Below are 136,226 nucleotides of genomic sequence, written 5' to 3'. Positions count from 1 at the left end.
TCGGTTGGGAAAACTGAGGCCCACGCAGATGTGGCAACTAACCGGGACACAGTTCAGAGCAGGTCGGCGCTTATGTGGGCGTTTTTGCACGCTGGAAAACAAGACAAAACAAAAACAAAAATCAAAAAAATAGTTGGTCCCAGCCGGGCGACCCCGGAGACCGTCTCAGCGCGAGCACAGGTTAGTGGTAGGGGCGCCGGTGGGAAACGTGAGAGTTGGGGCCCAACAGCCGGGGTTCAGCCCCAGCTAGACCACACACCCTTTCCCATGCCTCAGTTTCCTGCTCAGTAGGCGTAGCGTCTGGAAAACTGCAGGGTAGACCCTCCCCAACACACCCACGGCCTCCTGCGTGGCCCGAGCGCCCGTGTCTACGCGGCCCTGCCTCGCCCTGACGTCCGCGCTGACGCCACCCGCCCCCCTCCACCACTCTGTCCCGCCGCCGAGCGCGGTTAACTCTTCCGCTGCCGCACGCGGCTCTGAGACCCCTGAGATTCTTTCTCTCTCCCACCCCAAGTCAGATGAGGGCCAGGTTAGAGGGACCGACGGGGGAGTCGTGGGCGGGGCCAGCCGCCAGGCCAGGTGGGAGGTCCCGTCCTGCCTTCAGGCCTTTGCCTGCTCCCTTCCCTCCGACTGGAATGCGTTTCCCGCCCCATCCAAGACCTGTTTACAGCGACATCCGTCCCTTAGCCCGGCCCAGACCACTCCAGGGCTGGGCGTGTCCGTGTCCTAGACCGGCTGGGTCTCCCCGCCCCGGGGAAGCTACTTGGGCCTGGGGCGGGGTCCTCTTACCAAGCAATTTCCTATTTCAAGCTCGAGTTTCTTTCCCCCATTTTCCAGATGAGAAACAGCAAAGCCCTGAGACCTTAGGGCTCCCCAGCCCGTACCCCTGGGGGCCCCCCATTCTCGTGGCTGGGGAGAGGATCCTCAGGCCCCGCCCGTCCCTGGGGGAAGTGAGAATGGGGGGCCCTCCCCCGCATCCTCACCACTTCCTCCCCGGAGAGGCGGTGGCGGGGGCAGGGGGGAAGTGGGGGAGACATGGGGAGCGCGAGGTAGTTCAAGGAAGCGGCCTCAGGTTCGGAGGGGGTTCTCCCCGCCCCCACGCCCGAGAGGGACCGGGCTGACGTTTAAATGGCCCACGTCCGGGAGTGAGGGGGAGAGAACTCTTCTAACTTGGGGCCCCTTCCTGATCGAATGGGACTCTGCCTGCCCCTCCCCATTCCACTTCGCCGCCTCCCTGCTCCCTCCGCTGCCTGTCACTCCCCCATTCAATCTGTTCCCTCACTGGGTCCTGGGGCCTTTCCATGAGGCCCCGGTGGTCCGGAGTCCTGTTCCAGCGCTCCTCTGCACCGGCCAGGCACTGGGAGCCCGGTCCTCCTGCACAGATCCACCTGGATTCCAGTCTGTCCTCCTGAGATTGGAGCCAAGCTTTGCTCAGAGCCTCGTGTATGCATCTGAAAAATGGGGACAGGTGTCCCTTTTGGGGGACAGCTGTGGGATATTAAAGAAAAATGACAAGAGTGGGCTTCCAATCTTGACGGCATGGATGCAGCCCCTCATTTATTCTCACTCGTCCATCACTTCACTAACTTCCATTACTCATCCATTACTGCATCTGCTGAATTATTTATTCACGTATTCATTGATTCACACAACCTTCTCCCCAATCCCAAGGCAGCCAAGGAACGATATCAGGGGACCACAGCTATTTGGAGGACATCAGGCAGGGGCCCACAGGACCGCGGGTGGGGACAACCCCAAGGTTTTGAGGTGGAAGTAGCAGCCTCCACTTAACCAGCCTGAAGCCTCCTCATAGAGGCCCTGTGTGGTCCCACCTCCAAGAGGCCACTGACTACCACCACTACCTCCATCTGTTCCCCAAAATGGGTCTGTACCCCCACAGGGCCCTGGGAGAGTGCCTTAATGATGCAGGCAAACCCCAAACATAGGTGCTCATCACCGAGGCTGGACACACTGATTGAGCACCAACTGTGTGCTTGGGCCCTCAGGAACAGTAGCACTGAGTGGGTCCCTCTGGCAGCGTTCTTTGGTTTGGTTTTGGGCTTACCTGCCTTTACTGCTGTATAGACATTTGGACATTCCTGATCCAGGCCTGGCCCAGAGTGTCCTTGAGGGGGGGGGGTTGCCTGCATTTTGCTCTCATTTCATCGTTTTTTGGTTTCCTTCTATTTATGGCAAGAGAAACTGGTTTTCCATTCTTGGTGGTGACATGAAGTTTCCCTTTTGAAATAGATTTACTGAAGTAAAAACAGAAAAAGGGGGTCGAACTAAAGGGAAAATAATGACAGTACTTCTTTATGAAGGTGGTTGTTTCCTGTCTCCCATGATTCTCAGGAGCTGATGGTGATGTGTGTGTGTGTGTGTGTGTGTGAAAACCTTCAACCAGCATAGAGCTGGGAACACAGTAGGTGTTCAACAGAGGGTGGTGGAATGGATAAATGGTTATGCTGAGGCTGGCCCAAAGAAAAAAACATATCAACTTCTGAAGTTGGTCTACTACAATCTAATTCACAACCCTCTGGCCCTCAAATCCTCTGGCTCCTCAAAATCTATCTGTGAAAGGGCCCTGGGTATGCAGCAAATACACATTAAATGTACACTGGGTGAGTACAGGGGTCCTGTTTGTTCTGGGGTTGGGGGAGGCTGGTATGAGGTGTTTTCGCCTTGTGGGAACCCTTCCTGGCTTACTTACCCTGCATCGTTGGTCAGTCAGCAAACACTGTACTGAGCGGCTCTCCCCCTGCCTGTGGGAAGCTGGGAACACATCACAGCCTCGGATAGCGGTCAGCAGGGACGTGGTCATAAAGCCGGCTCTGCCAGGTGTCAATATGGTTCCATCAGTGCTGAAGGGGGCTGAAGGCGCCTGAATTGCAAAATGGTCCCGTGAGACTGGAAAGAGCCGGTGCCAGCCCAGAAGGCAGGGCTTGGGTCCCCTCCCGGTGGTTGGAGAAACACCTGCGCTGGACAGAGGAGTTGACTGCCCATCTTGCAACAGCCGAGGGCGGAAGCAGGGCCCGAGGGGAGGGAGGGGCAGCAGTTTTCGCCTTATCCTCAGGAATGCGCCGCGCCCCTCGCCCGTGGCTCGGGCCTCTTCCTCGGACGCCCCGCGGGGTCCTGGCACCTGGATCCTCGTCAGCCCCGCCCTCTCCAGTTCCTGGGGACCGTCCCTCAATCCGCACCCAGCCTCGTGGGGTCCCGATCGCAGAGGATTATCCCCGCTAGCCTCACTCCTGGGAGGTCTCTCAGCTTCACCCCTTTCTGTTTCTTGCTGAACTATTTTTTTCTCTTTCTTTGGGGGCTTTCCGTTTTATCCAGTAGATTTTAGGTCTCTGGGTCTTCAAATAAGGACTAACATTAAACCGAATTGCAAGTTGCTTTAAACAAGAAAGCAGATCTCTTTGCGCAGTGGCGCTGTGGAGAGGCCAGAGCAGCAGGGATTCGAACCTCGTTGGGAGATGAGGGTGGGATGGGGTGGGCGTCAGGTTCAGCCTCTGTTGGGAAAGCGGGGGCGGGACTGGGCCCAGTTATAGTCAGGCCTAGGCTGTGTGACCCTGGGCAGGTCGCGCGCCCCCTCTGGACTTGTAGCTAGCTGGGAGAATAAAGGTGAAAATGCAGTCCTAGGCGACCCCTATCACCTACTCCTCCCTCAATTGCACTGCCCTTGGAACAAGTACCACCCACTGGGGTTTGAGTGGAGGCCCTGCCACCCTGCCTTTCCTTTTACTGTCTTTCCTTGGCTCTCCCGATCCAGCCTCATCTGTCTCTTCCCTCCATCAATGTGGCCAGCTGACCTCTGCCCCAGAGCCTTTGCATTTGCTGTTCCCACTGTACCAGACACTTTTCCCTCAAATTGTCTCCTGGTTTGCTCCAGCTCCTCCTTCATTCAGCATCACCTTCTGGGGTGCCCCTCCCATATTACTCAACTCTAAAACACCCCCTTTCACCCTCCATGGAAAAGGCACCATTTATTCTCCTCCAAGCTGTTTGTCACCTTTCTTCTTCAGACTGTGTGCTGGGAGGGTGAGGGTGTTTGTGTCATTCAAGAGTGTCCCCATCACTCTGCTCATAGTAGGTACTCAATCATTTGTGGAATAAATGAATGTATGGGAATTTTTTCTAGTTCATTGCATGGGTCTGTTTGATGGATTTAGGGCCCCCTTGATCTGCTGGAGAAGTCCCCACGGACAGATCTGGACATAGTCCCTGACCTCCCAGCTCTGTGAGGTCAGAGCTGGTCCAAATGGAGGGGCAGGACTAGTGTTCCAGAGGGCTTCCTGGCTGGGAGGAAAGAGAGGGTAGGGAAGGGCAATGGGTCAGAGGGACTAATAAGTGCAAGCAGAGGAGCCCGAAGGGGTCAAGCCTTGGAGGAGAGTCTACCAAAGGCAGTGTCCCACAGAGGGCAAGAGAAGTCCTCCATACCCAGACCCAAGGACCCTCCCCCCTTCCCTGTCTGGGGTAAATAGAGCCAGATACAAATGGTGAACAGGGCTCAACCATATGAAAGGAATCTAGAGAAATCCTCATGGGCATCGTTAAGGAAGGCTTCTTGGAGGAGGAAACATTGGAAGTCGGTTTTGAAGGATGAGTAGGAATTTGCTTGGAGGCTAAGGAAGGGCACTCCAGGCTAAGGGAACTCCAGACCAAAGAACTACAGTTAAGTTTAGCCAAATAATAAAGTATAAGAATAAAGAACATATAATGAGCCCATATTATTTTTGCAAATCCAGTCAAAATTACAATACTCCATGAGGTAGGTAGGATTATTTGCTCTGTTTTCATGAAGAAGAAACCAAGACTCAAGAGAGGTAACCTGCTTTGGCCTCCCTATACCTCTATTTCCTATTGACCGGCTGGTCAATCCTTCAGCTCAGGCTGGCTCTGCCCACAGTTCACCATTCACCCACCTAACAAGGTCAAGGCCCAAAGTCAGGGTGGAGTCTCCCTAAGCTGCTCACTCTCCTGCCTTGGGGAGAAGTATGGCTTCTTTTCCTCCACTGTTACCCCAGGGAGGGATCCCAGGGCAGGGCTGAGGCTGTACTCCCTCCCACCAGGGGTCCCTTTGCCTAGACTGGGACCCAAGAGGACAGCTGTGGAGGGCACAGGGACCTACACGCCTGGAATCAAATAGACGCATACACACATGCTCCATACATGAATACACAGACCCTCACCCATACACCCAGCCTTCTGCCTTCCAGGCCAGGCCAGGACTCTTGCTCATGGTCACAGCATCCCTCATCACCTTCTTGCTCTGCAGCCCAGTAAGGGGCAGGGCCAGGTGAGGAAGGGACCTTGGTAGGTGGTGTTGGGGTGGCGCCAAGAGTTACTTGTGCTCACAGGCCAGTCACACAAAGCCAGAAACTGCCACAGGAAACCTGGCCAGGCAGTGTTCTTCTTTAATGCGCTGTGTCCACTGTATGCTAGGCTCTGTGCAGAGAGCTAGGGACCCACCAAACCCAAGATTGACAAGGTCTTTGCCTTCTCCAGACCTATGATCTATTGATCATTCTGGATGGTTTCAAGGATATAATTGGAACAAGGTGAGTGTGAGGAGCCTCTCTGAGGACACATGTTTGCACTGGGCCAAGAGATCACCAGGCAGACGGCATAGCACATGCAAAGGGCCTGAAGCAGTAACAGCCGGTAAGCCAAGGCTGAGGGTGAAAGGTTAGAGGGTGTCAGGGAAGGAGGGTGTGGAGCCTCCACCACTTGGCTGAGGAGTGGGCTCCATGTGGAGTTCAGTGAAAGCCATGGAAGGGTTGTGTGCACGGATTGTTGGTCAGATCCAGATGTCCCAAAGATGCCTTGAGTGTTGGGAAGGTGGCCCCTCACTCCTCCCTCATATCCCATCCTTAGCCAGCCTTTATGGTGGCCAACTAAGCCCTGACAGTCATGATAATGGTAACAAGCAGGTAAGCAGTTGGGATTCCTACCTTAACAGCCCAGCTCAGAGGTTAAGGGAGAAACTGTGTGTGTGTGTGTGTGTGTGTGTGTGTGCGCGCGCGCGCGCGCTAAGAATGAAAGTGTAGGAGCCTGGAGTTGAGCACCTCCACGGCGGCGTGGTGGGTGGGGAGGATCCATAACAGGTCCTGGCGGAGGTAAAACCGTAGGCGTCTGTTCTGAGGCATAGACTCCGGTTCTACTGAATGGATGAGCTCAGGCTTGGTCACAGACCTGCCCCGCGGGCAGGTCACTATCTGCTCCTCAGTTTCATGTATGTAAAGTCAGGAATTCGGACCCCGCACTTTAGGTCGCACCTAGTGAAAAGTATTAGGATCAAAACACTTCTATCCAGAAATTTCTAGCAGCCCTCCTTTTCCCTCCCCCTATCCTTCTGGGGCAAACACCACCAGACATTGGGGTGGGGGTGGGGGTGGGTGAAGACAGATCTGGCCTACACCCCCGCTAAGCCACCGGACACCACTCCCCTAGGCTTTCAGCCCCCAGCGTATACAAAACCTGGCCTAGGCATGCTAAGGGTGCACAGTCGGCGCAATCGAGCGCGAGGAATAGGGAGTTATTTACCCATCCCGATCCCTATCCACCCACTCCCGTCCCCGGGGGCCGGCACAGCCCCCGCCCCTGCCGGCTGGGCCCCACGCGCGGACGCGGGGCGGAGCCTCATGGCGGCGAGCGCCTGGTGGCCGGGCCCATCACGCCACCCGGGACGCGCCTTGGCGGGAGGCGGCGCTGGGAGCCTTGGTCATGCAGAGCTCCCGGGGCGGGATGACCCGGCCCTAGCGCGCGATCCGCCCCCATGACGTCAACCCACAAGGCAGCGCGCTGTTGTGCCGTTTACCGCGCGTCTCTGGGGCAACAGCAGCTAAGGGGGCGTCAGTGGCTAGGCCCCGCCCCATCATGTAAATGAGCAACGTCACCCGCGTCCAATGGCGAGCGGGGGCAGTGAGCTCATCGCGTCGGGCCGAGGCTATAAGAGGGCGTGCGCGTTACGCGGCGCAAGAGCCGCCGCCAGCGGAGGGCCGGGCGCAGCGGCCGCGGCCAGGGCGGGCGCAGGGCCGAGCGGACGGGGGGGCACGGGCCCCTCGGGAGGCCGCGGCCACTCCCCTCCCCCCCGGGGCCGGCGCGGCGGGGGAGGCGGAGGATGGAAACACCCTTCTACGGCGATGAGGCGCTAAGCGGCCTGGGCGGCGGCGTCAGTGGCAGTGGCGGTGGTGGCAGCTTCGCGTCCCCGGGTCGTCTGTTTCCCGGGGCGCCCCCGACGGCAGTGGCCAGCAGCATGATGAAGAAGGACGCGCTGACGCTGAGCCTGAGCGAGCAGGTGGCGGCGGCGCTCAAGCCTGCGGCCGCGCCGCCCCCTGCCCCCCTGCGCACCGACGGCGCCCCGGGGGCGGCACCCCCCGACGGCCTGCTCTCGTCGCCTGACCTGGGGCTGCTTAAGCTCGCCTCGCCCGAACTCGAGCGTCTCATCATCCAGTCCAACGGGCTGGTCACCACTACGCCGACGAGCACGCAGTTCCTCTACCCCAAGGTGGCGGCCAGCGAGGAGCAGGAGTTCGCTGAGGGCTTTGTCAAGGCGCTGGAGGACTTGCACAAGCAGAACCAGTTGGGTGCGGGCGCAGCCTCCGCTGCGGCCTCGGCCGGGGGACCCTCGGGCACGGCCGCGGGCGCCGCACCTCCGGGTGAGCTGGCCCCGGCGGCGGCCACGCCCGAGGCGCCCGTCTACGCGAACCTAAGCAGCTACGCGGGCAGCACCGGGAGCGCGGGGGGCGCTGCGACGGTTGCCTTCGCTGCCGAGCCTGTGCCCTACCCGCCGCCGCCCCCGGGCACGCTGGGGCCACCACGCCTGGCCGCGCTTAAGGATGAGCCGCAGACGGTGCCCGACGTGCCGAGCTTCGGCGAGAGCCCGCCGCTGTCGCCCATCGACATGGACACACAAGAGCGTATCAAGGCGGAGCGCAAGCGGCTGCGCAACCGCATCGCTGCCTCCAAGTGCCGCAAACGCAAGCTGGAGCGCATCTCGCGCCTCGAGGAGAAAGTGAAGACGCTTAAAAGCCAGAACACGGAGCTGGCGTCCACAGCAAGCCTGCTGCGCGAGCAGGTGGCGCAGCTCAAGCAAAAGGTCCTCAGCCACGTCAACAGCGGCTGCCAGCTGCTGCCCCAGCACCAGGTGCCCGCGTACTGAGCCCTCGCGCGGGGCGCATGCGCGGCCCCCCTCCCCGAAAGGCGGGCTTGCGTACTAGGGGGGGGGTCGTGGGTGCCTCGGACTTGGAGAGGGCGCGGCCCGGTAGAGGGACCCCCCCCCCCGGATGGTGCCAGGACTCGGAGAGGGCACCTCAGACTCGACAAGCTGGACCCCCTGCTACTGGGGGGGCAAGCGCATGACCCCCTCGCCCTCGCGCTGTCTCTGTCCTCTGCGCGCAGCCACCCTGTGTTGCACAAATCCGCGCGCCCGGCCGCTCCTTTGTACGTACCGCCGCCGAAGGGGGCTCCGAGGGGGCGCGGCCTCAAGCCTTGCGTTGCCTTTTACTTTTTTTTTTTTGCATTTGGAAGAGAGAACAGTGTTCGATTCTGCCCTATTTATGTTTCTACTCGGGAACAAACGTTGGTTGTGTGCGTGTGTGTTTTCTTGTGTTGGTTTTTTTAAAGAAATGGGAAGAAGAAAAAAACTCCCCTTTCCTTGCTCTCTTCCCCCTCCCTTTTGTCCTTCCGACACCCCTACTCCCGCCCCTTTTTTTTTCTGTTTTGTTTTGCTACGAGTCCACATTCCTGTTTGTAATCCTTGGTTCGCCCGGTTTTCTGTTTTCAGTAAAGTCTCCTTATGCCAGCTCTGCTCTCCGCCTCCTCTTTCCCCAGTCGGGGCCTTATGGGCTGGGCGGGGCCTGGCCCGCTCCCCTCCTCTCTCGCCTATTCCCTCCTTCCTACGCCCCTCCGCAGAGGAGGGGGAGCGGGAGCGGGCGTTGGGTACGCTCCGCTCCTCCGACGAGCGGCGAGCGCCATCTAGGCGCTCCTGGGCGCTGGGCCTGCTGATGTCCCGGCTGGGTGGGGGCCGCTGGAGACTCCAACCAGCGTTTGGAATTAGCGAGCCTCGGGTGTCCCCTTTGGGGAGGAGTGACTGCAGAATGGAAAGTAGACAGCCCCAGCCGGAGGCAGGAAAGAAAAGAGAAAATTTTAACTTCCTGGGCCTCTGCTTCACTGTGAAATAGAACAATCAAACCTATTCACAAAGTTGTGAGGATTAAGACTTTACAGAGCAGAGCTTGGTTTACTTTCGGTACTCAATGTTTTTATTATCGGTTAATAGATAGGGAAACTGAGTCTTAGGACCAGAAAGAAGGCGGCCCAAGTGGAATCTGACCCAGGTAGTCTGTCTCTGGCACTGGAGATGGGGTACTTTCTGTGGGATCTCCCATTTAAGGAACTGACTGGGAATCCAGAATTTTCCAAGTACTCCCTGAAAGCTCCCTTTCCACAACATTCTATTCTGTCATTTTGAGGAAACTAAGTTGCAGAGAGATTGACTGGCTCGAGGTCATACAGCATTTTAAGGAACCTGTACAGGGACATTTGGACCTTGAGTTTCTCACTTCCAGATTCTTGACTGCCAGGCTGGCTGCTCTCTTCCACAGCCTCATCTGGGGTTTGCTATTATGTGGGCCAAAGACTGAGTCCCAACTTGGGTGCTAATTTGCCACCTTATGACCTCAGCCAAGTCTTGTCCCCACTCTGGCCTCTACTCTGGTACTCTGTGTGAGCTGGGTTTGTGCGCATCCAGGTAACATCTCCCAGGCAGAAGTTGGAAGTGCTTGGGGCATAAACAGCAAGGAGATAATACTCAAGCACACCTTGCGCAGCCCCCAATCTATAGAGAAGGGGGAGGTCCAGGGAGGTTGCTAGATCTGCCCAAACTTTTTGTTCACAGCACTTCCAATGCCGAATATGTGGGGCTTTTTACCTATACCAATTCACTCTTAACGAGTTGGCACAGACCCCACAGGTGAATGGCTCAGTCCTGTAAGACTGCCCCCAGTACAGATACCAATATTTAAGTCCCAGATTGCCACCTGTACTTCTGACCAACTATCTACAAATTAGGGATTTCCATGACTCCCTTGTCAGTTTTGATAAATTTTCTAGGACAGCTCGTAGGGCCCAGGAAAGCATTTTACTTAACTAGATCACCAGTTTCTTATAAAGGATATACTTCAGGAACAGCCAGTTGGAAGAAATGAACAAGGGCAAGGTACAAGGCATGGAGCTTCCAGGCCACATCTGGGCTGCCACCCTCCCAACACCTCAATGTGTTCATCAACCAGGAAGCTCTCTTGGATGCTAGAGGTCCCATTGTATAAGCACAATTGATTAAATCATTAACCTTTGGTAATAACTTGAGTCTTCAGCCCCTCTCCTCTCCCAGGAGGTTTGGGAGGTGGGGCTGAAAGTTCCAACACACTAATCAAGCCTAGATCTTTCTGGAGACCAACGCATAGCTGGCCTCTTGCTCTGGCGCCCCCAGTGGCTCCCCAGGGAAGCCAGACTATGTGGCTTTGGCAGGACCTTGCTGAGCTGAGGCCAAGGTGTGTGTCAGCTCCAGGCTTGCCAGCAGTGATTCACACCAGGCCTAGGCCCAACTCCAGGAGGTGACTGGGGATGGTGTCCTCCCTTTCCTCTCCAGGACTATGGCTTAGAGTCAATGCCCATATTTGCCAGACCATGTGTGGGCCCCAAGGAGCCCTGAGCCCAGTCTCACCCAAAGAAGGCCCCACCTTCAGAGCCGGAGAGATACTGGCTGGCCTTTTAAGAAGTTAAGTCAGAGCCTCCTTTGTTCTAAATCTTCTCATGGCTCTGGGGCACTCACTTCTCAATAAAACCCAAACCCCCCTACTCTTCTTCAAGGCCCCACCTGTGACTCCTTCCTATCCTCTTCTCTTTCCCCTCCAGCCATAATAGTTTCCTCTGTGTTCTCTCATGTCCAGCTTGTTCCTACCCCAAGGCCTTTGCCTATACTGTGCCCGCCACCTGAGATTCTCTTCCTCCAGTTCTCCTGTGGCAAACTCCTTTCCCTGCAGGGCTCAGCCCATCCCATCTTCTCTTTGGTCTGTTCCTAGTAGTTTCACACCCCAAAATTATTTGAGTGAGTCTCCAGGCCCAGATCAGGTCCCAGCCCAAAGTAAGAGCTCTGCAAATGCCCGAGAGATGAGAGACTAAGGCTTCCTCCAGACACATGGAGGTGGAGATTTTGGACTCCCTCTCTTTGCTCAGAGCTCTAACTTTCTGCTCAGGATGGGCAGGCAATACATAGCAACCACCATGACCCTTAGCCCTGACCTGGGTTCTTCCCCACCCCACCCCTGAGTGTGCCTTCTAGAACCCCTCCCAGGAGTTGGTGGCGATTGGCCAGAGCTTGGCTGTGAGTCACAAAGCCACCATAGCACCAGGGCCCCAAGGCTAGCCATTTGGGCTGGTGGGTTCAGCTTCAGGGGCAGGTAAGTGGAGCTAATAGAGGATTTGGTGTGGGTTAATTGGGGATCTGGTCATTCTTCTCTGAGCCCCACTGTCCTCAGAGTCCCTCTGGGTTTTCTAGACCACTCTGAGAGGGAGATTAGCTCCTCGGCCCATTAGAGCAGGGACGCTTGTGTCCCCCAAAGGCCTGATTGTGGGTTTGTCTGTTTGGGGGCTCAGCCTTGTGAGTCTATCATATATCCTTGGGAGCCTGGAGAAGTGGTCTTAGCTCATGTGACATATAAGGAAACTGAGGCTCAGAGGGGTTTACTCAAAATTGCCAAGCCAGCCACTTGACTTATGTATCTGGTGACCCCTATTTCTCCTTCACACTCCCTGTAATCTCATTTCTCTTACTTTGTCATCTCTTTGTTAATTCTGGTTGAATTCATCAAAAGGACTGAACCATGTGGTCGATGAAATCCCAGACCCTAGGATGGAGCAGCTCAGACTTGAAGCTGCCATCTCCAAGTTCTAAAGCTTGAATCCATCCATCCATCCATCCATCCATCCATCCATCCATCCATCCATCTGTGCATGCATGCATCCATCTATCCACAAACATCTATTGAGCACCTACTATGTGGACTGTTCTGGGCACTAGGGATTTAAGAGTAAAGAAAAGAAACAGACATCTCCACCTATGAAAAGCTCATAGTCTAATGGGGGAGGCAAATCAGAACTAAGACATACGGTTTGTTGGATTCTCCAGGCCTCAGTTTCCTCCACTGTGAAATGGGGCAATGACTGTGCCCACCTCCAGGGGAGCTAGCCTCGGCCCTTTCTCTGTATGACTCAGTTCACATCGACACCCATTCTGAATGGGCTGGTCTGTCTTGGGGCTGAGGTGAAGACTGGGCAAGAAGCTGGACACTTGGGCCATTGAATAGGTGAAGCCAGAATGTTCATTGTGAAAGAAGAGGGTGCATGGTCTTTGAATTGATTCTGAAATTGATTTGAAATTGATTCTGGTCGTCTCTATTTTGAAGTGTTCAGTCCATTGTCATCTCGATGACATGGCTGAATTTAAGTCTACCATTTTACTATTTTTATTTCTGTTATCTCCGAGTTTTAGTCTTCTATTTCCCCTCTTCTGCCTTCTTTTGGATTATTTGAATGTTTCAAGGCTATAAATGTACCTCTCAATATGTACTCTGTGACAAAGGAGTTTCTGTAATTGTCTCATTCCAATAAGTGTGATGTTAACCTTTTTCAGTAGAGGGCACTGGTGAGAGACTGCAGGATTTGTATGCAGCCATATGCTTTAGGAAAGATGGGAGATAAAAATATATAGGTTTATATAAATATATTAAATTTTTAAATTAGAATATTAATAAAATAATATATTTATACCTATATAAAGATATATACATATATATATCTTTGTATGTATATATATGTATTTTCTTTTAAGATAGACTCTCTTGGGTCTTCTAGGTAGAAACCAGCTAGCTCTACTTTTAAAATATTTTCATCAATTATTCGAATCCTTGTCATCTTCCTTTGCTATGACCACCCAGAGCAGTGACCTACTGTGCATCTTGTTTCTTCCTTTAATGAAAATGACTTTAAGATTTTACCATTTAAAATGACATTTGCTCGAAGAGGAATACTTCCCAACTCATTTTATGAGGCCAGTATTACTCAGATACCAAAATTTGGTAAGGATAACACAAAAGAAGAAAACTACATACCAATATCGCTCATGAAGACAGATGCAAAAATCCTAAATAAGATACTGTGAACCGAATACAGCAACATATTAAAAAGATTATACACTATGATCAAGGGCTTCATCCCAGGGGCACAGGGATGGTTCAACATATGCAAATCGATTAATGTGATACACCATATAAAAAAATTAAAAAATAAGAATCACATAGTCATATCAATAGATGCAGAAAAAGCCTTCGACAAGATACAGCATCCATTTATGATTGAAACACTTAACAAAAATCGGTATAGAAGGAAAATACCTTAGCATAGTAATGGCCATATATGACAAACCCTCAGCCAACATTATACTTAATGGTGAAAAACTAAAAACCTCTCTAAGATCAGGAACAAGGTAAGGCTGTCTGCTGTCACCACTGTTAATCAATATAACATTGGAGGTCCTAGTGAGTGCAATCAGGCAAGAGAAAGATATAAAAGGCATCCAAATGCAAAATGAAGAAGTCAAACTGTCACTGTTTGCAGATGACATAATTCTCTCTATATATAGAAAACCCTAAAGGCTCCACAAGAACACAACTAGAAACAATAAGCAAATACGGTAAAGTTTCCTATACTCTAATAATGAAGTGTCTGAAAAAGAAGCAGAAAAAAAGAAATTGAAGAAGATACAAAGAAATAGAAAAATATTTCCTGTTCTTGGATTGGAAGAATCAACATAGTTAAAATGACCATATTATCTACAGCATTATACAGATTTAATGCAATCCCCATCAAAATCCCATTGGCTCTTTTTTTTCTTAAGAAATAGAACAAAGATTTGTATGAAAGCACAAAAGACCCCGAATTGCCAAAGCCATCCTAAGAAAAAAGAACGAGGCTGGAGACCTCACTCTGCCTGACTTCAAATTATACTACAAAGCGACAGTAATCAAAACGGCATGGTATTGGCAGAAAAACAGACACACAGACCAGTTGAACAGAATCGAGAGTCCAGAAGTAAACCCATATTTATATGGGCAAATAATTTTTGACAAAAAAGCCAAAAGCATACAGTAGAGGAAGGAAAGCCTTTTCAATAAGTGGTGCTGGGAAAACTGGAAAGCCACCTGCAAAAGAATGAAACTAGACTGTTTCTATCACTACACACCAAAATTAACTCAAAATGGATTAAGGACTTGAATATAAGACCTGAAAGAATAAAATGTATAGAAGAAAACATAGGAACTAAACTCAAGGACCTTGGACTTAAAGAGGATTTTATGAATTTGACCTCAAAAGTAAGAGAAGTAAAAGCTAAAATAAATGAATGGGAGTACATCAAACTAAAAAGCTTCTGCTCAGCAAAAGAAATTATCAACAAGGTAAAGAGACAACCATCCAAATGGGAAAATATTTTTGCAAGCAATGCCTCTGATAAGGGCCTAATAGCCAAAACATATAAAGAACTCATACTACCTCAGTAACAATTAAAAAGCAAATGATCCTAGCAAAAAATGTGCAGAGGACCTGAACAGACACTTTTCCCTAGGGGACATACAAATAGCCAACAAATATATGAAAAGATGCTCAACATCGCTAGCTATTAGGGAAATGCAAATCAAAATCACAGTGAGATACCATCTCACACCTGTTAGATAGCTATAATCAACAGGACAAGTAATAACAAATGCTGGAGAGGATGCAGAGGAAAAAACCCTCATACACTGCTGGTGAGACTGCAAATTTGTACAACCACTATGGAAAACAGTATGGAGGTTCCTTAAAAAGCTAAGAATTGATCTACTGTATGATCCAGAAATTCCTCTACTGGGTATTTACCCCAAAGACTTGAAAACCCATATCCGAAAATATATTTTCACACTGATGTTCATAGCAGAATTATTCACAGTGGCCAGGACATGGAAGCAACCAAGGTGTCCTATGATAGATGATTGGCTAAAGAAGCTGTGGTACATATATATATATATACAATGAAATATTGCTTAGCCATAAGAAGAAATGAAATACTGCCATTTGCGACAACATGGATGGACCTTGAGATAACCATGCTAAGTGAAATAAGACAGACAGAAAAAGGTGAAAATCACATGATATCACCTATATGTGGGATATAAACCTAAAAACAACAAATGAAAGGGACAAACAAACAGTCTCATGGACATGGACTATAGACTAGTGGTTACCAGTAGGTAGAGGGTGGGGGCAGAGGGGAAAAGTAGACAGGGTAAAAGGGGGTGAAATATAGGGGAGTAGGGGTAGGGCGAAGTGGGTAAATGGGATCAAATATATGGTAGCTAAAGGAAACTGGACTTTGGGTGGTAAACACACAATACAATATACAGATGTCAAATTATAATGTACACTTGAAAATTATATAATTGTATTAATTAATGTGACTCCAATAAACAATTTAAAAAAATAAAGTGACATTTGCTGTGGTTTTGTGGTTAGCCTTACTGTCTTTAGATACTACCCTATCTATTTTTATAAGTTTTTATTAGAAATCACTACTGGATTTGATAAAACACATTTTGGGCGCATCTTGAAAAATCATATGGCTGCCTTTTCAATTTCTAGATGTGATGGTTTACCTTAGGGATTTATAGATATTAAACTATTCTTACATCCTTGCAATAAGTCCTCCTTGGCTATAGTATTATTCTTTTGATAACTAGCCATGTTTATGTAGAATATATGCATTTTATCCATGAGCCAGTGCTTGATTATTGTAACATTGTTGTAACATTGTTTTAAATATGTTATTATTTCTATGTTTGAGTAAAGGAATTCAGGTTCCCACATCATATCATTCTGCTGCCTTGATTCAAAAGCTATACTTCTTAATTTTCTAATTGAACTATTTTTTATTAGAGTCCCCCATAAGCTCCCCCAATACACACACGATTATTCGTCGGTTTGATGTTTATGCTTCTAGATTTTTATATGAATATTCCAATTTGTGTGCGTTTGTACAGAATAATTTTTAAAAATCAAGTCATATGGTCCCCTGTGGGTTTGCATCTTGCATTTTTCATTGAAGATTATGCTGTGATTATTTGCTCACATCATTACATATTCCTCAGTATCACCTAAAAGTATTTTGGCCTTGTTATGAAGATCGTGCATAGAGAAAGACATCCAGTTTAGATTTTTACAATCTAAACAAACCTACCTGACTGTCCCCAAAACCCCCTCATACCTCTTCCCAGCCACACATGTCCTGAATTCTAATAGCAGAGCTTAACTTCCCTTGTTCTCTTTTTAATTTCCTATAATTAGAATAACCAATTTGTTCTCTATTTTGCGTTTTACTCAAAATAATGTGTGTGAAATTCATACATATCACTGAGCTCATTCTCTTTGCTGTGTTGAACGGGATTCATTGATTTATAAATAAGTCAATATTTTGATTGATATTTCTATTGCTATACTGATTAGCATACAGTTGTTTTATCCATTTTTCTGTTGATGGACATTTGGATGGTTTCTGGTTTGGGATGAGTATAAACACTTAGACCTCGAGTATATTCATCAGTGAGGATTGAGTTGCCTTCAAGATATTGATAGTTTCCCCAAGTGGTGCATATTTTTAATTTTTGTCATTCTCGTGGATCTGCATACCATTTCTGATAGCTGAATAGCACACCATTGTACAAGTGTTTTGTTGATGAATGTAAGCAACCTCCTATTACTAAGCATATGCTTTGTTTTCAGTTTTCTCTTCTAAACAATACAGTGATGAACATCCTTAAACATCCTTCTTTATACACTTGTAATTGACTCCCTCGCAATCACCTTATTGGTTATTTCCAGTTGTTTTGTTTTTACATACAAAACAACACTGGGATAAGTTTTTTTTGTATATTCATCTTTATGGACATAAAATTTTTTTGTTTTTTGTTTTTTTGAGATTTTAGGGTTTTTTTTTTTTTTTTTTTTGCTTTTAACATCTCTTCTCATGTAGATCTTGAGGACAGAGCCAGCCCAAGGCAGTGTTGCTGCATGTTGCATGGGATAAAGGACTGAAGGCTGCTTACTCTTGCAAGCTGGATTCTGAGATTGCACCTTCTCTTTCTACTACTCCTCCAACTCTATGACCCTCCAAGGTATGAAGATGGCTGGGCAAGGGCTCTGGCTGGTCCAGTTGGAATAGGGGACTTCTGTCAAATAGGCTCCAGGTTATGCATCATGATTGCTTTACAGTGTCCCAACTCTCTGGTACTTCTGAAAATTTAATCATCCTGTCATTCTTCCTTTACCCATCCTTCCCTCTGTCATTGATCTATCCATCATCTACCTGTCATCCACCTTCCATTCACTGATCCATCCATCTATTCATCAGTCCACCAATGGTCTATTCACCAATTTCATCAGTTCTCTTTATTCACACACCCATTCTTCTAGTCAGATTTCACCTATCCATCCACCCTTTCACCTACCCATCCATCGATCCATCCATCGATCCATCGATCCATCCATCCATCCATCCATCCATCCATGCATCCATCCGTCCATGCATCCATCCGTCCATGCATCCATCCGTCCATGCATCCATTCATATATACATTCATCCATATAGCCATCCATGTGTCCATTTCTTTATTTATTGATTTGTTTATAAATTCAACCTTTACTCATCCATTTACTCATCCATTCTTCTACTCAACCCTTCTTCAATCCCTCCAACCAATCTGTCATTCATTCATCCACTGATTTATTCATTCAGAACCTAGTCACACATTTATCTGTTCATCCAATTTCCAATCTACTTATCCACTAATTTATTAGTCAAGTTAGCCACTCACCCAACACCCAACCATTTACAGCCTGGAGCCAGGCCCTATGACTGGGCATAGAAATGACTCAGACTTAGTTTTTGCCCTCTAGGAATTTATAATTAATGAAGAGAGGCAAATAACAATAACACACCCACACCCACACATAGGACATTCCAAAAACAGTGTGATCAGTGTTGTAAGTACAGAGGAAGTTTGTAAAGCAGGTAGGTGTTGGGCATTGAGTAGGTGAGAATGTATGCTATGTGCCAGAGTTGATGTGGCCACAGGATGATGAAAAAGACATAGGTACCACAAGCCACCTGGGCAGGTGGCCAGGAGGCCAGGATAGAGAGGGCCTGCAAAGGAGAAGAGGAAGATTCTAAGGTTCCAGGAACAAGAAGATCTAGGTCCCAGGGTGAATGCTTGCTCCAGCTAGAGTCCCCTCTTGTTTGCATGACTCTGCTCCCTGACCACCTCCCTGCCACCCCCCACAGGCAGAGTTGATCCTCCTAGGAACCAAGACAATGCAGCAAGCAACACACTTCCAGTTGTCACCCAGTAGGCAGAGCTCATGTCAGCCTCAGCTCATCCCCAATCTCCAAGACAAAGTGGGGACACTATGTTCACAGCTCCAGTGTCAGCCACCTGCATCCAGAGAGGCCCTCCTGCAACAACTGGACAAGGACAAGATGATGCCTTCCTATGTCCCACGCCTCCGGGCTGTGGTCGAGAGCCAGACCTTCAAGAATATCCTGGTGGATGAGATGGACATGATGCTGTCTCGTGCAGCCACTCTCATCCAAGCCAACTGGAGGGGCTACCGGCTCCGGCAGAAACTGACCTCCCAGATGTTGGCGGCTAAGGCCATCCAGGAGGCCTGGCGACGCTTTAGCACCAGGCGCATCCTCCGGTCTGTCAAGGCAGTAGAAAAAAAAGTGAGCATAGATGAAAGGAACATCCCTTACCACCACCCCCAGCAGGTGCGGTTTCAGCATTTGGAAGAGGGCAGGTGCCTTCCGGCCCCACCCATCATGGTGAGTAAGGAGACCCAGTTCCCTTCTGCCGACCACCTAGCTGTCTGCGCCCATGAGCTGGACTTGCTGCAGCCCCCAGGTGCTCCACAGACTGGCATGCAGGCCCCTAGTGCCTTTGAAGCCTCTAGCATCATTTTCCTGCCACACCAGAATGCCTCCATGAGACTCCCATGTCCAGTGAGTCTAAATGCAAAGTACCACCCATGCCTGATGACAAGAACAGTTAGAAGTCCCAGCCTTGTCCACATAGATGGGGACATGATGAAGACCAAGCAAGTGACTGCCAGAACCAACAAGGCAGGACCCCCAGGACCACCACCATCTAGAAGTTATGCCCAGACACTTTATGGACCCCTTAAGACTCAGACTCAGGCCCCTGTGGAAGCAGAGGTCCTCAAAGGCCCACCCCAGGCAGGCCCAGCACCTGTGATGACCAAGACCCCAGTAACCACCATAACAATGACCAAGACCCCACCCCAGGTGTACCCAGCAGCTGCAGTAACGAAGACCCCACTCCACTCATGCCTGGCGTCCATGATGAACAAAGGCTCACCCCAGCCATGCCCAGTGCCCACAGTAACAATAGCCAAGACCCCACCCCAGGTGTACCCAGCAGCTCCAGTGGCCAAGACCCCACTCCAGTCATGCCTGGCGGCCATCTTGAACAAGATCCCAACCCAGCCGTGCCCAGTACCCACAATAATGATGACAAAAACCCAACCCCAACCATACCCAGCAGCCCCAATGACCAAGATCCCAGTTCAGATGCAAGCAACAGCCTCAATGACCAACACTGCGTCCCAGACACGACCGACTGCTGTGGTGGCCAAAATCCCACCCCAGATATGCCTGTTGACCTCGATTATCAAGCCCCCAACCCAGACGTGCCCAGTACCAGCGATGGCCAAGACCCCACCCCAGACATGCCCAGTACCCACCATGGCCAAGACCTCGCCACAGACATACCCAGTATCCACTATGGCCAAGACCTCGCCAAAGACGTGCCCAGTACCCACTGTGGCTAAGACTCTGCCACAGACGTGTCCAGTACCTACGATGGCCAAGACCCCGTTTCAGACATGCCAAGTGCCTGTGATGGCCAAGATCCCCCCACAAATGTGCCCAGTGTCTATGATGGCCAAGGTCCCGCCTCAGACGCCCCCGATGTCCATGATGGCCAAGACCCCACCCCAGACGCGCCCAGTGGCCACAATGGCCAAGACCCCACTACAGACATGTCCAACGGCCACGTTAGCCAAGACCCCATCTCAGACACTTCCAGGGTCCTCAGTGACCAAAGCCCCTCCCCAGACACGTCTGGCGGCCATGATCACCAAGACCCCAGCCCAGTTACGCTCGGTGGCCGCCATCCTCAAGACCCTGTGCCTGTCCCCACCCGCAGCTGGAAATCTGAAGGCTTCACCTCCAGCAGCCATGGCAGCTGGGATTCCCAGCACCTTGTCCCACATATGTCTGAACAAACCAAAGACCAAGGCTGGGGTAACTGCAAAGCAAACGGCAGGTATGGTCAAAGTCTCATCCCATTCACACTTGACTGAAGGAAAGGTGAAATACTGCTCCCCACGACATCTGGGGGCTGGGGCTCCCAAGGCTTCAGCCAGGCCTCTTTTGGAAGCTGAGAAAGTCAAGGGCTTCTCCCAGAAACAGGTGAAAACAGAAACTGTGTCTAATACCAGTGTGGCCATGGAAGTTTCCAGGGCACAGCCCTGGGCCAAAGTGGCTGAAGATAAGAGCAAGGGCTCATCGCAGGCACACCCGAGGATGGGCGTCACGAAGGTCCAGCCCCAGGGATACGTGCCTGTAGAAGCAGCAGCTGTGGTCCTGCCACACGCACAGGTAGCCACATATCCGGCCAAGACCCTGCCCCAGGCACAAATGACCACCTGTTCAACCACAACCTCGCCCAAGGGACATCTGCTCACCGAGCTGACCACGGCCTTGCCCCAGGCACATCTGAGTACATGTCTGTCCAAAGCTTCATCCCAGATGCATCCACCTGCCAAGCTGACCAAGGCCCCGTCCCTGGCCCATCTGGGCACATGTCTGACCAAGACGCAGTCCCAGGCACATCTGGCCACAGGAGCGATAAAGGTCCAGTCTCAATCATATCTGCCTACTGGGCTGACCAAGGCACAGTCCCAAGCCCACCTGGTCACAGAAACAGCCAAGTGCCTCTACGCCGCCCACCAGGCTGCTGAGCTCAGCAGCAAGACCCAGTCCCAGCCACTCCTGGCTGGGTACAAACCCTCTACACAGCCCTGCCAGCATATCAGCTCCCTTGGCACTTTTTCCAGAGCCAAGCCAGAGGACAGACTGACCCAACTTCCAGCTACCAGCTATGTGCAGGTCAGAGCCACGCAGGGGCCACGCCAGGGGGCTTCCGAGCCCCAGAGCATGCTAGTGCCTTTGCTAGCATCTACTGGACACCCCACATGCAATGTTGAATCCTGGGGTGACAGTGGGGCCACCCGGACGCAGCCATCGACGACCAGCCCAGCTGCACCCTGCCAGGAAGAGCTAGCGGCCTCCCAGCTCACCTCCCTGTGTGCTGAGCTGGCTGCTGTGCTGGGCTCTCAGGAGGACCTCCGCACCCAGCTGGCAAAAGCCCTCTCCCAGGGGGAAGTGAAGGCAGCACTGAACCAGGCCCTGTCCAAGGAGGTCCTAGGGGCTACGATGGCCAAAGCCCGGCCCCAGGGCATGCTGGGCACAGCGCTGGTGAAGGCGCTGTCTTGGGGCGAGCTCGGTGCTGCCCTGTCTCGAGTTCTTTCCCGGGGCGAACTGCGGGCAGAACTCACTAAGGCCATGCAGGGCAAACTGGTGGACATCCTCAGCAAAGCCCTGACAGAGGAGGAGCGGGCCGCCCTGAGCCAGACCCTGTGTCAGGGTGAGCTGGGTGCTGTCCTGAGCCAGTCCTTGTCTCAGGCCGCCCTCAGGACCGGACTTGTCCTCCCCAAGGTTGCTGCCGCGAAAACAGCGGGAAGCGGGGTGATGAGGACGCCGGCCCCAGTGGAGGTGGACTGCCGGGGGAGCCCGTCAGCTGCATGGCAGCCCACTGTGGGCCCTGTGAGACCACAGCCCAGCAAGGTCAGGGTTCCCCGGGACGGGGCCTGGGAGGGCTTCATCACAGATTGGCCTACTGGGCTCTTGGAGGAGATGGGGGATGGGGCCATGGTCAGGGGGTCGCCCTGCTTGTCCATTGTCCCTGTGGGTGCCTCCTTGACTGGTAGGGTGATCACCACCATTCTTCAGTATCCTCTGATCACTGCCCTGGACCCTAATTTGTCATGGGAGATAGGGCCCCTCAGGGACTCCTCCTTAAACCTATTTCTGAGCCCCAAGGGCAGTGAGGAAAATGTATATCTGCACCCAAGGGCCAACAAATTGGCATCAAATCTCAGTCCTGTGGCAGGGAATGAAGGCCCTGATTTGCCTGAGCCACACCCCCTACAGCTACCCGACCATCTGTGGCAGCCACTCGTTGCCAATGGTGTGGCTCCAAGTACCATCCGGCCATCGGTGGCCAGTGGCACAGCCCCAAGCTCCCACAAGCCACATGTGACCAGCAGGGTGGCCCCACGTCTGTCAGTGTCGTCAGGGGAGGGCAGGGTAGCCCCAGGTAAGCTTTCTGGCACTGCAGGTGGTGGGAGGGCCACCCATTCCCACCATTGTGTCACTACCTTCAGGGGGTCTACTTGTTGGTGTCAGCCGTCTGAGGTCAGCAAGGGGCCCCCTGGGGTGTATCGGCCATCAGCAGCCAAAGGTCTGCAACAGCCATCCATGGGCCCTGAGAAGACCATGCAGAAGGCTCAGTCCCCAAATCATAAACAGGCCTCCATGGGCACTAGTGGGATGATCAACAAGGAGACCTCATGCCTACCGTGGCCCACTACAGTGAGCAAAGTATCCCTAACCCAACCACAGACCCCCAAGGCCTGTGAAAGAACCCCAGGCCTCCTACCTGCCTCCATGGCTCCTGGTCATCACTGGGCACTTAAGAGTCAGGGAGACCCTAGTTTGTGGGAAGCCTCCCCTGTCAGTCAGTTAACACTCACCCATCCCCATAGAGCCATCTCTAGGCAGGAGAAGAATCAAACACAGGGTACCATTTCTGGTGCGAGCTACCCACAGGAGCTGATGACTGGCCATATACTTAGTGAACTGGTGACCCGTTTGCCACAGAATTCAGACAATGACCCGGCCAAAAGCTTCTCACAGGGCTCCACAGACTATGGCCTAAATGCGAGCAATTCCCAGAGCTCGTCATGCAGCTGCAGCTCACTCAGCCTTTCCTCCACATCTGTGGCAAGCCTGACCACTGCCGACCTGGTGGAGAAAGAGTCCGGGGAGGCCAGCATGGGTGGGGACCTTCTCTCTGGGGAGACCACAAGGAGGTCTCAGAGGCCTGGGGACCCGGAAGAGACAGAGAGAGTGGGTCATGGACACATGACCCCAAACCCCTGCCACCCGCCTTCCTCAGCCTCAGAGCAGACCCCCCCCATTCTGCACCACAATGCATTGTCCAGTCATGTGACCTTGAGTGTCCACTGGAGCTCAAATGGTCAGGATGAGAGGGATATATCCTTAAACCAAAGCTCCATGGGTAGCTTGCGCCAGAAACCCTACAGGACAAGACTGAAGAGAAGTCTGTCTTTGGGTAGTAGGGTCCCTCCCTTATATCAGCAGCCATCTGTGACCAGTAGGTTGACCCCAAGCCCATCCCAGACATCAGTAGCCTATAAGGTAACCCTCAGCCTGGGCCAACCATCTAAGGCCTCTGGGATGGCCCCCAGCCTAGCTCCGTCATCTATGACCTGTAGGGTGGCTCCCAGCCTAGCTCAACCATCTATGACCAGTGGGGTGACCCCTAGCCTAGCCCATTCGACTATGGGTAATAGTGTGGCCCCCAGCCTGGGCCAGCCATCTGTGATGAGTGGTACAGGTTGTGCACTTAGTCAGCCAGTTTGGGCCCCTGGGGAGGGTCCAGATCTATCATCATCAAGGGTGAATGCAGTGGCCCCTTGTCTGCATCATCCATCCTTTCTGACTGAAGCCACGTTGAATACCCTACATCCATCTGGGGCTAGCAGCATAGGCCTGGAGCTGAGTCAGCCATCTGTAACCACTGGGGTGGATCCATGTCAAGATCCTCTGATGGGTCATGGGGTGGCCTCAGACCTCCAGGCCCCTGAGCTCAGTAAGGTGTCCTCTGGATTTAGTCAGCCACTTGGTGTTGGTGGGAGGTGCCCAAGAACAACAGAACATTCTGCTGTCACTGTTTTGGCCCCAGAACTCGACCAGGCATCTATGACCAGTGGAGAGGCATCTTGTCTAGGCCAAGGAACCAGGATATCTCAGGGCATTCTTTTTAGAGGCATGGCTACAAGCACGTCTCAGGGCACTGTGGCTGCTGGCATACTCCCAAATATGTCTTGGAGGACCCTAGCTGCTGGCAAGTTCCTAAGTATTTCTCAAGGACCTATGTCTCCTGGAGTGACAAGGAGTATGTGCCAGAGAAGTGTAGCAACTGCTGTGGGCCCAAGGCAATCTCAGGTGGGCAGTGGCATGGCTCCCATGGCATCCCAGGACTCTGTGACAGGTGCCCCTTTGGTTCATGAACGAGCCTCAGGGCTGGGCCCTGGCTTCTCTCCAGCTTTAGTGGCCAACAGACTGGGTCTGAGTCCATCCAAGTTTCCCCTGGACAATGTGGGCCTTGACATATCTCAGGTAAATGCTGATCTCCCAGTACCTATGGACAGCCAGTGTTCTCCTGTGTCCACAGTTGTTACCACATCCAGTTACCACCAATCAAATTCTTTTAGCCAGGAGCCTGTGATGGGCACGGCAAGTCTTCCGGGACCAAGTTCTGTGGCCAGTAGGATGACCACAGCCACGGCCCCAGGTACTGTGGCCAGTGGCATGGCCCCTAGCTTTTCCCAAGAGTCTGTGATCAAAAGTGTGGGCCAGAGCCTTCCTCCAGAGTCTGTGATCAGTGGTGTGGCCCCCAGACTTGCACTAGGTTATATGGTCAATTGTGTGGCTCAGACCCTTCCCCCAGGGTCTATGATCGGTGGCATGGGCCAGAGCCTCCCCCCAGGGTCTGTGATCGGTGGCATGGGCCAGAGCTTCCCCCCAGGGTCTGTGATCGGTGGCGTGGACCAGAGCCTTCCCCCAGGGTCTGTGATTGGTGGCGTGGGCCAGGGCCTTCCTACAGGGTCTGTGATCGGTGGCATGGGCCAGAGCCTCCCCCCAGGGTCTGTGATTGGTGGTATGGGCCAGAGCTTCCCCCCAGGGTCTGTGATCGGTGGTATGGGCCAGAGCTTCCCCCCAGGGTCTGTGATCGGTGGTATGGGCCAGAGCCTTCCCCCAGGGTCTGTGATCAGTGGCATGGGCCAGAGCCTTCCCCCAGGGTCTGTGATCGGTGGCATAGGCCAGAGCCTCCCCCCAGGGTCTGTGGTTGGTGGCATGGGCCAGGGCCTTCCCCCAGGGTCTGTGATTAGTGCCATGGTCCAATGTCTTCACCCAGGGTCTGTGATCAGTGGCGTGGGCCAGGTCCTTCTTCCAGATCCCGTGGCTTGTGTGGTGGCCCACAGCCTCCCTCCAGGTTTTGTGGTCAGTGGTGTGGCTCAGAGCTTTACTCCAGGTTTTATGTCCAATGGCATAGCCAGAACCCTGCCTCCAGGTTCTGTGGTGAGTGGAGTGGGCCCAAGTGTCTCTTCTGTGGCCTCTACGGTGGTCCCAGCATTTATGGATACAGAACTGAATCAGGGTCTTGTTCTGGGGTCCACAGCTAGTGCAGCTGGTCCACCCTCCACAGTTGGAAGTGTGGCCCACAGCCTTCCCCAGGGGTCCATGCTCGTTGGACTCACCCCTCGACCTTACCATGGAGCTCTGTCTGGGGAGGGGTCTATATCCCCCTTCCAAGCATCCCATGCCACTGGCATGGCTCAAGTTCACTCCAACGCCTTAGAAGCTAATGGCAGAGCGAGAGGAGTTAACCAAGTGCCCACAGTTCTGCAAAGAGCCTCACAGTTGAGTCACACTCTTGGTACAATGGCGTTTGAGACGAGAGATGGCCAAGCTGTGATAAAACCAGAGAGCTTAGACGAGGCTCTGTCTCAGGGGTCCAAATCCAGTAAAGAGTCCATGGTCCTGGAGGCAACCCCATGGATGTCCGAGAATCCCCTCCCATCTGACATTGACTTTGGCCACAAAGTCCTGGCAGAGGACAGGACTGTTGCCAAAGGACAAAGGCCACCATTGGAGAGGGTGGCTCCCAGCCAAGCCAAGTCTATGATTAGTAGCATGGCCCCTGTCCCCCCAAGTGTTACCAAGTATACCAAGGCCAGCAATGTCACCCTAACTCTGCAGCAGAGGTCAACCACCAGTAGGGTGACCCCTAGTTCCCATTTTGTGGCTGCTCGTGAGATCCCCAGTGTGCAAATGGGGTCTGTCAAGGGCACAGGGGCCCCCTTGGCTAATCAGGTGTCAATGGCTCACATTGTGCCCCAGAGCTCCTTGGACACTCACATCCTCCAGAGTCCCTTGGCTACTCACATGCCCCAGAGTCATTCCCATGAGACGGTGGCTTCTACTGTAATTTCAGGGTCACCATGGCTGGCCCATGGCAGTTCTGTGTCTGGGATGGGGACCACAAACACTTCTCAGAGGTCAGGGGCTACCCGTGTGGCCTCACATGTGCTGCCGTATCCATCTAAGATCACCAAGGCGGCATCTAGTAGGCTCCAGGTGGCAGCTGTTCCCAGCACACTGCAGAAGCCAGTGTCTAGGAACCTGGCTCAGAGCAGCCACCACCAGCCCCCTGGCCCTAGAAAGTCCTACACATCCATGCATGGTAGCTTTGTTGCCAGAACACTAGATGGTTCTGTGGCCAAGACTGAGCCCTCCCAGAAGGTGGGGGAGCATGCCTCCAGGTCCGCACAGGAAGGTCCCAAAGGTTCTGTGGATGCACTCCCGGCCATAACACCAATTATCCATACTGGTGATCCTGGGCATGACATGGCCATCCCTAGGCTGCACCATAGAGTTCGTAGGGTGTCTCTGGGCTACGAATCTTCACCAAATGGTTCCCGGCGGTCCCTTATAAACTGGAAGTCACTGCAGGGACCTCAGGATTTCCATAGCGCCGTCACTCCTGTGGACAGTCACAGGGTACCCCTGACTCCCACTATACTCCAGGGCCCAGTGGATGCCGGCGTGGCTGGTGGCAAAGCATGGAACTCTGCAGTCCCCAGTGTCGCAGTTGGCCCCGTGAACAGCGCCGTGGCCCCTGGCAGTGCATGGGAACCACCCACATGCGCTGTGCCGTGGGATGCCGTGGGCAGCAAAGCGGCGGTGGATCCCAGACAGTCGGGGAAGCTGGTGGCGTCGATGCAGGTTGTGGAGAAGATAATAGTGCAAGCCGTAGTTACTATCCAGGCATGCGCACGTGGCTACCTGGTGCGCCGTACCATCAAGGTATGGCACCAGTGGGCCATCATTATCCAGGCTGCCTGGCGTGGCCATTGCGTGCGACGGGACCTGGCCCAGCTCTGCAGAGCTTCCACCGTCATCCAGGCCGTGTGGCGAGGCTACCGTGTCCGACGGAGCCGCACCCAGAAAATGCCCCCAGCCACGAGGCCCAAGGTGGGTGGTAGGGCCAGGTCAACCTCTGACCACCGCTGCTTCCAGTCCTGCCAGCCTCACGTCTGTACCCTCTGCCGGTCGCTGAGTGCCGGCGTTGGGAGCCCGCCCAGCGTGGTGATGCTTGTGGGTTCCAGCCCCCGCACGTGCCACATGTGTGGCCACACCCTGCCTACACGGGTGGTGCAGGGCCTGGGCCGGGGCACCATGGGCCAGGCAGCCGTTCCATGGGGCCATGACAACCAGCCGACCCACCAGAGCCCCCAGCAGCTCCATGGCCTGAACAAGGCAGCCACAGTCATCCAGGCTTCCTGGAGGGGCTTTGTTGTACGTCGCCGGCTGAGGCAGCAGCGGTTAGCAGCCAAGATGCTTCAAACCAACTGGCGTGGCCGCTATACCCGGAACACTCTCACCACAGATACGCTCTTGGGGTCAGCTGAGTGGGACAACCCACAGAACATGCAGTGGCCAGGAGTCTAGGACCTTGGCTGCCCAGTGCGGGGACACCAAGGGAGGTGCCATGTGGCTCTCTGGGTCTAATAAATAAAGCCCTCCAAAGCCTGGGTCTTGGTCTACCTGTGCTCATGGGGGCAACTCGGGCATGGTTCGGGGAAAATGGGGGGTCTGGAACTTCCATCCACACCATTGGTACCTGTGGCCTGTGTCTGGGATAGGGACTCAAGCCCTTCCTAGAGGTCAGGGGCCTCCAGGGTGGCCTCACATGTGCTGCCGTGTCTGTCCATGACTAGTGGGGTGGCATCCAGTTCGTTCCGGATGGAAGGCATCCCTAGCGCACTCCAGAAGCCAGTGTCTGGGGACCTGGCCTAGAATGGTCATCATAAGTCCTTTGGCCCTAGAAAACCCAATGGGTGCATGCGCGGCCTTGTTCAGGAAATGCTAGAGGGTCTTAGCCACATACTAATTTGGGGGGATGGTGGGCCCACCCCAAGGGGCTCTAGTCTGAGTAAAGAGAGCCAGACACAGATGTCCCTAGCCCCCAGGGTCAAGGGACAGGGCAGGGAATGGGAGAGGCAGCTGAAGGCATCGAGAGGGGGCAGCCTGGCTGGAGGAGGGGCAAAGGGGGTAAGGGCATGGGTTTGAGGCAGCTGTGGAGGGGACCACGGAGTGGTGGAGGACGGGAACTAGAAGGGGCAGTGGTGTCCTGAAGGGACGGGCAGAATTCGAGGACTTCAGGGTCTAGCCAAGGCAAGATATTTAGGCAAGGCAGGGGTCAAGGTGGAGAGAGGGAAAAGAATGACACCCTTGGGAATGGTAGCGTCTCCCAGGGGCTCCATGTCTTGAAGGCCCACCTCAGCCTCTCCCCTAGGCAGCCTGCACACGGCCAGCAGGGACATGGGCAGGTTTAAAGAACAGGCACCTGGCCACACACATAGCCACACACCTGTGCAGAGCTCTCCCTTTGCCCTCCCCGCATAGGAATGGCGGGCTCCCAGCTGCTGCCGCCACTTCTACTGCTGGCTCTGGTGCTGCTGCTGAAATGTGACAGGGCTTTCTCTGCTTCCTCTGACAACCCTACAGGTAAGAACAGGTAAGGAGGAGGACAGACTTCTCAAAAGCTGGAGTGGGGCATACCGCCCAGCCATGCCACTGGCATCTGGACCCCTCCCTCAGACCATGCTGGTCTGCAAGCCACCTTCTTCCCAAGAGCAATTCCTTCTCCCAGAAGCAAGGCGGGTGGTCATGAGAACCGGTGGAACTCACACATCCGCTCCCCCCACCCCAGCCCTGAGGCTTCCACTTCTGCGACCCCAGCAGGAGCTGAGCCAGAGAGAGGCTGTATAACTAACTGCCTCATACCCAGTTTGAGGTTGCCAGCTCCCAAGGGGAGGAGGACCCCAGGATCATGGGACGGGGAACGAGAGCTCACTAAATGTCTGTGGCCCCCAGAAGTTCTTGCATGACTAATTCTCTTTTGCTGCTCTGTAGGATGGTTCTCAGGGTGAGGGTTTGAACTTATTTTTTTTTCTAAAATTTATTTTAAATTATAGTTGACATACGATATTAGTTTCAAGTGTGCAATATTCAACAAGAGATGAACTCTTCCATCACCTCCCTGCCCACCAAAGTGTCACTCTCTCTGACCTGTGTCCCAGCCCCAAACCTGTAAAATCAGAGTGGAGGCCACTATTTGTGGGACATTTATTGCAGGCAAGGGCTTCACTTAGAAGGGATCACATTCATCCCCATTTCATAGTTAAGGAAGCTGAGACTTAGGCAGGTCTCCCAGCCTATGCTGGACATGGATTAGAACCAGTTGACTTGGTCTAGAAGTCTCTGTGCAAAGCAGATTCCTGGCATAGTGCATAGAAACAGCTTTGCTTTACCTCTGGTCAGCTCTCCAGCAGCTCATGAGACCCTGCCTACTCTGCGCCAGCCACTCGGCAAAGCTTGTGTTCTCCACTAGTTTTCCTCAGTTCACTGTAAGAGTTCAGCTCCCCAGAATTCTGGCTTGGCTTAGGGTCTACTGTGGGCCCTGAGTCATCTTTATTTCTGCAAAAACTTCTCGTCATCTCGATTTTTCCTCAAATGATGGTGGGAGACATTTTGGGAAGGCTGACCTCTTAGTCCTAGACTCCTTGAAGATCCTTGAGGGCCCTCTTTCCACCTTCCCAGTCACCTCGGGCCAGACTCTACCATTCCGAGCCTCAGCCTTCCCATTCGTAAAATGGGGATGAAACCAGGGCATTGCGCCTCTTCTAGGCTCAGCTGTCATCCCCACAGGGTCTGAGAGACTGGGGATCTACATGTGGACCCAGCCCCTCTCAGGCCCAGGGCTGGGTGTCATTTCTGCATTTCTACTGCCTAGAATGAGGCAAGAAAGGAAGCATAAAGATTTACCTAGGGCAAAGTGGACAGGGTGGAGTAGGGGGTGGTCAGTTGATGAATGAACTTGTAAACAGCTAAAATGCCCAGCAGCCTGGAACTAGAAGAAAGTAATTGTGGGAGGTGGCTCATGAAATATTTACACTCCCCTCCCCAACCTGGCCCCTGGGGTCAGTGCCGGGGAGCAGTAGGAGCCAGGGAGTAGTTGGAACGAGACTGGCGGAGAGGTTCTGCTGACTGTTCCAAGAGTCCGGTCCTCTGTCCTCCCATTAAAACTCTGAGCGTGGCCAGGGGGACCTTTCACGTACCTGTGGAAGGAGATTAGAGCTGATCCTCCCTAGGAAGCGTTGAAGTGGGGCTGTGCAGCTGAGGATCAAGGAGCACCCGCGTGTGCAGACCTGCATGAGCTCTCAGAGGCGCTGACTGCTAGTGATGTCCATTTTAAAGACAAGGAAACTTTTGAGTCCCAAAAGATTTTAAAAAGTCCGTCTGCATGCTGCCTGGGTTGCAGCCATTTCCTGTATGCAGAGGGTTTCTGGAGCCTGGAAGCAAAAGTAGGGGTTGTGAGGGTCCGACATGGACTGGAACCTGGGCTGTGGGATTTGGACAGAGCTTCAGAAAGGGGCACCTCATTTTCCCACTGAACACTCAAATGATGTACTTAATCCTCCAGGTCCTCCTAGGAGGAAGGGGTTTACTCTCTGTGGTTATAGGGAAAGAGGCACCCAGAGAGGAGAAGGGGCCGGGATCACCCACTGTTTTTCCTAATCATCCTCCCCCTTCACCCTTGATAGTGTTTTCTTTCCAAGAATGAGAGTGTGACCTCAATTTCCAAACCTTGGACTCCTTTTTCCTCTAGCCAAAGCTCCCCTAGTTCAATGGAAACCTCCACCTACCACTTTAGCTCCCAAAATTTAGAAGCAGGCTTCACCAACCACCTTGGTACCCCTAGTTCAGGGGCAGACTGCACGACCTCCCACAGCCCCTCAAATTCAGAGGCAACTTCTACCACCCAGCCTAGCTCCGGCTCCACAAGTTCAGGGTTGGCACCCACCTCTCCCAACCAGAGACAATCCCCCACCTCAGTTCTGGCTCCTCCAGTTCAGAGAGCTCATCCCCACCTCCCACTCCAGGCCCCCGCATTCTACCTCCCTGACCCTGCACTGGAGCCCCACTTCCCCTGGCCCCAGAATGGAGCCCTCTTCCCCGCCCTCGGCCACTCCTGACGATACCTCTGTGGACTCTGGCCAGGGTGAGTTTCGGCAGCATTGCTGGGGGGTGGGGGAATGGCTAGGGTTACCAGGCTGCAGTTCTGGTATGGGCCACCAGGGAGAGACACAGACTTGAGAATGTGTTGAGATGGACCATGCCTCTCGGCCCCAAGTATCCCCTAAAGCTTTTCAGGCCTCCTTCTTTCCATGCACATTTATTAAGTGCCTAGTGTATGTCAGGTCCTGTGGGACACAGCTATGTTGGGAGACAGGTCATAAGTAAATGCTGTATGTGTTTGTAAAAGAACAAAATAGAACAGAATAAGGGGTAGGAATATGAGTGGTTAGAAATTTTTAGAGTGGTCAGCAAAGGTCTCAGTTTGAAGGAGGTGAAGTAGGGAGCCACGCACTTATCTGAGGGGAGAGAAGCTCAGGTAGCAGGTCTGTGCAAAGGTCCTGAGGTAGGACTGCACCTGGGGGTCTAGAATTAATACGTTGTCTCCAAAATGTTCAAAGAGAGGTGCGAACATGAAGCGTGATGACCTTTGGCTTAAAGTCAAAGGATACAAGCCATCTTCGCGAGGTGTCCCATTTCACATGCACCCCGAGAAGGCTGCCGCATTTGGGAACAGAATTACAGATTTTTCTCACTTTGCAAGAATTCCCGATAATTCCTTATGGAAAAATATATTCAAAAGCAAAAGGATAAAAAAAAAAGTGCTTTAAAAAGTTTACAGCAGCGACTGGAGAGGGAAGCAAGCATGGCTTACTGGGAAGAAACTTAAATGGCTCTGGGCCCTGGTGGGTGTCTCAGCCTTCGGGAGGGGAGGGTCTGAGGTTGACTTGGGGCTCCTCCCCTCAGCTCCAGGTGACACCGGGGCCCCTTAGTGGCACAGGAACCTAGGAGTGGTGGTGGCCGTGTGCTTGCTGATATCCATTTTGCTCATTGGGTCTGAGGTAATGGCCATGAGGTACTGCCACCAGGGTGTGTCTGAGTGCCAGAAGCTGGAGGAGGTGGGGACTGGGCTCGGGGGAGTCACCCTTCAAAGCAGGGCAAGCCCCTGGTGCCTGAATGCCCTCTTGTGAGTGTTCCTCTTCCAGGGGAACATGAGCCACAGACCATCCTTTGCCCATCACCCACCTGAGTGATTCCTGTGGGATCAAGAGAGAAGGGGAGTTCGGATAGGGCTGGGGCACCTGAGGAGGGGCAAGGCTTGCAGGAATACTGTTGCTTTGAGGCCTTCTGAGTCATGAACTTGCATGACAAACATTTTCGAGTGCTTATTATATGCACTCAAAACATTTCTCCCCCCTCATGGGGCCCACAGACTTGAGGGGCAGAACAGAAAACAGCCAGGGTGAAGATGACATAATTTCAGATGGTGCTGAGGGCCAGAGTCACAGCTTGGGGCTGCGGCTATATCCCAGGGGCCCATGTGACCAGGCAGGGAGGTCTCTGGGAAGGCAATATTTGAGCCGAGACCTTATAGGTGAGAAGGAGCCACCCTGGGGGAAGCCAAGAGTGTCCCAGGAAGTAGGCACAGCAACTGCAAAGGTCCTGGGGTAGGAAGAATTTGGGGTGTTTGGGAAATAGCAATGAGGTGAGCAGGGTCAGGGCGGGGTAAGGGAGGGGTGACCAGGGACTGTGTGGTCCTCGAGAAGGAATGTGGGTTTTAGTGAAACACCATGGGGGAGTTTTTAGCCAGCAAGTGCCAGAATCTGGTTGGTTTTCCTTCAAGTCTTTAGGGGGCAGATTGGCATGGGAGAAGGCTTTCCGGGAGGCAGGGGCAGTTCTATGCAAAGGCTTAGAGGCAGGAGAGCATCAGAAACATGCAGAGAACAGGGAGTCGAAATACCCTGCACCGCATTGCTCAGTCTTGCTTTCCAGGTCTGAGCCAGCTCCTCACTCTCTCCCTTCCCATTGGACAGGAGGGAAAACCCAGTCTGGGAGGGGCAGGCCTGGGGTTGGGAACCCTCGGCAGGTCAGTGGACTCTTCCTGCTGCCTACCCCTCGCCACCCAGGACCTTTGGGCTTCTCTAGCTGGGACACGGAAGCTCTGTGCTCCTTGGCCATGACTCTGGAGCTGCCCCAAGACTAGACTTACCTTGCTGTGAAACTGATGGTCAGAGAGGCCAGGGTCAAGGTCACTCAGCACGCTGAGGTGAAGCCCGCTTAAGAGAAGGTCATGCTCTAATGATTCTTGGGGGCAGAGAGGATGGCAGGGCCTCTTGGGCAGGTAGCAATTCTGGTGAAACATTAACTCGTGGCTGCTCTGGAGGCAGCAGCACCACAGGAACCCTTTGCCTGTGGCTGCAGGGCCTCCCCATAGTTATCCCCGGGGGCGCGGGTTCCTGCTGCAGCTCCAGCCCTGGCTGTTTGTGGAGGGGTTATTGACCATAGGGTCATTGATATGCCTGAGGCAGCACAGGATGGTGGAGCCTCCAGGGACCCCCGAGGGCCACACCTCATGGGCTCTGCTGTGAAGCATGTGTCCCGGACCCCAAGCTGATAAAATTCTCCTATTTTTACATCAAAGCTGCACCTGTCTCTCTGTCTGTCTCTCTCTGTCTCTCTGTCTCTGTCTCTCTCTCTCTCTCTCTCCATTTCTCTTCTTTTGTTTCTCTCTCCTTTTTTCTCTCTTTGACTCTCTGTGTTTCCATCTCTCTCCCTCTCTCATAAGCAAACACAAGAACAATTAAACTTAACATCCATCTACCCTATCCCCACCTACACACTTGGTCACCCTCCTGTCCACTCTCTCTCTCACACTCGTCTTGGTGACACCCTCATGCCCTCCCAGTCACTCTGCCAGCCACTTCCTGGCTCAGTCTGAAGGGTGGTATGTGGGTGTGTCCAGTCTGGGCCTGGCATTCAGAGAGTTAAGGGGCTCTGCTGGGGGGGACCCTGGACTGCCCTCTTGGGCAGGTCCAGTCCTTCCCCCCTCCATTCCCTGGGCAGTCACAGGACTCAGCGGTGGCAGTGAGTGCCAGGCAGAGCTTCACAGACCTTGTGTGAGTCTGGGGGTTTCTCAGGTGGTTGGTGGGGATCCCCAAACCCTCCAGAGCTGAGCTGGGAGTTGAATGGCTCTCCTAGGGAACCTGGGGCCAGGGGACTTCTTCCTGAGGGTCCTAATATTCCTGGGCTGCTGACCCCAGCAGGGAATGGGGAGGGAGCTCAGGGAGTATGTGTAGGCATTAGGCCACTGCCCCTGGACAGAGAACCCCGGAAGAGATCCGGGTAGTGCCCCATTCTGGTGCCTGTGTTGTGACCCACGCTACCTCAATTGAGCATCTGTGGGCTCCAGAAAGGGGTGCAGGGTGCAGGAGTGAGTTCTCCATCTAGGGGGATCTCACACGGCATGGCTGGGATCCCAGGACCTGGAGGTCTCATACCCATATCTCCAGGTTCAGAGGCACCTGCAGCATGAAGCGCAGTGGAACCGCGCTCTCCTTCCTGCTAAGTGAGGTGAGCAGCGGGGGTTGCCTGGTACAGGCCATGGAGGAGGGGGTCCCAGCACCCCCCGCTCAGAAGTGCACAGAGCTGCCTGGAGACACTCTTACAGGTGGGAAAACCGAGGCCCAGAGAGGTCAGTACAAGTCTGGGAAGCAATCCAGGTGTCCAGCCTAAGGCTGCAGCCACCGCTTTTGGGGGCAAGGGACCAGAGGGGCAGCGGTAGCAGGGACCATTCAGGTCTGGATGGAGGGTTTTTGATTGCTCAAAGAGGCCACACCTTTGGGGCAGGGCCAATGGCCCCATTCTGGGAAACTGAGGCAGGATTAAAAGATGGTAGTAAACAGGATTCAGGTATTAAACTCATCCGGCAGGAGCTGGATTTGAATCCTAGGCTAGTCACTATGTCGCTGGTAACCTCTCTAGGACTTTTTTCTTGTGTAAAAAACTGGGTTAAAATTGTGTGGCTTGAGAGTGGTCAGGACAAACCGGTCTCTTACAGCAGGCAAGGTCCTGCACACATTAACGCATTTATCCATGCCCTAGTTCTCTGTGGGAGAAGGGGAAGGAGAAGGGCAGCCCCAGTTTACAGATGAGGAAACTGAGACTCAGAGGTTAGCCTGCTCTCAGGGCGAGTGGCTAAAGGAGGTTTGAATCTGGACCTTCTGGACTCTTGTCTGTGCTCTAAACCCCTGTGGCTGAGCTGAGCCTCCCAGTGCTGTGACTGCCCAGGACTTTCCCCGTTGTCCTCTTTAACATGGTGTGTAGAGAGGCCCTGGTCAGGCAGCTCCAGCAATCCAGGCAGCTGGCTTACTCTTTGAGCTGCATTTTCCTCCTCTGTAAATGAAGAGCTCCTGGTGCTCCCCAAACACTCAGTTTACAACATTAGATATTCTCATGGAGTGCCTGCTGTCTGCCTGGACCAATGCTGGGCATAGGAGACACAGAGGCTTAGAGGCTGGGGCTGGGGAGACAGATGTTAAACTAAGACGAAAGATAAAATGTGGGTGTTGGTGAATGTGAGTGACGCTGCCCAGGCTGGGCTGGAAGGGCTTATCTGAAGAGGTGATATCTGAGCTGAACCATAGATGAAAACAAGTAGCCAGCCATGGAGAGAGCTGGAGCGAGGGTATTCCCTACAGAAGGCACAGCTCCTGCAAAGGTCCTGAGGCAGGTTAGGGAGCAGTCACAATTAGAAAGTTGGTGGGGCTGGGGCAGGCTGAGTGAAGTGAGATGGAGGAATGTGAGAGGCAGCAGTGGGGTTGGCAGGGACCGTGTGAGGGGTGTGAATTTTGTTCTAGGGGTGCTGGGAGCCACTGGAGCAGGCAAGGGACAGATTTAGGTTTAGTTTTAAAGGCAGGACTTGGAATCACAGCCAAGGCCAGCAGATCTCAGGATCTCGGGGACCAATGAGATGGACAAATCAAAAGGCAGTTCTCAGCCTCCCTCCAAGCCTTCCTCCATCCAGCCCTCCTTCAGTCGCAAGTCCAGCCTCTCAACCAGGAAAGCAATCAGTCTGGAGTGGAAGGTTGATTAACGCTGCAGCTGAGAGGCCCAGAGGCCCCCTCTTCCCCCTACAGCTCTGAGAGCCTCCAATCCTCACCTCACCCCTGCTCTGGATGGGGACAGGCAACCTGGCTGGACCCTGGGAGCTGCTGAAGCACCCATTGCAGGTGCCGTTCACTGCTTCCTACAGGGCCTGTCTTATATGCTTTACTTTCCAAACCAGCTGAGCCGCACACAAGTCCAGACCCAAGCATCTTGCTATCTTTATCGGCTCCCCCTGGGAATCACACGACACTCAAACTGAACCTGAGTTGGCCCAGATCTTGGTGCTTTTCCCCAAATCCTGGCCCCCCCTTTGCATTCATGTAATGGTCGCCCCACCTACCCAGGTAATTGTGACTACTATTTAACTGTGAAATGACTAATCACCCATAATAACCACTAGTTAACCCTTGAATCTCCTTGAACACCCCACAGACATTGCCTGTCTCTTGGCCTCCAAAGCACATTCCAAATCTACTCATGGACCCTGCCCTGATCCATAGCCTACCAGATGCTGTCCAGCCTCTGCCCTGCCCCCCCCCCCAACAGTCTCTACTCCCCGATGCAGGCACAAGGGGCTTCTCACAATCATAAAGCAAGTCACGCCCCTTGAAAGCTCTCAATTCACTCCCAGAATCAACTCTCAACTCCTAAATCCTCATCCAACCCCCGAGGCCCTGTATCAACTCCCTGCTCCATTCCCACCTTCTGCTGTCCCTCAAACCACCAGCTTATTCCAACCTCAGGACCTTTGCACATGTTGTTTTTTATTGTCTGGCATGCTGTTTCCCGAGCTCTCTCCTGGCCAGCTTTTTCTCTTCTTTCAAGTCTCAGCTCAAAGTCACTTCCTCAGAAAGGCCCCTAACTATGCCTAAGTGACACTATTCACCGCCCCCATCACTCTCCAGGCTCTCACATGGTTTACTTTTCTTTCTAGCACTATGGGAACTATCTTTGCATATCTTTTGAATGAATAAATGAGTAGATATTAATGTGAGCGAGTAGTTTTCCCATCTAGAACTGAGTTTCCCTGAGCAGAAAATGGGCAGCTGACATCAGTGGGTCCTCTGTCCACACTCACCTCAGCTTCTCCTTTCCCTGAACACCTTCCCAGCTGCTGAGAATCCTCCTTTCTAGGGGAGGCTGAGCGTTGATTACTTAGATTTCTGCATCCAAATTCGGGTGCCAGTGGCGGGAGACAGATGGTCAGTTGTGCTCAAATGGGAAAGACAGTCACAAATCCTGGGTTCTAGAAGGATCAGATCTGTGCAAAGAGGTGGGCAGGGGAACTGAGAGGCCCCCAACTGTGTGACCCGCAGCAGGTCATTTCCCTCTGAGCATTGCGGGGAAGAGGAAATGAACTGTGCAGCGTGCCTGCACTAGTAGAGGACCCGATATGCACTCCTCTCTGGTTCTTCCCTGCCCCTCTCGCCCTGGCTCTGGCCCTGATCACCCTTGTGGTCTTGGACCTCAGTTTTTCCATGTGAATGTTTGGTCCGATGGTGGAGACAGTCTCAGTGGGGAGGCTCGGGGGCAGAGCAAGGGAAGGCTGGGCCGCCCTGTAAGTTCTACTTCTCCTGCATCTCCATTTACTTCTTTGACCCCTAGCACACACACCCTTGGCTGTGGGTTCCAGTCTGGGTGCCATGTCCTGGGGTCAGTACCGCGGACAGCTCCCGGCCTGTGGCTGGTGCGTGTGGCCCCCTGTCTTTTCTCACCAATGATGCTGAAGAATTAGTACTATTTTCATTCATTTCGTATATGGGGAAACTGAGACATGCTTGCCCTAGACCACATAGAATGGATTGAACCCAGCCCAGACATGTTGGGCTGGAGAGCTCACACTTCCAATTCTTCGAATCAACCTGATTCTGTTTGATTTTTTTAAAAGTCTGAAATGTTTACTCAGAGCATGCTTGGAAACAACACCTCATTTAATCTCTCCTATCCAGTCTTTCCTTCAAAAAATAAACTGGGGCTCATAATCTAGAATCCCATCTCCACCATTTATTTACCAACTGCAACCTTGAGCAATCACTAAACTTCTGAGCCTCGCTTTCCTTATTTGTAATAAGAAGGTAATGGTATAAAGTGGCCTCATTGTGCCCTTGTGAGCTTATCCACAAGGGATCCTTAGAATAGCACCTATGTGGAGTTAGTGTGCAAGAAAGGTTAGCTATTGGTACTGTCATTATTATTCACCTATTTACTTACTGCATGTTTTATTTTTATATTTTAATAAATAACATAATTTGATAAAATACCATTTGTTATAATAATATTATTATAACAAATAGCAATATATATTATATAACATTATAAATAATGAATATACTATGTATTCATTGATTAATGAATAAACATTTCTGTAATGCCTATGGTGGGCCAGGCGCTATTCACATCCTGCAAGGTTGAGTTCCACTTCCCCATTTCATAGGTGAGGAAACTGAGGCTCAGAGAACTAAATTCACTCAGGGGGAAAGCAGGGCTGAGATTCAACTCTCTGGGCCCGTCCAGGCATCTGGGTGAAGGCATCTCAGAGTCTCATGGTCCGCAGGGTCCCAGGGAGGTCGCAGGACTGGGAACTCACTGATGTCTTGCCACTGTTTCCCCAGCGGGTTCGAGAGTCTTCAGATTCTGGTTCAGCCCCTGTGAGTCCCCTTGGCAGTGGTGTCATCTGGAGATGCCTCTCAGGAACCCCGTTGCTACCACCACTGTCAAGCCGCCTCAGGCCCCCTGGAGAGACTGAGCCCAGTGCCTGTGTGGTGTTCACCATTGGGGCTCGAAGCCACAGCCCAGCTTCAGGCAGGTGAGGAGTCAGATGGGGATGCAGGGTGCTGGTCTCAAGACAGAAAAGCACCTTGTCTAGCTGGACCTTTCTGTAGCTTGTTCACAAAGCATTTATTAGCCACTTACGGTGTGCCAAACCTGTACTGGGAACACAACCATAGGCAAGCAGGTGCTCGCAGGCTCATGGTGGAGACAGATTCATACCAGCTGGAGAGATGAGGGTGTTGTTCAGTCCAAAGGTGGCTTCTGACCCAGCATTAGGGGCTAGGGCATGAGGAAGGACTGCCTGGAAGAGGTGGCATCTAAGCTTAGCCTGAAGTATGAAGAGAAGTCAACCAGGAAGAGCACAGGGAAGGGTATGCCAATTAAAAGGAACAGATTATGAAAAGCCTCAGACTCAAGATGATCAGGTGTGTGAGGAGCTGAATATAGATCAGCGTGGCTGGAGAGTGAGAGGGGAGCCTGGGGAGGTGGGCAGGAGTTGGACCACACCAGACCTCATGGGATGAAATGGGGAGAGCCATGGGTGGGTTTTCAAGAGAGCGAATTGATACAATTGGCATTTTAAAAAATTCCCTGTGGCTTCTGTGGAGAGAACTGTTAGAGGTAGAGGTGAAAGCAGCAGGAGCCCAGTGAGGAGGCCACTCTGGGTAGAAGATGGTAGTGCCTGGATCAAGGCAGGAGCCATGAACTGGAGAGAAGTAGGCAGATTCGGAAGTTATTTATGGAGTAGATACACAAGACATTGCTGGACACCGACAGAGGGTAAGAAAGAGGGGTACTGGTATGGACAGCTCCTGGCCTTTGACCCTTCACATGTGACATCCTTTTTCATCTTTGCAATGATCCCAAGACATGGGGACACCATCTTATGCCCACTTTCCAGGCTTGGGGAGGCTAAGTAACAGTTGGCCAGCAGCAGTCCATGTCACTCACCTCTGGACCAAGTCGTCCCTCACTATCAGTTTTGGAGGGCAGGGGATTGAGAGGGAGGGCAGGGAGTGAGCCATGAAAGTAAAGTACAGAGAGGAGTCACTTGTTTTGTATCACCAGCAAGATGTGGCAGTACTGGGGCTTGAGCTCAGTCCGTCTGACTCCCTGACCCAAACATTTTCCATTTCTTCAGCCTGGAGACATACTATGGTAGAGGGTAGTGTCTCCATAGGAAATATCCTTGAAATATCCTCCTGAACCCTTTGAATAGATCAGGGCTCTTCCTGCTTCTAAATTTGTTGCACCAAGTCACCCCAAATATCTCCGTACCCCAGTCCAGAGTCCATACTACCCAGCTCTGCTCTCGTTCACATCTACTTCTGTTAACCATGACAGAAAATGTTCTCACCCTCCCTTTGCCATTTTTCAGGAAATTACCACTGAGATTACAATGCCTGGTGGGAAGGGCTTGGAGTTTCTAGAATGGGGGGGGGGGAAGGGAGGGGCAGGCCTGTGAGGTGGGGCCTGGCACATCACAGGGCAAATGAGATCCTGCCATTTCCACTGAGGGTCTGAGCATTCGTGTGGCTATAAAAGGTGTCCCTCTTTACCCACCTCCACTGTTAGCAGCCCTGATGAGACGCAGCTTCTGTGCGCCCGCGTTAGACATTCAAGAGCACTGCCACAGCCTTCTCGATTTCTCTATCAATCCCAGATCCCTGCCGTGCATGGGTGGGGTTTTTTAGGACTCCAAAGAGACCCCATCTGGGGCTGAACTGCTAAGCCTACCTTCCTGAGCTTGATGGAGGAATGGCCATCTGTGGCTACCTTTGAAGACTAGAGCCCTCGACTCTGAGTCCAGACTACTTCTTGCTATAGTCACTAGGAAGGGTTGAGGACCCGCCGCTGTTCAGCTTTCAGCACCTTCAGGGCGGATGGCGCCGTGGTCGGAAGGTGCTCTGGAATTCCTGACTTCAGCACCGACACGTTGAGGACAGCTCCTCGCTGTCTCATCCACCCTGAGCCCCTGAATCTACTATCTTCTTCCCTTTCGACATCAAAAGGAAGAACGGCGCCTTAGCTTTGTGTGTGTGTGTGTGGGGGGGGGGTCTCCCAAGCCCCTGTCTCCCTGATCTTTATTTGGCAGCAACAGGGAGGACAACTTCTGTCTTCTCCACTCCAAGCCTATGTCTTGACTTTTTTTCCATTCTGCGATAGAGGAAACGGCTGACCAATCTCTGGGCTGGGGTTCTCTCTAGCTCTTGTCTCCAACTCCTACTCCCAAGTTCTTCTTCCTCTACTATCCTTCAGAACCACTGGGTATGGACAACTCCTCCGTGTCAGCACCACCTTGAGCCCCAGTTTCTACCTTCTCGCGCTCAGTACCGCCGGCACAGACAGCTGCTCGCTGTCTCCTCCACTCCCGGCCCTTGCCTGACCAGGGCGCAGACACTCCTCACTCCCCGGGACGGGTCTCATACCCTGCCCTCCCTGTTCCCCTCTTCTGGCGCATGGAGACCTCAGGGGTCCAAGAAAGGGCTGAGGCATCCACCGAGCTGAATCTTGCTCTCAGCCTCCAAGGCTTAGCCAGACCCCCGAAGCACCTGTGGCGGCAGCCGAGGTGCCCCATCTGCATCCAGCAGCGCTTCCACTCGGACCCGGACAAGTCTGCGGGCCACAGCGAGCAGTACTGGGGCCCGCAGCCCGGGCTCAAGAAGTCGCGGCGCTCCTGGCCTACCTCCTTCCACAGGCGGTAGGTAGGCGGAGGCAGGGCCCTCCAGGGGCGTGGGGGAGGGGCGCGCGGGGCCTGGTGGGAGTGAGGGAGGGTTCTTTCTTCTCCAGGGGGCGGGGGTCTCTGCGGCTTGGCTGAGGCTGGTGCTTTGCAGGATAAAAGCCGTTTTTACATGGGGCGGAGCTGGGGTGGTGGTGTCATGATTGCTGATGGGCGTGTGTGCCCAGGTGTGTCAGGTGCAGTCTCATTCGAGAGTGTGTGTGAGTCTGAGCAGTTGCCACTTCGTGTGTGCTCCAGCTTTCTGTGTGAGTGTCTACAGACAGCTGCATCTCTGTGGGTGGCCAGGTGTGCTTGTGTCTGGGTACACCAGTTGTGTATGTGCCTGTGTGTTTCCCCTTGTGGTGCCTGTGGGCATGTGGACCGGTGTGACAGTCCTTGCTCCAACCCAGTTGAGGTCCTCTAGCCCCTGGAGTGTCCTCAGGTATTTGTGGAGTTGTGGCCATGGCGGGCACCTGAGAGGGCCAGGGCAGGCTGTACATAGCCCTGGGGGGAGGAGCCTCCTCTGTGGCCTGTCCCGCCACCGCCCCCCCCACCCCCGCCGCCCCAGCCCCTGTCAGGTGAAAAAGGAGGGGAAGCCTCTTGGGGATCCTGATCACAGGGTGTTTCTTCCAAATAAGAAAGGATGGGTGGAGAAGGGGGAGCAGATGTGGGGGAGGGGCCGTTCCTCCTGTTTCATATAAAAGCGGTGTGGGGAGAATGAGAGACAGACACAAACAGCAGGTGAAACAGGGGCAGAGGCAGAAGTCTCCAGCTGCGAGGCCAGGGCTCGAGGGACAAGGAGCAGGGTCCAGGAGCCCCACGCCTCCTCGAGTGGGAGAGGGAGCCAGACAAGGCCAGATCTAGAGACCTGGGCTTGAGGCCAAGCTGGTGACCTCTGGTCAGTTGCTTTCTTCTCTAGATCTTTATTTTCTCCCACCTTGTCCATGGACCTCTCGGGGTTACTGGCTTCTTGATCAACAAGCCCAGCCTAACCACCACCCCCTCAGCCTGGCCTTCCAGCAGCCCTGGGAGGTGTCTGGAGCAGCTGGGCCCCATGGTCCAGAGGGGTTGGAGCTGTTCCCAGGTGACCCAGCAGGCTCCCTGCCCCCACCTCCCAGCTCCTCTTGCCCTCCCCCCCCCCCAGTGACTCATGATTTTCCATCTTCAAGAAAAAACAAACAGACTGGGTTTGGGCCCATCTGGGGGGAGAGCCCACGTGGATCTGGAAAGTTCTGGAAGGAGTGCATCCCTGCGAGTGGGTGAGTGCGTGCATCCTGGCCATGCATATGCATGCTGATGTTGGGGGGTGGGGTGGAGGTCAGCCCTCTGGAATGCTGGGTTTAAGGCCAACCTTCCGGGTGCTCCCCAGCAAGTGGAGGTGCTTCACTGAACCTCCAAGTGTCAGTAAGATGCAAACACACATCCGTACTTTCTGCATTTTGTTGAAAACGTTCTGTGCCAGAGCCTGGTTCTCTACTGTGGCTCTCCTCTCCACTGCTTCAAGTAGATCACCTGGATCTGGGAGGGTCCTAGCATCTTGTTCAGCAAGCATTTATTAGCCACCTACTGTGTACTTGGGATACAGCCATGGGCAAGCAGGTGCTCACAGGCTCATGGGAGAGACAGACTTATGCAAAATGGAGAGATCGGGGTGCTATGAAGCCCAGAGGCTTCTGATCCAGCACTGGTGAGCAGAGAGTGAGGGAGGATTGTTTGGAAGAGGTGGCTTATAAGCTTAAACCGAAGGATGAAGAGAAGTCAGCCAGAGGGATTGTAGGGGAAGAGCATGTCAATTAGAAGAAACAGAATGTACAAAGCCTCAGACTCAAGGGGATCAGGTGTGTGAGGAGCTGAATACAGATCAGTGGAGCTGGAGGGTGGGAGGGAGGTTCTCTATTCATTTCTCAAGCATTTATTGAGCACCTACTGAGTGCTGAGCCTTGAGGGCATAGCTGAGAGTAACGTGGATCTTGTCCTACCCTCAAAGGGCTAGTGCTTGAGACAGAAACAAATCAAATAATCATGACAGTAAATGTAAAATCGTAGCTGTGACTGGAGGGTGCTCTGATCAGGGAGGGCTTTCTGTAGGAGGTGATGCTCCAGCTGTGACCCAAAAGATGAAGAGTTAGCAGAGGAAGAGTGTTTGGGAAAGGGCATAGAATGAGAATGAGCCCGGCTGGTTCAAGAAACAGCAAGGATTGGGGATGAAGCTGGAGTACAGTGAGCCAAGAGGAAGCGGGCAGGGTGGCCAGCAGGGGTCAGACCTCACAGGGCTTCCTGGAGAGGTGTAGATTCAAATGAGAGGGGACCCATGGGAGGGTAGAGCAGAGGAGGATGAGGTTAACTCGTGTGAGCATCTACACATGTGGTTCAGTCCCCACTCTCCTCTCTCTGTCTAGACTTTCCACAGGAATTTGGACAAGTCATTTCTCCTCTCCAGACCTCAGTTTGTCTATAAAATGGTCATAACAGGACCCACCTCCTGTCTCTCTGGGGCTGCCTGGTGGCAGAGGAGAAAAGCATCTGCCCAAGGCAGGGATGCTCAAATGGGGTGAATGAGACAGTGATGTGCAAGGGAAACCAGAGACTGCTGGGCACCTCTTCAGGTCATGCAGCACTCAGGTCCACCCCTCCTTCAGCCTGTGCCCCTTCCCTGGCAGGGTTTGGAGCCTCCCAGGGTCAGGCAGACTAGATTTTTAATGGTGAGTCTCATCTCTGTGGCTCAGGTTCTCCATCCAAAAAGCTATTAATAACGTTAACTGTTAAAACTGTTAATAAAATATTTACAGTTGAATCTATTAATGAAACATTAATATGAAACTATTGATGAAACATTAATGTCAGAGGAGCCTCTGGGACTTCAGAGGGGATTGGGCCAGTTAAGCATTAAGTGGAAGAGGGCACCGCCTGGAGAGCCCACCAGCCCTATCACTCATGGCTATGTGACCTTGGGCCAATAAACATGCCTCTCTGTGCCTCAGTTTCCCCATTCCCCAAATGAGCATAATAGTCCCCACTTTTGAGACTTTCTCGGAAAATCAAGTTGACTTTTATATGCACAGCCCTTGGCTCAGAGCCAGGCAATAGGAAGTGCTGTATTGACATATTTAGTTTTAACTTTCTGTTTCCTGTCTATGATTTCAGGGGAGGAACAGAATCCCTGTGCCTCAGTTTCTCCTTGGGCACATGAGGCTATTATAAGCCTCTCCCACAGGGCTGAGGTGGTGTCAAGGCTCCTTGGACGAACCCTGGCCCCAGTGTCTCCACCAGGCCCATCCTGGCAGCCTCGATCCCCTGGAGACTGGCTATAATTAGGTGCAGCCACAGCAACTACAGATGGTATTTTTGTCTTGGGGACAGCAAGTCTGGTTCCCACCAGGTGTCTGGTTGCAGGCCCATGGGGGCTGGAGGGGGCTCCAGCCAGACCCCTGGGACTTTGTGTCTTCCTGGGCTCCAGTGTGACCCCTCTCTGAACCTCCCCTTTGTTATCTGTAGAACAGGGACAATAGTATGGGAGGTAGGTCGGGGTCTCCTCCCTGCGGTGCCTCAAGGTCCTCCACTGAAGCCCTGATCACCCCAAGCTGTACCTCATATTCCCCTAAGTGTGCCAGAAATGTGGGTGCCCCACAACTGGTACAATCCCCAGGGGCAAAGCCCAGGCAGTGGGGGAAGGGTGTCATCCCGCAGCAGGGGCACAATCGGGCTCAGAGCATCTGCGTGGTTTCAGCTGGGAGGCCTAGTTTCCCTGGGCCTTCGTGGCCTCTGCTTATGATGTGGGCATTCCAGGTCCTGCCTCCAAGTGTGACACCCTCAGACCTGATTTCCTTTCTTGCAGAATGGGGCAGGGCCACCCCGACCCTAGCATTCCAAAGGTAGAGCGCCTGGTATAGGCCCCTGAATTCCCCCCATCAGAGGTAAGGCCTCCCTTTCTTTCTAGGCCCTCCCTGGTTCCTTCCTGGGGCAGTGAGAGGCAGTTGATGCTTCACAGAACGGAACGTCTGGTGGGAACAGAGTGCGGATGTTTGTCCAGTGGAGACAGCAAGAGAGGGAAAATGATCCAGAGGCAGGGCCTGGGGAATGTCAGAACAGGCAGGGGTTATGTGGGGACTTGTGGAGGGGTACTGGGGGGGGGGAGCTGGTTTTCGAGTCCTACTGCCCTAGCATGAGTGTCCGTTACCACCTCTCATTTTCCCCACCTAGCAAAAGAGTAAGAGTTTGTGGTTTCCGGGGCGCTCCTTGGTGGCTCTGGGCCTCAGTTTCTCCATCTGGAAAACAGACAGAGTGGGACCGGAAACACTGGCTGGGCAGCCTCTTGGCAGACCCTCAATGGAGAGCACGACTCTTTCTGACTTCTGCATCTCACTCTTTTCAGCCGAGTTAGTCCAGCAAGCTGCACCATCGTAGGACATGTTGGCAGAGGAAAGTGGCTGGCTGTCAGGTCAGGATTCTAGACCCCTTGAGACCTCCTCCAAAGAGAGAGAGCAGAGTGGAGCCCAGCTCCATGCCTCAGTTTCCCCATCCGTCCTGGTGGGGACCTCCCAGAGCGGTCCAGCAGTGAGGCGGAGCGAGTGCGTCCTCTGCCCCCTCCCCACCGGCCCCGCCCCCGAGGCTGTCCAGAAAAGTTCCCGCGCCGCCGGCGCTGTCTCCAGCCTCCAAGCTGTCCTGGCGATGCAGGGCCCACCTGCGCCCGCCCCGGCCCCTGCGCCTGGATCCCCCCGGGACTCCCCGCGTGGCTCCCCGGGGCTGTTTAGGAAGCTCCTGGTGAACCAGAGCATCCGCCTGCAGCGACGCTTCACCGTGGCCCATCCGCTGTGGTGAGGCAAGAGGAGGGCTGGAAGAGTCACAGTCAGGGACAGCTGGGGCGGGGGCGGTGGCCGGGGCATGGACGCTCTGCCTCTCTTACTCTTTCTCCTCCGTCCTATCTCTGTCTCTCGCAGTTGGTGACTCTCTTTCCATCTCTGTCTCCCCACACACTATCTGGACGCATGCCTGGGGGACCAGCCGGCTGTCCCTTTCCAGCTGTGAGGCCCAGAGCAGGATAGGCTGAGTCTAGCCTCTCCTCCTGACCCTCAGGCCAGGGACTGGTGGCCTGAGCGTCCTGGTGGCGAGGAGGAGGAGCGAGGGTCACTTCTCCCCCTGATCTACTCCCCTCCATCCATCCAGTGCTGGCAACGAGATCGCCTAGGACGGTTGTCACCAACTTTTTTGGCATCAGGGACTGGTGCTCCTATGAGAATCTAATGCCTGATAATCTGAGGTGGAGCTGAGGCGGTCATGCTAGCGCTGGGAGTGTCTACGATACAGATGGAGCTTCGATACAGATGGAGCTTCGTCTGTTCCCCCGACCACTTACCTCCTGCCAGTTCCTTACAGGACGCAGTGGGATGGGGGCGTGGGGATTTGGGGACGCCTTGTCTAGGGGCTTTACATGAAACCCTCGGTGTCACAAGAGGAAGACCCGATTTGATGGGGGCCTTCGAGGCAGGGCGTAGGTAGTGTAAGAGAGGAGCTGCGTGTCTTAGGCTGAGTGGACCAACGCTGTCCCCCTTGGTGGCATCCTCCAAGGACTTGTGAGCGCTCTGGGTTAGAATCCCAGACATTCAGGAAGCGATCGTGACTTCGTGGGGCATGCGGCAAGGCTGGGGTCTGATGTGGGTCTGTGGGCACCGAGTGTGTGTGGCACCTTGCACCAAGTTCTTGCTACATTCGCACCCCCTTAATAACTTGGGACCTGGTGGCTGAGCCTGCAGGTCCCTTCTCTAAAGTCACCTGGCATAGGTGGGTGCAATCGTGAGTGTGATGGCGCCATTGCAGGCCGGAAGGGGGGCCCAGGTCTGGGAAAACACCTCTATGGCACCAGACACCTGCGAAGGGTAGTCCCTGCCCAGGGCTAGGGAGAGAGCTCAAAGGCGTCGAGGGAGGGCTTACCGGGCTCAGAAGGTGAGGCTGAAGGATAGTAGATACCTCAGAGTGCCCTTTGCCTCAGTTTACCTATCTAACCGATGGGCAGATACGTGGTTCCCACAGTCAGGGCGACCTCGAACCACCACCAGCGTCATGGAACCACGGCCTGACCTCCGCGCTCCCAGCTAAGTTTAGCGTAGAAAGAAAAACAGCTGCCGCAACCAGAACTTAACCCTCCGCGCCCGCTCCTTGGATTCGAACCCAGTACCCTGTGGCTTCTCCCGGCCTCAGTTTCCCTAGCTATCCAATAGGTGCGCTTTCCTAGAACCTTTGGGAGGAGGCGAGGAGGGTGAGGGTCGCCACCCCAGGCCTCCTCAGAAGGCTTGTTAGGGTATCCATGGCTAGTCTGCCTCTAAGAGCATCCTTCTGCCCGCCCCTGCGCAAGGCAGGGAAGGGTTAAGAACCCTCGCGCTCCCAGCGACGTCACAAAGCGGGAACTTGCAAGCGCTGGGCGGTAGGGGCTTCTTTTGCAGCAGCTGAAGCCTCCGAACAGGCCCAGGCCGCTGGCCGGACAAAGCCGAGCGCTCCCGAACTTACCCGAGTGAGGCCGGACATAGCCGAATGTTCCCTAGCACGTTCGAACCTGCTCGAGAGCAGTCGGACGTAGCCAAATTCTACCGAACTCACCCAACCAAACTCGGCGGGACCAGGTCCAATCCTGTGTGATCAGATAGAGCTTAGTCAAACCCGGCCCTGCTTAACGGAGCAGGCCCTAATCCAGCCGAACTGGAGAGAATCCCACTGAATCCCGGATGGGGTGACCTGGCAGGAGACAGAGTTGACACTGGCCCTTGGCTGGAAGCCCCATGTTGTGTGTGGTCCCCGGTATCTCCCTGTTTCCTTCTTGCCCCACTTCCACCCCCCAAAGCCCGTGACCCATAGGCAGACCCCTCTGCCCTACTGCTAACTCCCCCTCCCGCGCCCCGGTTCTCGCCCCGCATTCCCTCCCACTCACTGACCTCTGACCCACAGGAGGATAAGCATAGATCTCCCTTACCCGGTCAAGGTGTGGTAGGTGGGAGGGACTTGGTTGAAAGAGCTGAGAGTGGGGGATTGGAGATTGCCCCAGAGCAGGGGGCGTTGTGGGGAGGGTGATGCTCCGGGAAGAGGGCGCAGTCCCGGCTAAGGCCAGGAGGGGTAGGAGAACAGGCAGAGCATTTGGTCCAAAATGAAGCAGGGAGTGGGGGATCTGGGGTCATGACTGGAGCAGGGTCTTGTGCGCTGAGGGTGGGGCCCCGGGCTGTGGAATGGGGAAGGCGATCCAGGGCATGGCCAAAGCTAGCTGGGGCCAGTGCTTCTCCTGGAAACTGGCGCCTGGAAACTGGCCGAATCTAAGCAGGACGCAGGCCCCTCTGGAGAGAGGAGTTCAGAAAGTTGTTTCCAGTCCCTGTGAACTCACCATGTGACCTGGACCTCTGTTTCTTCCTTAGTAATATGGGCACCTAGTTGTCATGCTCAGGTGCTTGGTTGCAACTCACTAAAAGCTCCCTGGGAGAAGTCTACCATGCCCATGTTAGAGATGGGGTGGTTGATGTCCAGAGGAAGGCTGAGACCTACCCATGGTCACACACACAGCCACTTGGGGAGAGATCTGAAACTCACGTCCTGGAGTCCAGTTTTGTCCCAGTGGGAAGACTCTGGGTACAGATGTGACAACTAAGGAGTGAGGATGCGGGGACCTCGATTACAGGTGTGACTGTGGGGCGGGTGGGCAAACCATAGGCTACTGCACGACCCACCATGTGGACCAAAGGAGACAATAGATGCAGGCCACCACCAGCCATCTGCTTGCCAGGACCCTCACTCTGACCGTACCTCTTCTACTTCTAGCTTTGACTTAGAAAATGGGCTATCCTGTGGGAGAAGTGCCCTGGACCCTCAGGCTGGGCCTGGCCTTGGCCGGGTCGTCCAGACCTCTGCCCAGTACAGCCAACGGCGGGAGTCCTTCCTGTACCGGTCAGACAGCGACTATGAACTCTCACCTAAGGCCATGTCCCGGAACTCCTCTGTGGCCAGCGACCTGTGAGTCTGAGGCTGGTGGGATGACCTCCTTGTCTCTTCCTCCTTCCTTTATTTCTCCATTCAGCACACCTCCTTCGAGTGGCCATTTGAGCTAGACTTTGAAGTTTAAATAGGAGTTTGCCAGGCAGCTCACTTATTCAGTCAAGTATACCTAGAATGATATCTGGTGATCTTCTGTGCTTGACTTTAGGCTAGGGTTGGGTGGCAATCCAAAAGCATTAAGGACAACCAGTAGCCATTGAACAAATACCTTGATTTGAGCTTCCTGGTAGCCATAATGAAAAGGGAAATATAATAATATCTGTCTTGCTTCTAAGACCCCTGCTGCTCCTGGGACACGGTTTCCTCATTTGAGAGATAGGGATAAAGTGAGTGATTGGTCAGAGGGACTGTGGTGTGTTCCAGGGAAGAGTTGAGTGAGGGGAGCCCAGGGACCAGTAGGGCACCTGAAGGAGCCGTGAAAGCCAGACGTGCTCCTCTGAGGGCATAGTCTGGGCAAAAGCTGAAAGCTGAGAATGCGCGGGACGTTTCCTTGGCCTCCCTTCCTGATGTCCCGTCTCCCCACAGACATGGAGAAGACATGATTGTGACACCTTTTGCCCAGGTGGGTGTCCACCCCTCCCCGCTTCTCATGTGAGTCGAGTAGACAGAGGGGTCGACCCCTCCCCTTTCCAGTACTGATCACCCCCTTCCCGGCAGGTCCTGGCCAGTCTGCGGACGGTTCGGAGCAACGTTGCAGTGCTAGCCCACCTGCAAAGCGGCAAGGCATCCAAGTATGCGGAGAGTGGGCGGGGTCGGGCCTGGGAAAGAGAGGCAGGGCCAACAACTGCAGCACTGGGGCGGGGCCTGTGGGAGAGAGAGCAGGGCGGAGGGGGCGGGGCCGAGGCCGACAGGTGAGCTGGGTGGGGGCGCAGCCATATGGCGGGCCACCCCTGAACCGGCTGTACTGCAGGAAGACAGTCGTCGGGAACTCCCCATCTGGCAGTCAGCCCCCTCCATCCACAGGTAATGTGCTTGCTCCTACCCTCTCCTCCCACTTCGGGACAGCTGTGAAGTTCCTTTCCATGGTGACCTCCGGAGCCAATAAGTTCTTAAGCTGTGCTCATTGTAACCCCCCAAAGCACCCTCAGGGATGGAGTCTACCACGCCCACAGTACAGATGGGGTGGCTAAGGCCCAGAGAAGGGTAGAGACCTGCCTATGGTCACACAGCCACTTGGGGACAGATCTGCAACTCAAATCCTGGGTTCCTGAGTGGCCCCACTGGGAAAGGCTCCAGGGTATAGATGTAGAGATGGAGGCATGAGGGCTTCAGGGTCCCAGAGTGGGTGCAGGGCAGGCCCCTGACTGGCTCAGCCCCCAGAGGACACTGGGCAGAAGCTGGCTTTGGAGACACTGGATGAGCTGGACTGGTGTCTGGATCAGCTGGAGACCCTGCAGACGCGGCGCTCGGTGGGGGAGATGGCCTCCAACAAGGTGAGGAGGGCCAGAGAGCCATGATCTCTCGCCTCTGCCCACAGTGCCCCCTCATCACTGTCCTCACCCTCCCTTGCAGTTCAAGCGGATGCTGAACCGGGAATTGACTCACCTATCTGAAACCAGCCGCTCCGGGAACCAAGTCTCCGAGTACATCTCCCGAACCTTCTTGGGTGAGCTGTGGTGGGTCACTGCCTGGGCAACATTACAGTGGTAGGAAGAAAGGAGAAAAGAAAGACTTCTATTACAGACATCAATCTGGGGAAGACAGAGCCAGATATGGACACCCCCAGCTACATAGGTGAAGGGTGGACCAGAGAAAGGAACAGGAGGAACTTCTAGGAGGAGGGGAACATTAAAGTTAGGGTTTTGAAGCATGAGTAGTTTTCCAGGGGGGAGATGGAGGAAACCAGACAGCTGGGTCTCCAGCTTGGGAGATGGAAAGGACATTGGCTGTTTGGAGAAAAATACTGAGCCCTAAGGGCCACGTCCAGCAGAAAGGCTCATGGAGGTCAAGGGGCTACAGCCCAGACAAAGACATTACTCCGAGCTCACTTTGATCTGGGCGAAAAGGAGAGAGGTTGATCTGGAGGCTTAGCAAAGTCTGGGACCCGAGGCTAGGCAGGACAACTCTAGCAGGTGAATCAGCTTCTCTGAGCCCCACCCCATCCTCCCTACAGACCAGCAGACTGAGGTAGAGTTGCCCAGGAAGACCCCCGCAGAGCTCCCGAGGCCCATGTCCCAAATCAGTGGCCTGCGTGGGCTCCCCCACAGTGCCAGCCTCTCCACAGCTGCTGTTCCACGCTTTGGAGTCCAGACTGACCAAGAGGGGCAACTGGCCAAGGTGGGTTCCCAACTGGAATGCCGAGGCCCAGGTTTGAACCCTGGATCTGTTTGGATGTCCTATCTGGGGCCTCAGTTTGCCCACCTGTATACTGGGCAAGTGGAGCGAAATATAAAGCCTGGGGCCTGGGAGAGGGGGTCGTCAGTCCAGAATCTGGGGAAGTTGGGCTGGGGTCAAGCTCCTGTTCTTCAAATTTTAGGAACTGGAAGACACCAATAAGTGGGGGCTTGACGTGTTCAAGGTGGCGGAGCTAAGTGGGAACCAGCCCCTCACAGCCATCATATTCAGCATCTTTCAGGTAATTCCTGTGCCCTTGGCTTCCAATACTCTTGAGTTTCCTTCACCCCTTCCTACCTCAAGACCTCAAGGGACACATATACTTCAATTCCTCCCTAATACTCCTGAATGGGATCATTTGATCAGGCATTGAAGGATGAAAAGGAGTTCACTAGGCTGAACACTTCATTGATGATTGTCAGTAAGCCTCGGCCCTGGGCCCAGGCCCAAAGAGACCCACTTTAGAGTGAATAGCTGTGGGGGTCAGGGATGGACCAGAGGGGAAGGACAGAGAACAGGTGAGTTCAGAATTGAGGGCATCCTGAAAGGGGGCGGAATTGGTGAGATGGATGAGTTCAGAAGGAGACAAGGCATAGGAACAGTGTATGCGGCTACCCAAAGGCTGAGGTCCTGACTGGGGGCCTGTCATGGACCAGGAACGGGACCTGCTCAAGACATTTCAGATCCCAGCAGATACACTTGTCACCTACCTGCTGACCCTGGAGGGTCACTACCATGCCGATGTGGCCTACCACAACAGCCTGCATGCTGCCGATGTGGCCCAATCCACGCATGTGCTGCTGGCCACACCTGCGCTCGAGGTATGGCCCTATGGGCAGCCCAGGCAGGTACAGGGTGCAGAGAAGCCGCCCCTCACCTTTTATTCCCATGCCTGCTCAGGCCGTGTTCACAGACCTAGAAATTCTTGCTGCCATCTTTGCAAGCGCCATCCATGATGTGGACCATCCTGGGGTCTCCAACCAGTTTCTCATTAACACCAGTGAGTCAGGGGCCCTGCCTCCACCTGTCAGTTATGTGATCATCTGCAGTCCCATCCCTGCTTTGAGCCTAGTCTCCCTGTTCATGAAATGGCTGTGACAAGCTTCCCTCCCTTGGGTGCTTGGAGCTGGTCCAGGTACATTGTAGACATTCAATAAATGAGAGGATAACAAATGTGGCAGAGCCGATCTCGGCCCACTGAGATTTTAAAGTTTAGGGTCCTCTTAGGTGTCTGAAAAACTCAGTCGATAACCAATTATTGGGCATCTCTTATATATATCCCAAGAAAGCTGGAGTTGAGAGTAGAGCCCTCTCACTTGAGGATCCCAGAGTCTAATTAGATGAAGAGTCAGTTGTCCATTCAACCAGTACACACTGACTCCTGCCATGCCAAGTCCCTAAGTATCCCTCAGTCTCGAGGCACAGATACCCCCAGTCCTATGGAGTCAGGGCATGTCCAGAGGGAGAGACAGGGTCCTAGAAGGCTTCCTGGAGGAGGGAGCATTAGAGTTGGGGCTTCAATGCATGAGTAGGAGTTTGCCAAGGATTTGCCAAACCTGCCTTTTTTGTGGAGTGAGTTAAGTGGCCAGATCTTTAGGCTTTCCACCTACCCACCAGACTCGGAGCTTGCACTTATGTACAATGATACCTCTGTACTGGAGAACCACCACCTGGCTGTGGGATTCAAGCTGCTGCAGGCTGAGAACTGTGACATCTTCCAGAACCTCAGCACCAAGCAGCGGCTGAGTCTGCGCAGGATGGTCATTGACATGGTGAGGCCACAACGATGGTCAGGGTGGGGCGATCTTGACCTGGCTGGGGGTTAGTCAAACCCAAGCATATCCCAACTCTGAGCCTGAGCTTCCTGGCCTGTGAAATGGGGCAATGACCCTCCGAGCCTTGGGTGGGACGACCAGGCCCTTGGTCTTAGCTGTGGTTCACACACAAGCGATAGGGGAACTGAGCTTCTGAGGTTTCAGGTGCAACTCCTTCTGAGCCTTTAGTCTGTCTATTTGATATTTTTCAGGTCGGGAGACACCAGTAAGTTTTGAGGTCTTGTGTCTCATTTATTCATTTTACAAGCATTCATTGAGGACCTATTGTGTGTTTGCCCTATGCAATAACCAAGATAGTTCTGGCCTTTCTGAGACTCCGGTTGTGGGGGAGATGGACACTTTGGTGGGAACCATGATAGCAACCCAGAGGCAGAACTGTGGTAGAGGACCTGTAGACAGAGCTGTGATGGGGGGATGTTCAAGGTCAGGTAGGGCTTCCCCAGGAAGGAACACTGAAGCTGGGACCTGCAGGATGGGGAGGGCCATGGGGTGGTGAGGAGTGTTCCTTGCAGAGGGAACAGCACGTAGGGAGAGCTCAGAGGGAACCAAGGATCCAAGTAGAGAGGAACCAAAAGTTTAGTGAGACAGAGTAGAAGCCTTGGGTGGTGGGCTCCGCTAGTGGGAGCATCATTTGTGGCAGACAGGAGGTTTGGGAAGAAATTTTGAGACTTTTTTTCTGACTCTCAGGGAAGCCCATGGGCCATGTGTGGGTCACTCCTGGGCTGGTCTACATGGGACTAGCGAAGGTGATTTTTAAGCAGCTTCGTTCAGGGCTTACCTTCCCTACAAATGGCTGAAAACAGCCCTACTAGACTCATTGGCCACAGGGCGGTTTGGGGAGCACCAAGTCAGGTCCCCACTCCCAGGTTTAAGTCCACCTGTGGCTCCCACTCCTCCCTAAGGTTCTCCCCACTCCCACCATCCTCCAGGGCTCCTGTGTTCATTTACTCCAGCCATAACTGCCTCCTCTTTGCATAGGCCTTGTCCTAGGCTGGGCCTCACCGCTACCCTCAGGCACATCTTACCTCAGCCTCCAGATTTAATCTTTAACATGTGGGATGCACCCCTTGAGCTCCACAACCTCAGAGATGAGACCATTGACTCAGCCCCTCTTGTGAGCTGGGTTTGCAGCCAATTTTGTTACATTCTCCCATTTCACAGATGAAGACACTCAGGGTCTGAGTGGGTATGACGTCTGGGAGTGAGGGACAGGAGCAGTGCTCAGAGCTGTTATCTCCCCTTCACTTGCTCCTAGGTGCTGGCCACCGACATGTCCAAACATATGAACCTCCTGGCTGACCTCAAGACCATGGTGGAGACCAAAAAAGTGACGAGCCTGGGAGTCCTGCTGCTGGACAACTACTCTGACCGCATCCAGGTGTGTAGCCGGGAGGACTCCAGGGCCATGGCTTCCACCCTTTCATTTAGCTGCATTTATGAACACTGACTGTGCTAAACTTGTAGAAATGGAGGTACTGAGGCTCTTTTCCCTCCTGGGCCTCAGTTTTTCACATGTAAGAGGGGTGTGGCTATGGTGCCAGCCTGTTGGGGGGTTAACTGAGCCTGAGGGTGGCCTGGCCCAAGCCCTCCTAAGCATCTGTTTCCCCAGGTGTTACAGAACCTGGTGCACTGCGCCGACCTCAGCAACCCCACCAAGCCGCTGCCCCTGTACCGCCAGTGGACGGACCGCATCATGGCTGAGTTCTTCCAGCAGGGTGACCGTGAGCGCGAGTCAGGCCTGGACATCAGCCCCATGTGCGACAAGCACACAGCCTCAGTGGAGAAGTCCCAGGTTGGAGGTCGATGGGGCACGGGGGAGGGAAGTGGCCGAGCCAACCCCATATATTCTGGCTTGGCTGCTGGCTGGCCAGTGAGGGAGTGTGGCTTAAGGGTGCAGTGTGCCCTGGACTGTGCAGAGTCCTGGGATGCATTCTCTCTGGGCTGCAGGGAGAGGGATCTGCATTCATGGGGTTGAAAATATCAGTTCTGAGTGGGAGACCATGAAGGGGTTCTCAGTCTGGAGGATACATACATTCAGCCCTGTACTACCCCATAGGTGGGTTTCATTGACTACATCGCACACCCACTGTGGGAAACCTGGGCTGACCTGGTACACCCAGATGCACAGGACCTTCTGGACACACTGGAGGACAACCGCGAGTGGTACCAGAGCAAGATCCCCCGCAGTCCTGTGGACGCCACCAACCCTGTGCAGGGCAGCCCTGACAGATTCCAGTTTGAGCTGACTCTGGAGGAGGCAGAAGAGGAGGAGGAGGAGGAGGAGGAGGAGGAGGAGGAGGAGGAGGAGAGAATAGTGGACCAGGGGACCTTGGAGTCACCTGACACTGAGCTCCTGTCCCCTGAGGCCAGTCCAGACCCTGGACAACCATAGGACCATGGGCAAGCCCTGTGTGGACCATGAGGAGAATGTGATGACTGAGCCCTTTAGTACATAATGACCACTGGTGGGGAGGTAAACTTCCAGGAAGAGGCCCCAGGTGACCCATGCCTTGCCTTCATCACACACTGAAGGAGACAACTAAGCTTCTAGTAATAGGCAAGTCTCTAAGTTGAATTAGAGGCACTTTGCTGGGGTCTTCTTTGACCCCATGCTCTGCTGAGAGAGCTCTCCTCCTCCAGAGTCAGCTCTGAAGTTGAGGCTGGGTCAGGTTCAACTTCTCCAGTGGTTGCTTTTGAGCCACATCCATCACTTTCGTCAGTCATTCTTTATCAGATATTTATTGGGCATCTACTGTGTGCCAGGCCTGTGCCTGCTATATATGCCTCTGGGGTAGCCCTGCACAAGCTGGTGGGGAGTCAGTCCCAGGAGATGCCCCTCCCGTAAAGGTGCCTCCCTTTCATGTGCTGGGCAGCTCTCTGAAGAGAATGGGACCTTGAATGGGGGGATTTGGCACCAAAGCTTTGTCTAGTCTCAGCTGCAGCTCTGGAGCTTTGGAGGGGGATGGCAAAGAGGTATCAAAGATAGGGCTCTGTGTGGGGACATCTCTGAAGACCGATGCCTATCACTGCTTGTGCATCCGTTATTGCTTTAAGTTGCTATAACTTCTGTCCTCAGGGTGCATCTGCTCCCTGTTCTCTCTGACCCCGGGACCCCCGATTGGTCCCCCTCCCACATTATCCTTCTTATAGAACAGTAACAAAGGCACATAGTTCCCTACAAGTTGGGTCTCTGCATCGCTTGATTCTGAAGGTGCCACAGACTGCCCCTAGGGAAGCCCTCCGGGCCTCAGTTTCCTAGTACTTGGGTAAACTTTGAGAGGTGGTGTCTGTGACCTCCCTGAAACATATTAGAAGTCTGAGGAATTAGGCTTTCTCTGGGGTTAAATAAACCCTATTATCCTAAGCTAGTATCACAGCCATTTCATGGATGGGGTAACCGAGGCACAGAGCAGTCCTGTTACTTGCTCAAGACAACGCAGCTGGGCGCTGGTCAGTAGCCAGCGGCGCCCCCTGGCGGCGAGAGGCGCGGCGAATTCAGCGGTCCTCCTCTCCTGGCCGGCCACCCCTCCCACACTTTGCTCGTTGGAGCCTGGGGCAGGGGCGGCCGTGCCTGAAGCGGCTGAGGCGGCTCTGCCTTTGTCTCAGGTCTGATTCCCATCCCTGGAAGGCTCAGTGTTCCCCCTCTACCTTTACCTCCCTCCCAGAGTGCTTGAAAATTTACATGTTACACAGGTCCTCGCAGCAACCTCTGGCTTGGAGAACAGCTGGTTTCATTCCTAAATGATTCCACTGATAATTCATCATCATCACAATTAATGATCATATTCCACAGAGAGAGAATTAAACACCATCTGGGTCATGAACTTGGTCTATTTCCTTCCAGATCTTTAAAAGGCAGAGATTTAGGGGATGATTATAATTCTTTCTCCCCACCCCCCCTTTACAAGTAATATGTTTTCACTGTAGAGAATTTTGAAATGATGGAAACATATAAGAAGAAAATAAAATTCTGTTATAACCTCACCTGTAGACTATCTGCCTTCAGCATTTCACCTTATTTCCTTCCGGATTTTTCTCTACCCACTATAAGAACAATCATATATTCCACTTCGGTTTGGGCCACAGCATCTCTCCCACTCGGTCTCACTGTTTGCATTCTACCCACACTGACTTTCCACGTCCCAAGCATGGTTTTTGCACATGCTGTGCCCACCATCTGTAACGCTTCTCCTCCTCATCCTCACCCTTTGGGTCTCAGCTCAGTGACCCCTCCTCTGGGAAGTCCTCCCTGACACCACACTCCAGGCTGGCACTGGTGGAAGCTTTGGGGGATTGTTTGATTCATGTCTGCCATGCTCTCCAGACCATAATCCCAGGAGATCTGGACTGGGTGCACTGTGTCATCCTTAGTGTCCCCAAAGATGGTCTTTGACAACTTCAGCGAGTCTCTTAAACCTTACAAAGTCTTTATCTTTTCACTGGTAAAATGAGTTCTTTGTGAGGGTCACATAATTGCAACAACAGGTAAGGTTGGAGGAAAGTGTGGCCTGAGTCAGACAGAGATACCTGTTCAAACTGAAAATTAACCCTGCCTCTTCTCCCGAAGTCCACAATGGGGGTGACTGAAGTCACATGCTCTAGGTCCCCCATTTTATTCTATTTGGGGTCCTTGGCTTTGTGGCCCAAAGAGGAAGGTGAGAGAAGGTCTTCAGGGCTCCTCAGGACTTTCAGCCCTTGTGAAACTCTAGGGTGACTCTCATGGCCTTAGTTTGCCCTCCATTAAGGGAGAAAAGGTTGCCTGCTCCATCTTCCTCACAGAACTGGAGAGAGGCTGTCCCTCGAGCTTGTTTAGTGAGTTCCAGCCTCAGGACCTTTGCACTTCCTGTTCCTTGTTCCACGCCCCCATTCTCCCCGTGGCTAGCTCCTTCTCCTACAGGTTCCTGCTGAAATGTCACTTCTTCAGAGAGGTCCGCCCTAAATGCCCTGGTCAAAGTCACCCTCCCTACATTTATTCATCCATTCTTTCCTTCATTTGTGTCATACCATCACTGATACTTACTGTGTCACAGGTCTAGGTGCTCTCGGGGCTCACAGATGGCTAATGGATAAACAAGTTAACATAATCATTTCTGATATGTCAAGAAGGATAAATATGGTGATGTGATAGGAAGTGACAGGGCGAAATTGGAACCTCTGGAAGGAGGTGGGTGTTGATCAGAGATCTGAAGGGGATGAGAGAACAAGGCCTGAGGAGGGCTGGGTAAACAGTGCTCCAGGCAGAGGGAACAGCAGGTGCAAAAGCCCTGAGGCAGGTCGTACCTGGAACCAGAGGAGGGAGTATCTGGAGAAAAATGAGATGGGGCATAGCTGGTGGGGACATTGTGGGACCTGGGCTGCCGGAAGTAGTCTGGACTTTAGTCTTAGTGGGGCAGGACCTGGGAGGGTTTGGGGCCTTTCTACCACCCAGCTCTACCTCCCCTGCCATTCAGAAGACGCCCAAAGCACCCAGCCTGCCATTCAACCATCCCTAATTCCAGCGCCAAATGCTGATTCTTAGCAATAAAGGCTTTGTATTCTTTTTATGTTAAAACACAAATTCCTCTGGGGAGAAGCTGGGGAACATTGTTGTGGGTTTTTAACCCCTAGGGTGGCGGGGGGAACAGGTATTTTTGAGTGCCATCTACTTTTGAAGCCTGAAGCAGGCATTTTGAAGGTCAGGGAGCCTAACAGACCCCATACTTCCTCACCTGCACTCAGTACCTGGATCAGCTATCCTGGAGCCCCACCCAGAGCTGGGTCTCAACTGCCAGCCTCCTAGTTGGGAGGGGGTGGGGCGAGGGCTGAGGTAAATGTATTTATTTATTTGTTTTTTATTAATTTTTTTATTGCTTTTATCAAGTTTCCCAATTTTCCTCAGTGGGTTTTCGGTACTTTTCTAGTCTGAGTGGGGAGAGGGACAAATACATTACCCTTAGAAAAGACAGATTTCCCAAATGCAAGCAGAGTGGGAGGGACGCTGGGGGCAGGCGTGGGTTGGGGGGGGGTGGGCAGACTCCAAGCGCGAAGTTATTCTGGTCTCTCCCGCGCCTCTGCAGCTGGCAGGCTTTTTATAAACAAGTCCGGTTCCCCGCCCCTCCACTCCCCACCCCGCTCCTGGGGAGGAATCAGGGCGATCAGGATTCTCCTGGAATCACAAGTACCTTAATGAATCAGGTGACTTGGAGGGAGTTGGGGGCAGGGACTTGGAATGAGGTCCAGGGTCTCGTTCTCCTGCCCCCTGCAATTCTTTTCCTCTTCAAGATTTGGGTGAAAAAACGATGGAGCATCTCAGTCCCCAAAGTCCCCACTCTGAATCCTGTTTCCTCAGGATGGAAGGAGGGGTAGCTCTGGCCCTGTCTTTAACTCAAGAACCAGGAAGGGGTGAAGCTTTTTCCAAGCCTTTATTGTTGGGTCTCTAAGTCTTGCTCTTACCCTCCTTGTTTCCTGGGTCTTAAAGCGCACGCCTTGCGGTTTAGACGACAAGACGTTTCTCTGCCCTACTTCCGCCTTTTCTTTGAAAATAGGTCTCAGGGAGGGGAGGGGTTCTTGGAGCGTCCCTCAGACCCTTTCCTTCTTTTCTGGGAATTGGTGGGAGGGGTGACTCTCTTGATCCCTATTTTTTTCTTTTTTCTTTTATTTAATTAATTAATTTTTATTTATTTATGCGAGGCAACCTTTGGTTAACCTCAGATTGCAAGGACCTGTCAGTTTACAATCCCTTATTTTTTAATTTTTTTACGCCTACAGCACCTGGTCTTCCTAGGTGGTTTCCTATCCAAGTACTAACCAGGCCTGCCCCTGCTTAGCTTCCGAGATCAGACGTGATGGGGCTTGTTCAGGGTAGTATGGCCGTAGACTCTAATTTTCTTTTTTTTAGCTCAGAAACAGGGTCGTGCATCTACCAGCCCAGCCCACTTTGAGGGTCTTACATCTCAGAAATTGGACAGTCTCTCTTGACCCCTATTTCTGCTTTTTCTTCTTTTGTACTTATTTATTTGAACTCGATATATAGGGATAATGGAGAAGCTCTCTTCTATTTTCTATTCCTCTTTTATGAAGTTGGGAGTAGGGGGCGTTTGACGAGAGGTTACAGAAACTCGCCCTGGGTGGGGACCGCCGGATTGTCCCACTTTGCGGTACAAGGGTGGGGAAGGGGAACGCCCCCTGAAGATCCTAGGTCAGCCAAGGCCTTAGCCTCTCGTCCCTTCAACTGCTCAGGAGCCATCATTGGATAGAAGGAGGAAGGTAATAATCTGATTGGCTACTTGGCCCATCACTCTACTGCTTAAGCTATTGAGAGGGTGCCGCGCAGCCCCGCCTCCGTGACACTGGGTCGAGGCGGAGCCGGGAGGCGATCCCTCCCCTCCTGCGACGTCCACGCCCGCTACTGGATATGTACTCTGGGCCCCGCCCCATTTGTGCGTCAATCTGCGCGGGAGTCCGGCTGCTCCTGGCTCTGCGGGCTCAGTGAACCACATCTCCAGGCGCAGCTCCGCCCCAGGACGGCGTCACGGTCACATCTGCATATGAGGCCCCGCCCCGCTCTTTGCAGGACGTCACCGCTGACTGCAGGGGCCTGAGCCGCTGCTGCTGCTGCCGCCGCCGCCGCCGCTGCCGCGCAGCCCCACATCAACGCACTGGGGACCCGTAACCGCCTCTGCCATAAAAGTCGCCGCCGCTAAGGTCGCCACCGCATCGGTGCACGGCAAGGTGAGCACCCAGGTGGTCTGGTGCACTCCCGCTTGGAGCAGCGAAATAACCTTCATTTGACTGATGGGCTGGCGGGGGCGGGAGAAGAGGTTGGCAAGGGTTAAATGGGGGAAGAATGCGGTGGTCGCAGGCCTGGGGAGGGGTAGGGCCCCGACTCCCTCTACCTGCCGGATCCTCACGCCCCTACCCCCCAACCCCAGCTCTGCGGTGGAGGGGGAGGGGATGCAAGTGCCTTGCGGGAAGCTGCGTGCGCGTGCGCGGGGTGTGCACACGCGTGTGCGCGCCCGCCTGTGCCGGTGGGTCTGTGTGTACCCTTGCGTGCGTACCTGGGTATGTTCGTGTGACTCCGTGGCGCCTGACCCAAGTATGTGCGTGCTGCACGCTTGTGAAGGAAGACGCGTGGATTGTGCGTGTGAGTGCACGGCCGTGTGCATATGTGTTTGGGGATGCGTGCCAGTATGGGTGACGTGTACACACCTGCATGGGTGAAGGGCGCCGTGTGCACGGTGGGTTTGTACATTTGTATATGCATGTTGGTGTGCAGACAGGTGTCTGCATCTCTGCCCTGTGCACGGTGTGTTCGACCCTCATATGTTGAACAACCGTGTATGGGTGTGTGCCCTGCCGTGTGCACGTGAGCGTGTGCACGCTCCGCCTATATCACGTGATATAGCTGCCTCAGTTTGAGCTCTCCCAGCCTGGGAGTCGGGGGGGAAGAAGGGCTGCAGATGTGCATCCCTTCGGACAGTCCACGTGTGTGCGCCTGTGCTCCGGGCACCCGCGCTGGGTTCTGAGGAACATAAATGATTGATGGGGGGTAGGGCTGGCCGCAGTCATCCCCTGATGGCACAGCTGTAGGGGTTACAGTTACAGCAAGACTTGGGGTGCAGACCTGCTGGAGAGGGTGTCTCCATTTCTGTTGCTCTGAGCTCTTCCCTGAAGCCCCTGGCCTTTCAAGGTCACAGGCTCCTCTCTGCCACGGGCTCCATGGTAAGAACTGGGGCTTCTGGTGGGATGAGGGTAATCTCCACATGCTAGCCCTGTTTTGTGGTTCTGGAGTTCTCCCCATTCAATGCCTGTGCCTGGGATGACAGGGTACCCTTCATGTTCGCCTGTGCCCCATACCCTTAGATGGCGTCAGCCACAGACTCGCGCTATGGGCAGAAGGAGTCCTCAGACCAGAACTTCGACTACATGTTCAAGATCCTCATCATTGGCAACAGCAGTGTGGGCAAGACATCTTTCCTCTTCCGCTACGCAGACGACTCCTTCACACCTGCCTTCGTCAGCACTGTGGGCATTGACTTCAAGGTCAAGACCATCTACCGCAACGACAAGAGGATCAAGCTGCAGATCTGGGTGGGTCCAGCTGGGGGACTCCTAGCTCCATCACTTTCCCTTCCTGAAACAGCAGCTCCAGCTTTGCCTATCTCTGTCCTGTCTAGATTCATTCATTCATACACTGGGCATTTATCAGATGCCTATCCATGTACCAGAGGCACAGAAGAAAGCACCCCTGCTTTTCCATCGGAGCCTATTTGGTGCTCTCCAGGGCTGGGGGAGGAGCCAATGCTGGGTCCTCTCCTACCCCTGGTATTGGCAGAAGCATCACTGGGCTTGGTGCCTCAGTTTCCCCATCTGCAAGTTCTCCCACGTGTCTGAGGTTTTATCGGATCTTGGCCCCGAAACTCATTGCTTGGAACAGGCACAGGTACCTCCTCCGGGGTTGCCTGGCTACCTCCTCCACCCACACAGAGGCCTGAAGGAGCCTGTTAGCTCCCAGCCCTCCCAGGGCTCCCACTTTGTGCAGAGTAAACCCTGCATCCCTTCCCAGGCCTAGGAGACACTGTCTGGTCTGTCCCTGTGATACCTCCACCTTAGTCTTTCTCTCCACTGCTGCCTCAACCCCCTCACCATTCCTCAGATGTACCAGGCAGTCCCACATCAGTCTGCCCCAGCAATGCCCTCTGCATTGTTCTTCCCCTGATTTCCACATGGCTCCCTCCTCCACTTCCTTTGGGTTTTCAAATCCTACCCCAGCCTACACTACCCATCCCTGTCAGGCTTCATTTTCTTCCTTAATCCTTATTGCCCTCCAACATAGGATACATTTGTCTTTTCACATTTATTGTCTGTTTCCTGCACTGAGCTGCCAGTTGCACAAGAGCAATGATTTTTGTTCATTTTGTTTATAGCTGTGTCCCCAATGCCCACTGTGGGGTGTGGCACAGGGCAGTGCCCTAAACATGTGTACTGATGAATAAGGGAGCGATATTGGACTCTATAGGATGATCAAGCGAGCTCTCCCTGACCCCGTGCCTCTGGCAAGCCCCCACTCCTCTCTGGGCCTCAAGAGGGCTGGACTGAACAATCGCAGAGCTCATTTCCACATGTGGGTCCTCTCTGATCCTGTCTGTTCCCTAGGACACGGCGGGACAAGAGCGGTACCGAACCATCACTACAGCCTACTATCGAGGTGCCATGGGCTTCATCCTCATGTATGACATCACCAACGAGGAATCCTTCAATGCTGTGCAGGACTGGTAAGCACACACCCACCCCTCTCAGACCGTCTTCTGAGCCAGGCTTGGTGCAAAGCTTGGGGCTAAGGCTGAGGGAGCCCCAGTCCCTTGGCAGAAATATAAATAACATTATTGGGGTCTCAGATCCACTGTCAATCTATAATCATTAAAACACAGCATTATCAGTTCAAAATAATAACAAAGGATTTCAAGCAGAAAAATGAAAATATAAATATACAGAAAAAAAAAAGAGAACAGAAAATATAAGGACAGTTGGCACAGGTTGAAGGACATAAACATTTGTAATTTTTTTGCCCAAAAGTAACGATAAATTTTAAGAGAATTTCTGATTTTGCTGAGGAGGGAGAAATACTTCTTTCCAGGGGCAGGGATCTGGGAAGGGAGAGTTTGCTTGAAAAGAGAGATTTCCAAGATCAGGGAATTGTGGGAACAGACGCTCAGAGATAGGAGAGTTCTTGATAGGACAGAGGCTGGAGGAAGAACTGAACCTGACATGTTCAAGGAATAAGGGGGACCTGGGGTGCTGAAGTGGGGTAAGGGAGTGGAGCTCTGATCCTCCAAGCCCTAACCCAACCCTGTTGCCTGCTCCCCCAGGTCAACCCAGATCAAGACTTATTCATGGGACAATGCCCAGGTGCTGCTGGTGGGGAACAAGTGTGATATGGAGGATGAGCGGGTGGTATCATCAGAACGCGGCCGGCAGCTGGCTGACCACCTTGGTGAGTGCCCAACAGGGCTGGACACCTACAGGCTAAAGAGGGACACTAAAGCCCTGAGAAGGGTGGGGACACATCAAAGATCTCTCAGCAAAGCCAAGATAGGAGCGTAGATTCAAGTCCAGACTATTTATGGTTTCTGCAAACTGGGTTTGACACAAGAGCTACGTGAGATGGATCTTGATGGACGCGTAAGAGAGTTCACTCTGCAGAAGTTACTGATTTACTCCGACATTCTCACTGCCCAACCTCATGCTAGGTGTTGCTGGGCCCAGGAGAGGCCTCCAGCTTTGTAGAGTAGAGGGAGGGACCTGAGATGGGGAAATCCAGTGGGGAATCCAGGCTCTGCCTGGCAGAGGTAAGGCTTCAAGGGGTGGAGAATCTTGGAGAATGGTGCTTGAAGAAGGGGTGGTCTTTCAGGGAGAGGAAACAGCTCAGGCAGAAGCCATAGGTGGGAACGATCCTATGCATTTGGGAAATAGGTCACTGGGAAGAAATGTGGCCAATATGCAGGGCAAGTTGGGACTCTTCTGAGGACAATAAGGAGCCACAGAGAATGTGTGAGCGAGGACGGGCACCTGAGTGTCAGATGCCATTAGGGCCAGTGCATGGGGCTGGGCTGGGTGGTGGGAACAGGGGACAATGTAAAGGGGATAGTTTTAGGGTGAAGAAAAGTGTGTAGAAAATACAGAGCTGGCCAAGTTCAATGTTACTTCTCCATGGGACTTGCCAGTGCCTTTACAGTATGGTCAACACTGGGAACATCTAGGTATTTCTAGCTTCCGAGAAGTGTCTCTGTCTCTGAGATTAGGGAGCCCAGGGTCTTCATCCCCCTTCCCTGACCACAGGGTTCGAGTTCTTTGAGGCAAGCGCCAAAGACAACATTAATGTCAAGCAGACCTTTGAGCGCCTGGTTGACGTCATCTGTGAGAAGATGTCTGAGTCACTGGACACGGCTGACCCTGCGGTCACAGGCGCCAAGCAGGGCCCACAGCTCACGGATCAGCAGGCACCCCCGCACCAGGACTGCGCCTGCTGAGAGCTGGCCCACCCACCCTTGCCCCCACCCCTGCCCGCCCCCTCCTCCAGGTCGACCCAGATCAAGACTGGGCCTGACCTGGTTTCCCTGGCTATGGGCGTGAGACCCCTGTCCTGACTTAGCCCGTCACCTTTATTTATTATTGTAGCTATTTATTTATTGGAGATGTCCACTGGGGGCTCGGCACCCCACCCACCCACCACACCCTGTACATACAGCCCTATCCCCGCTCTGCCGTGGCGTGTCGTGGCCCCTCAAACTTACCACCCACCACTCACCCTCCTCTCCAGGTCCACCTTTTTAAAAATTCACCCCCATCAATAGTTCCGTTATGAAGAGGGACCAGATGACCCCTGAGGGCAGGGTGACCAGGTGGTGGGAGGTTGACAGGCCTGCCAGCTGCTTGGCTGTGACATAGTGGGCTGAGACCATGGTGGGGTCTCAGCATGGACCACAGGGTGGGTCAGAGCCAGGCAATGGCCCTCCTGGCTCCTGGGCCCCCAAGGTTTTACCTTTTTTTTGGAGGGGAGGCTGCAGTGCGTACTTATCACCCTGGGAACCCCTGTTTTCCTCATAGACTCGTCTGATGTCATGAGTGTCAAACTTGTTCCCAGTTCCCTAGAAGATGTTATGACAACACTACACACATCCAATAAAGTGAATGGACAACACTGTGCTCTTGTGCGTGCCGCCGGCCAGCGCTGGCTGTGGTTGTCCACAGTTTTCAATGACAAGAAAATTTAATGGCGTTTCCACAATGCATGACCAGAACATGACAGTGGTGCTGTCCAGCCCTTTGTAAGGCTCCAGATCCTGGTAGCCAACTCCAGGCCAGGCCCTGCTCCAACAGGATGGGTGATGTCCCCGCCTTGGTTCTAGGGCCCAGTGCTAAGGATGGGACATCCTGGTCCCTGAGGCTCCCAGTGAGAAGGGCTAAAGGATGACTACTGATCTTCATGGCTATGTTCCAGATGGGGAAATTGAGGCTGGTAGTGGGCTTGGAAGGGGTAACCCAGTCAAGATGCCCAGGAATTGGGGTGGGGCTGGGACTTGGGCCAGGACCCTGGCCTGGACTGCTACAGGAGCCTCTTCACCTTCCTGCCTAGGCGAGTGGTCAGCTAGAGGTCAGTTTTGCCCTGTTTGGCATCTAGTTGCGGGGTGGAGTTGCCCAGTATGTACTTTGCCCAGGGCCACGCTCCCTGGGGGCATGAGGGAGCCTTGGGTTTGTCCACACAAGAGGATCTGGTCGGTTGCTGCACTCATCCCTCCCTTTGGTCTCCTCATGGAGCCCTCTTCCACCTGTTTGGGGACTGAGGTCACCTTGGCTGGAAAGGTGCAGCAGGGACCCAGCAAAGCTCCCATCAGACAGCCGAGAGGGGCTCGGTCTTCACCCTGCTGATCAGCTCTCGGCCTACTCACCGTAGAGTGTGAGTTGTCAAGGGCACAGGAGGCTCTTACCCCAGAGGGGAGCTGTAGTGCCTTTTGGGGCTCACATTTGTGGCTTCTGAGGAGTCCCCTGGGTGCCTGATTTGTCCACTGCGCTCACCCGGTACTTTAGGTAGGAGAGGTATGTGTCCCAGCCCAGTGTCAGGCCATTGATGTAGGTGACTCGGAACTGAGGGGGCACGAAGAGGAAGTTCACCAGCTGCGCTGCTGGCCACACGCACCAGTCAGCCTGTGAGAAGGGGCAGATTGTGGTAAGGAGTGGGACCAGGAGGGACCTGGGTGGGGCGAGAGGGTTGTAATGGGGTGGAGAAGGAACAGGATGGACAGAGCCTGGTAGGGCACACCCACCTTGTAGAATTCCCAGAACTTATCCCGCAGCTCCTGGCAGCTCTGGTCCAGAGTCTGGCCCTCTAGGCAGCCAAGGCCTGGGAAGGAAATGAGAGTGTCAGAGGCTGGAGAGTACTGATGATGGAGTGGGCAGGGCAGGACACCCTGAGGGATAGAGTGTCCCAGGCAGAGGAACCAGGACATTTAAAAGCCATGCAGTAGGAAGAGCAGTACAGTAGGGTGGCAGGTGTAGAAAAACGACACAGATAAATTGAGTCCCAGGTTATAAACATGTACCCCGAATGATGGAGACACACCATTCCTAATGCTGAGGCTGTTTTCTTACCTCTCTGGAGAGTGAGGTGGGGAATGGGTGACAACTTTCTTCTCAGAGCCAAGGGCTGGGGTGATTGTGCCCCATCAAACCCCAGTCAAGGCTCCTCTTCCTTCAGCCTCAGGGCCTTTGCATGGGCTCTTCCTCTGCCTGTTCCTCTGCCTGTTCTTCTGGCTGCTGACTCCTTCTTCAAGTCTCAGCTGAGTTCCTCTCCTTTGGGAACCTCTCCCAACCACCACCCAGGGCAGCCCCATCAGATATTGTCCTCCTCCTTCCTACACTTAGCACCATTGTCTGATTCTGCCATTCACACCTGCCCCCACTGGGTCTGTCCTGTCACCACTGTGATCCAGCCTCTAGGCCAGGGCCACCCACAAAGGAGGTGCATCAGATATGTACCTTGGCATCCTTCTTAACACAAGGCTGGCTCTGTCCCCCACCCCTGACCTATGAGCGTATGCAAAGCCCAAGCTCATGGAGCTCCTTACCCAAAAAGTACCAGACACCCAGCATGGGAGAGGCCACCAGCTGGTCGACTAGGACCTTCCTGAGGATGTTTGGAAGACCCCGGAGACCGGATGCGGGGAGCAGGTGGTCCAGCCAGAGGTACCAGTAGTGCAGGAAGGGGCCCATGCTGCAGCCCACCGCAAACATGCTCGCTGAGGGCAGTCCAAGAATCGGGGTGGGGGGGGGGACCATGGTCAGTCAGGCAAACTGCCCGGTCTACTCCCTCCCTGGCTAAGACCTGGGTAAGCCAGATGCCCTCCCAGAGCCCATCAGGATATTCCCAGCCCCACCGCCAGGCACTATTCCAGGTCTCCTTTTACATCTTCTCTTCCCTTCACCCTGAGAGGGGTGTTCAACCATCGCCTGGCTTTCCAGAGGAGGAAAACGAGGTATAGCGATCCCAGGCTGGCAGGAGCCCAGAGACCACGCCCTTGACTGACTCAGGTGCAGTCTCCTGTGCTCAGTGCTCGGTCCCTCAGTGCGGGAGTGAGGGAAGTGGACGAGGTGGTGGGCGGAGACGAGACCCTGAGAATGGGAGTGGAAAGAAACCCCAGGGAGGGAACGAAGACTCGGCTGGAGGGTAAGGAGATCCCAGAGTTGGAGGAGACGGAGATCCAGGGAAGAGAAGAGACAGAGACCAGGGGTGGAAGGGGAGATCAGGGGACGGGCAGTCAGCCTCTAGGGTGCACGCGGAGATCAAGGGTCCAGCCGAGGACTCAGGCCAGGAGTTAATGGTCACAGCCTGCGGGTCTAGTCCAGGGGTCTCCAAATCTGAGGTCGGGGTCAAAGGTTCCTCGAGGTCAAGGGCCAGCAACCCCGGCCTCCTCACCTGAGCGCCGCGGGTCAAACTTCTGGCCTGGTCGGGCCCGGATCTCCCAGGACTGGCGCGCGCCGTCCCCGGCCGCCATGAGCGCGCCGCAGCCCAGCGTATTGGTGACGAGCAGCGCACGGCCTTGGAATAAGGGCTGCCCTGCCGTGCACAGGCCGCGCAGCCACCGCCAGCCACCAGACGCCATGGCGCTTCGGAACTCAGGAACTGGGGTGCCGGGACCCACCAATCCGGCGTCCCCGCTGCGCTGCTGTTGACCAATCACTGACCGCTCCTACTCTGCCCGCCCCAAGAGGTATTAGCCAATAGAAGGCCGGCATCTCATCTCTCGGCCAATCACTGAAAGAAGCCACATTCTTACCTACCCGCCCAGTATCGCACCGGCTAATTTCACGCCACAGTTTCGCCTGCCGTCCTGTCTCCCGCGTTGAAATGGCCAACCTTAGACACTTACCGCGCTCTCTTCCCTAGTAGACCTCCAGATTTCCAGATTCTCGCGGAATTCCTGAGAGAAGTCCGGCCTGTGGCCCTGACAGCTACCGGGGTGATAGTCTCATCCCTCAAAGATTCAAGGAAGTGGAGGCGAGGCTACAGTATCGCTGCGCGCGCAGCCCTATCCGAGCCAGGTCCAGATACTGACCTTGGAACTGACTTTAGCTGGGCATCTGAACTTAGTTACAGAATAATGATAATAAAAACATTACTCACTGTTCCGGGCACATTACGGGAATTAATTTATTTCACGGCAACTCTGCTGCCGTAGAGGTAATTATATCTCCACATTACTTCCTGTGTTCCTGTAGGGGAAATGTGGATTTCGACGGAAACCTACGCATTACTTACAGGAACAGGGTATCGCAAACTACAGCCTGCGGACCGAATCCTGTCACTGCGTTTTTGTGAGCTAAGGATGTTAAATTTTGTCATTAGTCTGGAAAAACCAAAATAATCTGAGGCATGTGAAAATTATATGAAATTTAAAGTTCTGTGTCCCTAAATTGTAGCTGCCAGCCCCCGAAAGACACACGGACCACCAGGACTCAGTTATAGGAAACGCACTCTTTATTCAGCCAGCTGGGTCTGCCAGGGGTACGCAGACCCCAAATTAAGCAGCCCTGAAATGTAGAGGTACAGTGTTTTTAAGCTCTAAACCCTATTCTTCATTCTGCCTATTTTTCTTCTATTTACTGTCAACCCACAGGTCAGTTGTGCAAGCGGGGGTACAGAAGCAGAAAGCTCATTGTTAGAATGTTATGTTCCTATAGGTGATAGCCTATGTTCCCATGGGCGATAGCCAAGCAGTAATTTTCCAGCCGGCACATTCCCCACTGGCCTTAGCAGAAAATCAAATCCTTGATTCTTCATGTGGAATTTGCTCATAGCCTCTATTTTGTGATACTAAAAGTTTAATAGAATTCTCTTCCTTATATATGCAAACAAGAAACTGAGGAAACATGGGCCAAAAGTTAACAAGAGGAGGAGGAAGATTAAAGGTCCAGCTACAGCAGATAGAAGGGTTGTTAGCCATGGTGACCAATTGAACATCCTATGAAACCAGTTATTTGATTCTAGTATCTGTTTTGTCCCTGGCATCTAAATTTCTCCGTACGAATAGTAAACTTTCTTTAATTATTCCAGAGTTATTGGCATAGAAGCAACAGGTTTCACCTAGAGCCATACATAATCTATCTTGTTCTAAAAATAATAAATCGAAACCTCTTCTATTTTGGAGGACTACTTCTGCTAGTGAATCGGCTTGAAGTTCTAGCCTGCTGAGCTCAGTTAAATTTAGGGGAGTTCCTACCCTGACATAGTAAGTGGGTTTTGGGTTTAGGCACAACCAGCAATCTTGTCCTATGTCTGGGGTGGTCTTATTTAAGACCTTGTGTATTGTCGTTAGCATAGTTATTAATGCTCCTTCTGTTTCTGATTGTGTCTGGTCGAATGCCTGTGCTAAAGAGGAAAAACGGAAGAAACAGAGGGTTAGACTTATGTGTGCTTGAGTCTTAGTCTTAAGGGCCCGTCTTCCTGAGCTGTCCACTCGTGCTGCCTTCACGTGAGAGTGATGACTCCATGATGGGATGCCGTCTACTTTAACTGCAGTGGGTGTCGTCAAGTAGACAGTGAAAGGTCCTTTCTATTTGGGTTCTAGTCCCTTTTAAGTGAACTTCTGGATCCACACAGAGTCCCCAGGCTGAAACTGATGGGGAAGTCTGTCCCCCGGGGCTGAGTGGGCAGCATGAACCCAGGACCAAATCTCCTTCTGTATACTTTGAAGGGCCTGTAAAGATTTAAGTAAGACAAGGTGACACAGTTCTGCCTTTTTCTCATCTTTTATTCTAGGTACTAAAGGTGGGGGTTTTCCACAGAAAATTTCGAATGAGGTTAATCTATTAATATATGGAGTACACCTGGCTCGGAGAAGAGCAAAGGGGAGTTCTACCCAGGTCCCACCAGTTTCTAATCCTAACTTGATTAATGTCTTTTTTAGGGTCTGATTCATTCTCTCTAATTGGCTTGAACTTTGGGGCCGGTAGGTGCAGTGGAGTTTCCATTGCAAATGTAAGTAGCTAGCCAATTGTTGTGATACCTTTGCTACAAAGGCTGGCCCATTATCCGACTGTAAAGTTCCAGGGAGACCAAATCGAGGGAGGATTTCTTATAGCAGTTTCTTAGTAACTACTAAGGCAGTCTCTTTCCTGGTAGAGAAGGCCTCTACCCATCTTGAAAAGGTGTCTATAAAAACAAGTAAATATTTGTAGCCCCCCACAGTCGGGGTTACCTCAGTGAAATTTACTTCCCAGTGGCCCCCCAGATAAGTTTCTCTTTCCCTATGCTTAGGTTCTTCTATCTTCCCCTTCTTTGGATTAACTTGGGCACAAGCCGGGCATCATGAGGCAATCTCTTCTGTGGTTCTTCTCCCTTCTAACAAGTGAAAGTAGGGGTCTAAAGCTTGGAGCATCTTAGTTCACCCTAGGTGTGTGGTCTGGTGTAGTTGGTGGAGAAGAGTCTTTCCAAGCGCCCGTGAGAGCCCGATTTTTCCATCTGGGGTCGTCCACCACCCTTGTTGGTTCCTAGTGGCTCCTTTGTCTTGAAAATATATGTCTTCTTCTGCTGTATAGGTCGGAGATGGAAGTAGTTCTGGGTAAGGGACAACAGTCAGTAGATGTGGTGGGGGCCCCACTGGCCTTGTGGCCACTGTTCTTGCCTCTGCATCAGCTATTCGGTTTACCTCGGCCTCAGGACTATTCCCTTTTTGATGCCCTTTTACAAAGAACAATAGCCACAGCCTTAGGCATCTATATGACTTCAAGTAAGGCTAAGATCTCCTTTTTCTTGATGTCTTTCCCAGCTGAAGTCAGAAGCCCTCTTTCCTTGTAGACGGCTCCATATACATGTGCAGTGGCAAAGGCATATCGGCTGTCTGTGTATATTGTGACTGCCTTATCCTTTTCCTATCTTAGTGCCTCAGTGAGGGCAATGAGTTCTGCCTTTTGAGCAGAAGTCCTATGGGGAAGAGCTTGTGACCAGATGGTGCTAGTTAGAGTTATGACTGCTGCCCCAGCGTACCTCCTTCCTTCCTGCATGAAGCTGCTCCCATCCGTGAACAGAAACTTCATCGGCCTCAGGCAGAGGGAGGGGAGTCTTTGAGGTCTGGCCGCGAGGAACACACAGCGTCAGTGAAATCTGTGCAGTCATGAACGGGGGTCTGGGGTCTGGGTCTGGCAACAGATTGGCTGAGTTGTTGACGGTAGCTTTGGATTTTAGCCATACGTTTGGGGTCATTTGGAGCCTCCCTGGTGTTGAACACTTTCTGGGCTATCTCAACAAGTTGGGACAGGTTCATCCCTGAAAAACCTTCTAATTTTTTGCAATTTACACCACATATCAGGGGCTGCCTGAGTAGCAAAGGCTATATTAATTGCCTGCTAGTTCTCAGGGGCCTCAGGATCAATGGGGGTGTATACCCAGTACGCCTGGTTCAAGAAATGCTCCAGGGGATTCCTGAGGTCCCTCCCGGTATCACTTCAGTTACCTTAGAAAGGTTAGTTGGCTGGCGAGCAGCCATCCTAATTCCTCCAATTAGAATCTGGTGGTACTGATCTAATGCTGTTCTCCCTGCCTGAGAATTGTGGCCCCAGTCTGGGCGGGTGAAGGGAAATTCCTCCTCAATCTGTTCCTGTTTCCTCAACTTTCCTTCCTCAATTTTCCTTCCTCCCGCAGCAATCTTTTGTGTTTCAGTCCGAATGCATCTGCCATCTGCGTTCTTCTGAGCTCAAGGGGATAATTAAAAGCTTTTGGCACTCGTCCCAGGTGGGGCAATGAGTCTAAAAGACACTTTCTAAGAGTCCCATTAATGCTTGGGGTTTCTCAGAGAAAGACGGTTTTTGTGCCTTCTAATTGTACAGGTCACTAGTCAAGAAAGGCATGTAAACCATAAAGGGCCTGTCTGTGTAATGCCCCTGGGGTGATGCTTCTTGCAAGGGGAGAATGGCCAGGGTGGTGGTATCAACTGGCGCCCCGCCCGCAGTGGGAGCAGGAGGCCCATAGGGGTTACCTGCCCGCGTCTGAGGAGGTGAGGCAGTGCTATTGGGCCTCTGTTGTCCTGGATTATAGGATGGGGGAAGGTCACTGTCCTCCGGTCGAGATTGGAGGACTGAGGGACTGGGCTGTCTTGGAGATTCAGTTGCTGCATGTTTCGGGGTACCCACAACTAAAAGTCACACCCCTAGAGAAAGGGCACACCAGTGGAGGCAAGGAGGGGGGTTTTGAACAAGGTTTAATCATTGATTGATGTAGGGAAACTGATCGGGACGTCTTGGGTCTCCCGTAACAATCTTCCAAACATTCTTCACCAAACCCTTGTCAAAGGAACCCTCCAGAGGCCAGTTTACACCAAAAGACAGCCACTCAACTTCACACAATGTCCTTAGAGAAAACTTCATGCCATAGACAGCTTCCTCTACAAACCCTTCTTTGAAATGTTGCAGGAGACAACCCAAGGGTGTCTTCTGTGAACTTGGGCCTCCCCCCATCACTTGTGCAGAAAACACAAAACAGACACTAAGACGAGAACTATTACTGGGGTATAGGTGGACCCAGAGAAGTCCGCCACCTACAATCTAGACAAGACCAGAGACAATAAACAGAATCTGCCAACAGGGCACAGGAGGCGGCATCCCGTAGCCTGCCCATGGTCCGGGAGATACGACTGTGTCCAGGCTCTCCACGGACCCTCAATGACTGGTCAACAGAAACAGAAAGATACCTTTTATTCAAATGTTGAGGCCTTGGAGATTCCAGATTGCCGTCAGGACCAGGAACAAAGAGTGTGTCCTGAAGGTTGCGTCCTTGACCATTGTATTGACCACGTCATGGCATTCAAGGGCCCTGGAACATCTCAGGTTGATCCCTTTGAATCCGTAACAGGGACAGCAACTGCTTCAGAGGCCAGTCTTAGATCTCAGGGCCACTCCTTGAGATCTTGCTGGGGCCTCCAAATGTTGTAGCCGCCAGCCCCCGAAAGACACACAGACCACAAGAACTCAGTGAGTTATAGGAAATGCACTCTTTATTCAGCCAGCTGGGTCTGCCATGAGCACGCAGACCCCAAATTTAGCAGCCCTGAAATGTAGAGGTACAGTGTTTTTAAGCTCTAAACCCTATTCTTCATTCTGTCTATTTTTCTTCTATTTACTGTCAACCCACAGGTCGGGTGTGCAAGCGGGGGTACAGAAGCAGAAAGCTTATTGTTAGAATGTTATGTTCCTATGGGTGATAGCCTATGTTCCCATGGGCGATAGCCAAGCAGTAATTTTCCAGCCAGCACAAATAAAACTTTATTGGAACACAACCATGCCCATTTTTTTCTGTATTGTTTACTCATTCACTACAAAGAGTAGTTGCGACAAAGACTTCCGCCTTTAATAACTAAACCATTAAATCGCCTTGTATTACTGGATGCTTCAAGGTTTTTTGATTCTGATTATATGGGAACTTTTTCTAAGCTCTGTAGTTATATCTGGTAACAATGAAAAATAATTTTTGCCTACAGACATGCAAATAAACTGTCAGGTGGAGAGACACTCCCCCCAATTATTTTTGCCTTACTTTGCATGTTTAATATTCCTGATTTGTCTCTTCTTTGGATCCCCTTTGAAGTGGTAACACCTAACCAGTTCTCCTCATTAATGAGTTAATAATTTTTAACACATGCTCATTTTTACATCTGTATGAGAATCATGGTTTTAACTTTTTTGGGAAAATTACTTCAGCACTTCCTGTTGCTATCAAGTACCTCGGCCTGTTATTCCAGACTTTAAATTTTACTGCATGTTGGTGAGAAACTTCCAGCATGGTTAAAAGAGGAAAATAGTTAAATTATGATTCATAGGATAATCAGGTAAACTTTGTAGACAACCACATTCAAGAAACCAAGTTTCACTTTTGAGAACCAATGTTTACAAAGTCCTCACAGGAAAACTGGCTCACTCACACCTGGCTTGCAGGGTCAGTCTTATAGGTTGGTTCAGGTTGGTTTAAGACCCTTAAAATATTTTGGGGATAGCAAAAAGGGAAGAATTCACTAAGAGGCAGATACTCGTGGAGTTTCTCACCTAGAGTTAGCCAATGATAGAAGCTTTTCTTTTCTTTCTTTTATTTTCTTTTTCAATTGCAGTTGACAGTCAACATTGTTTTATATTAGTTTCAGATGTATAGCTAAGTGGTTCGACATTTATATAATTTAGAAGTGATCCCCTGATAAGTCTAGTACCTACCTGGCACCAAACGTTGTTATTACAATATTATTGACTGCATTCTCTATGCTGTACTTTACATCCCTGACTATTTTGTAACTATGAATTCTAATCCCTTCACCTTTTCCACTCAGCCCTCCCAAACCCTCTCCCATCTAGCAATTATCAGTTTGTTCTCTGTATTTATGAGTCATTTCTGTTGATAGAGGTTTTCTGTTGATAGAGTCCCATCTGAGATTTCTTACATAAACTTCCTGCAAAGCAAACTGAATGCCTACTGTACCTGTGTAAATTATCAGGGCAAACCCAGTAAGACCTGCCAAAGAAGGCCTTTGAGATTCTTTTTAACAAAAGGGACAACACATTATTTGTCCATAAAAAAACAGAGAGAGAGAGAGAAGGAAATCCTGGTATTTGTGACAATGTGGAGGAAACTGGAGAACATTATGCTGAGTGAACTAAGTCAGGACAAATACTGTATGATCTCACTTACATGTGGAATCTAAAAAAGTCAAAATCAGAAACAGAACAGCGGTTGCCAAGGGCTGGGGGTCGGGGATGGAGAGATGTTGTTACAACATCCAGAAGTGTTTATTAAACTGTTTCTAACATAGCACCATTCTCAGTGGGACAAGATTCTTGATACTGGGGCAAAATATTGAGTCTGGGCTTCATGGAATGGAATGTGTAAGTTATCTGGATGACAAGCCACTGAGTCGATCAGAAAAATGGAGCTCAACCTTCATCAGCTCCCTCCGAGTGCAACAGCTATCCCTTGAGGCAGACGTCCCTGTGGGATCTGGTCATGAATGGGCAGACATCTGGCTTCTCACCCTAGAGGAGATGGCCATGAGTTGGGGTCCTGAAAGGAGACCTTACTCCCATTTGCTAAATCCCACTGTTGCCCGTCCACCTTACCTGGTACAATTGGCACACGATGGATAGGAGCTGGCTCATATCTTCCAAGGGTTTCTGCACGAAGCAAGACAGGGGATCACAAGTGCCACCTGCCCTGACCAACCCCTGCCCAGTCCAGAAGGGGCTGCAAATGGCTCTGAGCGTGGCCCCTGCCTTCTTCCTCCCAGACTAGTGGGCACATCCATTATGCCGGTCCGTGTTTAGGGGTCAAGCTGAGGGCTACCAGAGTTCTTACCCCATTGACGACGACCCAAGGCACATACTGGTGGGGTGGCTGTAGAGCATCTGTTAGCTGGGCGTTCATGTGCAAGAGCTGCATGCCACGGTCCCCCATTGCGCAGTCCATAATGGTGTCAGGGGACACCTTTGGGGCATAGATCTGCAGGCACTGAGGGCAGAGGTGGGCTGGTGAGCCTCAGCCTCCACCCTGTTATTTGCCTAACAGTCCCCTCACTGGCCCACAAGCCAGCTCTCTGATTCCTCACTGGCAACAGGGGACAGTTGGGGTCCACAGTGATGTAACGGTGCTTGTAAACGGCAAGTACATATACATGCCTGAGCAGAGGCCCCTGAGGCAGGGGCTCAGGCTGCTCTTGCCTCCCCTACGACCAGACCCACAGACCCTGACCCCTACATTTTCCTCAGAGCTTCCATCTGTGCTGTTCCCTCCACCAGGAACACCTATCTTCCAGCTTCCTCAGCATCTCCTGAGGGCTTCCTCCTCCTCTGCACTCCCTTAGCCCCACTATGGATGTGCAGGGCTGGGGGTGTCTCAGGGTGTGGTCTCCTGGGTGGCCTGAATGTTTGATGAATGAATAAATGATCAGGGCAGGTGAGTCACTCCTTTGGGAGTTCTTTATCATAATCCTCCAGGGCGGTAGGTGGGGCTGTCCTGTCATCCCCATACCCCAGGGGAAGATCATCTGTGTCCCTGCACATTCCTGTTCATCTGAGCCCAGCTCAGAGGCTCCTCTTAGAGAAAACCCTCTCTGATTTACCCATGCCCCAAGAAGATCCTCCTTCCCTTGATTCAGAGATTGAGCCTTTGAGAGGGAAGAGTATTTTCCTGGGGATATACAGAGGAGTGGCAGTTGGGGCCAGGACTTGAACCTGGGTCTGTCTGGGTGCAGGGAAAGCCAGGGTCCCCCAACCTGGGCCAAGTGAGAAATGTGTCACTCACTGGCTTCAGATTGTTCTCCATGTCCTCCATTTCCTCTAAGCAGACAATGGTCAGGAAGGCTCTGTTCTTCTCCAGCTGGTCCAACAGGCAGGCCTGGGGGTGGGAAGTGGACAGGCAAGGATATGAGGGGGGCTCAGAGCACCCCAATACCACTCTGAGAATAATCACAGGCATCTACTAATGAAGTTGTGAATGAAAGCATTATAAATGGAGGCACATGGGCAGAGTACAGAGCTAGTCCCAATCTCCTCTGAGCCTGGAGTTCACCTTCATTACCACTTGCAGCCTCCTTGGCCTCTGTGCCCCCATGAGGCACTCTAGGGACTGCTCACCTCCACCTTGTTAAGCTTGCACTCCTCCTCCCCGTGCTGGCACGTGAACTCCCATTTGCCACTGACATTCCGTTCCTGCAAGACAATGGGGTGAATGCTGGCGGGCCGGCAGGGTACCTTCCAACCCTGGCCAGATGCTCATGGTTTCCCTGGCGCTCATGTACCTGGGCATTTCCATAGGGCACCAGAGTGACATTGAGGATCTCCAGGACCATCAGCCATGTTGGGAAGAGCTCTCGAACCAGGAAGCCCCGGCAGCCTGGGCACAGCGCCTCATAGTAGAGGGTCACATTGACAAGTGGCGGAGAGGGTTCTCTGAGGAGCACCTGCGGGCAAAGGTCGCCGGCCTGCTCGGGAGGAAGTAGTATAACGTGAGGGCAGGCCTGCTTGGTTCTCTTGAAGAAAGGGAGCCATAAATACTAAGTGCTCCTTCTCACTCCTGACTTTAAGGCTTTATTGAGTCCCTGAATCTGTCTGCAAAATGGATATGATGGACTTGCAAACAGTAGACACTTAACTCGTGCATAGCTCTTGGTTTCTTCCAGGTGAGGTGAAAACTTTGGCTTGTGGTGGGACTGTCTACAGTTAGGACTCAGGCAAGCACATTTCTGGTCTCTGACCTCAGTCCTGCCTTCTTTGAGGTGCGTAACACAGGAGATTAATGCCTGCTCATTTGTTGCCACTTCATGCCCAGATCCTTGGCCCTACACTTGCCCTGAGTCCTCTTCCCCTCAAGGGGCTCACGTGCCCACTGCGGATGTAGCGCCTTATAAGTGCTGACTTCCTACTTTAGCTAAGGGGTGGCAGGCACCCAGGTGTCAGCAAGTTGCTCAACCTCCAGGACATGCGTTTGCTCCGCAGAAGAAACACTCAAGCTCTTCCCTGGTCGAAGTGCACCCAGTAGACAGCACCTGAGAGCAGGTGCCATGAGCAGGCTTGTCTGGGCTTCCTGTGGCCTCCAAGAGGGGACCCAGATTACCGCCACAGATGTACACAGTAGGTGCTCAATGCACCCTCGGGCAGGGCGGGACGGGCGGGGACTGGACAGAGATCGCCCAGAGTCTCAGCCTGAGATGTAAAAGTGAAAGGACTCTGAGAGTGTGGCCACAGTGCCGGAAATTAAATAGGGGGATTTTCCGCACCGACGGGGCGCGTCCCCTCCAGACCTTGAGCTGCTCGGGCCAGGTCTGGCGAAGGGAAGGAGCCGCCTGCTCGACTTGGGTGCCGGTCCCCGCTGGCCCACCGGCCGCGTCACCGTTCCTACCTTGCAGGGGGCCGACCCATCGGGGAGTGTGTCCAGCAGTGATACGGGCGCCGCCGCGGGGAAATGGAGCAGCAACAGCACCGGCAGGAACGGCAGGAGTGGAGACAGGGCCATCACAGCTCGGGCACAGGCGCAGCTGCAGGAGGAGCGCCCGAGGGAGGGAGCAGCCTTTAACCCGGCGGTGGCCCTGCCCCCAAGTAGGACCCGCCTCCCGGGGCAAACGCCCCTCGGGGCCTGACTGGCACTTCTGGGTGTCTACACCTCTTTTTCTAGGTCTTTCTTTCCAACCTACCTCCGCCCCCACTGCCGCCAGGTGCTGGGCGGGCAATCAAGAGGCCATCCGGCCGGCCGCTCTGAGGTCCCCCCCTCAACCCCGTCCCTTGCAATCAGGCACACCCACACAGTCATGTGAGGCTGGGGCCTGTGCGCCTGGCTGGGGCTTCCGGGGTGGTCCAGTCCCAGTCCCTAGCCCGGAGACCCTGTACATTAACGGTGGGCGACGCCCTGCCTGGTCTCTTCCTTCTAGCGGGTCTCCGGACATCCCACACTCCCTACCCTTCCCCGGTCCACCTCCCTCCCCCCACCCCATCCCCCTCTCTTCCTTCCCCAGCCCGCCCCCTGTCCCGCTCTCAAGCCCCGACGCTCAGTCCCGCGGGGCTGACTCAGGCTTGACCACAGCTGGGCCAGAAAGCAGAAGCCAGCACGCGAAGGAAGCTAGCTCACTTTTCTTGGTCCCCAAGCCCTGGCTGGGAATCAGGAAAGGAAAGCTGGCATTTCTTCTTCCCACCGTCTCAGGCTCTGGAAGGGAGGTGCATCCTGGCCCCTAGCGTGCTCCATGCGGGGAAGAGAAACCCGGGTTGGAGCAGTAATTACCCGGAGCCTGTACTATGTCCATGAGATGAGAGGGTGGGGGTGACCGTGTAGGGCTCAAATCGGCAGTCAGTTAGCCCCAGGACTGTGATGGGCGCCTCAAGTGATGGAGCTTCAGTTTCCCAGTCTGTAAAATGGGTTAAGAGCCAGGTTTGGGGAATAAAGCCACCATGGAGGGTTGAGGCAGAGGGAGAGTTACCCAAGGCTGAGGGTCGGGGTGGGGTGGGGTGGTGTGGCTAGGCTGAGCCTGGGATGGTTTGACACAGGACAGCAGTGCCTATATACAAAACAGCCCAGATGAAGACTTGGAGGCTGAGAGTATTGGGAGAAGCACCTAGATAGTCACATTTTGCAGGGCCTCAAATGCTAGGTGTGACGTAGAACCAGGTTCCACAGGAGGAAATGGTCATACATGGCCCAGAATATAGCTGAGTCCCCAGAGCCATAGCCGGTTTCCCCCTCCAGTCAGGAAGCCCCAGCCTGCACATCCACACTCAGAACAGTGGGGTTGAGAGCCAGGCTTTCCTTGAAGTCCCCAGGACCAGACAATCTGCCCACACCGTCCCTTCGGACCTTCACAAAACCCAATTCCTTCCTGAAGTCTGCAAGATGAAGTAACACAGCTTTGGAAGCTAGTTAGGTGTTCTTTCATCCTGTGCTGGGCAGGATGATAGAAATAACAATAAACATAATTGCTACAATTCCAGAGAGATTCATACACATAACCTTACCTATTTGATCAAAGATATTCCATTGAGGGCCCGGGTAGCAACTATTAACCCCATTTAGTAAGAGGAAACTGAGGATCAGAGAGGGGAGGCAACTTTCCCAAGGAAAGCCAGCTGGTGGTACAGTGCAGACACTGGCTAGAGGCCTCCTGGGCTCAACCAGCTGGGGCCAGGGGACTGAAGTCACCTTTATCCTGTGAGTACCCATACAGTGAGTGAGCACTACAGGGGAGACAGCCTCTGGGCTGCAGTTATGGGGTACCTGCTGACTGGGCACAGAGCAGGGACAGTGCCTGGGAAGGCCCGGGGATCTGAGGTCAGGAAGGCAGCTCCTGTCCCTTGGGGAGCCCAGTGAGAAAACCAGATCAGTACTGCGGCTGCTCCAGGCATGTTGGGCCCTGACAGGTGCTATATGGGGAGGGGAGGCAAGGGCAGAAGGCTCCCAGTCTTGGGGGTGGTGAGGGCCAAGGGACAGAATTCTTATGGGTAGGAGATGGTGAACAGGAGACTAAGTTAAAGACAGGGGATCCAGATCAGTGTCCCCTGGGACAGGTGTTTAAGGGTCAGAGGAGTCAGCAGGGAGGGGACAGCCCTGAGGGCATTAAGAACATGGAAGACCCCTCTGGGTGGCATGGGGAGAGACTGTTGACTATTGATCCCACCTGGCAATGAGGAAGGTTCACAAAAGAGGGCATACATAGCTGGTGGCTGAGTGCTGGGCCTCAAACCTGGGGAGTCAGCCTGGGAGGCAGTAAGGAGCTGGGCTAAGGTCTGGGGTCCCCTGAGCAGGCCCCGGTGGGGGGCAGAACTCAGGGTTTGGCCTGTGTGTGACCTTGGGCAGGTCTCCCAACTTCTTTAGACATGAGCAGCTACACTAGGGGGTGGGAGTGGTCAGCCCTCACTGGCAGCCTGAGTTAAACTCAAGTCCATTTCTGTGTGAGTGACCCTGTGAATGTCAGAGCTCCCAGCATAGAGTAGCCATGGAGAAGCCTCGCCGAAAACAGAAGCGTCTACTGAGTTCAATGTTTTATATCCATATCAGTATTAACGTACCATACAAAACTCAACTGCCAGCCTAGCCGGGCAGGCAGGAGGTGGTCTGCGGCAGCATAGAAAACTGGGGTTCTTGTCCCGAAAGAGGAGAGAAAATGGGCTTTACAGTCAAGGAAACATAAAATCAGAACCCAACATGATCGAGAAGCCTTGAAACTGCATCGAGTGGAGGTGCTGTGGGCAGCGATGCATCTCAGTTGCCCCAGCGATATCGGCAGCCTTGATTCCTGGGAGGCCCGGGGCTGGGTGTGGCCAGGTTGCAAGGTTATTTTTAATAATTTTCTTTCCGGGGCTAGGGGACTTCTTGGCAGCAGCCCCATCACGGCAGGTTTCACTTCAGGGTTTGGAGGGGAAGTTGGAGTCTGTGGGGCGGGTCCTGCCCGGCCCCAAATGTCACAGCCAAGGTTCTAGGAAGTGACCCAGTGAAGTTTCTTCCTGCCGACCCCAGGTCTATGGCTTAAAAATCGGGGCGCCCAGGCTGGGGCTGAGCAGCCCAGGGGCCTCTGTAAACATGGCGGGTGCAGGCAGGTGGGGCTTTGGGGACCCTGGAGACCTGCAGGGGCAGCCAGAGCCATGGGGAGGGCAGAGCCCATGGGGAAAGGGAGCATGGGGTAAAGGAGACAGGTCCCCAAACAGAAACTTAGAGGGACAGAATCCAAGAGAGACGAAGAGAAGACAGATGAGGATAGAAAGAGACAATACTAAGGAGAGACAGAGACTCAGAGAAAGCAAGAGGCAGAGACAGGCAGAGAGGAGAGATGATGGAGAGAAACAGTTGCAAAGAGATAGAAAAAAAGATCAAGATAGAGATTCACAAAGGAGAGAGACACACAGAAAGATGGAGTCCCTCGCCGCAGCTTCCTGGGCGCAGGTGGTTCTGCTCCGTCTGGGTCAGCGGGTGGTGGGTGGGGGCCCAGGGCCAGGGGCCCGAACGGGGTGGGCCAAAGTGACAGTGAGCGCGTCGTTGTGCTGCACCAAGGAGGTGTGTTGGTAATGCAGCACCAGCTCCTTTAAGGACCCATAGAGATTGTAGGGCTCTGCAAAGCCCAAGCCGGTGGCCGTGCGGTAGATAACGCAGTGCTTGGTGTCGCCGTCCACCCTGTGGTGTGGGGAAATAGGTGGTCAGGTGGGCCCCCCGCAATGGGCTCTCCTAGCTGCTCCCCCAATTCCTGGACCCTGACCTGGCCCAGAACTGGCCATCTCCGGGCTGGACACTGTCCTGCTTTCCCCCCCTGACCCCAACAGTACCTTCTCCCATGGGGGTCTTCTCAGCTTTCTTCCCAAGGCCTAGCACACAGTAGGCACTCAATAAGAGCTCTTGGAAGGAACACGGGGCTGCCCCAGCCCCAGGCACTCACACCACAGAGCAGGCGTAGCAGCCCCGCTGGCTGCTCTCACGGATGAGGAAGGTGCCATCTCGTTTGCCGCTCAGCATTTCCTCAGCCTGGGTGCGGTTGATCTTGCCCACGTACCAGGTGCGTTCCTCGTGGTGGGGCAGGTCATCCTCGTCCTCCATCAGGGCGTACTGGCTGTAGGAGAGGCAGAAAGGGGCCCTAGTCACTTACCTGCCAGCCTCTGAGGCATCCCTGCTGCCTGGACAATGCTCCCTCCCTGGGAACTACTCATTCTGCAAAACTCACCAAAAACAGCCCTTTTCTGGAAAGACTTCCCTGCCCCCCTCCAGGTGGTCACTTACTCCTCAGTCTCATTTTTGATCCCCAACCATTCGTTGATTTTCTTCTGCCGGGTGCCTTTCTGGGTGAGCCATCTAGGAGGAAGAGGAGAGGTGGGTTGTGCAGCACTGGCAGGGCCACCCCACAGGGGGCCTGTCCAGCCTAGCGGGAAAAGAACCGCTGACCTATGGGGGTGGATTTGGGTGCAATGCCACTGCTGCCACAAGGGGGCAGCCTTGGCTTGGCCAAGGGCAGCTTGAAGGGGATGCTGGCTGGCTCTGCCTGGAAATCCGGGATTTACTGTTTCTATTAACACTTATTGAGCTCACAGAACGTGCCACTCTGGCAGGGTCTTATCACCACCAGAGGCTCAGTCCTAGGGGCTGCATGGCAGTGCCGTGGGCCCTAGCTGGAAAAGAAACTTTACAAAGGACTTGGAGAGGAAAAAATAAGCTATTATGTATGTGGTTGCTCAGAACAGTGCCCAACATACAACAGGTGCACATAATAAGCACGTAAGGTCTGGGCGGGAGGGGAGCCCTTGCCAAGGTTTTCATGAAGGGGCTGCAGGCGAGCGCAGGGCACTCACACCAGGTACTGGTCTCGGATCTTGCGCAGCTGCATGAGGTCTGGCTTTAGGCTGTTCATGCGCTTGTCAATCTCCCGGTTGTCCAAGGCCTGTGCCCGCAGCTCCTGTTCCAGCTTCGTGCGGCTCTCATGGATTTCAGCAATGCGGGACTTGAGTCGCTCCGAGTTCAGCAGGATTCTGGGGAAGGAGTGCCTCAGAGATTTCTCTTTCTGGTGAACTCCTATTGATCCTTCAAAGCCTATTTCAACTGATCTTCCCTCCCCTTGGAACTCCTGGGTGCCCTCTCTACTTCCTTTCTTTCCTCGCTTGCACTGCACCAGATAGGTTGGGGTAGGGAAGGGCAGAAGAGTTGGACTCACCTCTGCATCTCTTTCTCATTGCCCTCACGCCGGAAGCGTTCCAGATATTCCTTGCTACACTTCTCTTGCGTCTGGCCCTGCTCTTCAAAGATCTTGATAGTTTCGTTGAAGGCCTCAATTGCGGTGCGCTTCATCTGCAGTTCCTAGAGGAGGGGGTGAGTCATAGCACCTACTGGGACTCCTCACAAGTCCCTCCTATCAGATCCCAACTCTGATATGCTGACTTTGCTCAAGGTGTTTCATCCACCAGGCATGTCGTTCTTCTAGCTCCTGGGCACCAAACGAACTCCTCTTCAACCTGCAAACCACTGCTCCCCAAATCTACTCCTTTACGATCTCCTTTGGGCACCTTATAAACACCTGGACTTGTTAGCACTGCTGAGAATGAATAATAAATCTAGTTGCTACAGTTCATGGGGTTCCTCCTTGGGGCAGATTCTGTAACAAGCACTTCCCATGTACCATCTAATAGAAACTGCCAGTGGCCTCCTAAAGTCAGAACTATTAATGGAGAAACTGAGGTTCAGGGGACCTAAGTCATGTCCAAGGTCATGATGTTCCTAACTGATCCCAGACAGGCATCTTGTCCATGCCAAGCCCCAGCTGACTCATTAGGGCTAAGTTCCTGCTCTGTGACCTGGAAGTGGCCGTCTGTCCCCGTGGCCTCACCACTGCCTCTCTGTGCCTCTGTCTCCCTGTGTGTTGCAGGCCTGAGGTACCTGGGAGGTGCGTGTGTACTCCTCGTAGAGCTGGTCGTACTCGCGGCTCTTGTCCTGGTACTGCTGGTGGTAGACTTTGAGCTGGGCACCCACTGCTTCCACACTGTCCTCCTTGACGATCTGGTCCTGAGGACACCCGGTGTAATCAGCAAAGCCACCTCGGAAACTGAGGCCTGGAGCTGCCCTCCCCAGCCACCATTTAGGCCCCAGACCTGCTGGTACTTGGATACAGGGTAGAGGAGCCGCGTGTCCAGTTTGGCGTTGTACTGGGCCAGGGACTCATGGCGGTAGTGGGCAATGAGGTCCACAACAGAGCAGAAGGTGAGTGGCTCTGAGAAGCCATAGTGCCCGTCGCGGTGGAAGACCTTAATCAGCTTGTTGTTCCCGCCTTTCCTAGAGGTGGGTAAGAGAGGGTGTCAGAGCCCAGCGGGACCCCCAGCCTGAAACCCATATCTCCTGGCCCTGGTACCGCACAAGTCCTACTCGCAACGGTCACAATAGTCATCCCAGTCAGGCCCCCACCTGAGGGTAAGAGTGTACTCTCCCTGGATCTTGCTGGAGGCATCTCGGACCAGGAAGGTACCATCAGGTGTGTCCCGGAGTTTTTCGTTCACCTCCTCCCTGTGGAGACATCCAGGATTGGGGCTGCCCAAGACCCTGCCCTCAGGCCCTGCCCACCACGTGATGCCACCCCATAACCCTACCTGGAGATGTCACCCCAGTACCACTCAGCATCCTGCAGGGAGAGTGGGCTCCCCCCGTTGGCCAGCCCTAGGGGGGTGGGCTTTGCTTTGGGTGGTTTAGGTGGCAGTGCTGAAGGACAGGAAAACAAACACATATTAGGTATTAACTCCAAGCTGCAGTCAGCTCATACTGTAACCAAGCCTGCTCATGCTGGTGGGGCCTGAGCCAGCACTCGCAGCCCTCCAACAAGAAAAGATAATAATACAAAGGGAGGGTCACCTGGGGGTGCAACCTCCTGCTCTTCCAGGTGCTCCTGAAGCAACTTTTCCACCAGCAAGGCTGGGAAGTCCGGGATGAGCTCAGTCCTGGGGGAGGGGAGTGCGGTTAGTGCTGGGTAGGGCTGTCTGCTCATGGGTGTGCACACGGTCTTGCATGTGCTTGTACACCTGGGGGGTACACGTGAAAGTTGGGAAGAGGGGCGGATGACACAGGCAGGTGTGGGAGGCCAACTTTACTTATGTATGTGCTAGAAGCATTTAATATGCTCATATGAGAACAGAACAAGTGTCCAGCACCTGGGGTGGGGAGAGCAGAGCAGGTGCATGTACCACCCACGTGACTCCCCTCTGGTCTAGGCCCCAAGCCCTGCTGGGGTGGGGTCTTCTTGTAGCCCATGTTTACTCCTTGTTATCTTTCCTAGCCACCCCCATCTTGCCTGCTACACACCCTCACGCCTCTCCCCCGTCTTCCATCTAAAGCCTCATCCCCTTAGGTACCAGCTGCTCACCCATCAGGTGCGCCCCCTAGTGGGGGCGGCGAAGGCGGTGCAGCGCGCAGCTGTAGCAGCGGCCCGAAGGCAGTGCCCAGGGCTCGCACCGCTGGACCAGGGGCAGAGGCACGCCTGGCCATGCGACCAAGATGCTGGAGCAGGAAGCGCAGCGTGAGCGCATGGTGCAGTGGTAGCGTTGGGGGCTCCAGCACCGGCCCTATGGGTCCCACGGCCTCTGCGGATAGACAGCCAGGAAGTGTGAGCTGGAACCTGTGCACCCCAGCCCCCTGCCCGCCCAGGGTTCCCCGCCTGGCTCACCCCGCAGGGCCCGGCGAGCCTCGGCCACGGCCTCCGGTGTTATGATGGGTGAGGGCAGAGCCAGCAAGAAGCCCCTGATGCCATCCGCCAGAGTTGCCGCATCCCACTGTTCCACATCGCTCAGGGACCAATCTGTGGGTGCAGGGTGGCTGCGTTGGCAGGGCTTTCCAAGTCAGTTCCCACCCCACCACTGCTCATTGAAGCTCCCCCTCACCTGTGCGCAGGGCAGGCAGCTCGGGCCTGTAGAGGGATTCGCTGTCTAGCCCTGGATGCGGGGAGGAAGAGAAGGGGTGGGCCTGGTGTCAAATGCTGCCCTGACCTCTGAGATAAGAGCAGGGGGAGGGATAGGAGAGAACTGGAGGGCACAGCATGTACAATGGCAAGTCCAATATCCACAGTCCGTTCTCCCCCTGGGAGTTAGTCCTTCCCCATACAACACAGAGGTCCAGAGCATCTGGGCTCAGCTTCCTCCAATGCAGAGTGAGCCCAGTAGCTCTGTGAGGGGATAAGTTGCCCGTCACCAGAGGTAAGCAAGCAGAATCCAAGGGTTGTAGCCAGAGGCTCACCTGTCCGCTCAATGGCCTCCACAAGCTTCACCAGGAGAGGAGGAGCCACATCAGGTGGGGAAAACTGCTCAGGCAGGTCAGGGAGTGTGGGGCCTGGTAGGAGGGGACAGCATGTTGGTAAGATCCCTGAAAGGACCCTAGTCTCTCTCTTGGCCTGCTGCATCTCAGCTGAGGCATCTTCAGGCAGGGCCCAGATCGGACAAGTGCCTGGCATCTGGACCACCATCCTGGGGAAGCCAGGGGCACTGTAGGTGGGGCTGAGAAGGCCAAGTTAGTAGGAAACAATTTTCTGAGCTATCAGTCACACAACCTCAGAGATCAGGCATAGTGGGTTGCTTAGTGTCCCCAAAAAATGATGTCCACATCCTAATCCCTGGTACCTGTGACTGTGACCTTATTTGGAAACAGGGTCTTTGCAGATATAATTAAAAGAAGGATTTTGAGACAAGATCACATTGGATTTAGGGCCCTAAATGCAATGACTGGTGTCTTTATAAGAAGAAAACCCATGTTAACAACAGGGACAAAAATTGAGGTAATGTGGCCACAAGTCAATGACGCCTGGAGCCACAAGAAGCTGGAAGAGGCAGAAAAAATCCTTCCCTAGACCTTTTGACACTTGATATTGGACCTCTGGCCTCCAGAACTGTGGTTTGTGGGAGTTTGTTACAGCAGCCCCAGGAAACTCACAGCAGGTTTCAATCTCTGCCCTTGGTGGTTGTGCAACCTTGGGCACAGAGTCTGCTTTTTCTGTGCCTCGGTTTCCTCAATTGAGAAACTGGCATCATCTCTTCCTTAGTGGGAAAAACAAAGTGGCTAAGATAGAATAAAAGGAAAATATCCCCCTCCAGGTCATAATACCTCATTCCAATGACCTTCCTTCACTTTCTGAGTCATTTTGCTTTGAAAAAATGATCCCCCTTTTTAGAATGCCGAAACCCTTCTCAAGGGGTGCCAGGGGCCTCCCTGGCCCAGCTTCTGCAGGCCCCGAGTTTCCTGCTACAGTGAACGCTTTGCCTGCACTACCACCACTTCGTGTGGCTCTGGCCCTCGGCGGGACGCCCTGGCACACGGCAGGGGCAAGCTGAGGCCTGTGGGGCCTCTGAGTGATGGGCCAGGTGGTGCCTCAAGCTGGAAAAAGGCCCAGCTGCATAGAAAAGGCCACCCCCCCGCAAAAAAAAAAAAAAAAAGAACAACAGTGAAGGAACAAGGAGAGGAGGTAGGGAGCCATGGTTCTGAAATTCGACTCTGCAACTTGTCTGTGATCAGTTTGTGAATTGGGGAGGGAGGTGCTATCAGAACAGGTATCACTCCATTTTATGGGTGAGGAACTGAGGTTCAGAGAGAGAGCAACCTCCCGTGGGTGCACAGCCAGGCAGAGGCCCAGGTGACACTGGGGTGATACACGCAGCGCCCCATGTGGGGTGGAATGGAGGAAATGTAGACAGCCACTCGAGCTCTCTGGTGTTCCCAGGATCTCGGAGGCGCAGGGCCTGAAGGCACAAAGGGGCCAAGCCTTCTTGTTTCCAGATGAGGAAACTGAGGACTGGAGAGGGCCAGCGCCCAGCCAACGTCTCCCAGTTCTAGGAGATTTGAAGGGTGGGGCTGCTCCCCTGAGTGGGGGTGTGTGTGGAGGCTGGACTCAGGCCAGGCAGAGGAGGGAGGTGGCTGTTACCAAGGGAAGAGGCAGATTCTGGCTGGGAGCCCAGATGGGGCCGCCTCCTACTCCTCCAGGCCAAGGCAGGACGCAGGCCAGGCCCTGAAGACACCAGATGCTGCAAGGCCCAAGCCAGCACCCCACCAGCTTTGCAGCCCCCCTCCCTCCCCCCATTCTGCCCCATGCTGTGGGATTCTGTGGGCATCAGTGTCCCTCTGGCACAAAACCAGGCAGGCCATTGGTCGGGGCCATGGTGCCTCCCAGGGCCTTGGCCCTCCCTGGGTGGCCTGAAAGAGTGGTCCAACCCCCTTGCACCTCAGCCTCCTTGTCTGTACGTGGGCCTCCCTGGGCTGCTGTGAGGTTGGAGCAGACCATGTCCAGCACTCTGCACTCATAAGCCTTCTCCCCACAACCCGAGACTGTTTCCCTGGCTAGAACCCACGCCCCGGCCCAGCATACTGCAATTTCAACGTATACTCAGTGCCCTCGAGTCTGGGAGGGCACCGGGTCCTCACATCGAACCATGCTGCATGACTGAGCCCACCCTTTCTGGGCGTCAAGGCTCTTTTCATTTTGGAAACTGGGTAAAATCAGAGTAACAAAGGGGGTGCTTCAAGGGACCCTGTCTGCAAAACACAGAATGAAGCTAAATTGAGCCTCTGAATCCTACTGAACATTCTCCATTGGTTTCAAAATTAATCCCATGATGTGTCTGAAGTGGTGGCCCCTGTAGGCCTCCCCTTCCTCACTCCACCCTGACCACAGTTGTTCCCTGAACCCATTATATTCCCACCTCATGGCCTTTGCCTTGGGCTTGCTGCCTGGAGCCCTTCACTCCCAGCTCCTTCCTCATAGCCTTTGTCATCACCTAATCACATTCTTGTCACTTCTTGAATCAGAAGGCCCATGAGGGCAGGGCCAGGCCTGTGTCCACCCCTGTGTTCCAAGTAGTGTGAACTGCATCCTGACCTTAACAGCAGTGTGGTCAACACTTTGTCAATAGACCAAATGTCCTTATTCCTCCTCCCTTGGAAGAGGCAACACTGCCTCACTGGAAAGAAAAGGAAACTGAGGGTCTGAAGAGACCACTCACACCCCCGACAGGGCCCCTGACTGGTGCTCACCTGGCTCGGAGGCCCCCTCTTGGGGCCTGGCGGGCAGTGGGCGGGGACCACGGGGGCGAGGGCCAGGTCTGGACAGGGCCACAGGCCCCAGGAACTCGACATAGGTGCCTGGAAAATCACCGCGCTGCCGTGTGCGTTCGTTGAGGCCAGGCATCCAGCCCACGTTCTGTGGGCAGCGCTCGCTGCCCTCGGCCACACCCAGGACCTGCAGGGCCGCCCGGCTCACCACCAGCAAGTCGCCTGGCAGCAGCTCCAGGTCCTCTGGCCGCTCCCGACGGAACGGGTACAGTGCACGGTACTGGAAGCCCTCAGCGCCAGCCATGGTGGGCTGGGGGGAGGGGTCAGAACGGTCACGCAGCTGCTCAGGGCCCCAGAGGCCCCATCAGTCAGAGTGGGGGCCAGGAGGTTCCGCTGGGTCAGCTTGAGGCACTTGAAACCTCTATTTCCACCAAGAAGTTACAGGTAACCACAGGGGATGCTCACGCCTTGCTTCCTGCCATTATTCTACGACCCTGACAAGGGTCACTTGTTGCTTCGTCCACCATTCGTCAACTGGTGGGAGTTGGCAGTGTGATCTCCGGTCATTCAGCTGCTGTATGCCCCCTCAATCTGTAGGGCCCAGCCAGGCCACTCACTCTCTCACGCGTGGGGCCATTGGCGCCCAAGGCTGGCGGCTCTTCCGGCTGCGCCAGACGAGGGAGCCAAGGGCACAAGCTGTCACCATGCTCGGCAGGGGACGCTGACCTAGAGAGAGATGACAAGGTAGTATGAGCCAGGTTGTACTACTCCTACCCCTAACTCAGAGACATTCCCACATCCTGGGTTGGAATCCCTGACTCACTGGGTCACCTAGGGCCAGTGCCAGCCCCTCTCTGGGTCTTAGTTTCCCTAGTTGTAAAGTAGGTGCAATAATAGCTCTCCCTTGGAGCATCTGCCCCAGGTAGATGCTTGGTAAACAAGCTCTGTTAGAGATGGGGACACTGAGGCTTGGGGCAGGAAAGTCTTTGTCAGGCTAGGAAGCCAGGACTCAACAACCCACATCTGCTCAACTTCTAGGCCCAGGATGATAGCCACAAGGCTAAACAGTTAAACCCAGAGAGGATAGGGAGACAGGGTACACTCAGGGTGCTGTGGGAGTACTAAGGAGAGGTCAGGCGAGCTGAGCACAGAAAGAGGCAGCAGGGGCACAAAAGCTTAGGAAAGGAGGTCCCAGCAGAGGCCCCCTGCACAGGCAAAGGCCTAGAGGTGAGTCCAAACAAATGGATCTGGTCTCTGTAGAGGAAGAGTGAATAAAGGTCCTGGCCAACTCAGCGCAGGGCTCCACGGTAGGTGCTCAGCACGTGAGGGAGTTGGTGGAAGACTGAGGGGACTTTGGCCCCAGGTGGATGGCAGAAGGGCACTACAGCTGCCAAGCGGAAGGCTGCTGTTTGCAGGGTGATGACTACTCTCCAGAAGCCCCCAGTCTCAGGGAGAGAGAGCCAAGCACACACATTCCCGGTCTCAGCTCTTCAGGTTCACCTCAGCCTCCTGAGAGGTTGAGGTGCGGGGTGCTTTTCTAGAGGGCGAATCCTCACTAAAGACAGGAAGGGGCATTGCTAACATGCAAAGGCTTAACAGCAGGAAGTTGCTTGCCAGAAGTTTTAGCCACTGACCAGACTACTGAGGGGCTCAAGTGCCAGGCAGAGGGTAAGGGATTACCCCCTCCCCGCCCCCACATACACACCATGAGGAGCATCAGAAGGTGTCCAAGAAGCGAGCAGAACCTCCACGTTCTGAAGCGCCCCAACTTACCCGCTCCCTGGCCCCTGTATCCCCATTCTACGGGTGGGAAAACTGAGGTCCAAAGAGAGGATGTCGAAGAAACCACCTGGATCCGCTTGCCTGCACACGTTTGCACATGCCCGGTGAGCACGCTGGGGACCCAAGAGCTCCCTAATCCAAGAGGCGGGGTGTTGGAGCCAGGCCTAGCGGGGTGGTAGAGCTCGAAAGCTGGACGCAAGGCCTGCGTGGACCCCGCAAGCCGAGCCCAGGGACCAGAAATGTAGCCGACCCCAGACCCTCACACCCCACCATGCCCCCACAACGCATGGGCGCCTCTCATTTCTTCTCGACGCCCCACTCCCAGCAGGGCCTCCCTCTATTCCGGGCCGCAACTCCAGCTTCGTATCTCAGCCTAAAGGCACCCCGTTCCGTCCCCACCGTCCCAGGCGGCTGCACGGCTGCCAGGTAGAGACCGAGGCCTTCAGCTCTCCGCGGCCTCCCCAGGTCCCACCGAACCATACTCGGTCTTGGCGGCCCTCATTTGCGCGCACCCCCAGCCCCGCCTTCCATGCCGACCAGCAGACTTACCTGGTTGTGGCCGTCGCCGCAGCCGCCGCCGCTGCCGCCTCTGCGGCCGCCGTCACGCGAAGTCGAGCTCGACCCGTGGCTCCACTGCGGCCGCCGTCGCCGCTGCCACGGGATTGCGGCCGCCGCTGCCGCCGCCGCCGCCGCTGCTCCGAACGGCCGGGCCCGCCCCCGGCGGAAATGGCCGAGCGTATTCGGGCCGGGAGAACGAAGCAAGGCCAAGGCGGAGCCTGGGGACGCCCGAATGCTTCCGGAAAAAGCCAAACGTACTCCCGCGGGACTGGGGAGTAGCGGGCGCACCGGAGACAGCCGATTATTTCCGGAAATAACCGAACGCAATCGGGTCAGGTGAGGGATCCCGACGATGCCCTCGGCTGGCTGAGTTGGGACGCTCGAGCGATTCCGGAAATAGCCGAGTGCAATAGGGTTGGACGAGTGACCCAGAGAGGCTGGGCTCGGCAGGGCTCGGCTGAGTTTAGAGCCGCCTGAGCGGTTCCAGAAACGGCCGAGCGTGTCCAGGACTGGCGGAACAGAAGCTGAGCCCAGAGACCGCGGAGTTTCTGGAAAGAACCGAGGAGGCCCTAGGAATTCAGCCTCACACAGACCATGAGCTTCTGGAAATTGCCGAATGGACGGCTCCAGAGGGCGGATGATGCGGCCCCGAGCTCAGGGAACAGGAGGCGGCGTGGTGAGGATACCACACAAAGCTGAGGGCTGAAAAGGAGCCAGGGTGCAAGGCGTTTCCTTGGCACCCCACAGCATCCGGAAGCCGCTGAATGAACTCCGGGAGGCCTTGCCGGCGCAAGAACACGCCCAATACGGGACGAGATGCAGACGACTGTTTTCGGAAAAAGCCGAAGACACTCGGAAACGGAGAGCGTAGCTAAAGGTTTCTGACACGAAGGAGAGCTAGGGAAGTAGGGATCCGGGGAGTTTTAGGGCACAAGCCAAGCAGGCATAAAAAGGACACAAAAATGGCTCATTTATTTTATTAACATGGATGCCTGGATGACGCTTTTAAGGGCAAAGACCAGGATGGGAATTCAGAGGGCAGCAGGCCAGGATTAGAGAAAAGACATCAGGGAGAATCTCAGTGCATTCCTCTGCAGCCGTCAAAATCCACTTCAAGTGACTTTGAGCCAAGGGTCTGTTTTCACCCCGCCCTCGTCCCACTCTTCCCTTACTTTTCTTGGCCCTTCACAAATCAAGACATTGGACCACCTCTTTGTCAGTGTGGGTTTTATTCACTGTCAGCTCCGGGATGGAAGAAAGGAGCAAGTCATGCATAGCCTTGGTCTAGCTCCAACACCAGGCAATGCTGGGCGGGGCAAATGGGGGGCGGGATGCAGAGTAGGCTGCAGTATATGGAAAGTGCCCTCACCACGTGGAGCACAGCAATCTTGCCAGCCACCTCCAAATGGGAAATGAAGGCTCTGTGGGTCACATAGTATCACAGGCTGGCTGTATCTGACTGACATGACTGCATTCAATCTTATTTGATGGCAAGGCCCACAACAAGGCCTGGCTGCCTGCTTTAACCAGGCAATTGTGGGACAAGTCTCTGCCCCTTACCAGGCCTCAGTTATTTGTCTATAAAATGGGGGTGACGACGTCACCTCCAGCCTTCTCACGGCTAGCTGAGGAAGAAGCTGTGAGTAAAAGCACTTGGCACACAATGGGGTGCTTAACAAATGGTCACTGGGATTAGTTTTGTAAACACGTGGAAACTCAGGCACAGAATGGGGAAGCCATATTCCTAGAGCCAAACAGTGAAGCCAAGGTTCAAGCTTGTACTTCACTGCCTCCCTATTGGATTTTCTCACTAGAATTTCATCCCAGGGAGGCTCTGACACATTGAAGGAACCCCTGGGGGGTGTTTCAGACACATCATGGTCCAGGGCTAACCCTGGTGGGCATCAAACATGTGAAATCTTGTCTTAAGGTGGACATTCTTCTGCCCTGGCACTGTCCTTTGAGGCCTCTTCCTCCTGGGGCACTCCCCTGTGGAGTGAGTGACCCCTCTGCCTAGTGCCCACATCACCTAAGCCCACAGGACCAGAGGCAGACTCTAGCCAGGCTGGCCTATGGGTACAGGCTATGATGGTGGGAAGCAGCCTTCAGCAGCCAGTCCATCATGAGGATTTTGTTTTGTGGTGTAGGGGAATCAATTACAGACTCTCCAGGTCACATCCAAATGGCCCAGACAAATGAGCTGGGCTGTGACCTCTTAAATAGGTAGGTCTTAGGTCAGGGATGGGATCAAGTGACACACACAAAACTTTAAAAGTACAGAAAAACGAGAAAACATGAACACATGTGACTCGTCCAAAGTGCTTCCTTCTGAGCCCCAGGCACAGGATCTGCAAACAGGGTCCCAGGTGCATGGGGCAGGACCCAGGCAGCTGCCGTCACAGGAACGGCTCTGTCTGGCCATTGCTTATAAAAAGTAATAAATTAGTTGCAGGGATTTGCTGCTATTTACAGTGCCGCCCTCGTCTACCATTTCTGCCCTACAGCCCCAGACTGATTGGCACCAGAACACAAGGGAGGCACTTGACTCCACCTTTGAGCAAGGACCATGATGGCTTCCCGCCTTTTGGGTATCCCAGGCTGCTGGCTCAGTGTCTATTCAGGTGCCACTTAATTTGAAGAATCTTGCACAAAATGCATGATTTCCAGGCCAGGAGGAGGCCAGGTAGGAGAAATCAGTCCTTCCCTGTGGGTCCCAGGGCTCCTAGCACAGCCTTGGCACCCTCCACTGCAATCTGTGGCACCACAGCAGGCAGCCCAGTGGTCTCCTCGGGTGGCTCATCAAAGCTCACCTCCTGCACAGCCTCCTGCTTCTTGAAGGAGTCGCGGCGCTCAGACAGGTGCAGCCGTCTCATGACCACCAGCTCAGAGTCTGGCCCACGACTGCGACGCCCTGGTTCCCCATCTAACCGCTCACCTGCACCCAGCTTGTCGGCTGACTGGCCTCGTCGTAACCTTGGGGACCAAGAGGGTGTGGGTGGGTGCCCGGGCAGGGGTGAGGGCGAGCGGGGTGGGGGTGCAGGCACAGGTGGGCAGGCCAGTGGGGAAGGCGGGATGCTGCTGGTGGACTTGCGGCGGCCAGTCTTGGGGCGGGGTGGCCCTAGCTTGGCAGCCAGGCCATGCAGGGAGCTGGGGCGGGTGTGGCCAGTGGCAGCTGGAGAGGCAGGGTTGCTGGAGTTCGGAGATACACTGGGTGGAGACGCAGTGTCTGTGGGTGACAGGTGAAGGTCAGGGCCACTGGCCTCATGTCCCCAGCCTTGAAGTGGGGCCTTGGGACTGACTGCACCTGCCAAAAACCCATCATGCCTGCTTTTCCCGGCTCCTGTTTGCACAGGCAGTTCCCTTGGCTTAGATCTGATGAACTCCTATTCACCCATCAAAGCCCTAGCTTTTATTCACCTACTTCTCACCTAATGAACCACCATGCATTAGGCCATTAAATTGGGGGGGAGTAGGGACCCACAGTCCGTCCATCCATTCAATGAGATTTCCACCTACTGGTTCCCAGAGTTATCCAACAAGGGCCCTGCCTCTTCTCCTGTCCTCACCTCCCTACTCCCAGGCCTCAGCCCTGGAGGACACATGGTCTGAGGAAGGCAGAGAGAGCATAGATACCCTCAGCTCCAGTAGGTCAGGGTGGGCCAGAGGGAGAGACAACAGTTGGGCAGGGAGGGCTTCCTGGAGGAGTGGCTCTGTGGTCCTCTTCCAGGAAACCTTTCCTGCTGCTCCTCCGGGTTGCCCCAGCCTGTTTCTCACAGACTGGGAGCCCTCAGTGTTAGACCAAGTTACCACCCTTTCCTGCCCTAGAATAATCTTTCCATGCCCTCTCCAGCCCACACACCGTAGCTCCCTACTGCTCCCCAATTTTATCCTAGCTCTCAGGCCTGATCCACCCCCAATGCCCACGCTTCGGCCTGCCTCAAAGCTTTCACACCCCTCCTGTCTAGACCCTTTTGCTCATGATGTTCCCTCTACTGGGCATAACCTTCTCTGTCCCTGGACCTGTCTCTGTCCAACCCCAGGTTGCCTCTTAGACTCTAGGCAATTGGAAAAGCCCTTCTGGTCATCTGTTTCTTACAGAGTGTCATTCCATCCTCCCATCTCTGCCTGCTCCCTCTCCAGGTACCCCTGAGTGCACTTACCTGCTGGGGCATCGGGGGCGGGGCTGCGGCAAGGCATGGTGGGGCTGGGGGAGAGGCTGTGGGTGGGCGAGCCTGGGAGGCTCTCACTGGATGACAGGGAGTGGTGGAGGCCAGAGGAGAAGCTGCGGCTGGTATGCAGCACTGATGACTGTTTTGAGATCTTTTTGAAGAGCGACTTCCGCCTGTGGGTGAGAACCCCAGGTGCTCCAGGATTCCTGCTCTCAGTGAGTTCTCTAGGACCCCTGCTCCCAGCAATCCTACGCCCAGCTGATACAGGTCCCCCATCCACTTTCTCTGGCCGCTCACCGGTCCTGCGTCTCCCGCCGGCGGCTCCGCTTGCTCCTGCGTGCCATGCGGCCCTTGGCCACGTTCTTCCGGGCGGGACCCACTTTGATGGAAGTGTTCTCCAGGGCTGTGGTCCGGAGGGTGATCTTGTTACTGCTCTGCAGGAGTGATGGTGAGGGGTCACCTGTGTGCCTCCATTTCATGTGTGCCCCTCCACACACCTCCTACTCATCCTTCAAAGCTCCAGATCCTATCCACCTACGTCTTACCTAATGACCCACCACTCACTAGGCCAAAGATACATGCCTACTGTCCTTGTGCCTATCCAGTGAGCTGTCCACTCACCTGCTGGTCCCAGGAGTTACCCAACCCGGGGCCTGCCTCCTCCTGTGTCCCCACCCCCCCGGCCTCAGCCCCTGAGGACTCCTGGTCTGAGTGAGGCAGAGATGGCACAGGCTCCATGGGATCAAGGACTTCCTGGAGGAGTAGCTCCAAGGGGTGATGTTGGACCAAAGGAAAAAGCACATCTGGGGCCAAGGGGTGGGGGCGTGCAAGACCTGGAGTTGGGATGAGCGTGGAGCAGTGTGGGTGGAGAGGAGACCTATGGAGACCTCAGCATCAAAGGCCAAGGAGTGGTGGAGGTCCTGAGAATCCAGAGGGAGGGAAGGGCGTGAGGGTCCTGGGAGCCCCAAGGGCGGGCAGTGGGGGCGGCACCTTCAGCAGCAGCTCAACAACGTCCATGTGCACCAGCCCCAGGACAGACTCCCCATTGATGTGGGTGATGAGGTCTCCAGCTCGCAAGCCCGCCTCCTGGGCGGGGCTCCCCTCCTCCACGCTCTGAGGGGAAATGGTGGGGTCAGCCGCATGTTGCAACAGCAGGAAACCCCAGCAAGCTGTTGCCTCTCATGCTGCCTGTTTTCCTGACCTTGGGGGCTGTTCAAAGAATGACCAGTGGGGAGAGAATGGCCAAGCCCGAGGCTGGGGAAGGGAGGGCAACCGATCTGTGCACCTGCCAGCAGGGGGCATGATCTTCATGTGGGTCTCTGTTCCTCTGTCCAGCCCTGTCCCTCTTGCCCAACCCCCTCCCCATATAACTGACAGGGACAGCAAAGACCCAGGCAGCACCAGCTCCCTGCCCTGGCCCAAACCTCACAGACTAGGAAACAGCTCCAACCAGGTCAGGCTGGCCCCGCCCACCCTCAGCTGAGCTCACCCAGACGACGTGATGCACAGTATAGACGTCACTGTCACCCATGTAGACGCGAATGGCCCGCAGGCTGAAGCCATACTTCTTGCCAGAACTGTGGATAACAATGGGGGGCCGCAGGCTGCCGCACACAGGGGATGGGTCTCGGCTGGGAGAGGAGTCACGAGATGACGGGTTCGAGGAGAGTGAGCGTGGGGACAGGGGGCTCATGAGGGGGCCTCCACTGCCATCATCTGCAGGGATGAAGGTTAGAAAAGGGGTCACTCCTTTGTGGCCCCTCCCTCCTGATATAGCGCCTTTCACCCCCCAGCATACTGACCACTCTGGCTGCTTTGCTGCTGCTCCAATGTCCCAAGAGTGGTCCCCCTGCTGGACCTTTGTGCATGCAGTGCCCTCTACCAGGAGTGCCAGCACCCCAGGTCTCCCTGTGCCCAGCCCCTTCCTTTCTCTGAGGGCTCAGGTGCAACATCACCCTAAACAACCCCCTCCAGCTCCAGACACCCCATCCTGCAGTTAAAATGGACATGGACAGACAAGCAAAGACTAGATCAGGCAATGGACATTACCGGCCGTGATGATGAGCGAGAGGGCGGACACTGAGGCTGACTTGGGCACGCGGCCCCCACTGGCGGAAGCCTTGGACTTCTCGGGGGCTGGGTCTCTTGGGCCCCCAAGGCGGCGGCCCCGGTTGGCATCCAAAGCCCGTGGTGTGGAGTGTCGGGCACCAGTGCTGTTGCTCCGTAGGCGTGAGTGGCTGAGGGTGGCAGGGTCAGCTGGGGAGTTAGCAGGGTGAGGGCATCAGCCTGGCCCTCAGGAGGCAAAGTGGGTGTGGAAACAGTCTAGCCTCCCGGCCTTTGCTCAGGCAATTCCCTCGTTCTGCACAACCTTCCTACATTTCTCTCCCTGGAGAGTGCCACTCTTCAAGTCCTCAACTCCAGGAAACCTTCTCCCTATCCATCAGACCCCTAGCTTCCCCCTCTCGGAGATCCTTAGCCCCAGCCCTCTCTCTAGCCTCATCCGGACTCAATAAAGCTGGGGGCTCATTCGGTACCAAGCTGAGACCTGAGGTATCTCTTATTAAAGACTTTGTTAGACAAGTAAATGTTCTCTCTGCAAAACTCCTATTCATCCTTCAAAACCCATCTCAAATAGTCCTTCCTCTAGGAAACTTTCCGCAACACCACCCTTCCCCCGCTGGATCCCACCTACCAGAGAGGGTCGAGGACTTGGGCATCACTGGAGTGGCTGCTGGGGGCGGCGGGTCAGGCTCTCCCAGAATAAAGACAGGTCTCTTGGGGCCCACAGGGGCTGGGCCAGCTCCCTCATCTTCTGATGAGAAGGCAAACTTGGGCATTGTGTCCAGGCTGATGGTGCTCAGGAGAGAAGGGCTTGGTCCCCGCTCAGGCTGGGAAGAGGATGAGTGGCAGGAGGAACCGGAAGATGTCCAGGACCTCAGCCTGAACAGGGAAGAGCCCAAGTCACGCTTGCCAGGTACCCTCACCCTGGGACACCCAGTCACCCCCAGTGACCATATCTTAATTCTCCGCCTAGAGTCAGGGACAGTTTGTAAATAGACAGTGAGTTCCTCTGCCTCCTCCATTCTCTGCGTCTACCCAAAGAATTCATATTCATTTCCTAAAATTCAGCTTCCAGTGCCCATCCTCTAGGTGATATTGATTATTTCTGTTGAGTCTGGACTTGGAAGGCTAAATAGGAGTTTGTTAGCTAAGGGTATTGTGGGCAGCGGGAACAGTGCACAGCTCTTTTGTTTGGTGCAGTTAAGAATGCAAAGCCAAAGGGAGTGATGATAGGGGTCAGGTTGGCAGGGGTCTGACAGGTTGGCCGACATTTGACCCTTTTCTACTAGGTTACTTGGAAGCTCTTTCCAATGCTAGATTTTGTGGTTCTACCTCCAGCAAACTTGGAGTCTGGATCTTCTTATATTTCCCAGCCTACCTACCACCCACCTACCGGACGTCGGTGCTCAGTCGGCGGCAATATTCCCCATCGCTGCGTTCCCACCCTTCTTCTCGGTCCTCACTGAAGCTCCGTTCAGCGAAGGTGGGGGTGGGCTGCACGGCTAGGAACTCAGAGCTGCTGTAGACCTGGGGAATAATAAAAAATAACAGTAATAACAAGGAAGGCAGGAGCCGCACCCACTTCCTACATGCCTGATGCTTCTCTGTGATTCACTTCCTTAAATCCTTACTCAGTACATTCCTAAAGACAGCAGAGTCTGTAGCCCACTGTACAGGTGAGAAACAAACCCAGAGGGGCCCGGCCACCAAGGGGACCACTGCCAGGGTTTCTGTTGCTGATCAGGACACCCTGCCTGGGGCCCAGGCCCACAAACAGCAGAGGGTTTTCTGAACAAATTACAAAGGAAGGAACTTAAGTGAAGCTTGGGAGGCTATAGCATGACACCCAGCATAGGGTGTCTAGTCATAATAGTCAACAAGTGGAAACAACCTAAGTATCTATCAGCTGATGAGGATAAACACAATGTGGTCCATCCACATAATGGAATGTTACTCAGCCATAAAAAAGAACGAACTACTGGCACATGCTATAACATGGATGGACCTAAAAAACATGCTGTGTGAGAGATGCCAAACACAAAAGCCCACATAGTGTGTGACCCCATCTATATAAAATGTCCAGAAAAGGCAAATCCATAGAGACAGAAAACAGATGGGTGGTTGGTTGTTAAGGATTGGGAAGAGAAAGGTGGGGAGTGACTGCCAATAAGGACGGGGTCTCCTTTGGGGGTGATAGAAACGTTCTGGAACTAGACAGAGGTGATGACTATGCTAAATGTCACTGAATTGTACATTCTAAAACGGCTAATATGGCATATTTCACATTGTATTTGATCGCGACTAAAAAAAAATGGAAAAAATTAAACATCTCACAAATTTCCTGAGTGCTACCTATACACAGAGCCTGGGCCCCACCTTGCTGAACCGGTGGGAGCAGGATGAGAACTGGGGGATCTCTGTGGACGACTCCTCGTCGTTGGTCTCGTCGTCCTCAGAGCCCAGGTGCCGGTACCGTTCCGAGCGTGCTGTGGGAGGGAGAGGCACGTGCAGGTGCAGTGGCTGTGAGGGTGGCGGAATGATGTGGGGAGGGTGTCCCCGGCGGGGTGGGGCAGGGGGACTACCAGGGCAATGGCCTTGAGGGACCATGCCCGGTGCATTTAGGGACCACAAGAGGCTTGGGCAGCAGAGTGAATATCTGGAAATCCAACCCAGCTGTGTCCCTAAAAGCTCTGGGAGTGTTGGTGGGAATTCTTGTGTCTGAGCCTTAGTGCCCTCAACCTTGAAACGGGTCACCCAGAATTAGGAAAACTGTGTATCTCCAAAGTAAAGAATGTTCCTCGCTTTACAGAAGAGGCAACAGACACTGAGAGAGGACCTCTGACATGCCCAAGATCATATGGTAAGTTCTGGAGGAGGCGCTAAAAACCGAGGGCATTTAGTGTTTGGCCAGAGCCCTGAGTGGGGAGAACCCACTGAAGTACCAGCGGGGAACCCCTTCATGGAAGGTCGGCGAGGTGCCCCACCCTCCTGTGTGATACAGGGTTCCATGCCAGGAGGCTGAACCTGCTGGAAGAACCCAGGCGAAGGTCTGCCACGCTCAGTGTCTTGGTTTCCCCTCCTGCAATCTGAGGGGGTGCTGCTCCTCCTGAACCCAGAAGCACAGGAAATCCCAGTGGCGGTGGATGCGCAGACCTGCTTCTGTTTCTCACAAAGCTCAGGAAGTCAGAAGTACTAGGCCCACGGTGAGGTTGCCAAGCCTAGGCAGAGACCCTGGCAGATAACCCTCTCTACCCCCAGGACCCTAACTCACTATCGAAGTAGCTGGTGTCATCCTCGGCTTCGAGCTGTGGCACAAACTCAGCCTTGTGTCGTAGGAGCCCTGCCCAGTCCAGCGTCCAAAAGAAGGGGTGCTGCTTCACCTCATGGGTGCCACCTGCAGACATGCTCAGCTGAGCTCTGTGGGGCCCCACTCCCACAAAGAACCAGAAAAACGGGAGGGGAAGCCAGCTGCTGATTAAGAGGCCAGAGAGGAATTGAGCTTAGGGCTTGAACCCAGGCCCTACTTCCTCTGCTGGATTCTGAGATCCCACCGCCCACAGAAACCCCAGTGCCTTAGAAGGGCTTCCTTCCCGGCTTTTCCACATGTTTCTACTCCATGGAGAAGAGCTGACTACGTGAAGGCTCCCTGTCCCCCAAAGTCACCCCCACCATTCTCTCCCATGGCCAAGTTTCATCATGAACATGACCAGCAATGGCCGTGTTAATGCATGGCTACACTCAATTAGTTCATTAACCATTCACTCTGGGTGGCTGGGAAAACTGGAACAGTGGTATCCACTGGGCTGGGCCTTTGAGGACCTTAAGACACAGCCCCTGATCTTGCAGGCTCACATACTCACTCAGCCTCGGTGCCCACTGTCCGCATCAGACCCAGCTACCTGCTATTCCTTCAAGATCTTATGCTAATTCCTGGCAAATTCCTATGCAACCTTCAAAACCCGAGCTCCAAGTACTCCTCTTCCATACAGTTCTTCAAGTAGAGCATTTGTTTACCCCAGCCCCCCAAAATACCAGTGCCCAGACGGTCCAGTGGGCTCTGCCGGAGCAGCCTGGTGATGAGGTCCTGAGCATCAGTCGGAAGGGCCTCCTCCCCATCTGGCCACATGATCTCATCTAAAATGAGAGGCGGTGGGGGTGAGAGGGCAGAGACAGTCCCTCCTAGCACCTCCCACCATCCCCCTCACTCACTGAGCTCCAAGCCATCAGCTCCCTCTGCTCCTTCCAACACCCCAGGCTTGGTTCTACCCTGCAGCCATAGCTCTGGCTATACCCCCTTCCCAGAGCACCTTCCCCTCTCCTATGTCTGTGGCTGCCTCTTGCTTCTCCAGGTTTCTGCTCACAGGTCATCTCTGATGCCTCTCTGACTTTCTATTTAATGCAGTACCCCCAGCACCCCACCCTTCCCCTCTTTCTGCTGCTTCTCCTTGGCATTTTTGGCCTCTAATCGCTTCATAATTGGCTTATCTTGATTACTGTCCCTTTTGCCTGCTGGGCAGGGAGCACCACAAGAGCTGCTGTCCATTTTGTCCCTCGGTCATGTCCCCAGTGCAGCTGGGGCCAAGCACATCATAGGTGCCAACCCACACATGAAACTGCTCCCCTCTTTAGCACAGGTGGGGAAAAGCCCCAGGGTGACCAGCCGACACGCAAAACCTGGGGCCACAGAGGGTGGGGAACGCACCACTGACAACCTGGCCGAAGAGTTCCTCAGGGGTATCTCCGAAAAAAGGCACGCAGCCCACCAGGAACTCATAGAGGACGATGCCCATGGCCCACCAGTCCACTGGCTTGCCATAGCCCTGGCGGAAGATCACCTCAGGTGCGATGTACTCAGGTGTCCCGCATACCTGGGCCAGGGAAAATGGGCAAACTGAAGATGGCCCCCAGCATGGGAGAGACAGGTAGGCCGGGGCCAGGCAGGGAATAAGGGGTGGGTGGAATTACAGCGGGCATTTTACTTTCTTCTCTTTGTTGCCAAGTCTTGCCATGCCCTGGGGTCAGGCTCCAGACGGAGGAGGCCGAGCATCCAGGGCGCCCACCCACCTGCTTACCTGCTTGTCCACGAACTCTCTGGTATCCTTCTCAATGTGGCCCTCATAGAGATTGGTGGCCATGCTCATGAGCCCGATCTTGGACAGGCCGAAGTCGGTCAGCTTGATATGGCCAAGTGAGGTGATGAGCAGGCTGCAGGCAAGAGGGTGACACGCTCATGGCTGGGGACCCAGGAAAGTGGCTCCTCCTGCTCCCTCAAACTTGGCTCTACCCACGACCGGCTAAACCGCTCCCGGGGACTGGAAAGCACTTTCGGTGCACAGCCACATCATTGCAAGAACCAATGGGTCTAAGGCAATATTAAAAATTTGGCAAACACTTCTGTGCACCTACTGGGTGCATCTGCTGTTGTTATTGAGCACCTACTGTATACTCAGCTATGCGAAAATAAATTTTCTGAGAATCACAGCTTCTCCCAACTGTGTGTTAAAACATCTTTTGAACACCTGCTGGGGGATCTACAGTGTATTTCTGTACATGTGCCCATTATTGTAACAAACTAACTGCTTTGTAAACACCTATTGTTTTCATCCCATGTTGAAAAATAAATGTGCTGTATATAGAAATATTTCCATGTACTTCATGCGTGCACCCGATTTTTAAAAACTTGCACACCTACCACGTATGCTGCTGTTTAAGTTTTCTTGCTCAAATATATAAATGGCTTGCTAAGTGATAGAGTTCCATGCTCTTTCTTTGTAAAGTCACATTTTAACACACCTCCTGGGGTACCTGTGCCACTTAAAAATAAGTTTCTGAAGAACGCATGGTGTATATCTAAGTTGTTGAATGGCCTATTTGGCACCTACTGTGTACTTTGTCTCTATAAAAAAAATACTTCTGTGTTCCTTTTATGTGCAACCACCGTTTTTTAAAAATAAGGAGTATTTCTTGAGTAACTACTGTGTACACCAGCTGTGGAAAACACCCTTTGGCGTATCTACCAGGTGCAGCCATATCTTCCAACATCAAGGCTGTGTAGCAGGCCCGGGGCTACTGCTGTTAAAGATAATCGACACTTCTGGAGCTCCTGTGGGCACACCCATCTACATAAAACGTTCATTTCTTGAACACTGACTATATCTACTGTTTAAATGTTTTTTTCCTTCTTATAAATGCAATGCCTGGGATTCCCTTCAAATCATCCAGTGGGGCAGGGGGAGGAGACTGAGGGCGTAGGGAGGAAACGGGGTCAGCTGAGTGTTGGTAGCTGTGGAATCTGAGTATAGGCGTGGGGCGCTGTATCTTTCTGTTATGGGCTGAATCGTGTCCCCTTGAAATTCATGTGTTGGAATCCTAACCCCCGGTTACTACCAAAGAGACCTTATTTGGAGATAGAGCTGTTGAACATGTGATTATGTAACAAAAGGTCATACTGGAGCAGGGTGGCCCCTAATCCAATATGACTGGTATCTTTATAAAAAGGGGCAATTTGGACACAGACATGCACAGAGGGAGGACGCCATGTGTGATGTTGGAGTGATGCTGCCACAGCCCAAGGAAGTACCAGAAGCTGGGAGAGAGGCCTAGCACAGATCCCTCCCAGGTGCATTCAGAGAGAGCAGGGCCCTGATGACACCTTGATCTTGGACCTCCAGCCTCCAGACTGAGAATAGATTTCTGTTGTTTAAGCCGCTCAGTCTGTGGTACTTTGTTATGGTGGCCCTAGGGAACTAATGTACCTTCTGTTGACTTTTGGTTATTTTTAAAATTTTCCAAAGTGAAAATAAAAAAGATTTTTGTTGAGCACCTACTATGTACACTTATCCTTCCTTTAACCTTGCAAGGCCGGGCGCCTTCCACTGTGTCTCGCAGATGAGGGTCCTGAGAGGGGAAGGTCCTGGTTTGGGGTCTGACCTGAGACACCTGGAAGACGCCACCCCAACCTGGGATGATCCCAGAGAGACCTTATGGGCACAGAGTTTCCTCAGCATAGGTCCAAGCATATAGCAGGTGCCAAACACACATTTGCTTTGTTTTCTAAGCCACCTACAAACTATAAGATGCCCTGGAAACACCCAGGGTTCTTAACACTTATGTTCACACCTTCACATAGCAAGTACCTGAGAAACGTGTCATTCTGGCCTCATATCCAGAGAGTACTCAAGATATGGATGGCCAGTTCTTCTGTATATAGCAGGCGCTCAATTAATGCAGGGGGAAAGTGCTTTGAAAATTAGGTAGGGGTTACAAAGCATGAAGGATTATTCATTCTCATGCTGTTTCCCACTCGCCCATAGAGGACCTGGCACATAGTAGGTGCTTACTAAATGCTAGAACAAAAACATCCCAAGGCTCTCAGTAAACGTGTTCTCTTCCTTTCTTTCCTGCACTAATACACAACAGGAGCTCACTCCCTTTCTTCACATATAAAGTCTTGCAACATGCACGTTCCTGTTCCCTACATATAGCCTGTGCCTCAGAGAGCGTGTTTTCTCTCCTTGTGAGGCCACAGCGCTGAGAGGGCGCGATCCATTCCAATGCAGTTTGTGCATCCTAAGTGCACATTCCCTCTCCTTGCCTGGCAGCACCTCCGTAACTGCACAGTCCTTTCCCTGCATACAGCAGGTACTTACTAAGTAAACACTCTCCTCTATACACACCAGGTGCTCAACATGTGCAAGTTCTCTGCCTTCCTGCCCGGAGGGACCCCATGATGCCAATGAAATCCAGAAACCCGGGACTCTTGATCAGCCCCAAACCCCGCTGAGAGGCCCCGCCCCCGCACCAGCCCAATCCCCCCCTGCCAAGCCTCTCTGGTCAGTCCCCTGAGGCCCTGGCAGCTCACTTGTCAGGTTTGAGGTCCCTGTGTACAATGCCGTAGTTGTGCAGGTATTCGAGAGCCAGCACCGTTTCTGCGAAGTACATGCGGGCCATGTCCACAGGCAACGGGCCCATGTTCTTTAGAAGCGTGGCACAGTCACCACCTGCGAGGGACAGACATACTCAGAGGCCACGGGCTTTACAGCCACGTCCAATGCCTCCACATTCTCCCTGCTTGCTGCAGATGGTCCCCAGTGGGTCCTGAATCAGGATGGGGAACTGAGCAGGGGACAGGGGACCCTGTCCCCCACATTCTCCCCTGCAGGGCAGTAGCTCTGTAAGTGAACAGTCCCCTCTCTGCTGTACACAGCTGGTGCCTCCAAAGTGCATGCTCCTTCTTGCCTGGCAGCACCTTGGTAAATGCCAGTCCCTCACTTACCTGAAAGCCCTGCAAACCTGAACCTGCAACTAACTCCCCCCGGTCCCCTCCAACCCACCTTCCGTCCCCTGCTCTTACTTTCAGCCCCCAGGTCCTGCCCACCAGTCACCTGCCTCGGATGTCTACCTATCTACCCTTCCCCCATCTTCCAGGGTCCCACCCTCACACTCTTCCTTGGGCTCCCCCAGTCCTGCCACTTGCAACCCAGACTGAGGGTCCCCAAGGCAGGCTGGGACTCCACAGAGGACAGAGCAGACTCCAGCCTGGCCCAAGTAGAGGGGGAGCCCCCAGCACTGGAAGCATGCGACCCCCAGGGACCGCACCTTCCACGTACTCCATGACCATGCAGAGGTGGCGCCGGGTCTCGAAGGAGCAGAACATGCTGACCACGAAGGGGTTCTCAGCGAAGGTGAGGATGTCGCGCTCCACGAAGACCTGCTGGATCTGGTTACGGAGCATCAGGTTCTGCTTGTTGATCTTCTTGATGGCGAAGCGCTGCCGTGTGTCCCGGTGCCGCACCAGGTAGACGGCCCTGGGGGAGGGGGAGGGCTCCCTGACGCATGAGCTTGAGGCCCTGGCAGGCACCAGGAACAGACCCGGGCCCAGGACCCAACCTGCCAGGCCTTGGCCTGTGCTATGCCCTCCGCCTGGGACACCTTTATCCATACCTGGCCCCTCTCTCAAAGCAGTAACTGTGAGTTTAAACCACCCCCTTGGTATCCTATAAATAAACGAAACACAGCCTGGAAAATTGGCCCTTAGATTGTTTATTTATTCACAGCAGGCTGAGACCCATTAACTTGAAAGCCTGCACCGAATTCAAACTGATTCAAATATAGTCCAAATAAGCAGATTTTTTTTTGCCATTTAGAGCCTGCTGGCCTTGTATACCTGGTGGGACTTCCCACTGTTCCTAGCCACAGATAAACCCTGGGGCTAAAAGGAACCCAGACATGCTGCTGCTACTCTTTGGGGCTCTCTGCCCCCCCCCATGCGGCTGATCCCCTCCCATCACCCTCTGATGGTCTCATGCTGTCAGGGACTCCCCCCCCACCTTGTACCCCAGTGACAAATTTTGCAGTGACAAATAATGCTCACTGCATGCTACTGCCACCATGTGGTCATCTTTTTCCCTGATCAGAACCCCTTACACCTAGGGCAGGTAAGGGCCTGGATCATGGACAAGCCCATACCAAGCCATGCCCGGTGGTGTTGCGTCACCATGTCCCTCTGCAGGCCTCAGTTTCCCTGTATGCATACTGAGGGCCTGGCTACATGAACTTCAGCCACCCCCATGGACATCTGAGAAATGGGTCTATGTGGGACCTGAGGACTCACCCATAGGCTCCATTGCTAATGAGCTTGATGGTCTCAAAGTCACTCTCACATGGCTTCCTCCGCGATGGGCCAACTAGGGCACGGCTCTGGGGACAAGAAGGATTCACGGTTCTGATCTCCTGAGGAGCGGACTGGGCTTTTCTGGCTCCCAAGTCCTGGTGCCTGATGCTACTTTCCCCCTCATCCAAACTTCTCCAGCTCTGTCTGAGTTTCTGGCCTTTTGCTCAAGCTGTGCCCTTCTCCCAGAAAACTCCTACACATCCTCCAAACACCTTTCCAGTGCCCTGTCCAGCCCTGCCCTGCCCAACCTCCACGGCACAGCAGTCTCGCTTCTCCACCTTCCCCGCAAAGCCACAGGAATTTATTAAGCACCAACTACATGTACGACTTCTGCAAACACAGTCCCTCCCATGTCTTCCTGGTTTGCCCTGAAAATAACAAGACAGGTGGGGGGCCCCAAAGCTCTGTGCCTCACCTCCAGGGACTCGGGTGCCGGGAGCTGTTCTCTGTCATCCAGGTGACTCAGAGGCACCATCTCTGTAGGATGGGAGAAGAGCCTTGAGTGGGGCCTCCACGCCCTGCCTCTGCATCACCCAAAGATTTCCTGAGGCCTCCGGGACCCATCTGGGGCTGGGGACATGGGGCCTCCCCTGACCAGCTCCCATGATACAGCCAGTGAGCCCCTACTATGTCTAGGTCTCAGCCAAACCCAGAAGGCTGGACTAAACAATGAGGAACCATCTAGGACCAGTGGACAGCCCAAGCTCCACCTGCTCAGTCTTCATCAAACCCTGGCTCCAAGTGCTGGGCCTGTGAACATGAGCTGTGACAGCGGCTCCTAATAGCTTCGTTTCTCAGGGCACGGCCCAGGGGGGTTCCCTTTACAGTCCAGCCCCACGGCTCAACAGAGAGGTGGCCTGAGTAAGTGGTTCCAGAACATAAGCTATGAAAATGGCATTGAAGAATGTCTCTTGGTCCCAGAGCTAGGCTGAGATGCGGCGGTGGAGCCTCAGGGCTGAGGGAGCCCTGGGTTTGAATGCAGTCCCTCCCACTCTCAGTAGGCCCTCCAGGAGCTGGGTAGGTGATTTCCCCTATAGCCTCAGCCAACACTTTCCCAGCCACTTCCCACACCCTCTGACACCAGACCCGCCCCCAGAGCAACCTGTGTTATCTTCACCAGAGAGACAGGAAGATGGCCATGGCCACAGAGTTAATCTAAGAGTGGCGTGGCCTCAGACACACCTGTGTCTGATCCCCTGTTCAACCTCATCTGCACAAAGCCTCACTCCAGTCTCTCCAGCTTTAAATAAGGATGACATGGCAGCCTGGTCCCAAGGTTAACACAGCAATGATGCTCAGTGGACACTGGTCACTGTGGCAAGGCCCTGCCAACCTCCTTGCCTCCCGCCAGCTCCCCTCTTTTCTCCACTCCTCAGCTGCACCGCCCCTTGCTGCTCCTCTGAAATGCCAGGCATGGTCCCACCTCAGGGCCTTTGTTGTTGCCCCACCTGGTTCCCCTTTCTCTCTCCCCTAGGTTGGTACCTGGTCACCTCTCTATCCTCAGCTTGAACATCACCTCTTCCCAGAGCCTCCCCTGACCACCCCTGGACAAGGCCAGTCCATGTTCCATGCTCCCCTCATGCCACGTCTTGGTTCCTCTGTCCTAGCTGTTTGGGAAAGTTCTTGCCTGTGGGTGGCCCTGTCTGACTCCGGGTCCACCTCCAGAGCCACAGGAAGATGAAACTGGGAAAAGGCTTTATGAATTTGCAGGGTGATGTGAATGCCATTGCCAGTGGTGGTCCCTGGTACCTTGGCCCATATCAACTTGGCTTTAAAGACAGAGGCCGAAGGCCCTGGCAGGTCAGAGGATCCAATAAGCAGCTGCCTGACCCTAGAATCCCAGGCACTTTCCCCACAGTGGGCCCCACAGGTGGCCCAGGGCGGAACACAAAGAGACAAGTATAGTATGACTCTCCTCCGCCTCTCTTAGTCTATTCTATCCACCCTGCCCCACCTCAGCTCACCCTCAAGGGGGTCCTTAGCCAGGCCCAGCTGCCCAATGATGTACTGCGGCAGGTCCGTCTTGATGCCCTGGCCCTCACGGGCCTGGCCCTCGGCAGCCTCCAACAGGTGGTAAAACTCCTCAGGGTCAAACTCCTGGGGGTGCAGAGGGCTGGTCAGCCAAGGCTTGGTCCCACCTCCGAGCCTTTGCACATGCTGTGCCCTCTGTCTGGAGCATTCAACAGTGGCTCCAACTTGTCCCTGGAGTCTCAGCTTCTGGCCCCTCCTCCAGAAAGCCCACCCCAGCCTGGCAGTACCCTGTGCTCCTCTCCAAGCCCTGTACGATGAAACTGTGTCTTATATCTCAAGGGCCTGGTCTCAGCTCTGCAGGGCCCCTATATCCATTTGTGCAGACTCACCAGACACTCAAGGAGCCTTGCTGGCCGTGAGATGATGATCAGCAGCTTCCGGACCAGCTGGACGATGAAGCTGACCTCCTCACTGTCCGAGCGCTCATGGGCCTGGTGAGAGGTGGGCAGGATGTCACCTGTAGGCCCTTGGCTCTGCCCTGTACCACCTGGGGAAGCTCAGCTCCAAGCCCTGACACTCACGTCCTGCAGTAGCCTCTCCAGCTTCTCCTGCATCTCCAGAAAGTAGCGGGAGGTGACAAGTGCCTCTCCAGACTTGGCCAGGCAGTCGCGGGCCAGCTCAATGATCTGGTGGTGGATGAAGCCCAGGACGCCGTCAGCCAGTGCCAGCCGGGCACCGGGCGCAAAGGCAGCAAGGAACTCTTGTAGACGGCCCTCCATCTGGGCTGTGGCCTGGGCAGAGGAGATGGATGACTTGGTCAGTGGATGGGGCTAAGGAGCAACACACGCAGACTGGGGCAGGAGAGACAGCCAAGGAAAGAGAGATGTGATGATGGAGTTGAGGGCTGGGGAGGGAAGGATTTGAGACTGAGAGGGAAATGGACTAATATGGGGTCACAGCCAAGACGACGGAGAGTGCCTGTCTGTCACACAGATAGGAACAGCAATGTGGAAGGGCATTGGGGCCAGTCCATCCTACCTTAGGGAACCTCTCCCGGTACACATGATTCATCATGATGATCTCATTGTCGAAGGTCCCTGTTGTACGTCCTGGGCTAAAGGAGAAGGTGGAAATGGTCAGCTTGTGACATGGGACCTGAAACCCAGCCCAAGGGAAGGGGGCTGAGCCAGGTTTGGGTAGGTTTAGGGCCAGAGGGGGAGGAAAAACCACGGTGTGGGTCCCAAAGCCAGTCTAGGGAGGGGCTGGGGCAGGGGGACCAGAGGTCAAGGTCCACCTGAGGCTTCGGGAGCGGGGGCGAAGGCGGGGTGAGCGGTGGCTGCCATCCTCGTCAGCCACGCTCTCTGAGCTGCGGAAATGCTTGGACAGGAAACGCAGTTCGTCTGGTGTCGGTTGGAAAGGAAGCTGGTGGAGATGCTCCCGGGAAGATGAGCTTGACTGGCAGGAGGGGGTATGAGAGCAATGGGTTCATGGTCAGTGCCATACCAGGACACCAGCACTACCCCTTAAATCTCCGGCCGCTGGCTGGTCATCAGATGGTAACTCTCCTGCCTGGCTCCTATGCATTCTTCAAAACCCCGGCTCCAATGCTCCCTCCTCTAGGAAGCCTTCCCTGCTTGTTCCCTTGGCAGCACTGAGACCCCCTCTGGCTAGGCCCTGACATCATAGTCTAGAAATATCTGTGTGCCTCAGACTGGAGGTTCCTGGGGCTGAGGCTACATCCTCCCAGGGACCCCTACATTGCCCAGAATTGGGCTCAGAGGGAGCAGTGAGGATGTTTGCTAACTACACAACTATCTGGCCCCTTGAAAAAACCAAAGACATGCTCGTTCCCTCCAACCTCGCACCCGCCTGTCTGCCTGCCAAGGTGGGACTGTGGGTACCGAGACAGTGGAGCTGGGCGTGTTGGTTCCATAGCCAGAAGATGGGAGGGATGCGAAGGACCATCTTCTGCCGTCAGCCCTGGAGAGGAGAACCAGAAGAGTCAGAAGGAAGGCATGGCCCCTGTGGTTTGTGAGGACCAAGCGCAGACACCACGGCTGTCAGATTCTGGCTCCGTTGGAGGAAGGACCCTCTATGAGGCTGAGAACAGCAATTTAAGGTAAGCAAGTCCACTGTGTTTCCTCCTCATCCTTCAGACACCTCTTCTGGGAAGTCTTCTGTGACTCTGGCCCCCATCAAAGCTGCCACCTCTCTGAGGTACAGCTGCTGGGGTATATGCTGGCTGCCCCCATCAGACTGAGAAATCCCCAGGGGGCAAAATCCAGCACCTCCTTCCTCAGCTCTCCAGCACAGGGCATGGCACACAGCAGGCACTAAATAAATGTCAAATGAATAAGTAACATTTAAATGCCTAGCACAAAACAGGTCCTACATCAACTCTTGTTAAGTGAATAAATGACTCTCAGTGAATTAATGGTTTTTAGACCCTGTGGTATCCCCTCTCCCCACCATAGGGCTCATCGAAATTACCTGTCCATGCGAGGAATGTGGCTGCAGAAGGCCAAGCCAGGGGCAGAAGCCAGGAGGGACCACCACAGGGCAGGGGCCAGGGGAGGGGAAAAGGCCAATGAGGAGACAGGTCCGCCAAGTGCACGCCTCCTGCCTCTCCCCTCACCAGTCATGAGGATACCGTCCCCCAAAGCCAGGGACCACTCACCTCCGGGCAAAGGGGAAGTTGACAACTGACGCAGCTGAGAAGTTCCGGGGACTATCCAAAGGGCTGTTGCCTGCTGGGAAAGCCGGGGGGTGAAACTGAGTCGTTGGGGGTGGAGACAGGACACAGTGCCTACCCGCCTGCTCCCCAGGCTCACCGGTTGGGACTGACAGCGGTGACAGGGGCCGGGAAAGGGTCGGTGAGGGTGTTCCTACCACGAGGCTCTTGCGGTTCCCGCTGCGGCAGCTGTGGGGGGAGATGGGGACAAGGTCAGGCGCTGGCCCATGTGCAGCGGCTTTGTGGCAGGATAGGAAGCTGGGCATGACCGCTCCCACTCTGTCCTCAGCTGGACTCCCCCATGGCCTTTAGGTAGCCCAGCCTCTGAGGCCCAGTGGGAGTCATATTTAACAAACATCACTATTATTAAATCTACTGCTGTTATCTTCCGTGGCAACACAAAGTGCTTGTGGCCTCCTGGTGGTCACTGTGCACAGCCAGGAGCCCCGAGCTCACCTTCTCAGGCTTCAGTGTTCACAGTCCTATGCCCACATTTTTGCAGACGCTGTGGCCAATGCCAGGAGCTCTGGCAAATACGGCAGAGGGTGGAGAAGATCCTGGAGCCTACAGGTGGGTTGAGGCAGTGCCCCTCCCCATTCTGTACACCCTTTCCCGGGGCCACTGCTCTAGTCTCTTGGCCATGCTGCTCCCCAAGATCCCCTCGAAATGCTACCCTGATCCCCAAAACCCTAAAGTCAGCATCTTGCACAGCTGGGTCCTGTCTCCAGTTCTGCCAAAGTGTTGCCCACACATTTCCCTCCCTCCTTCCCTCCTGGACACCAGCCTCCTGCCTAGGCTGCACCCACCTGTGCCCCAGCTCCACACTCCACCCCGGCAGAAGGAAGTTGGGAGCCACATTGTCCCCACCCCCACCCCCCAGAGCAGTCACCCAGCAACAGCTCTGCTCGCTTGGCAAGTGCATCAGCCCACACACCCCAGCCGCCAACGCAGCTTAGCCACAGTATACTGTGCAGGGAGGGAGATGAAACCTCAGGCTTCACAGAGCAGGAACAGTGTCCCAAGCAGAAGGCACAGTGTTCGTCAAGGGGTGAGAGAGCATGGTCAGTCACTGACCCAGGCAACAAGACGGAAAGGGAGGGGGTAGTCCAGCTTGCCCATGGCTGCCCCTCTGAGCCTGTTTCCTCATCTGCATACCTTGCAAGGTGCTGGAAAGATTTGGTGAAACTCATACACAAGGGCCCAGCTTTGGGCCAGCACTGGGTGAATAGTGGTGGGTACATGTATTGTCATCTTTCTCCTGACAATGCTGGTGAGGACTGGTGCGTGGTCACAGTGCAGGTCATGTCTCCCCAGTGAATTAAGTCATTATTTATCAATCCCAATGACCCTGGAGGTGGGAGAGACCAGCTGCACCCATTTCCCAGCTGGGGAAACTGAGGCTAAAGATGTTGACAGCCACAGGGATTGTCCTCTAGTTTGAGGTGCAGAAGCAAAAGTGAAACCCAGAGGTTCCTACAAAACTTCCTGCCCACCCCCCTACACACACTCGCCAGTCCCACATCCTCTCCTCTGCCCTTCACCTGGTTCCTTACCCCACCCCCTACCTTGTACCCCATTTGTCACTTCCAACAGCATTCAGGAAAAACATCTGGCCACCTCCTTCGTGCTCTCAGGTGGAGCCTTTTCGAACAGCCAATTTGGAGGTGTCAAAGGGGAAGTGGGCATCATTTGTTCACTTCCTGAGTATCTATCGAGTGCCAGCTCTTTGCTCAGTCTTCCCTGGAGGAGGCCTAGGATCCTGAGAAGCAGCCTAGCTGTTCAATCACTACGCATGTGGTTCAACAGAGAATGAGAATATGGTTTTCTGCACCCAGTTCCTGAGGTGCCCATAAGCTCTCTATGGCTCCCCATGGTCTGGGAGAAGAATCTAAGCCCTTGGACATGGCATTCAAGGTTCCACTGTCTAGCCTCTGCCTGTGCTTCCCTCTGGGAATGCCCCAAAGCAGCACAGACAGACAAGTACAGAGAGGTGAAGCAACTGCCTGAGGTCACAAGGCCTGGCAGTGCCTGCGGTGGTATTTGAACCCAGGTCTAGTAGAGGCAAGGCCCTCGCTTAGGCTTTCTGCTTTTCAGAAGGGTAAACTGAGACTACAAGAGAGGCTAGGCTTCGCTCTGGTTAAATTCAGCAATTGGTGCTTCTGACACCCCACATGCACGGCAGCCTCGCGCAGCAAATATCTGTTTGTGAATCAACATTTCTGCTGAGTGGGCCCCAGAGACAGACCAGACTCAGATTTTCCAAGAAGCACCTCCCCAGGTCGTCCTAGGCCTAGAGCCCCAGGTTCGAATCCTGCTTGTCTCAACTCCTTGCTGTCTCGTCACCAACCCAGCTGCGACCTAGACGGACAGACATTCCAGTGCGGGTAACAAGAGGAGCAAGGAAGGTGTCTGGAACCCCATCGGATCACTCGATCGCAAAGCGTCCTCCCCTGTCCGTCTACCGCGCGCACACAGTGGCCCTCGCCACGCTGCCGGGTCACACTCCTGGCAACTCGTGTCTACTCGGCCAGCCGCCGCGCCTTTGCCCGCGCCGTACCCCCTACCTCTTGGAGCGCTGCAGCAGCGCGCCCTTGGCCAGGCGGCTCCGGTGGCCGGGAGCTGCCACCGCCGTCCAGTAGCTGGGGTCAGACATGCTGCTTCTTCCCTTTGTGCCGCCCGAAGCCCGGGAGGCACGCGGGAGCAGCCGGCGGCGGCAGGGCGCGAACCTCCGCGGCGGGATCAGCCCCGGGAGCCCCGCGCAGCGGGGCAGGGAGGGGGGTGCGCCGCGGGGCTGGGGGTGGGGGGCGAGGAGGAAGCGCGCGCCCTGAACCCCGCCCAGATGAGCGCGGGGGCGGGGCCTAGAGCGGCGGACCTGGAGAGGGCGGGGCAAGCGACACGGAAGCGAGGCCAGCAGCCCCGTGTGCAAGCGAGTGGGCAGGGCGTCGCCAGAGCCGCGGACCAAGAATGGGGACGTTGCCAGGATGCGGGCGGCAGGGGCGGGGCGTTGCCAGGGCTGCGGGCGGCGGGGGCGGGGCGTTGGCGGCACCTGGATGTTGGCCCTTGGAGTTTGGCTCCTTTTCCTTAAAATGTAAACCTAATTAGGGCCCCTCTTTCCCTCTCAGGCGGTGCTAACCATCTCTGCTGAGTGCGACACTCAGGCCTACCCAATGGTCTGGCCAGGGCTCAGGCTACCACGCTAACGCTGGCTCCACTCCTTGGAATGCCCTTTCTACCTGGCGAAATCCAGCATCCCTTCCTCCAGGAAACCTTCTCTTGTGGCTGTCCGGTTGTCTTCCCCAGGCTTGGACGTCTTAGGGCCCCTGCACCTTCCAGTACTGGACCGGCACATAGGGCTGTTTAGCGAACTGAGTCAGGGCATCTGACATGCTCTGCCTGTCTGTGTGATAGAAAAGGCCATCAGCTTGTCTACAGTCAGGAATCAGACGCCTGATTTAACTTCACAAGCCTCAGTCTTTTCAACTGTAACATGGGAGGAAAACAGGGTTAAAAGGATTACACGAGTTAGATGTAAATGTTAGCATCGGGCTAATCTCCAAGCTTCTGTTTCCCCATCTACACATGCCCTTCATGAAAATGGAATAGAATCAAAGGCACAGAAAATAACTGGTACTGGACCGGTACCGGGGTACAGTACATCGTGTTCACTATAGAAGGAGAAATGTCTCAGATAGTAGGCAGTGAATTAATGCTTCCTCCTCTCATGATAGACCCAGCAAGTCAGGGACAGAGTCACTCCTAGGGCAGCCCCTTCAGGGGCCACACAATACTTTGGGAACTGGCCCAAGACTGACACTGGAGCCCAGACCCTACATCTGAGAACAGGAGACTGAGGCATGGAGGAGGTACTGCTGCCTAATGGGTAGCACTAACCCTGCCCATCTCTCTTGTCACCAATTTTGCTGTTCGGGTTTCTCCTAGACTCTCTACCCTGTCTCCTCCATGCCCAGTGTCACCCTCAGATCAGATGGCCTGCCCTGTGGTCCAGAAACCTACTGGGTGTCTCCCTAAGAATGCTCTCCAGAGCCCCCAGACCGGGCTTAAACACTCATATCTGGCCATTCACTCACTCAACAAACATTGATTGAGCACCTACTGTGTACCTGCCCCTGTGCTGTACCCTGGGGACCCACTGTGGACAAGGCCACAAATAATCCCTGCCTGCCCTCAGGGGCCCCCAGTTTCATGGGGGAGACAGAGCGTAAATAGGAAATAATTAAAATAACAAGTTAATTTCAATTACTAAAGTCAAGGGAAAAAAAGAACAGTGGTAACAATGGCAAAGGACAAGTTCTTAGCTGGGAGTCCTCTCTGAGGAGGTGACACTGCAGCCTGCTGAGACAGTGGGAAGGAAGAGGTGCCAGCCATGGAGAAATAGTGTCCCAGGCAGAGGGCACAGCTCAAGCAAAGGTCTTGAGACAGGACTGAGGGGAAGATACCAGCAGGGCTGTCCATGTAGGTCCTGTGGGTTGCAGGGAAAGTACGGTTTTACTGTAGGGGCCATTAAGAGCCATAGAGGATGTGTGAGCAGGGCAGGGGTGTGGTCTGGACTATGTAGCCTGCCCATGTCTGCCATCAGGAACAGGAGCTTTCAGGGGCAGGAGTGGAAGTGGCAGGAGGCTAGTGAGGGGCTGTGACAGGGTCTGGGAAGGGGGGACGCTGAGGCCTAGACCAGGGTTGGGCTGTGAAGACAAATGGGTGGATTCTGGCTTGTTTTGAGGCCAAAGGACAGACCTTGCTGAGGGGCAAGATATGCAGATGAGAATAGGAGGGTCACCTATGGTCCTCAGGTGTCTAGCCTCCTGTGTACAGGGAACTTGAGATCCTCCAGGTCTAGGGATCCAAGTGAGGATAAAGCCACCATCTTGTGTCACCATATGTTGACATACTATGTCCAAAAACTCCTTCAATGTGTGCTAGGGACACTTCTGCACACAGAAAAGCAGATACTCCTCCCCAGCTGTGGCCACGCCCTGCACTGCCTATTCGTTCCCATCACGCCCACTGCACTGGCATCCTCAGTAGCTGCTTCTCCCACGCCCATCTGGCCTCAGTTTCCTCCTCTGCAGAACAGGACTGCAGCTGACAACTCAGAAGGCCTGCGGCTATGGCAAAGGCCTCCCATGGAAGGGTGGCTGAGCCACTGACTTCTAGCACCAGCCCAATGCCCACCAGATCGTGTCCCTCCTCTGCTCATACCACCTCCTCACTGCTTTTACAGCAAAACCACACTCCTGGGTGAATCTCTCCCAGGGCTCAGATACTAACCCTGCCTGTGACTCAGGCTTTGTCTCTGCTTGTACTAGAGATTGTATAAATGGATAAGCCCCAGATGGGTACTCGGACCTTCCCGCAGCCCCTTGTTGGTCTGAAACGCCCCAGCCCTTTCCAATTGTCCACATCCCTCCCAGCCTCATACCCCATGTGGCTCCCAGTACCCTGGGTAAAAAATCCAAATTATTCCCATCCTTGGAATTCAAGGCCCCAGAGGGAAAACTCCTCTAACAATGCTGTTCCTTCTTAGAACAGCCTCTGTCGCCCTCTTGTCTGTGAGGGCTCAACTCAGGACCTTCTTCGACTCTCCTTCCCACTACCGCCACCATTGCAGGCAGTACCCTCCCGGCTGCTTCCCACTTGTCCATGCTACAAACATTAACTGAGCATCCGATGTATACCAGCTCTGACCTTAGGGTATAGGATGGCTAGGACAGATCCAAGTCTGACCCTCAAGGGGCTCCCAGACCTCTGAGTGAGAAAAAACGAACAAACCAACAATAATCACACACACAAAATGTGGAAATAATACCTGCGATGGGGTCTGGATGAAGGAAACAGATGGGTATAATGGATGTAACCAGGGCTTGGGGGAGGTAGTCAGAGACGGCTTCCTATCTGAGGGCTTGATGGAGATATGACAAACAAAGAAAGGAGAAAATGGGGCTCTCGGCAAAAGGGACGGCAAGTGCAAAGGCCCTGAGACTGGACCAGCTTGCCTTCTGGTAGTCCAGGAGACTGCTTGGCTACAGCAGGGTAAGTGATGGGGAGATGGACAAGGAGGAGGCAAAGGGGTCGAAGGGGCGAGACCCATGGGATTTTGGCGGCTACAGGGACAAATGTGGGCTTATTCCTAGGGTGCTTGGAGTAGGGCAAGGAAGGACCCATGTCCTTGCCTGGCTTAAGGCAACGTGGCTCTGCTGCCCCCTGGTGGCAAGTAAAGCAGCCCAGTGGCAGCTAGAGACCCAAACTCTTATCTCCATTTCCTCCTAGTAAAACTGGCTCAGGTCTCTCAATATGTCCCTCCCCTCATTCTGGCCTCTCCTGGGTTGAGGTCAAGAACTCAGAGTCAGTTCTAGCTTGACATTCTCCCCTAGGTTCCCCAAGATAACAAAATCTGAGATCCTATGCCTCTGAGGTCCTAAGTTTCCTCCTTTGCTTAACGAGGGCTACAGCAGTCCCTGCTTCCCACTGGATACCTCAACTGGTCCAGGTCCATCATCTCCTACCCTGATGTTGCCCTAGTCACCTCTCTGCCTCTGTCACCTCCATGCTTGTCCTCTGTCCCAGAAGACCTTTCTTCCCCTCAAGTCAGCCACAGAGGTTTTAAAAATCTTAGTTCTGTCTCAGGACCTTTGCATATGCAGTTCCCACCCACTGCCTGGGGCCTCTCTTCCCCAGAGTTCTGCCCAGGCACCGGCTCAAACATCACTTCCCCTGAAAGGTTCCTGTCTGAATGTAGCTTGTTTGTCTATTCACTTGCTCATTGTCCACTTTCTGAGAGCCCTGTGAGGGTAGGACTATGTTCATCTCATTCACACCTATACCCTTAGCATCTGGGACACAGTAGGTGCCTAATAAGTGCTTGTTGACTGAATGAAGGTACCTGCCTGTTGCACAGCCAGTATGGGATACAAATTGTTTCCTCTTCTCCCCATTAGGGGCCTATAGGAAGAGCCTCAGCAACTCGTTCATACTAAGGTGTTGATGGGCCATCAAATTTTAGATATCACTGATGCTCACATCTGTCCCCTCCCTGAACTTGTGCCTGAGCTATGCAAGGAGCCATGACAACCCTGGTATTCCCCTCTGCCCCCATACAGGGTCAAGACCCTGAGCCCTACCAGTCACAGAGGGTGGCTCAAACCCTCAACAGACTGGCAGCCAAGCTGGCCCTGCCAACTGGCCCCTAGACATACTGAACCAGGGAAACTTGTCTCCTCTCTGAGCCTCAGTTTCCTCAGCTGAGAAATGAGGTCAGGAAGGGTGCCTCCCTCCCAGGGTTGCAGAGGGAACAGAAAGCTGGTGCTCAGTCAAGCTGGTTCTTTTCTGCCTATACCTCTTTGCACGGGGCTCTAATGGTGGATGGACTCTTAGCCCTGTGCTTGCGCGCATGTGAGTGTGTGTACATTCAGAAGGAGGAGCTTTCTGGCCAGTTGAGCTGGGTGTGGGGAGGATCTCTGAAGTCGCAGCCTGAAAGCCAGACTTATTCGGCAGGGAGGGCTCTGAGCCTGCTGGGAATCCAGCACCTGTCTCAGGATGTCCTTGGACAATAGCTTAAGTTCTGGCCTCGCATGGCCACCTGTAGGACTGGGAACCTGCTGACTATGGTTGAAAATGGAATTTCCCAATCATGGCATCATTTTATGGAGGGATAAACTGAGGCCCAGAGAGGCAAGATCAGCAGCCCACAGTACCTTGGGGAAGGAGCTGGGTCTGGGCAGCTTCCAAGGCTCTGGAGTACCAGGCGATGTCTGAGCCCTGCCCCACCCGCTTTCACTTACCTCCAGGGGTGCAGGCCCAACGAGGGGCTGCAAGGGCTGCAGGGGCTGCTGGGGCTCAGCAAGGATGGGCTCTGGCTGCTCGGAGACAGACTGCAAAGAAAGAGGCCAGGGACGATGAACCTGGCAGAGGCCCTTGAGTGTCAAATCCGGAGACAAGACCAAGGACATGATTCCCTCCGGGAGAAGGGGCCCAAGGCCCGGGATTCTGGGTCTCCCGCAGGCCTCAAGGGCGGGGCCAGAACGATGACCTGGGAGGGCTCCCTGGAAGCGGCGGTGCGACTCTGGGCGACTTGAACAGAGAAGCCAGGGAAGGGTGGTTGTCAGCCTGCTTCTCTCTCCCCCAGTGTCTCCTTCCCCAGCTAAGCACTCACTCGAGGGTCAGCGCCGGGATGTGCAGCTTGTCCCTGCGAGACTTCATGCTGAGGCCGGGGCCACGTGTATGTGGCCGGGTACCAACACTCCCTTCGTGGCTCCCAGGCCCTGTTTTCTGCTCAATCAGACCCACGGACAGACGCAGACACGGGGACAGCAAGCTTGGCGGGAGCAGCGGACGCGCGGCGTGGGGGCTGGGCCGTAGGGGGGGGCGGGCTCTTTCCGCCTCGGGGCGGGGCTCGGAGCCCCGCACCTGTGCGCAGGCCCAGCGTGGCAGGAGCGGTCAGAGTGCAGGAGGCTGGAGCCGCAGGTGCCACCCCCTCCCAGAGAGGGACGCCGGGGCTGCCGGGTCCCAGGCGCATGGACTGCGCGGTGGGAAAGATAGGACAGTCGCAGTTTCTTCGGCCCGCATCATTACACCATCGCCTGGCTCCTCCCCTTCCCTGCCTCGGCCCTCGCCCACCCCAAGGGTCTCCAGGACCCGGATCCGAGCACGCCCCGGCCCCTGTCTCCCAACTTCAGCGTTAGCGATCCCTGGCGGCGGGTTACAGCCTCCGCGCTCAAACCGGAGGCCCTGGCCACGCCTCCATGTCTGAACTCCATGGGGGTCCCTCTGCCAGGACAGCGGCCTCTCATTCAGAAAGGTCATCGGCCCCACACGCCCCTCCACCTGCCCCTTCTCCCACCACGATCACCCAGGGCGCCCCGAACCCCACCTTCCTTAGACCTGCCCAGCCCAGACCCTGACGGACTGGGGTCGTTTATGTTTGCCTCTGACCCCTTTGAAATCCCAGGCGGACCCAGTCTGGCTTACGGAGGCTGATGAAAACTAGACAACTGGGAGTCACTGTCCCCGTCCTGCCCTGTGGCTCAAGATTTTGCCCTCTGTGGTTCTGACTAATTGTCCACCACCCCACCCCCAGCCTGGGCAAAGGTCAGTGACAGTACCCGCTCTCTGGGCAACGCCCGAGTCTCCGCCCCTACCAAGGCCTTCCAGCCCCACCCCACCAGCTGCATTATTCCCAGTCCAAGGAGAGCAGATGGTCAGGGCTTGGTGGCCACTCTGTCCCCCACTCCCACCATCAGATTTCAAACTCTCATCCAACCCCCAAGGACCACCCCATTTCTCCTCTCCCTCCATTTCCCAGGTGCTCACTCGCTCCAGCTACACTTGTCTCCAAGCTGTTCTTCCAATGTCAAGCTGGTTGGCACCTCAAAACCTTTGCCCATGCTGTCCCTTCTACTTGGAATGCTGTTCTCTCCAGACTTTCCCCCTATCTTCCTCCTGTGCCAGATCCAGGCTCAAACCTCACCTCCTCCAAGAGGCCCGCGTGTTCAGAGATAAAGCTGCTGCCCCCCAGCCCCTCTGTCTGTCTGTTTCATTTCTTTCCTGCATAACATCACTTCATCATCATTTTCCCCAAGAAAGTTCTAATTCCGTGGGCAGGGTCCAGCAATGACTAGTCCTTGTGTCTCCTGTACCTAGAACAGGGGCTGGCATATAGTAGGCGTTCAAAAAAAAGTTTGTTGAGTAAGTGATTTCACTGAGGGGCAAGAAATTCACATCCCCAATATATGTAAATGCAGTCCCCACAGGGGTGTCTGCACTCATGTACCTCCAGACTGTCAGTACAAGGCAAATCCCTCCCCTTCCCTGGCATTGGTTTCCCTATCTGTTAACCAGTGAAGGCACCAAACTAAATGTTCTTTGAACCTTTGGAGATTCCAAAGTGCTAACCTACAGGAATGCTTATGTGACCCTGAAGGATATAATTTTGTACCCATGTTCCCTGAAAGAAAGTGACCTTCTTGCCATGGGAGGCATGTGAGCTGCTTCCAGGATACTAGGTTGGAATTCCAGAGTTTGGATTCTGGATGCCAGAGAAGTTTGCCCATGGTTCTGAGCTCAGTGCCCTTGAGCCAGGGATGCAACCCCTTTGCACCTTGGTTTCCTCATTTGTAAACTGGCTTGGGCCTCCCAGCCTGAGGCGAGTCCAAGTGAGGCACTTGTGAAGCACTTTGCAAACACCAGGGACAGGATTAAGATAAGAAGCTTTGTTGTAGTTATTAAATAAATTCACAAATTGGAGGCTGGTGCTGAAATATCTGTGCCCAGGACCACAGGACGGCCCCACAACCACCACCAACACCCTGGCCCCAGGGGAACTCACCCACGTCCACGGCGTGGTAGGCTCAGCTCCTTCTGAAATGAGATGAAAACGGGTCATTTCCAGGGAGACAAGCCCTTCTCATTCCTGGCCTTTGACCTGCCTCACTCCCTAATTGGCCCCATGCTCACCCTGCTCCAGCCAATGCCTTCTTTCTGTTCCCCCACATCCTGGGATCAACTCTGCCTCAGGGTCTTTGTATCAGCTGTGTCCTCTGCCAGGACCATCCTCCTCTGGTGCTACTTCATTGCAGCTCATCCCTCAGGTCTCAGCTCAAGCGCTCATTCCTCCTGGAAGCCCTCCCAAACTCCCAATCTACCTCCCTGCTCATACCCTACTTGCACTAAAAATAACTTCATTATTTAAAATAAAAAATTATATTTATAAAGAAGTATATCAATAGCGGCTATATACTAATAATCTGTTGAGATAAGAGATTCCTGAGTCAGCCTCACCTGCCCCTCCCAAATCTGAGAGCCATTCCGCCATCATCCTCAGCAGAGCCTATGCAGTTTTAGGTCCTGGGCACTGGTGAGGAGTGGGGGCCCTAACCAGTGACTCCCTATTGAAGACCCTTTTAGAGCTCAGCAAACTGACCTGCCCAGCCCTGGGTGCCCTCACCACATGCAGGCAAAAGAGCCCTGTGCTTAGGGTCCACTGTGACCCCAGAGTCCACCCTCAAATGTGGCTCACCCAAGAGGGCTTTTAAATTCTCAAAAGGCCGTGTAGCACAAGTTTAGAATCTGGGGACACTCAGACCTGGGTCCAGATCTATTGTCTGTTCTTCCCTGGCTGTGGGACCTGTAGTCCCAGAGTTTAAGTTTTCTCATCTGTAATTTGGAAATAACAGCAGGAGTGTAGTAATGATCAGCCATAATTATTATTGTTGTTGTTGTTATTGTTGTGCTCAACAAGAACCTCCTCGGTAAAATTCACCTTGTAAATTTTACATTTATTGAGCCACCTACTGAGCACCAGGAGCAGAGTATCTTTTATACAGGTTGGGAAACTGAGGAGAGGAGGGAAGCCAGGAGGCCATGCTTCTTCCAGGAGAGAAGGCCAAGAATCCAAGTTTCTGGAAAGCTGCCCCCCGCCCCCCCAACGCATACTAAAACACACGCGCGAGCGCCAGGGCAGTCGCATTGAGGACTCAGGACTATTTTTACCTAGGTGGGCTCCGGGCTGCCCACGTCCAGAGCGGGGCGTTCTCCATGGCAACCAGTGACGTCACCAGCCCCCAAAGCAAATAGGTGGGGGCCGGAAGCTGCCCAGTGCGGGACAGCAGCACAGAAGTTGGCAGGGTTCTCGCGCAAGGGAAAAGGAGAGTCCATGGGGGTGCGGCGTCTTCCCAAGGCGACTCCAGTTTCCTTGAGCTCAGAAAACCGAGCCGTTCAAGGTGGAAGGAGGCTGACCTGCCACCTTGAGGTCTTTTTTTAAATACCTCTGGGGACAAAGAGCTCACGACCTCCACCACCACAGGGTCTCTTGCCCCCTCCAAATGCAATGAGATCTTATCCAGCTCCCCACCCCCCAACTCCTACTAACTGGAGCTGGGACCTGAACCAGGGATACCGACTGCACACAAAACTCTCCCCATCCCAGAAATTTCCTTCCAAAGCCCCAACAGTCCTGTGTTCTCAGCCCAGCAACCCACTCACATCTGGACTGTGCGATCCCTGACAGTTTCCTCGTTCGGAAAACGGCACATAGAGTCCTGCGAGGAATCAAGGAGCAAGCTTAGGGGAGGCTTCTGAAAATTGGAGCCAAGACAATAATTTTGTGAGGTTAATAATAGCCACCAATTTAAACACAAATATTAATTTGCTTCCAAAATACAAAATATGTGAAGTGGCAAAGAGGTGAGGGAAGTCGGGGGATCCCCGCCCCGCCTCCCCCCGCCCTGGCAAAGGGTCCGTGTATGAGGCTGGGCCTACACAGAACTCTACAGGCACCGCCCCCAGACCCTCAGCTCCCTGAACCATCTGCTTCCGCCCTCAGGCCCCTCTTTGCTGGCTGTTCCCCAGGGACTGGCTTCCACCTAGACAGTAATAGGAAGGGAACCCCCTCCCCTAGAACTGTCCTTTAAAGATAATATTTACAGCATCCTCTTCTGTGCTTGGCTGAGCTTGGCAATGCTGCCAGAAGCCTCAGCTCTACCCTGTGGAACCCGGGTCTGGAGGAGAAGCATTAGAGGGTACCCAGAAGGAGAGAAGGGGCTGGAGGGGGGCATCAGGCTGGGTCAGCAGATCAGTGGGAAGCAGAAGGATGGAAGTGAGACTCAGCAGGGTGGGCACCAAGTCCCATGGGAGTTCTCAGCTGGAGGGAATCAGGAGGGATGTCAGCAGGGACCACATCATACAAGCCCGAGGGCTTCCTGGAGGAGAATAAGTATAATTGGGCCATAAAGAAGCAAGATGGAGCTTCCCAGGGAGCCTCCCCAACAGCAATGGAGACAAAGTCCAGACATGTTGTTGCTCTGGGGATCTGATGTTTTAAAATTCCACCCCCAGATGCTCTGTTTGGGGATCTGGTGTTTTAAAATTCTGTCATTTCCAAGTGGGAGATGATGGAAATAATGATAAAATAATAGTAGTATTTATGGTAGTAATAACAGCTCTGTTAACTGCCCCCTGTAAATGCTATGCAGAAGACGGAGATTAACCCAAACTAGAAAGGACCAGTCTCCACCTCTTCTTCTGACCCAGAGCCAACACAAACAGGTGACCCACAAACTGGTAGCTTGTAAACTGGTGGCCAGTGGGCCAGGCTAGGTCTTGTTTACAACCCCAGCGATACATTGCCAATATCGGATTGGCCAGGATACTATTATCTGGACTGGCCAGTCATCCAGCACCTGACCCAAGTACCCCAGCTTCCTCAGGCTTCTATGAATGATTTCTTTGACCTTTGGCAAAGATCAACCTCCAGGATATCTGATTGGCTCTGACCAGCAGGCTGCCACCTGAATGTCTGGAGGTACTCCTAGGCCCATTAACTCCAGGTAAAGGAGTCTGTGGCTGAATCCCCCAAAACCAAGGCCCTATAACATCTTTGCACCCTCAGGCACTGGTGAGAATTCCAGCTCTCTGACTTCCTGACCCCCTCTGAGCGTGTTTTCCCCTTTGAAAAATCAGGCTAATAAACAGCAAAGATCACGCGGTCTCTTAGGAGAATTAAATGCATGTACAATGCTTAGCATTTTATTATTTTCATTGTCTCCCACTTGGTCCTTTGCTCCAGCTGCCCCTCTCCCCAGCTTCTTCTGGTCCTTCAGTTTGCCCCACCCCCCATCAGCTCCAGAGAATCTTTCAAGATCTCAGATCTGGGTGTATCCTCCCTTGCTCCAGAAGCTTCTATGGCTCCCAATCACCCCAGGGAGAAAGTCTAACCTCTTCAAATTTGGTATTGCAGGCCGTAGAAGCAGACAGTCCTCTTTCATACATTCGGCTCTAGTGCTAAGATAGTTTCCAGTTTTCCCATAATACACATATAATTTCATGCCTCGAGCCCTTTTCATGTGCCGTGCCCTCACCCATCTGGGCTACTGTCCCCTCTGCCTGCCTGGATGGAGGCCTGCCAGTGAGAAGTTGGTCTGGAAAGGAAGCAGGACCTGCCTGGATTCAACCCGATTCTATCACCCACATGCTGTGACATCTCGATGGTGGCTACACTTCTCTGAGCCTCAGTTTCCCCTTTTGTAACATGGAACTCATCAGGGAATGGGTGTCTCCTCCCCATGGAACAGGCCCCCACTGCCTGACGTCAGAAGCGCCCCCATTCGCCTACCCGAAGGCGGTTTCTCTATTTTAAGAGGCGGCGGGCGGGGCTCGAGTCTAACTGGGGCTCCAGGCGGGGTCTGTCCCTTCCCAACACTCCACTGCTCACCAGTCCTGCCCCACCCCCTCCTCTACGCCCAGGCCTCGGACTCCAGCAACTGGTCTCGGCTCCTGCCCCCGCCCCCGTCCCCCCGCACCGCGATGCGCTCGAGGGTCTGTGCCCTGTAGCTGCGCCCCAGCCCCCCCTGAACCACCCCCCAACACACACGGCCACACGGCTCCCCATCATGTTTTCGGCCTGACCCGCGTCATCCCTCCCTTACCAGCCTCAGCAACCCCCAACCCCGTCCTTTCTAGGTTTTAGCTGCCCTCAGCCTCTTTCATTTCCCCAAATACCCACCCTCTGCCCGCCACCCGCCGCTGCTTCCTTTGCCCCAAGGCCATCAGCGACGCTTGGTTCCCTCGCCCTCTCCAGATGTGCCTGAGCGTCCCCATCGCAGCAGACCACTCAGCGGGTCACTGCTGCTCTGGCCTTCATCTTTCCCACCAAACTGGGAGGTCTAGGAGGAGAGTTCTAAAGGGCGGAGCCAGACACAAAGCAGGCACTCCAAAAATATTTGTTGGGTTAACGACCAATTAATTCCAGGTTCCCACCTGCAAACTGGTGGCTTCGAAAGGGTGTGGTCTAAGCCCCAGATGGAAATGGCTAGAGTCTCTTAATTCCCAGAGAGGTCCAATTCCCAGTAGTTACCGCCGGGAGTCACCGGACCCCTGCGTGTGTTCGAACGTCGACCTCTGAGTAGCCTCCTGAACACCCAGTCAGGGTCGGAAAAGGGGGCCCTTAAGGCGCATGGGGAAACTGAGGCCCGGAGAAGCAAGGGTGTCTCCAGCCGTCGCCTCCCACATAGCCAGTGAGCTGTGGTTTGTGCCCTGAGAAAGCTGGTTAAAGACGCCGGGTCAAATCTCTGCTGCGCAACCTCTGTTTAGTCACTTTCGCAGACTCAGTTTCCTCAGCTAACAAATGGGCACGTGGCCAGTTCCAGCCTCCTCGGCTCGCCTTAGGGGTGAGCTGAGGCTGGGGCGCGGTGGTGCAGCGAAGGCACGAGACGGATTTTAATATCCATGAATTAATATTAGTGTATCACTCTAATGGGATTAATAAAACGATTAACATATGGTGAGCGCTCAAGGGCTGCTGTTGCTCATATTATTGTTAGAGCGGCTGGTGGAGAAAGCTAAATTCTCAGGCTTTCTCTCATGCTAGTGCTTGCAGCCTCAGTTTCCCCATATGTCAAAGGGAGCATACCCTGTTCCACCCAGGCAAAATTACTTTGAAAATCGGTTGGGCATGAAGCGCACCCCATCCCCTGCCTCAGTTTCCCCTGGCCGGCCGAAGCCCCGCCCCCTGCCCCAGGCTAGGGCCACTCCGCCGCGCGCCCGCCCGCGCAGGGGCCTCACCTGGAGCCCACGGCGCCGCAGGAGGCTCGGCTCGTCCATGGCCCGCTAGTCCGCGCCGCCGGCCGCCTCCGACCCCGCCCCAGCCTGCTAGACACAGCTATTGGCCAAGCCGGTCAGCTGATGCTGCCTGACCCCGCCCCCCTCAAGAGTCCGCCTGGAAACTCCCGCCCCCATTGGGCAAGCTGGCCCTCTCTTCTGGGCCCTGCCCCATCCCCAGAGCCGAGAAGTAAACATTTTTAAATGAATTATTCTAGAAGGAAGGGAGCGTTAGCATCCTCATTTTGTAGATGAGAGAATTGAGGCTCAGAAAGGTTAATCTATGTGCCCAGAGCACACAAGGCTGGTTGTAGGATTAGGTGAGTGAGGCACTCATCTTCACGCAAAATTTAAGGGCAACCCCAAAACTCAGTAATCAAGATAAATAATGTTTTAACACAGTATTTTTAAAAATCAAAACTAATGCAAGAATTCATGATCTACTAAACATCAACATTTTAAATAAACACAGAATCAAACTCTGCCCTTGTACTACCTTGCCTCACCTGCTTCACCCTAATCCTGGCCCTAGTCGGGATAAAATCTTATTTATTTGTAAGAACAGGTATCTATTGTGGTTGCATTTCTTTTTGGGGAATGGCTGCCTTTGCTGAGTGCCAACTGGGTATTTGGCTAAATGCCTCATGAGGACTACCTTCCACAGGTATCTGATGATAATTGTTCAGCCCCACTTGGCGGAAGGAAAACTGAGGCTGGGAAAAGCTCAAAGTCTCAAGCTGGCACCCACGTTCTCTGTTTCACTGGGACTCCCACTGTCTCTGTAGCTGCAGGTTTCTTCAGCTGTTCCGCTGTTGGACCTGGACATTAGAGTATGTTGAAGGGCCAGAGGGGCCTCTAGGGAGGGTCCTCTGCCCAATTCCCTGTGAGGTTCTGTAGTATCCACCAAGTTAGGTCCGCCAGATTGAGTACATAGAAATACAGGATTCCAAGGGAAAATTTGTTCTTCTCATAAACATTTTTAAACTGATATATAATTCACATGCCATAGAATTCTCCTTTTAAAGTGTAAATTTCAGTGGTTTTTAGCATATTCAAAGAGTTGTATAACCATCACCACTAATTCCAGAAAATTTCATCACCCCCAAAAGAAAATCTGTACCCATGAGCAGTCACTCCTCATTTCCCCTCAAACCCTGGCAACCATCGGTCTGCTTTCTGCCTGTTCCGTATTTCATATAAATGGGATCGTGCAACATGTGGCCTTCTGTGTCTGGCTTCTTTAACTCAGCATAATGTTTTCAAGATTCATTTAAATTGTAGCAAATGCCAGTACTTCATTCCTTTTTGTGGCCGAATAATATTCCTGTATAGATGTACCACTTCTTGTTAATCTGTTCGTCTGTTAATGGACATTGGGTTGTTTCTACTTTTTGGCTGTTGTTACTAGTGCTGCTAAGAACGTTCATGTACAAGCTGTTGTGGGCACACTGCTTTTAATTCTCCTGGATATATACCTAGGAGTGAATTCCTGGGTCATATGAACTATGTTTTAACTTTTTTTCAAAAACTACCAGACTGTTTTTCAAAGCAGCCACTGTTATGAGCTGAACTGTATTCTCCCAAAATGCATATGTTGAAATCCTCACCCCTAGGACCTCAGAATGTGACTGTATTTGGATAGGGCCTTTAAAAAGGTAATTAAAGTAACACGTGGTCATGCGAGTGTATCCTAATCCAATATGACTAGTGTCTTTAAAAGAAGAGATTAACGCGTAGACATGCATAGAGGGACAACCATGTGAAGACACAGGAAGAAGACAGATGTCTACAAGCCAAGGAAAGAGACTCCAAAAGAAACCAAATCTGCCGACACCTTGATCTTAGACTTTCTGCCTCCAGAGCTGTAAGGAAATAAATCTCTGTTGTTGAAGCCACTCAGTCTGTGAAACTGTTATGTCAGCCCTAGCGAACTAATACAACCGCTCAGTTAAATCTAATTTCAGATAAACAATGAATAACTTTTCGGTATATGTCCTGTGGAATACTTGAGACATAGTTATGCTAAAAAGTTATATGTTGTTTATCTGAAGTTCTAATTTAACTGTGTTTTATCTGGCAAACTTATACTAACTGGACTTCAGATCGTGGCTTGCATATTCTAGATGATGGGAAGTTGATGCCTATAATGGGCAAATGTTCTGTCTCTGGCTAGTTCTGCCTAAAAGTTTTCCTGTAGTCCACGCTAGGGTAGAAATGTGACTTAGGAGTTTTTATTCGCCCCAGCCACTGTGATTGGTTCAAGGTGAACATGTGACTCAAGCTCAGTCAATCAGTGTCTTCTCTGGGACTTTGACTAGAATGTTGGGGAATAGAGAGGTTCCCTGTACCAGAGGTGGTTGGGCTGGGCAAATGGGGAGCTACTGGAAGGGGAGCCACCAGACAGGTCTCAGATGCCCCTGCTCCATCTGGAGCACTCCTACACAGACCTTCTAAAATGACCCTTTCAATGGCCATAAAGGAGCATTTATTGGCTCACTGGATGAATGAATGCAATATTTTCATAGTGCATCCTTCAGAACCCTATGCTTCTTTCAAAATCCTATGCATCCTTTAAAATCCACTTTAAATTATCTTTGAGAAGCATCAGAGTATATTTATTAAAGGAATAAATTTTTTTCTTGTAAACTTCTATATATCCATCAAAACCCAACCTCAGATGTCTCCATAAGGGGTTTCGGGGAGTGTGATTGTTGAATGAATGAATGAAATTTTACTCGATAACCTTCTATGTATTCTTAAAAACATCCTCAAATGATCCTCTGAAGACATCAGAAAGTCCTGGTTGAGTCAATGAAAAATGTTCTTGCTTGTGAATGATGCCTATTAATGTTTTTGTCACACAAATAAATTTTCACCTTGCAAACTCTTACTCATCCTTAAACATCTTCCTTAGATGCCCCTTGGGGCTACGGGGTTTCTTGACCATATCAGAGTAAGCTCAGTCCTCCTCAGACTGAAGGTCACTCTTCTGCGGAAGAAAGCAGAAGCCGAGGGGCTAGGAAAGTTCTGTGGTTCCTTCTGTCACAATTTCCGGGGGCCCTTGTAACCTGATCCTTCCTGACTCCTCTTTCTCTCAGTTTCTAAGGTATCTGAAAGTGGGGCAGCCCTGCATAGCCCAGCTATGCTTCTGGGACAGATGGGAGGAGGCAATAAAGTCCCTTCAGGGCTTCCTGACTAGGCAGTGGGCAGGCCAAGGGAGGGGGTGTGCAAAGACTTGGCAGAGGGAAGGTGGGTTGTGGTCAACTGCAGGATGAGCCTTCCACTGTGACCTCAATAAGAAAAACACCACCTCACATGTGACTGGGGCCCTGCCCACACACCCACTGTGGTTCCCCAGTGCCCTTGGGAGAAAGCCCCGCCCTTCAGGCAGGCACTAGTGGCCCCAGTCCACACACCACCTTCTTCTCACCCACAGAGCCCCAGACCCACCACGTTCGTCTTGGTGTTCCCCAAAGCATGTCCCCCAAACTTTGGCTCTGCTGTGCCTGGCATGTCCTGTAATTCTATAAATCAAGCACTGCCTTCTTTGGGCATTCCTCTGTGCTGCCCTTTGGAATACCCCCAGTCTCTGCCCTTCCCTGAACCCAGCCCTGACCCCAAAGAGCTGGGGGCATCTATGCCCAGCCTGCCCCCTCCCTGCTACTCTTCTCCCTCACTCAATGGTTTTCTAGCAGCTGCTCTGATGTTGGCGGGATGGGAAAGAGACGTGACAAGAGCAGAGGCCACTGGGAAGGGGGTCTCGAAACAATGACTAATCATTCTGGCTCTCTGGTGGGCAGCATCCACCCAGATCTGAGCCCTCCTTATCCTCACTACAGCTTATTGTGCAGATGGGGAAGTTGAGGCCTGGGGGTACCTACCTTGGTGGGGTAGGAGATGGGGAGCAGCCCTGGGGCATGGGCCTTATTCCTGAAGAGGCAATGCTCAGCCCTACAGGCAAGCTCTGTATCAGCGTCTGAATGCATCTCTTCACTTCAAGTGGTCAGGGTGCCTCTGGCCTAATTTTCTTCATCTGTGATATGGGGCTTATGATGGCATCTCCCGGGGAGGAAAGTCTCAGGATTGTCAAGAGGGGCCATGGGTTTGCCCCTGTCTCCAACTGTCTCTTCCATCTTTCTTCACGTGTCTTTCAATCTCTGTCTCTATCTTTGCCCCCTCCCCAGGCCTCATTCATTGGTCCTGAAACCTTCTCTGCCCCTTGGGCTGGCCTGGGCCCCACTGTGCTGCTGGTGAAGGCTGCTCTGTGTGGGATCACGGGGTCCCTGTCCCCACTGTGCCAGGCCTGGAACACTGCCTCTTTGTTCCCATGGCTCTGACCTCATGGCCTGTTGGACGCCTGACCCTGGCTGGCCCAGCTGCCCCTTCAGGACTGGGATCCTTAGAGGAAGGACCTCCTTCCTGCCCACCTGGGTCTCAGTTTCCCTGGATGCTCCCCCCCAGCAGAGACCCTCGTCCTGCTCCTCAGTCCTGATGGGTTCTATGAACTTTTTTTTTTTTTTTCAAGCGAAAATCACATAACATAAAAAGAACCATTTAAAAACATATTCAGTAGCATTTAGCGCATTCACTATGTTGTGCAACTGGCACCTGTATCTAGTTCCAGAGCATTTCCTCACTACGAAAGGAGACCCTGTCCCCATGAGCAGTCGTTCCCCATCCCTCCTCCCCCAGTCCCAGATAGCCACTAATTTGCCTGTTCTGGACAGTTCATATCAATGGAATCATGCACCATGTGGCCTTTTGTGTCTGGTTTTTCTCACTCAGCATCCTGTTTTTGAGGTTCATCCACGTAGTAGCATGAATCTTCTCCACAGACGTTTTGAGCCTTTGTTGACAATGGAGAGAGTGAGACACTGAGACCTCCAGAGGCCGAGAAACAGACACAGAGAAAAGACTAATTTGACTCTAAAGGAAGTAGGGAGACTCTCTAGGGTCCTCTGAGGCTAGAGTTTGGGGAAATAGGGAGGTGGGCATTTTGGGGGTCTCAGCATACAGCAAGCACCTTGTAAAAATTTGTTGGGATAGTGACCTCAGATCTCTAAGGACACTGAGCTCCATTCAGCTCCTGAGTCTCAGCGAGGGCTGGAGACCCGGCCAACGGCACAGAGCTTCAGGTCATCCATGGGGAGCTGGTACCTGGTGTTCAGCTTGGGTCTGGGGCCAGCAGAGCAGAGCTCCAGACCTGGGGCCCGGGTCTGACTTGCCGCATAGGTACATTTGTGGCTGGGATGAGGCCACGACCACCATGGTTCTGACTTCCTGGGTTTCTCTTTCATTTTGACTTGCCTGGGAGGGGCCATGACACCTAACCTTTTTTTTTTTTTCTTCTTTAAATCTTCCTTTTAGTTTTCTTTCTTGCTCAGCTTCAACGTGTTCTAGGGTGAGGACAGGGTGTTTGGGGCCTTGCCGGTGGCACAGAAGCTTGTCCTGGGCCACAGGCCTCTGCGTGGACCAGATGGGGCAGCCAGTGGCCAGGCTGGTCCCCTTCCTCCTCCTCCTGCTCCCCCAGCAGGGCGGTGAGTCCCACCCCAACCCCCAGAGGCTACAGCTTTTCTCGCTAGGGGGAATGTGTGTGGAGGGCCTTGGACCTGGGTTCCAGGATTATTTTCTTTGTCTTTGTGCCTGTCTTTCTCTCTATCAAATGGATAATTAGTGATCACAGCTTTTGGGGTCAGACTTGGGCATCTCCCTTCTAGTCTTGATTTTGTCTTACGTGGAATGGGTTGGATCTTTGACTCTTTCCCAGAGTTCAATGAGAAATAGCTTAGGAAGGGATAATGAACAGATATGTATATGACGGGTATACCTAACATAGTATTTACTACATATTCTCCCTCCATCCTGTGGAATCGAGTGAAAGAGGCCCAGCCTCCCTGTGGATAAACTGGATTTGAACTCTTCTTCCAGCTCTGCTGTTGCTGCTGTGTAACCTTGGGCAACTTTTTGCCTCTCTGAGACTCAGTTTCCCTCTCTATATACTAGGGATTAGCAAGGTTTCAGGGTTTTTGAGTGTCAAGCAGGGCTAGAGACTAGTGACAGGGAGGGGGCCATGGAACCCTGGATTGCTTTGGAGGTGCAGCCTTAGAGGTTGATGGCTGGCTGGATGGGTGGATAAATGGGTGGGTGGATGGATGGATGAGTAGGTGGGTGGGTGCACAGATGGGAAAGTGGGTGGGCAGGTGGATGGTCACTTGGGCAGTCCCCAGGCTGAGCCCCTCTCCTTATGCAGTGAAAGGCCAGGACTGTTATTA

The 136,226-nt window shown here is 53.7% G+C and overlaps 9 protein-coding genes and 1 pseudogene across 36 annotated transcripts in view; 5 read left to right on the top strand and 5 right to left on the bottom strand.

Moving 5' to 3' along the window:
• Positions 1–6,986: 6,986 nt before the first annotated feature.
• Positions 6,987–8,803, top strand: JUND (JunD proto-oncogene, AP-1 transcription factor subunit). Its single transcript, XM_016166501.2, has one exon. The coding sequence runs from the start codon at positions 7,121–7,123 to the stop codon at positions 8,159–8,161; it is 1,041 nt and encodes a 346-aa protein (XP_016021987.1). The 5' UTR covers positions 6,987–7,120; the 3' UTR covers positions 8,162–8,803.
• Positions 8,804–18,075: 9,272 nt separating this feature from the next.
• On the top strand, positions 18,076–28,241 carry IQCN (IQ motif containing N). Its single transcript, XM_036234347.1, has 4 exons — positions 18,076–19,411; positions 19,475–19,936; positions 20,162–22,072; positions 27,185–28,241. Exons 1-4 carry the CDS (start codon positions 18,458–18,460, stop codon positions 28,106–28,108), a joined length of 4,251 nt encoding a protein of 1,416 aa, XP_036090240.1. The 5' UTR covers positions 18,076–18,457; the 3' UTR covers positions 28,109–28,241.
• A 6,406-nt stretch (positions 28,242–34,647) lies between these two features.
• On the top strand, positions 34,648–58,484 carry PDE4C (phosphodiesterase 4C). Of its 2 annotated transcripts, XM_016166523.2 has the most exons (17): positions 34,648–34,695; positions 35,089–35,149; positions 39,298–39,491; positions 49,971–50,162; positions 50,730–50,766; positions 50,862–50,935; positions 51,115–51,167; positions 51,525–51,637; positions 51,717–51,810; positions 52,318–52,481; positions 52,681–52,779; positions 53,195–53,359; positions 53,439–53,538; positions 54,156–54,310; positions 55,629–55,751; positions 55,983–56,165; positions 56,430–58,484. In XM_016166523.2, exons 2-17 carry the CDS (start codon positions 35,108–35,110, stop codon positions 56,763–56,765), a joined length of 2,124 nt encoding a protein of 707 aa, XP_016022009.2. In that variant the 5' UTR covers positions 34,648–34,695; positions 35,089–35,107; the 3' UTR covers positions 56,766–58,484. The 2 variants fall into 2 exon arrangements, with proteins under 2 accessions (XP_016022009.2, XP_036090262.1); XM_036234369.1 differs by lacking the exons at positions 34,648–34,695; positions 35,089–35,149; positions 39,298–39,491 and adding an exon at positions 46,816–46,990 and having other exon boundaries at positions 56,430–58,483.
• Positions 58,485–61,111: 2,627 nt separating this feature from the next.
• On the bottom strand, positions 61,112–61,230 carry LOC118612556 (annotated as a pseudogene).
• A 696-nt stretch (positions 61,231–61,926) lies between these two features.
• On the top strand, positions 61,927–67,052 carry RAB3A (RAB3A, member RAS oncogene family). Its single transcript, XM_016166535.2, has 5 exons — positions 61,927–62,083; positions 63,215–63,442; positions 64,508–64,626; positions 65,221–65,345; positions 66,191–67,052. Exons 2-5 carry the CDS (start codon positions 63,215–63,217, stop codon positions 66,379–66,381), a joined length of 663 nt encoding a protein of 220 aa, XP_016022021.1. The 5' UTR covers positions 61,927–62,083; the 3' UTR covers positions 66,382–67,052.
• A 6-nt stretch (positions 67,053–67,058) lies between these two features.
• Positions 67,059–70,410, bottom strand: MPV17L2 (MPV17 mitochondrial inner membrane protein like 2). Its single transcript, XM_036234392.1, has 4 exons — positions 69,825–70,410; positions 68,977–69,147; positions 68,176–68,252; positions 67,059–68,056 (listed from the first exon to the last, which is right to left on the bottom strand). The coding sequence occupies exons 1-4, from the start codon at positions 70,009–70,011 to the stop codon at positions 67,871–67,873; spliced, it is 621 nt and encodes a 206-aa protein (XP_036090285.1). The 5' UTR covers positions 70,012–70,410; the 3' UTR covers positions 67,059–67,870.
• A 6,718-nt stretch (positions 70,411–77,128) lies between these two features.
• Positions 77,129–80,530, bottom strand: IFI30 (IFI30 lysosomal thiol reductase). The gene is made up of 7 exons (XM_016166588.2): positions 80,277–80,530; positions 79,177–79,359; positions 79,013–79,087; positions 78,681–78,773; positions 77,736–77,888; positions 77,501–77,554; positions 77,129–77,416 (listed from the first exon to the last, which is right to left on the bottom strand). The coding sequence occupies exons 1-7, from the start codon at positions 80,388–80,390 to the stop codon at positions 77,351–77,353; spliced, it is 738 nt and encodes a 245-aa protein (XP_016022074.2). The 5' UTR covers positions 80,391–80,530; the 3' UTR covers positions 77,129–77,350.
• Positions 80,531–82,887: 2,357 nt separating this feature from the next.
• On the bottom strand, positions 82,888–93,892 carry PIK3R2 (phosphoinositide-3-kinase regulatory subunit 2). Of its 3 annotated transcripts, none has more exons than XM_016166557.2 (16): positions 93,735–93,892; positions 91,386–92,129; positions 88,605–88,697; positions 88,253–88,303; positions 88,039–88,170; positions 87,739–87,955; positions 87,231–87,397; positions 86,972–87,080; positions 86,790–86,888; positions 86,480–86,660; positions 86,268–86,393; positions 85,549–85,691; positions 85,190–85,366; positions 84,624–84,695; positions 84,286–84,456; positions 82,888–84,026 (listed from the first exon to the last, which is right to left on the bottom strand). In XM_016166557.2, the coding sequence occupies exons 2-16, from the start codon at positions 91,705–91,707 to the stop codon at positions 83,819–83,821; spliced, it is 2,268 nt and encodes a 755-aa protein (XP_016022043.2). In that variant the 5' UTR covers positions 91,708–92,129; positions 93,735–93,892; the 3' UTR covers positions 82,888–83,818. The 3 variants fall into 3 exon arrangements, with proteins under 3 accessions (XP_016022043.2, XP_016022064.2, XP_016022054.2); XM_016166578.2 differs by having other exon boundaries at positions 87,231–87,316; XM_016166568.2 differs by lacking the exon at positions 93,735–93,892 and adding an exon at positions 93,177–93,423.
• An 812-nt stretch (positions 93,893–94,704) lies between these two features.
• Positions 94,705–129,991, bottom strand: MAST3 (microtubule associated serine/threonine kinase 3). 19 transcript variants are annotated; one of them, XM_036234348.1, is made up of 29 exons: positions 129,919–129,977; positions 124,688–124,719; positions 122,145–122,234; positions 114,449–114,537; positions 114,295–114,367; positions 114,108–114,128; positions 113,519–113,597; positions 112,912–113,072; positions 112,656–112,731; positions 112,199–112,408; positions 112,007–112,108; positions 111,611–111,743; positions 110,062–110,123; positions 109,587–109,672; positions 108,572–108,780; positions 107,835–107,973; positions 105,046–105,178; positions 104,676–104,841; positions 104,006–104,107; positions 103,245–103,367; positions 102,350–102,459; positions 101,367–101,500; positions 100,605–100,852; positions 99,962–100,168; positions 99,402–99,628; positions 98,903–99,025; positions 98,210–98,346; positions 97,904–98,085; positions 94,705–97,047 (listed from the first exon to the last, which is right to left on the bottom strand). In XM_036234348.1, the coding sequence occupies exons 1-29, from the start codon at positions 129,955–129,957 to the stop codon at positions 96,437–96,439; spliced, it is 4,104 nt and encodes a 1,367-aa protein (XP_036090241.1). In that variant the 5' UTR covers positions 129,958–129,977; the 3' UTR covers positions 94,705–96,436. The 19 variants fall into 19 exon arrangements, with proteins under 19 accessions (XP_036090241.1, XP_036090251.1, XP_036090242.1 ...); XM_036234358.1 differs by having other exon boundaries at positions 94,705–96,969; XM_036234349.1 differs by having other exon boundaries at positions 114,295–114,364.
• Positions 129,992–135,297: 5,306 nt separating this feature from the next.
• IL12RB1 (interleukin 12 receptor subunit beta 1) overlaps positions 135,298–136,226 on the top strand; it is a 16,195-nt gene continuing 15,266 nt past the window's right edge. For 4 of the 7 annotated variants that reach the window (XM_016166642.2, XM_016166615.2, XM_016166656.2 and 1 more), the window contains exon 1: positions 135,300–135,491. In XM_016166642.2, the coding sequence (XP_016022128.2) occupies positions 135,431–135,491 (61 nt within the window). In that variant the 5' untranslated portion in view covers positions 135,300–135,430. Of the gene's footprint in view, positions 135,492–136,226 lie in introns of all 7 variants that reach the window. The other 3 variants (XM_036233926.1, XM_016166625.2, XM_016166634.2) reach the window with 3 other exon arrangements.

This window comes from Rousettus aegyptiacus, unplaced genomic scaffold (genome assembly GCF_014176215.1).
Source record: "Rousettus aegyptiacus isolate mRouAeg1 unplaced genomic scaffold, mRouAeg1.p scaffold_m13_p_16, whole genome shotgun sequence".
Lineage (NCBI taxonomy): Eukaryota > Metazoa > Chordata > Mammalia > Chiroptera > Pteropodidae > Rousettus > Rousettus aegyptiacus.
The sequence above is the reverse complement of the archived record's forward strand: the minus strand, read 5'-3'. Positions and strand labels throughout refer to the sequence as shown.

What these genes read in the sequence shown, in the direction of transcription:
- JUND (XM_016166501.2), top strand. Translation starts at nt 7,121, where the DNA reads ATGGAAACACCCTTCTACGGCGATGAGGCGCTAAGCGGCCTGGGCGGC.
- IQCN (XM_036234347.1), top strand. Translation starts at nt 18,458, where the DNA reads ATGCAGCAAGCAACACACTTCCAGTTGTCACCCAGTAGGCAGAGCTCA. An exon ending in CTGTGATGACCAAGACCCCA is followed by an intron (nt 19,412 to 19,474) that starts GTAACCACCATA and finishes GCAGTAACGAAG; the next exon opens with ACCCCACTCCACTCATGCCT. An exon ending in TGAGACCACAGCCCAGCAAG is followed by an intron (nt 22,073 to 27,184) that starts GTCAGGGTTCCC and finishes ACTATACTCCAG; the next exon opens with GGCCCAGTGGATGCCGGCGT.
- PDE4C (XM_016166523.2), top strand. Translation starts at nt 35,108, where the DNA reads ATGAAGCGCAGTGGAACCGCGCTCTCCTTCCTGCTAAGTGAG. An exon ending in TTGTGACACCTTTTGCCCAG is followed by an intron (nt 50,767 to 50,861) that starts GTGGGTGTCCAC and finishes CCTTCCCGGCAG; the next exon opens with GTCCTGGCCAGTCTGCGGAC. An exon ending in GCAGGATGGTCATTGACATG is followed by an intron (nt 54,311 to 55,628) that starts GTGAGGCCACAA and finishes ACTTGCTCCTAG; the next exon opens with GTGCTGGCCACCGACATGTC.
- RAB3A (XM_016166535.2), top strand. Translation starts at nt 63,215, where the DNA reads ATGGCGTCAGCCACAGACTCGCGCTATGGGCAGAAGGAGTCCTCAGAC. An exon ending in GGATCAAGCTGCAGATCTGG is followed by an intron (nt 63,443 to 64,507) that starts GTGGGTCCAGCT and finishes TCTGTTCCCTAG; the next exon opens with GACACGGCGGGACAAGAGCG. An exon ending in TTCAATGCTGTGCAGGACTG is followed by an intron (nt 64,627 to 65,220) that starts GTAAGCACACAC and finishes CTGCTCCCCCAG; the next exon opens with GTCAACCCAGATCAAGACTT.
- MPV17L2 (XM_036234392.1), bottom strand. Translation starts at nt 70,011, where the DNA reads ATGGCGTCTGGTGGCTGGCGGTGGCTGCGCGGCCTGTGCACGGCAGGG. An exon ending in GTTTGACCCGCGGCGCTCAG is followed by an intron (nt 69,148 to 69,824) that starts GTGAGGAGGCCG and finishes GACTGCCCTCAG; the next exon opens with CGAGCATGTTTGCGGTGGGC. An exon ending in AGTTCTGGGAATTCTACAAG is followed by an intron (nt 68,057 to 68,175) that starts GTGGGTGTGCCC and finishes CCCTTCTCACAG; the next exon opens with GCTGACTGGTGCGTGTGGCC.
- IFI30 (XM_016166588.2), bottom strand. Translation starts at nt 80,390, where the DNA reads ATGGCCCTGTCTCCACTCCTGCCGTTCCTGCCGGTGCTGTTGCTGCTC. An exon ending in ATGGGTCGGCCCCCTGCAAG is followed by an intron (nt 79,360 to 80,276) that starts GTAGGAACGGTG and finishes CCTCCCGAGCAG; the next exon opens with GCCGGCGACCTTTGCCCGCA. An exon ending in CTTGGGTCGTCGTCAATGGG is followed by an intron (nt 77,555 to 77,735) that starts GTAAGAACTCTG and finishes TGCTTCGTGCAG; the next exon opens with AAACCCTTGGAAGATATGAG.
- PIK3R2 (XM_016166557.2), bottom strand. Translation starts at nt 91,707, where the DNA reads ATGGCTGGCGCTGAGGGCTTCCAGTACCGTGCACTGTACCCGTTCCGT. An exon ending in AATGAGAAAGAGATGCAGAG is followed by an intron (nt 85,367 to 85,548) that starts GTGAGTCCAACT and finishes CTCCTTCCCCAG; the next exon opens with AATCCTGCTGAACTCGGAGC. An exon ending in ATCAAAAATGAGACTGAGGA is followed by an intron (nt 84,457 to 84,623) that starts GTAAGTGACCAC and finishes CCTCTCCTACAG; the next exon opens with CCAGTACGCCCTGATGGAGG.
- MAST3 (XM_036234348.1), bottom strand. Translation starts at nt 129,957, where the DNA reads ATGGACGAGCCGAGCCTCCTGCGGCGCCGTGGGCTCCAG. An exon ending in ACCGGGAGAGGTTCCCTAAG is followed by an intron (nt 112,409 to 112,655) that starts GTAGGATGGACT and finishes TCCTCTGCCCAG; the next exon opens with GCCACAGCCCAGATGGAGGG. An exon ending in CGGCACCCGAGTCCCTGGAG is followed by an intron (nt 109,673 to 110,061) that starts GTGAGGCACAGA and finishes TCTTGTCCCCAG; the next exon opens with AGCCGTGCCCTAGTTGGCCC.